This window comes from Myotis myotis, unplaced genomic scaffold (assembly GCF_014108235.1).
Source record: "Myotis myotis isolate mMyoMyo1 unplaced genomic scaffold, mMyoMyo1.p scaffold_m19_p_2, whole genome shotgun sequence".
Taxonomy (NCBI): Eukaryota; Metazoa; Chordata; class Mammalia; order Chiroptera; family Vespertilionidae; genus Myotis; species Myotis myotis.
In genome coordinates, this window is record NW_023416324.1 from 209586127 (window position 1) to 209728934 (window position 142808).

Consider the following 142808-nt stretch of genomic DNA (forward strand, 5'->3'; position numbering starts at 1 on the left):
TGTGCTTGAATTTCAGTAGAAACTCAAAAGGAGACCGTGTCTGCAAGTCTGAGTGCCATCTGCACAAAGTTGTCCAGCTCTCCAGGGGTGGGGCAGTGTCATGTATGACAGGGCGAGAGCCCACTGCATCCTTGCCTTCTTCCTGGCTTGCTTTCCCACCTGGAGCTCCTGTCTCCTGCTGACAAGCACACGGTCACCTGCTTATTGTCCCCACCACGTCAGGGCACGGCTTGTGTCTGCTGACCCCTGCATTTGCAGTACCTCGTCCAGGACGAGGCCTGGCACAGCAAGGGTGCAGCATTTGCTGAATGGTATAGAGCAGCTGTGGCCAAACGGTGGCCCATGGAGCACTGGTGGTCCGTGAGATCCGAAAGACTGGAGACCGCTGGTGTAGAGGACACAGTCCGTGTACGCAGGGAGTAGTCTTCTTAGGAGGGTGGCTCCTGTCATGAGCTCACCATGTGGGTGCATGTGCAAAGAGGGGGACAGCCATGGGGGCTCAAAGGAGCCAAAGGCAGTGCATGTGGGGCAAGAAGTGTGGCGGCGGGAGAGTGGGAGCCAGCTGATGGCCAAAGGCTCAGAGCTGCAGGCGCAGAGATGGGGAGAAATCCAGTGATGGTCACTCCGAAAAATGCCCTTTCGAGTGTATCTTTAGGCTTGTGGAGGGTGAAGTAACCTCTGCCCTAACCTCCAAACCTTCCGGACAGGGTTGCTCCCTGATCCCTATAGTATCTTAGGAAGGGGGCCCTGGTGAGGCCCTGTGAAGAGGGGTGAAAAGACAGAGAACTAGACAGAGGAGCCCTGGCCGGGTAGCTCAGTTGGTTAGTCTTGATTCACCAAGGTTGCAGGTTCGATCCTGTCAGGGCACATACACGAAGCAACCAATGAACACATACATAAGTTGGACAACAGATCGATGTTTCTCTAAGAGCAATACGTTGGAACTACATTTGAGACAGAAAGCTCAATGCCTCTTGTTAGAGGGACGGACGAACACAGGTGCATCCAGGTGGTGCAGTGCTGTGTGGTCCCAGTGCAGACACGGGGGTCAGGACATATGAATGGGGGGTGGGCCTTCCTGTTTCACGGTGCCCTCAACACCTGGCGGCGGTCTGGGGATGAGCTGGGGAGGCACCCAGGACAGTGGCACCTCTGCATCGTCCTCACAGGCCGAGGCCCGTGCTTTATGTGGGTCTGGCAGTGTCTGCTCCCCCATCCCGCGGAGACTGCCCCAGCAGCCCCCTCCCACCCCCCCGGCTCCGTGTAGTGAACACATGAGAAGGACAGGTGCCTGAACAGTCTGTTTTCAAACCCTCACAACGGCGGCAACACCTTCCACCCCTGCTGCACTGAGCAGTTCCCCGAGAGGCGTATTTTTATGCACACTGACAGTCATATCCAATACAAGTCTGAGGCAAAGACAACTTTTTTATTGAACTTGGCTTTGATGAGTACTGACAAACCCTGCAGACACTAACACAAAGTGGTCGTAAACAAACAGTCCTTGCCAGCAGTCAGGTAAGTTCAGAGAAAACACACAAAAATCAAAATATGGACTCAATTTCATATTTTTTTCCAACACTAACAACTGCTTTATACTCCCCTTTGTGCTTTCAGTTCAGTAAAAGTTAGAAAGGACAATACGCTGTAAAGTGTGATACCAAATCGTACAGACGATTGTTTTACAAAATACTGTAAGATCGACAGCATTAAATAATTTCCAATTTTGGACTGCCAAGTCCCCTTGGCGATTTTACCTAGGAAAATAGCATGCATCAAGTAGAAAACCAGTATTCTAAATAGTTTATCTGACATTCTTGTATGTATACGTAATGAGAATTTTAAAAAATTGTTTTTTTATTCTTTTGTAGCCAAAATTTAGGCATTAAAAATAAGCCACAGTAAACCTACTGGACTTACCCACAAAATGGAGTAAGTTAGGACAGAGTCAGAGGACAGATGGAACCCAAGACACACTGTTCCTTCAGGACCCAGTCTGCAGACAGGCACGTGCAGGAGCACGCACAGGGCACTCGCTGGCAGCCCAGAAGAGACAGGTGACATACAGCGCTATGAAGAGAAGGTCCTGCACACATCACGACAATAAATGTACCATTTTTTGCCCTAGAACGTCTTGCTAAGACATCTTAACATGGCTGGATTACATGGCCCATTTGACTATAAGACCTATCTTTAAAGCTGAAATAAAAGTTGTTAGAAAAATAATTTGACCAATAATGATACTTTTGTAAAAAAAATGAAGTTAAAAATATCTGACAACTCAAATCTAATCTTTTCACGCATCAGTTCTGGTTTTGAATGACTTTACGTATGATGGCGAACGTAGCTCACTAAAACCATGCAGCCACAAGGTCATCTTGTATGAAGACGCCTCACTACAAGAGCTAACAGCAGCACAATGTTCGCTGTTTCTTTCTTCCTGACCTGTGACAACACTTCGTTATAGAGCAGGCAAAGAGCAGTTCCCCTTCCTTGGCTGCAGGGCCTTCCTGGGTAAGTCTGCCCCCCTGGTCCTGTGATTAAGGAAACCACTCAGCTGGACCATGTCATCCCAGAAGGCCTTTCTTCCGAAGCCACAGCCCTGACCAGGGAGGGGTGGCACCCCCGGGCCCTCAGCTTGCAAGTAGCAATGTGGGCTGGCCCTGGTTTTGGTGAGAAACTGGGGCTCCTGCTTGGGGGGAGGGAGGCTTTCACTCTAGGAGGCCTGAGGTCCCTGAGTGGAGAGCAGGCTGGGGAAGCACTGGGCACCTGAGGCAAAACTGTGTGTCCCCAGGTACATCTGCAATTTGTTACTGTGCAAACTCGAGAATGAGCCGGGCCAGGGGCTTTCCTGGCGCGACCCCTGACTCCGAGTCTGCAGCTCGCCCCTCATTCAGGCTCTGGGATCAGGTCAAGGGTTAAGCAGCGCTGCTCCAAGTTGCATTGTTTCTCCAACTGTAAGTCTGTGTGCCTCCCACCTTTTCTAATTAAAATGAGGACTTTATAAAACCTGCAAGTGCACGATTCAGCATTTCAGATATTAGGTAACTAGGAACAAGTAAATACACACAACCCGTCCTGGCAGTTGCTCGCCTGCCTCCCAGCAGCTCGGTCTCCGGGTGCTGTGGCCAGGCCTCGGAGCACTGTTTTCACTTAAGATGGGAGAGCTGCTCACGTGGACGCCCGGCGACAGGCCGCTGGCACAGACATTTGCGTATACAGAGCAGCCAGAGCACGACGACTGGACGGGGGTGCGCTGGGGGCCGCTGCTCTCCGATGAGGACACTTTGGGCTGTCTGAGAGGTAGCAACACAGGGAAGGCCACAGGCCACGGGCTCTGCTCTCCTGCCCCCACTAGAAGGCTCATCCCCAGCTGTATTTCGGATTCAGTCAAAGAGTCATCCGATCAAAAACTGCCCACTACCCATAGAGCCTGGGAACAAAGCCTAGGTGCTTTTTAAATGGAGACTTACATGAAAAACCACCAGAAATCAGCCAAGCAGGCAGACACGAGTACCCAAGCTGTGCACAGGCGACAGCCGATGGAGTCTGACCCCAGGCTGACACGTGCCAGCAGCATCTATCCGTGGTGAAGGTCACATGCTCTCGGCTCCCACGCTAGGGGAGTCACCGAGGTTCCCACGAGAGTGGAAATCCCGGTGAGCGCCAGCACAAACCGTGTTCGTAGTGAAACTTCAACCAAGATGCCCACAGCAGCGTCATGGCTCACACTCTGACCCTCATATATACAATTTATAAAGCAATAAAAAACACCCCACCTTTTAAAAGTTATAATTTATAGAGTATTCTGTACAAAAGCAGTTTTTACAAAGGGACTCTGCTACTATTAGAAGAAGTCCATAGCTGTTGGCCTTCTCTTTGGGGTGGCAGTCAGTGGTTTCTTGGTCCCCGGGGGGGTGCTGGCAGGGGAGTTGGTGGGGGTCTTCAGCACTCCGTGGAGGGGCCTCTGCTCAGGGTTGAAGGCCACTCGGGAGGGGCCTGTGGGGCTGACTAAGATGCTCTTGTCTGTCTTCTTGAATTCTGCCCAATGAGAGTGAGCCACACTTTAGTGGGTATGATTTCTCTGTCCTGCCAACCCACCCCGCGTCCTGCCTCCGTGCTGCCCATGAGACCCCGATGGAGCCAGGGCGCTCAGTGCAGGGCAGCCCCGCAGAGAACTGGCCTCCAGTGCTTTCTGAGGAAATGAAAGTCACCAGCAAGAATGAATTTACTCCACAAAGAAAAATGCCTTCAGGGCCCCCTTGTGATACTTGGGTTCAATAAAGAGCCCCAGGAGGAGCCCTCTTTCTGGCATTTATTCCTCCCACACTGCCTCCCCCATCTACAGACTCAACCTGGAGAGATGGAGGGAAACGGGGCTGCCCAGGTCTCTCCTGATAGCTGCTCCCCTGTGCGCGTGTGCGTGCATTTGTACGTACATACATACAGATGCGCACGCGCACAGATACTTGTGCCTAAAGAGAGTCAGGTCTTACACTCAGATACTTTAAAAAAACATTGGTTTCCTCTGGGAAAAAACCAACACAAATGAATCACACCCATGTTAAAAGCTGAAAGACGAGATGTCCCACTTTTCCCGCCTCTTGGGTAGAGTGGTTCTGAATTTAGGTAGAGGCGGCTATAGCTTACAGACCATCAAATCTCAGGTCAAGACGACTAACATATTCTAGGCAGGTAGGCCATCCACCCATCCACATCACCTCCTACCAGGTCAGCTCCTTCCTGACCCCCAACCCCCACCTCCCCTGGCCGCCCGCTGGGGAGGTGGGGACCAACTCTGCCTCGGGGGGGAAGGGGGGGGTCAGGGCCCTCCTCCCCAGGAGCAGACGGTGACTGCAAGCAAACCCCGCACTCACCCGCAGTCATGTTTCTGTTCAACCCGAAGGTGACCTTCTTGGAGCTGGATGCTGTTTTGTTGAGCTGCAGAAGAAAAGCATAATGGGAGTGAGAGGAGCACAAAGAGCTGAGGTGCCCTGTGTGTCTGCGTCCCCGAGCACTCACAGGTGCCCACCAGCCCACAGGAGCACTAAGCCTGGAGGCCCCAGGGCCTGTGTCCGCCTCGTGGCCTCATCAGGACCACGCTGCACACGCCCCAGGTCTGGGTTGCATGAAACACTTTGGCAGGCACATTCATAGATCTGGGAGGTGGGCAGTGCCAGCACCCCTCTGCAGTAAACTGCCTCACTGCCGACTCCGCCTCTGCCTTCCAGGGAAGAAAGCAGAGCAAAATGACCAGGTCTGAAACCTCCAAGTGATAGGAAAAGTTCAACATTGAAAAATTATAAGGAGTTCCCACTCACTGCATCCTAGAATTTAAGCCTTAACTTGGAAGCAAATTGCTTAGATTATATCTACAATGGGACTGAACTTTGGTGAGCAATGTACCCACATCCCTGGCCTTTTGTGCACAGAACTCCAAACTGATTTGGAGCATTTTCTCAAATTTATTCCTAGAACCCCGTATTTTTGTGTGAATCCCCAGTTCTACCTCAGACCGTTTTGCTTTAACATTATCATTTCATCAGAGGAACCTGGCTTCTATAAGCCCAGAGTCATTTACAAATATCCTGAAAGTATCTTAGGCATAAACACTCACATGGGCAGTGGTCACTCTGCCGGATGGAGGCTATTTATACAGCACCTACTGCTTTCTCAAAAAGTCCACCTATTGTGGGTCTCCCCAGCAGGGCCAGCCCAGGCCCCTGTCTCCACAGCTCCACCAAGACCTCCATCTCCTGGAGGCAACCCCAGATGAGCCTCCCGCATACACTGGTCTGCATCTTGGCAGAGGCGACCCGTCCTTCATGGCCTCCCACCTGGTTTCCCAGAACAGTGCTCACCTCGCCCAACTGGGGACAGCACTCGTTCCTTCTTCTAGTCTGAGCACCTGCCAGTGTCCGTGGCAGGCCCCTCTGGTCTTCCTCTGTCTGATCTGTAAATCCAGGGCCCTCGGGCCCCCTTCACTACTGACCTCTCTAGATCTCCCCTATTCCCATGAGTTCTCAGAGGAGGCACCTCTGGCCAATCCCGAGGGTCGGCCCCGGAAGTCGCAGCACAGCCCGCACCGCAGACCTGGGCTCCCGGAACAGGCGCCCGTATACCGTGGACAGGAGCAGAGGCCAAGCGTCTGCTGGGCACAGCCCCTCCGGTTCGGTCGCGGTGCACTTACCTGCATAGCAGGGGCCCCCGGGGTGGCGGTGCTGCTTTTCGCTTTTCTGAAGAACAGGGGCTTTGGTAAGAAGGGGGTGTCAAACTTCACAAAGTCATTCTCAGTCCTCAGCTTCTTCTTCTTCAAAGGGCTGAAAGCTCCGCTGCTCCCCTGCGTGAGGGACGAGAAGAGGGGAGGTCACGCCCAGGGCCACCTGCGCCACACCTACACACAGGAAGTGAAAGCAGGACGGGTGCAGACACCATGGGGAGCGAGGCCACAGGTCGAAGGGGATCTCAGTGAGAGCTATTTACCAGTGCCGATGCCCCATCCCCCACCATTTCCGGAACCAGACTTGCAAACACCTTTTCTGGCTCAGCAGGACACACACTTCATGAACAGAATTGCTACTTCACCATGATAGGGCCAGAGGTTTCCTACTTTTTCAAAAAAATGTTTTTTTAAATGATTTTTTTAGAGAGAGGAAGGGAGAGGGATAGATGGAAACACCAAAGAGAAACATAAGTCAGTTGCCTCCCACACACCCCCTACCAGTGATCAAGCCTGCAACCTGGGCATGTTCCCTGACCGGGAATCGAACAAGTGACCTTTTGGTACATGGGTTGATGCTCAACCAACTAAGCCACACTGGCCGGGCCTGGAAGTGTAGAGTGTGCCTGGGAAGGCGCATGAACTGATTGTTGGCTGACTCCAGTGGCTTCAGCAGAGCCATGTCCTAGAAACATACCTTGCCAGAGGCAGGTATGTTGTTGGCCTGACCTTTAGCTCAGACGCCAGGGGGTGGGTTTCATTATCTAAGTTTAGCCAGGCGCCAGGAACAGACTCAATTATCCGGGCTCAGACAGGACTGACAATTACAAAGAAGCCACAAGAATGAAGAATTGCAGCTTGATCCTTAACCATGATTTCACATAATTTCCTGTCTTAAACTCTAGTAAAACTTCTGGTATCATGCTGTATATAATAAACTTGCTGCACCAGCTCTGGGTCACTGTCCCTCCATCAGAGGGCAGTGTCCCACCTGGTCCCAGCTTTCCCTACTATCGCTGTGTCTGTCTCTTTCCTTTTCTCAATCCCCGGCCGCCCCTACTCAGGACTCGTCCGCTCTCTAGCCATGCTGGTCGCGGCCCAGGAGAGAGAAAAACTTATACAGAAGTTTCCTATCTTTTCAGCAACAAGAACTATTTTTATTTTTTTCAAACTCAAGGCTCATGTTTTGAAGATTTCTGTCTTTCTGCGGCATAGCCTTTGCTCCTGGGCTACAAGCCTGTGCAGCATGTTACTACACTAAATACTACAGGCAACGATAGCAGAGGTAAGCACTTGTGTATCTAAACATAGAAAATGTCCAGTGTAAACGATACAGGGCTCTGTACAGAGGGCCCTGTCCATGAATGGAGCTGGCCGGCCTGGAAGGTGCTCTGGGCCGGCAGTGAGGGAGTGGTGGTGATGTGGAGGCCAGGACATTACTGCACACACTGGAGACTTTGTAACACAGTACATTCAGGCAACACTAGATTTATAAAACGTATTTTTCTTCTTCCATAAACGAACCTTAGCTTACTGAGGTCCACTTAAGGCAGATGAAGAACATTCACTGGGTGCTTTACAGCTGATCACCACCCACAGCAAAGACTGGGCACTAGTTCTGGGACTGCAGGGGTCTGGGAAACCCAATGTGGCCAATGTCACACGGGTGGTTTTGGCAAGTCCTTGGTCCTGGCTTGGAAGCTGTCTGCCTTCCGAGCACCCACGAGGGGCAGACCCAGGAGTCCTCTCCCATGCGCCTTCCCACCCCTGCTGGCAGAGATGTAGACACATTGCCCTTTTTGGAGGAAAACCCCGGTAACCCTGTGGTTTATTTAGCAACAGTTCTAATCCTCTTGAAGAGAGGGTGCAGGCCCGTGAAAAAGATGCGAAGAAGTAACTTTCTGATATTCCTAGTGAAGAAAGAGCATCAAATGAACAGTGAGTGCAGGGAGGGGCTGCAGAGCCAACGAAGGTGACACAGCTTGTCAGGAGAAGATCTAGGATTAGCGCGAAGTCCAGGTGAATGTTCTGCTTTCCCCAGCTAAGGCTTCTTACTGACCAGAAACTCCCCTAACATTCACACTGCTGCACAGTAGTGCGTGCAAACACAAGTACTGAACAGGGATCAGCAAGCCTGTTCGTGAAGGGCCGGGGGTAAATGTTTTTGGCTCTGAGGGCCACAAGGTGTCTGCCACAACTACTCCTTTCTGCAGCTGAGGAGTGAAAGCAGCGGGGGGTGTGCACGATCAGGCGTGGCTGTGCGCCAATGAAGTTATGTTTGCCGACCACTGAATGCACGGTATGTCCGAAGTGAGGGTGTGAATAGTAGAACCAGAGCCTGGTTTTCATTCATATATGGGTCTAGAGCAGCCCTGGGCAAACTACGGCCCGCGGGCCGGATCTGGCCCGTTTGAAATGAATAAAACTAAAAAAAAAAAAAAAAAGACCGTACCCTTTTATGTAATGATGTTTACTTTGAATTTATATTAGTTCACACAAACACTCCATCCATGCTTTTGTTCCGGCCCTCCGGTCCAGTTTAAGAACCCATTGTGGCCCTCGAGTCAAAAAGTTTGCCCACCCCCGGTCTAGAGAGCCAAGCGGAAAGAAAGTCTTTTCATTAAAAAAAGCATGGGCACGGGATTGGTCATGAGTTGAAAGAAAAATAAGACCAGCATTTGATGGAGGAACTTGTCTGCCTGTTTACACTGAAGGGCGGCCTGTCTGCCTGGGCCACGGACCATTCTCCCAGCTTGATGTGGCCCTTCTGTAGCCCCTCAAAGCGAGCAGTGTGGTGGGGGCAGGGGAGGGTGGGAGTGGAATGAGGAGGAGGGTGGTGACTGTCTCAGACACGGAAACGGGTCACGTTTCTTTACTGTTGGTAAAGGGAACTATGAACCATGACAGCTGCTTAGTTCAGAGGCCTGACCTGTCTCCCCCTCCTCCCTCCACCGCAAATGGAAGCCCGAGGCAGGGCCCCTGATCTTTCTTTCAGCAGGAAGCCGTGGCCACCCTGCCTGGAACCCAGTTGCCTTACCAGAGCCTGGACGAGCTTGAGTTCAGATTCCAGTCCTCTGCTGTGTTCAACCAAGTTCAGCATCTCTCTCATTTTCTTCCTCTTTTTGAAGATGGCAGTTTTTTGAGTGGACGGGTTGTAGAGGTCAAGACGGCTGGGCTCCCCCTTCTTTTTCTTCAGTCTCCCACCCGGGGGCAGTGTGGCCGGGCAATCCCCTCCGTCTGCTGGGCTGGCTGCAGGGCCTTCCTCCTGGGGCGGGGGCCAAGCCAGCGTGGGCGGGCTGCCGTTGGCCAGGGGAGCCCTGAGTTTCCGCTTCCTCTTCAGGGCTGGGGCTCCACTGGCTGGGGAAGCCTGCGGGACAGGCACCACAGCATAACCACTGTCAGGGCCACCTTGACACAGGTCCTCCAGAGGTGACACTGTGGACTCGGCAACCAGTTCCTGGAACCGCGGGCTCCTCTTCCTTGGTCGTTTCCTCCTGCTGTGCGTGGGAGGATGCACGAGGGGGTGCTCCGAGCTGCTCTGCCCCTGGGGGCTGGGCGAAACCCCTGACCCTAGCGCAATCCCACCCAGCTTCTGGGCTCTTCCTGGACCTGCCTCTGGCTCATGGTCCCCGTTCTGTTCTGGGTCCCCATTCTGTTCTGGGGGAACGGCTTTGACCCCTGACCCGAAGTGTTCAGGTTGAAGGTGGTTCTTCTTCTTTTTCCTTTTCCTCTTGAGAACACCAGCTTTACTCTCCTCTTCCTCAGCAAGAAAAAACCTGTTTCCTAGAAAGACACGTAAACCAATGAGCAGGTGCCCCCACGCCAAGCAGACAGCAGGTCTCGCAGGGGGTTCTGGGACAGAGTGAGTGGCCGACAGAATGCCTGTGGGGCTGTCTTACCCCCAGAAAGGCTCTGATCCTCAGCGCACGTGAGCTCCCTGAGCTCTCTGCTTTGGTCCCATTTCCTCCCTTTCCCAGCTGTGATTAGAAACCTTGCTAATGCCTTTTCAATATAAATGGAGCTGAAATATATTCAGATTTCTCCTAATTTTCAGGCCAAAGGTAAAGCCACAGATCCAGGTGGTAATAAGACAAACGAGTCACAGGGCAGTGTGTATCTCCTTCTCAGATGCTACTGGAAGTGGGAATGAGGGTGTCCCAGAAAAATCAAATACTCAGAAACAATCTTTACTTTTCAGCCATAAGAGCAGAAGCGTTTGCTCTGTAACAATTTATCAAGACAGTGGCTCAGAGGTTCTCAGGACCACAGAGGGGCCCAAGGTCGTCGAGGGCAGCCCACCCCTCCTTCTCAGGCCTTGTTAGTCCCAAGCCTTATGCCTCACCTTCACCTTTGTCCATGTCGGTCTTCTCTAAAAGCTTATTTCCTTTCTTCTTATGCCTCCCTTGACTGAGGGTCTGGTCATCTTCATCAGCAGAAATGTCCTCAGCAAAACCGAGTTGAGACATACTGCCTGCTGGACACCAAAGTCACATGTAGTCAGTTTGCTGAGGCCCTCACAGCTGTCCCCAGGGGCCTGAGAGCATGCCTCCTCCCCACCTCATTTGCCTCCTGGTCACTGTTCCTCACTACTTCTCCCCCCAAACCTCAAAGCTGCTAACACAGGGACTTTAGGCTCTCAACTTTGTGGCTTTCTCACTCAAGGCAAGGGACTGTAAATCTTGGGCGACATCATCTCCAGATATGCCAACCAGGTCTGGGCACCCTAGTTCTAAGCACCTCAGGGGCCCAAGGGATGGGGGCAGTGAGCCACTGATTTGCTCAGATGTCACCACGTTTATAGACAGCAGTTCCCCCAGGGGACAACAGATCTTACAGTCACAAAAGGGACCCTGAGAAATCGACTGTTCTTAAAAAAGGTCAAACTGAAAACTACATGGACCAATAAAAACCTTCTTGTTCAAATGCCCCCTCTCCGCACAGATACAGCCTCGTGTCTGGCTCAGCGTGGTTCCTGGGATGGGAGAGTGGGTGGTGAGATAAAAAAAGAAAAAGCCCCACAGAGTGGTTCTTCGGGCTTCTCTCAGCTGAGCAGCAAGTGGCGTAACTGACGATCTTTCAAAGATAAAGGCTACTACTCTTTCTTATGCTTTTCACCTTGCTTTTTTACTATTTGGCCTAAATGTGCTCAGTGAGGTCCACATTTAGGTAAGAACATCAGTTCTAATGCTCTGCCTTCCTCACCTTCAGAGAGATCTTGGAATCTGAAAAGGAAAACAACAAAAGTTCATAAAGAAATCCCCTCTTTCTGTCTTCTATAAACATATGCACAAACTTTAAGAAACACGTGAAATTTAGAATTCACATTTTTTCCTCTAGAAGGGGAGGGGGAAAACGTGGTGTGACGCAAAGGCCAGAAATGAAGGACAAGATCACCCTCAGTGAACTTTGTTTCTTGTCTCCAAAGGCTGACACAGCTAGATTCTCTGCCTCTACTCAGCTCCCCTGCTTACCACGTGGAGAAATGACAGTAGTGCTTAGTCTATAAGATTTGGTGCATTAGATTACAAAGGAAGTGGGCAGAGTGGGGGAGTGGCAGGAGGACTGAATCCAGCTCTGTGACTGGTAGCTACAACTCTGGGTGGGCGGTGACTTCCCTGTGCCCGAGTCAACCATGCGTCAGAGGAGGGAATTACAGAAGGCAGCTTATGAGGCTTTACCACATAACGTGAAGTAATTTAAGTGCTCAGACAGTGCCTGCTTACATGTAGTGTGATCAAACTCAGCTATTGTATATCATCAATCATAACAGGCCACAGGGCTCTGCAGTGAATACTGGTACAGTCATAACGATATCAACGACGACTGCAGCATAACCACACCAGGGGTGGGGGAAGGGGTAAAAAGCTACACCCCTACCCAGCTCAGTACCGCACCAACAGGTAACACCTCAGCAGTACACTCACATTGCAATTTTTTTTTTAAAATTTTTAAACATATTTTATTGATTTTTTACAGAGAGGAAGGGAGGGGGATAGAGAGTTAGAAACATTGATCAGCTGCCTCCTGCACACTCCCTACTGGGGATGTGCCCGCAACCAAGGCACACCCCCCCGACCGGAATCGAACCTGGGACCCTTGAGTCCATAGGCCGATGCTCTATCGACTGAGCCAAACTGGTTAGGGCTCACATTGCAATTTCTCAACCTAATTTTAGATATTATCAATAGATTTACTTTTGTAATTATTTTTTAATACACACCCAGGGTATTTCCCCATTGATTTTTTTTTAGAGGGAGTGGAAGGGAGGGGCAGAGGGAGGGAGAGAGGGAGAGTAAGCTAGAGAAAGACAGATATGAGAGAGACACACATGGATGGGTTGTCTCCAGCACACAGCCCCAGTCAGGCCGGGATCAAACCTGCAACCCAGGAACATGCCCTTGACAGGGAATTGAAACCTTCAGTGCATGAGCCAATGCTCTAACCAGTCAGGGCAGACTTCTTTTTACATCATTATGAAACCGCTGAGTGTGGCTGCATTTGCAGAATGGGACATGAGGGGTGGAGGTGGGGTGGAGTGGTAGGCAGGTGACTGTCATCATTAAACACTGCAGTTTATAAGTGCATATATATGCTAAAAATAAAAAATGTAAGCATAGTAATAACATGTCCTATACCATGAGATAAATGGAAGGGCTGGACTTGAACATGAATGAGAATCAAGGGACACCTTCTCAAGCAATCACTTACTTCTTGATTAGCTTGCAGAGACGTTTCCTGTTGAAGGGAGGGATGTTTTTCCTGTTGGTTATTTCCAGGAGTCGGTCCGCAACAGCCTTATAGTCAAACTACGTGAGAAGAAAAAGGAACATAAACCTGCAGTGACCTGGAAATGCACCTCCTAGGGCAGTGGTGGCGAACCTATGACACGCGTGTCAGAGATGACACGCGAACTCATTTTTTTGGTTGGTTTTTCTTTGTTAAATGGCATTTAAATATATAAAATAAATATCAAAAATATAAGTCTTGGTTTTACTATGGTTGCAAATATCAAAAAATTTCTATATGTGACACGGCACCAGAGTTAAGTTAGGGTTTTTCAAAATGCTGGCACGCCGAGCTCAAAACCTTCGCCGTCACTGTCCTAGGGTCAGAGCACCCCCAGCTGGGACTCTGGAAGCACTCACAGGGGCCGTCAGAACAAGCACCACTAAGACTGGTCAACCAAAGACTTAAGCAAGATCTCTGGGGTAAAATATACCACATACAATTCACTTGGGTGTGCTTCTTTGTAATGTAATTTACAAAGATGTCCAATTTGCACTTGGTAACATAATAACCTTTATTTAAAAAGTATTACTAAGACCTAGCCAGTTTGGCTCAGTGGCTAGAGTGTTGACTTGCAGACTGAAGGGTCCCAGATTGGAGTCCGGTCAAGGGCATGTACCATGTACCTCTCTGTCTCTCCCCTTCCATTTCACTCTCTCTAAAAATCAATGGAAAAATATTCTTGGGTGAGGATTAACCAAAAATAAAAATAAGAAGTATCGCTGAGCTGACTTTGCTGTATGGAATATATCTTAGCAAAATTCCATCATATTTGGATTTGCCTGCAATAAGCTCATTATAAGGAAGGTGACATTAGTGACTGAAGGGATGGAAAGGACTTCACACATTAGGCCTTAGAGTTTAATTAGCTCTGACCCTAATTCCCAATTAGCCAGGCACTCCACAGTAAATCTATCTTCTAAAAAAAGCAACAACTGCCACCAACCTGGAGAAGTGGCCCAGTGTCTTCCATGCTTCCACCACCATCTGTCTCACCTTCATCACTGATTCCTTCCTTTCTGGAGTGACATTTGCCCAGTGCTATCAAAACACAGCCAAAGACAAAATTCTTCAATTACACAGCAATGACGACTCCCGAAGGAGCTACTGTCTAATTAGGTGTCTCTTACTAAAAAAGAAAATTTCCTTAAAGAGAAAAACCCTGTAATACATTTACTAGTATAATTTCCCAAAGATGTTTTGGGTTTTCAGGCCCTGGACATGAAAAAATATCCAGGAGCAATCATAAATTCTGTCTTTTAAATCGATTACAGACAAGCCTCCCTGGCCTTCAATACTGTTCAGCACACATGGTCGCCCCCTCCAGACAGCGCAGGGGACGGGAAGCTGCTGGCCAGGGGTTCAGGCACCGTGTGACTCTGGCTGTGGAAGGAGTGTGGATTCAGGAGCCTGTCTATCCCTAATTTCAGATAGGTTTGGGCTGTAGTAAAAACAATCTGTATAGTAGTATACCAACTTCACGGGGCTGCTACTGGAGGCACAAGTTAATATATAAATGCAAATTTTAACATTTAATAAATAATTCAAAAACCACTAAAGCCCATGAGAAAGCAGATAAAAATTACTAATGAAAACTCCACTTTTCAAACTTGAACTGTTTCTGGATTCCTAGGAGCTCATTAGTGGTGTGGCCTCAGGGTACAGCCAGAGAAGACAGAGCAGGTGCTGGTGCTCCTGGAGAGAGACCTCTCTAATTTAGATAGAAACGTGGGGAGCAGGGGGACCCAGAGGCAGCTGCCATGACCACATAGAATCTATTCAGGCTTTTAAATTAACCCACCACCTATGTGGAATTTAAAATTAAAATGTTTCTTCTTTTCCTTGTTTTTTGTTAAAAAAATAATACATGATAAGTGTAGAAAATCAGACAAAAGTATAAAACAAACAGAAGTCACTTACAATTCTGCCACATGGGGCTATTAATGTTAACATTTTGATATATATCCTCCCTGATTATGTAAGGCACATGTAAATGTAAAACAAATCAGGCTCTTCCCACGTAGAGTATTATGTCTTGCTTTCAAAAACATGTTTGTCTGGTCACTGGTTTAGAAAACTCTGCATTTCAAAATGGCTTCAGGGATGCCCTCACTATGCACTACAGCTGTGCACCACCGAGTTCTGATGGGTCACAACTTTAATGCATATTCTCTACATGACTGCACGGATATAAAACAGTGGTAAGAACAGCATCAGCCCACAGTGGGCATTTAAACTCACAAGAAAAAGAACCCCGAAGGAACTCCGAGATCAGAAGGCTACAGAAACAAGTGTGCGCTCACAACACACATGCACATCAGGCCTCCTGTCGAGGACCCTCTATAGATCCCAGTCCACATTAGGATGTTGAAATACAACTGAAAAGTCAAAATAACAAAAACAAACAAAACCCAAAGCAACACCAACAATGATAAACCCTAGGGGAATGTCCCGCCATCCTGGGAGATAAGAATTAGGTGGGCCCTAACTGGTTTGGCTCAGTGGATAGAGCATCGCCCTGCGGACTGAAGGGTCCCAGGTTCGATTCCAGTCAAGGGCATGTACCGTGGTTGCGGGCACATCCCCAGTAGGGGGTGTGCAGGAGGCAGCTGATCGATGTTTCTAACTCTCTATCCTCCTCCCTTCCTCTCTGTAAAAAAAATCAATAAAATATATTAAAAAAATTAAAAAGAATCGGGTGGGTGGCACAGGGTCTTCCCCAGAGGACCCCTGAACAAAACAGGGGTTGGGAATATGCATCTGCTTCCTTTCTCAGGTGTTCAAGCCAAAGCCATCTTCGATAAATTCTAGACTGTAGTCATTGAGATCCCAACAAATGTATTAAAGAGTGCTTAAGGACACTCTCTTACCTGTCTTCTTTTTACTGAATGTTTTTCTCCATGTCACCTCATTTTCAGCTATCTCTTCTTCAGGGAGGTTGCTGTCACCCACTGTAGTTTTCTGTTCTTCCATCGTCTCTTCAGGTACAAAAGGAGACTGATCTACAATGACTTCAAAAACACCCCTAGCTATAGTCTGCACCAGTGTATGGCTGAGGGGGAAGCACAGCAAAGAGGATGTGATTAAAACCAATGGTCTGGAACTCATTGTCTGAAGAGAACAGAGGGATGAGAAGTAGGGGTCACTGCACCTCCCATTTCAGCCTACCCAGGACCCGGTGTGACCACCCAGCTGCTCAGCAAGCACACGTATTCCTAACTACACTTTTGTGCTAAGCAGTGGTGGCTGTAAGGAGCCAGTCCAGGGATCTGTGCCAGAAGCAGTGGGACCAGCAACAGACTGAACTCTGGGTGGGGGAGTGTGTGATTCTTGGAATGACTGGGATCAAACAGCAAAGCCGAATTATGACTCAAAGCTTCAAACGTCTTGCCAATGGGAATTAAGCATTTGGCTGTTATTAGCTCCGGACAACCATCCCAGGTACCTTGTATCATGCTGAACAACACAAAACAACCCACCTCTCCCAATTAACAGTAATTGAAGCAACAAAAACAAACATGTGAATCACTTACTCCTTAGTCTTGGCAGCAATTTTGCAGAATGGATCAATAAACTTGAGATTCTGATCTGCTAAAAGCTGTAATTTAGAAATCAAATAGGAAAAAATAAAAATAAAAATAGGGAAAAAAGAGCCTTTTCTCCTTTCTGACAAGTCCTTGAAAAAGGTACCACTTGTTTTTTTCACACAGATTGAAACAGACTGAGCAACCCTTATCTCACAATGCCAAACGCACTGTGCGTGAATCACCCGGGTGCCCAGAGCCAGGCCAAAGCCACAGCTGCCCTCCAGCCGCTCGGGCATCTTAGCACAGTGACCCTCCAGCCCCGCTCCACACTTCCTCCTCTGTGGGGCAGCTCTGTATGGACGGTCAGAGAATGAGATGAGGGAGTATTTTTTTAATACAACATTTATACTTTCTTTAATTTAAAAAAATACTTGTCCACTGCAGAACACTTGTGAAAGAAAAAGTAAAAATTGCTCACCATTTTTAATTCAGATAGTCACTGACACGCTAAAGAGTGTTTCCCCTCCAGTCCTTTGCCTATTCCTGGATGAATGCACACTCACACAAGTCAGACACCTTTGCACAGCTCGGCCTACTGCCTTTCTTTCCTACTGCTTTTTAAAAACTCAGTATTCTGAGCATTTCCTCATGTTCTCAAATTCTTTACTGGACCATGTAGGTGCTTTCAAACGTTTCCTAAGTTAGATTCCATACACATCCTCAGTGCATGAATCATGCCCACATGTCTCATTAGTTGCTTAGGACACATTCTTAGATGGGGAAGGAATGTGTCAAAAGCCAGGTTGAAAAAAAAAAAAGGCAGGTTGAACTGATTCACGCTCTGTCACTGGCAGTGCAGAGGGCCACCAACAGCATTGCATTCCAGCTCACAGGAGGACCTGACGAGCGAAGCCCTGTTCAGGTCAGCTGTGGTCTCATCACACTGCTGGCAGACATCGGGTTGTTTCTTACCTCTTTCCCTCCCACTTTGGATAGTTCATCCAGATAAATATCAATGAAGTGGAATTTCACCCCATTTGGAGACTGACTCTCAGGGTGTAAGACTTCCTTCATCAAGACATCAAGGAAAAGCTTGATTCGGCTGAAGAAAACAACACATATGGGTCTATTAACTGTAGTGTGCCAACCCTCCCTTCCCCCCACCCCCTGGGAATATGTAACATTTAGTCTCATGCTACACTGCACCACAAGCCATGCGAGACTGAGAAAGTTTTACAAGGAAAAAAGTAACTACAGAAATCAGTATAAAAAGCTGACTGACTTATGTACTCAACTCTTTCATATTCCTCCGCTGGGTTTAAGTTCTTTATGCGAAAGGGGGTTTTGCCTCTCATAGCACAGATGTGGCAATTCATACTTGGTGATTAACTGAAAGGCTTGAAAAACAAACTATTACCTTAAAAGTTTTCAGGCCACCAAATGCTAACCCAAATAGTTTACCAACCTTTCCTCCCAGCCATTCTGCTTCAGGACTTCAAAGGACTCCCTCAGGACCAGACGGATCAGCTAAAGACAGAAAACTTGTGTTACAAAAGGAAGGAGGATTGATCAGCTTTGTAGAATGAGACAATGACACGGGTGTAGCCTGGATCCCCAAATGAGAAAATATCCACAATAATCACGTTTAACTTTAGATCATAAAATGCTAACTAAAAGTCCCCAAACTGGTCCCTAACATTTGAAAGAGACAAGAGAGAGGGCTCTGAGTACAGGTTCAAAGGCTGTCTAATGTTCACTTTGCCTGTCATCTCAGCAGTCCCAGAATTAACTCTGCTTCACAATCAAACCTTCCCACTGTTTTTAAGATGCTGAATGTTCCCTCCCTCTCATGAGCCTTTGCAGTAACTGGGATGAAGGCCTGCTGATCTCACCATGTAGTACTTGTCCAGGCGCAGCCTGTCGATCCCTTTCCACTCTCGGTTAATGGTTTGCCAAAAGGTCTGAATGAACAGGTGCTCTGCAGTGAACAGAAGGCTCTGAATGCTTGGTTTCAGGTTAGCACATTACCATAAAGCACAAAAGTAATGAAAAGAAACAAACTAGGATTATTCATGTTTTACTTTTCTCAAGAATTCTTGGGCTGCTAGAAAATTTGGTCAATCATTAAATATGCTCAAAAATTTATTTTACATTTAAGCAAAAGCACATTATAGTAACAGGAAACCTGGTAATATCTTAATGCTTAACTAGAATGCTCTTTGGAGCATTTTTCTTTATCTCCTAAAAGCCAAGTTTCTAAATCCGAAGATTTTCTGAACCACATCTACTGGTCTTTTCAACCCACCTACACCTAAGAATCCAAAGCCAGTAATTTTGATGGACACTTGAATGACTCTTGTAGAAACTCAGCTTTCTGTTTCATGCTCAGTGTCAACTGGGTGAGCTATAACAAAACATTCGATTTTTCTCTTCTGAGCCACAAAACTAGCATTTTGTCAAAAAAATCTTTTTATTCACTTCTTTTTGTACAAATCTTTCTTGATACATGAAGACCTATATCATATTCCATGTGTAGAATTTTGTTCATTACATGTCAGTTGGGGCTCTGTTCAAGTTCAGACAACCTCTGAGGGCTATGAAGGCTATTGGATGGCTTTGTTCACAGGAAGGGTGAGCAGGAAAAACTCATTCTGCAGTCTCGTTTGTCCCCTGGAAGTAATCAGAGCCTGAGTGTCCCAGAAGTAACGTCTCTCCCCTGTTTATCCTTTTTGGTAAAGGGGGGTTACTTTACAGTTTATTACCAGCGACAACCTTAATGGCTCTAGTTTTGGGGATAAACCTGGCATCCAGAGGGTACTGCACACACTGACATATGCACGGATAGCTTCTAGGAGTGTTAAAGTAACTCAGAATTTGGAGATTCTGGAGGATTATTTAAGGTACATTTTTTTGAAATCTTTGAGATATCCAATATGATATTCTACAAGGTACTCCTTCACCCTCTTTCAGAGTCAGTATCTAAGTTTATCATAGTTTCTTCCCATGGGAGGAGTTTGTCGCCTGACATCTACACACTGATACCCCAGGTTCACATTAAATTAGACCACTGGGAAACGGAAGCTTGGAAGGTAGGAGAAGGAACAATATGGATTAGATATCATAGGCAAGTTACCAAATGCGAAAAGCAAGGACGTTTTGAGAGGCATGAAAACATCAGGACTTACGAGCCTCAGAGTTGTTAACAGCATGGATGAGCTGGGAAATCGTGTTCGCTAGCTCCTCCTGCAAAGGCGGGTTGGGGAGAAACATTGGGGTTATTATGTGGCAACATTGTGAGATGACAGCACCACGGCCCATACCTGCTTGGGTAGGTGGGTGAATGAGAATCTGTACCTCTGTTTTCAATGTCACTTCCACTAAGAAGTGTGCATGTGGGTATATATGCAAAATCTCCAATTTCAATGGACTACTGTGCCAATTTCATATGCCTCTGAGATTTGTTTAAGCTGTCTGCTTAAAAAGGTATCTTTAGTTATCTGTTCAAATGACCTACAGAAGAAATAAATTAGCTGTCAATTCCTGGCTTAAAAGATACATTAAAACTTAAATTGAGATGTCTATCCTAATCCCCCAGTAATGGAAACACAGACGCCCAGGTCTCTCACTCTAGGAAACTCAGTGAGTGGAATTAGAATCCCCTCTCCCTGGCTGGCTCAGACAGGCGGCAGCGGCAGGGTGGAAGCAAGCACAGGGAATAGCACCTTAGGCTCTGACCAGCGCAAAAGTGCCTTTGGAAACACAAGTCCTACTCAGAGACGGCAAGCTTGCTTGTAGAGAATTTGGTGGTTTGGGTCTAAGGGGACTGTCAACAAAAGAATTTTTATGAGTTACGTAAAATATAGATTCTCATAAATATTATCTGCACTTCCCCCGCCTCAGGTCTCCCTCACCCATTTCTAATGAATTCCCTGAAAGCGAATTTCTTATTCCATTTCCTTCCTCCACTAAAGCTGCTAGCTGTTACGTTTGAATGCAATTTAAAAATATTTTGCCTTGCTATCCTACTCAAAATATGTTCAGGTTAGAAAAAGCCATAATCAGAGTGAGTTACTACATGGCTTGGAGGAAAAGGCAGAGTTGTGCCTTAAAAACCTAGACAAGTAAAATCCACCCATGATGTTTAGAGGGTTTTGAATGGCATTTCAAGGCGTATCTCTTCACTTTGCTTTTACACATCACAACTGAACTCTTTAAGCAGTGAAACTGTTTTTCTAAACAGTTGTGGTGAGAGTGCCCACTGTGCTCGGCAGACGGTCCCCAGGCACACACACACCTGTGACAAGTCTCCGCCGACTGTAAGTGTGGGCATCAGAAGGGGCCGCGAGTGGCTCTATGAAGACCCTGACCCCAGGGAGGCGGCTGCCCCGTTCTCTGCACCACTTGAAACTGGCAGAGGCCGGCATGGGGCCGGGCTGCTCGCAGGGTCCGAGACCAGTGCCAGGACATTTTTTACCACAAATAAGAGAAAACAAACACTTTAAGGTAAACCCTACCATGGGACTATGAAACCGGCAGAGAAATGACAAACCTTTAATTTATGTGAATTCTTTATTATCTGAAAAGGTAATTAACCTCAACGCGTGGACACTGCATCCTCTTCCATATGACAAGAGGCGACAGGGAATCCTTAAGCAATGCTTCTCAGTTTGTTTGGCACATTAGGGGACTGATACAAGTCTCTCTTATCCCCTTAGGCCAGTGGTCGGCAAACTGCGGCTCACGAGCCACATGCGGCTCTTTGGCCCCTTGAGCGTGGCTCTTCCACAAAATACCCACTTCTGCGCATGGGCCACGATGTTCCATTCACACTGTATGTGCGCGCCCGCACATGGTATTTTGTGGAAGAGCCACACTCAAGGGGCCAAAGAGCCGCAGTTTGCCGACCACGGCTCTAGGTCAAAGATCCAGTAATGTGACAAAGGGAAGTTCATGTTACCTGCAGAAGGGGTTCGTCCTGCACCCACATGCAATAGAAGAGCCCTTTCCATATTTTTAGAAGTTCTTCTTGACTGAAACCTCCTAGAGGGCAAAACAACACAAAATCGTATTTCAGAGTCCTTGCATTTCTTTTCCTCAAGTTCAGAACTGCCACATGAGCAGTGAGAATAACCACATACATTTCATCTGCAAAGGGCTTTTCTAATGAAGCACATATTTCCTCATTGTTATAAAACAAGCACATTCAAAGTTGGCAGTTTTATCAGCTATGGGGCAGGGTGGTAGTGATCGTGTGTCCTTATTGCCTGAGTAATGTGAGGAATCACAACAAAAAATTAACTAATGGGGTACTTATTTATAAAATGAGCTCCCCTCAATGCCCCTCTGCTGAAACTAGCATCTCCCCTGCACTCCATCATTTTCATTGGTCTTTCAAAATAAAAATGCAAATCCTATAAGAGATGCAAGGATTTGCTCAAGTCCCACACAACTGGCCCCAGGGACACTGGCAAAGCTTAGGGATATTTATGCTAAGATGATCCTTTTAAGATCACACTTGCTGTACCCCGACATAACCCCCTCCCAGTTACGGTTTTAATTTACTGGGCAATTTTAGTCTTGTTTTAAGTGGCACTGTGGTTAGCCCTTGTTCTCATTATGTAAGTCCTCTACCTCCGTCTGTACCACCTATGACCAAGCCACAAGACATGCACAGCCTTCTATCTGCTGGGCCAGTGATGGCGAACCTTTTGAGCTCGGCGTGTCAGCATTTTGAAAAACCCTAACTTAACTCTGGTGCCGTGTCACAGATAGAAATTTTTTGATATTTGCAACCATAGTAAAACAAAGATTTATATTTTTTATATTTATTTTATATATTTAAATGCCATTTAACAAAGAAAAATCAACCAAAAAAATGAGTTTGCGTGTCACCTCTGACACGCGTGTCATAAGTTCACCACCACTGTCTGGGCCATGGGATAATTGCTGCGTGACGTAAGGAATTAGAAAATTATAAAATGAGGAGTGTCCAAGCCTGTGGAGAACAAACCAAACCCTCAAGTCTTTTATGCATCTTACAAATGGTCTTGACTAATGTTCCACTAGGACAGTGGTTCTCAACCTTGGCTGCACAGTAGAATCACCTGGGGATCTTTTTAAAATCCTGATTTCTGGGCCTCATCCTCCGGAAATTCTGTTTCTTTGTTATGGGGTGGGGCCACAACATGAGTAACAAAGAAACAGAATTTCCGGAGGATGAGGCCCAGAAATCAGGATTTTAAAAAGATCCCCAGGTGATTCTACTGTGCAGCCACGGTTGAGAACCACTGCACTAGGAGGTACTAGGAAGTCTTTTGGAGGAGCAAACTAAGATCAACCAGGTAAATGTAAACAAGTATATATTTGGAATCAATGTGACCTCAATATTCCAAAAGATAATTACAAAGTGACAAACATCCTTTTGATGGACTGAAGTTTAATTAGTCCATACAAAGTGAGCTTTATACCTTTATGGGTATTGATTTCCAAGTTACTAAAGACTTCTCTTATATTAATAATTTTACTATGGTCTATTTTGATTCCTTATGTTCTCACTTAAATTATACCAGAAACCATAGTAAAATTAGTTTATTGAAGTGCATTTCCTTTGAGGTTGGGCAATGACCAGCCAATTGGTTTTCCTCTCCTCCTGTTACAAACAGGCCACATCTGAGGATCTGCCTATAGAGAATACAACATGACTGTGTGACTGACAAATTCCACAGAACTGAGCCAACTGCAGTCCCGACTGTAGTAACTTTGTGATAGGGACCCGTGCTTATATTCATTCATGTTAAAACTAATGAACGAGTGAATGTGGGCAAAGATCACCAATGGCTGCTAAAACATTAGATTAAAAATTACTGAGCAACTTTAAAATGGATAAATCAGAACAACACTACACGAACACAAACCCACTGGTCCATCTCTACTTGCAAATTGCAAACATCAGCAACTATTCATTCGATGCCAGATGTGATGCAACAAGAACACAGCACCACCTGCTAAATAATCTCACAAAAACAAAAAAGCTGCTATGGTAGTTCAGAATGAGTCACCAAAGACCCGCCTCTGTTGTATGTGGATTGTCATGAGCTGAAGGCAACCGAGACCCTGCAGGCTCCCGGGCAACGCTTCTCTCTCCCTTAGGGAATTTAAATTAGGGGCCTTGCCCATAATAAGAGTTTCACCAGAAGTTGCTTTTTTGACCTGTGTATAGGGCTGGGCAGCTACTAATTACTGGACATCTGCTCTGGTCATCCTGCAATGTCCCTCCTCCCCTCTGTAGCCCCAGGTGCCTCACCGCATCCTTAGCTCAGGCCACATATCCCTCATTTTAACTTTGTCTCTGTCCCTCCTCTGTATGTGGGGTCTGACTCTCTGATATATGGGGTTCCCATATGTACATATGTAATAAAATTTGGTTACTTTCTTACCTGTCTCATGTAGGCTTAACTATTAGACCAGCAGGAAGAACACTGAAAGGAGTTTCTTCCTCCTGCACATTAACCTACACCTCATCAGGTCTAACTATTAATGCCAGTTTGCAAGAAACGCACAGGCAGAGAAACATGCCAAATGAGACCATGGGATGGAGACAGCAAAACCCTAAATGTGGGAAATCCTCAGGACAAATGACCCAGTTCCTCCAACAAAATAAATTGCAAAGAAAAACAAGATGGATAAAAACTGTTAGAATTTAAGTCTTAACAGACATATCAACCAAATGCAATGGGTGAGTCTTGTTTGAAATATGATGTCATAGCCGAAGCCGGTTTGGCTCGGTGGATGGAGCGTCGGCCTGCGGACTGAGGGGTCCCGGGTTCGATTCCGGTCGGGGGCATGTGCCTGGGTTTCGGGCACATCCCCGGTGGGGGGTGTGCGGGAGGCGGCTGATCGGTGTTTCTCTCTCATCGATGTTTCTCTCTCATCGATGTTTCTAACTCTCTCTCTCCCTTCCTCTCTGTGAAAAATCAATAAAATATATTTAAAAAAAAAGAAAAGAAATATGATGTCATAAAAATTCTTATGAACTGATGGGAAGAACTCAGCAGCTTGATTTCATATTTTTTTTCAGAAGGGTGTGATAATGGTACTGTGGTTATGTTACAAAGAGTCCCTATCTTTTAGAGATATATACTGAGTATCTGGAAATGAAATGAGAAGTCTGGGAATTGCTTTAAGGATTTAGTGGGGTAGGAGGAAGTGGGCAGATCAAACTGGCCAGGTACCGATAAATGCCTGAACTATTCCTTAATAAAAAGAAAACAAACAAACAAACAAACAAACAAACCCCAAGCTACAGGATATTACCGAAGTGTTCTTGAGGGCTCTTGTTCTTTCTTCTTGTTTAGAAAACTCTTCATAATGCAATCAGAAATGCATAAACACTGACGAACATGACTTAAATGACACTGATTTCTGCATGAGGCTTGGCACTGGGCATTTTTGCTGAGCACTTACCCCCTTTCCCCCTCCAGGGCTGTTTACTATTAAAGCAGTGCCTGTGGAAGGAGGCAGTGTCTGGGTTGGACTTATCCATATGGAGGCAAATCAGTGAGTTGAGCTTATGCCAGCCAAATCAGCATGAATTCCCTTGGCCACAGGGCTTGTTCAAGAATGGACCCCCCACAGATAGACAGGCCTCGCTCAGGCTTTGGGAAAATCTCCAGTTCTCTCTCAGTACACTTGAAGAGAAGACACAGTTTGGACCTGCGCTCTGCCAGCTTGACACATGTTGTGGAGTATGTCTGAGGAGGAAACCAATCTGAGGTAGGCAGAATTTGCAACAGAGAAAAACTGGGTTCTGGTGTCTTTAGTTGAGCTCTGCATGAAGCTGTGTTTCAGTTTGCCCTTAAAACTAGGGTGGCTTGGATGTTTTCTCCAATTGCAATTGAGGGAGTCCTAACCAATAAGAACACATTTTCATGGCAAAAATTTCATATACTATATCAAGTTAGACAATCAAAAGTGCTTTGATCACTGTGACCCAAACCCCAGTCTCCTCCCAGGGGATTATTGTTATCTGCTGATATGTATCTTTCCTATGCATTTACTTAACGTGTGATACAGAAATGCAGTTGTGTGTGACCTAAATAGCATCACGTGTTCTACATATTCTGTATTCTGGCCCCTTTCATTTAAAAATAGCAGTGTATATCTCCAGACAGTTCTTCAAGTGCAACAAAATGTCTAACTCTTTAAGTGATAATCTGTCTCAGTGGACAACCCATACCTGTAATGGGTGAAGGTAAAAGATGATATGCCAGATGCTTCTGTAATTGAAAACAGATTTTGACCAAGTAACTGTGATTAGCAGATCCTAGACCAGCCGTGGGCAAACTACGGCCCGCGGGCCGGCCCGTTTGAAATGAATAAAACTAAAAAAAAAAAAAAGACCGTACCCTTTTATGTAATGATGTTTACTTTGAATTTATATTAGTTCACACAAACACTCCATCCATGCTTTTGTTCCGGCCCTCCGGTCCAGTTTAAGAACCCACTGTGGCCCTCGAGTCAAAAAGTTTGCCCACCCCTGGCCTAGACAGTAGGCAGGAAAGGGAGCTGGACAAGAAAGCGAATTTTGACTGTTTCATCCTAGATGAAGAAACAAAGTACAGTAGAAACAAACCCTTGGCCAGGTCTCAGCTTGCTATTTACTCCCAGCAGTGCAACGTTACACAGCTGTTGCTAATGCCTGTTTCCTTGCCTATAATATGTGTAATGTTTATGACTCAGGCCGAAATTAAGAGCAAGTACCAGAAGCATTCGGTAAGAGCAAAGCACTGTTCAATTTGTGGGTATTATGACTGTCTCACATTCTCTACCTATAGGCCTTTGAAGCTCTTCTCCTGTTTAAAATATCTATTTTCAATATAAGTATAAAGACCACTTGTTTTCACCCAAGAATTTAGCTGATAAAAACAAGGTACCAATGTTTGAAGCATTTAAAGCAAAACAGAGACATATTCATTATTTAATTTCTTTCAAAACTCTGAAGGTGAAGTGCATATTCAAAGCAGTTTCCTTCCACAACTGCTTCTTGACCTGCGTTTTCTTCCAGGGGTTGAGTCTCTTAAACTTAATACGACTAAGTTTCTGACAATATAGGCTTAGTTCGTTCCAATCAACTGAGGGGAAGTGAAAATGGGAGGTGGATGTAGGAAATACCAAGCTTTGAAATGAGAAAATCCAACAGCCTCTCTCACCACGAGTGAGCTCAGAAGCCGTTTCAGTGGGGGTGAAGTGTTATACTCGAACCCACACCTGTCAGCACAGGCACTGCTCCTAATCAGTACCATATTGGGCTGAGAGACCCCCACCCCCAACATCATAAGTATGAAAAAACAATTATTTCACCCAGTACTGCCACAAATCTAACACCCACCAACTGTAACATGGACTGTTATCTTATGTGCCACAAAAATAAAAATAAAAAAGAATGCAAATTAAAGTTGAAGAACTGATAGAGCACTCAGGCAACATTTAGTTGCTTTAAGTGATACAGAACTTCTTATTTGTTTTTAAAATCACAAAGCTATGTGCCTGGCTGGCATGGCTCAGTGGTTGAGCATCAACCTATGAACCAGGAGGTCATGGTTTGATTCCGGGTCAGGGCATATGCCTGGGTTGCGGGCTCAATCCCCAGTGTGGGGCATGCAGGAGGCAGCCAATCAAATTGATGTTTCTATCTCTCTCTACCTCTCCCTTCCTCTCTGAAATAAATAAAAATATATTAAACATATCTGAGAATTCAAAAAATATTTGTATTAAAAAAAAAGTAAAATATCGGATTTTTTTTACTGTGCCCAAGACAAGACACAAAAAAATTTCAGCCTGTCAATGAGATTCAAATGTCAGGCCCAGTTATTTCCAAACTTGTGTTTCTATTTTGATGGAGCACAGCTGTGGCAGAGACCATGCTTATTCTTATTCTGTCCCATCATCACCTCTATGACATTCACTCTGCAGTTAGTTTTCTGAAGGGCCACTATTCTCTTGCAATGTGGATACAGCAATGAACAAGAGGTACCAGACAAGTAACTTTAGGTCTGATGGGTGCTAACCAGACAACACCCTGGGGCACTGGTTGGTGTAAAACCACTGGCCTCATGCCCCTGCCTCAGCATCTCAGATCCTGAACCTGCTCACCAAAGGGGTTTGAGGAACAGGTTCTTTCTGGCTGTCTCAGCCCATATGCATTGCATCTGGCCTTTCTTCTGTTTTTGTATACAGCCAGGCCCTTATACGCCTGGATGTGCTCCCACTCCAGCTAAGAAAACAGATGGACGCTTACAGTGTTTTGAGGTAGGAGTGACACATTAACAGATAATTAAGAAGCAATGTAGCCAAGTACTACAATAGAGACAAACTGGGTATTTCAGAATCCTAGAGAGGGGGTGAGATGATAAGAAGAGTGACACTGAATACCGGGAGTGGATCAAGGATCTACAGGACACATATTGCATCACGTAAACAAAATCTTTTTGGCGTGCACAAGAGAAGCAAAGGCGGAGGTGAGACATAGGGCAGGTACACCAGCACCCAGGAATGGTTTGCTGTTAGCGCAGGAGGCAGCCATGTAGGGGATTAGGCGGAAAGAAACGGGGAGGAGAGGTGATTTGCAGGCCTGGAATTCCAGGAAGGTGGTGAGGAGATCGGAGCTGTTTTAGGAAGATGACTGAGCTGGTTTATGGAGGATGGGTTCAAGGGGGGCACAAGAGGAGTCAAGGAAATCAGTTAGGAAATAAGCCAGTACAGAAGCCCAGATGAGATAAAGAAGATAGGGGCCAGAAAAGAGTAATTCAGGAGATGAAACAGGTATGACTGAAGGATACTGGATGTGGGGGTGGGGGTTGGAGAGGGTGAGGAAAAGAGAAGTCCAGGACAATGCCATGAATCCAGCTCGAGTCTGAGTGGACAGTGGGAACAAACTAAGAACAGGTGGCAGATGGGCAGCAGAAAAGAACAGGTTTTTGGGGGAAGAAAATGAGTCCCTTTCAGGCATTCTGAGTCCGAGGTGCCTGTGGGACATCCAGGTGGAGAGGCCCAGTTAGTGGGGCACAGCTGAGCTGAAAGTAGTGAACGTCTTGGCTACACGTTTAGATTAAAAAAAAAAATATTTTATCGATTTTTTACAAAGAGCAATGGAGACGGATAGAGAGAAACATCGATCTGCTGCCTCCTGCACACCCCCTGCTGGGGATGTGCCCGCAACCAAGGTACATGCCCTTGACCGGAATCGAACCTGGGACCCTTGAGTCCGCAAGCCGCCGCTCTATACACTGAGCCAAACCGGTTAGGGCTAGACGTTTAGATTGAAGCGCCTTCAATATATCTGGGATACCTAAAACCAGGAGAGTAAATTAAGTCTGTCAAGGGAGATCCCAACACAATTGAAATAGAGAATTTTGTTCTTCATTCCTCTTTCTAGCAGACTTCCCATATTATTATATTTCCTTTTTTTCTGGGTGTCCTTTCCCAAGTAAATAAACTGACAATGTCAGTATAGGGGGAGGTAACACGTATTGTTTCAAGTAGACCCCCAGTGGACTAGTAAATAAAGCCAACTTGATCTCAGTGCAATAGAAAGCCTCCCTTTCGTATGGCACAGTTCACACCTCAGGGAGCACAAGGATCTACAGGACACATACTGCATCGCGTAAACGAAATCCTTCAACAGCACCCGCTGCTGCAACTCCAACCCCCAAAGTGACCCGGCCTCACCCGCCCTGACTTCCTGGTCTCCCCCAGCATTTCTTGGGCCTGCTCCGCTCTTCCTCCCGCCTCTGCTCGGCTCCGTGCAACCTCGACCCAGAGCGGCCTCCCTGGACCACCGCCTACGATCTCCATTTCCGTTATTTACACTACGAAGGCTCTGCTCTCCTGACCTCCCCGCCCCGGCTTTACGAGCACAAGTTCCTCTAGGGCAGGACTGTCTTCTCCCCCGTCACCCCAGCTCCTGAAAGCACGGGTCTGAAGATGGCACGATTCCGTGAGGCGCCCAGCAGGATGGATCAGGCTGAGCCTGGTACGTACGGCATCGGCTCGGTGTCGGACAGACGGGGTCTACTCTCAGTGTCCTCACTCGCTGGGACTTCCATCAGACTCCCTAACCCCCGGCAGCCTCTCTCCCCCAAATGTAAAACGAGACTAGACCCCCGGGGCGCACACACACACACAGGAGCACGCGGCCGGAGTCGGGGCGGAGCGCGGCCCGTCCTGCCGCCATGTGGCGCGGCTGACCGCCGGGCGCCCACCTGTCTCCCGCTGCGTCTTCACGCTGATGTACTGGCGCAGCTTCTTCACCGCCCGGTCCCGGATGCCCTTCTCGTGGGACGCCAGCCGCTGGGCGAACTGGATCTCGGCCGGCTGCATGGCGGGGGCCCTCCAACCCGCCGGAGCATCCCCGGCCACAACCCGCAGTCCCTCAGCCTTCCGCCGCTGCCAAGCGACCGCCGCCGCGCCGCTTCGGCCGCAACTGCGCAGAACGCGGCGGCGGCGGCGGCGCGCGGGGTGATGACGTCACAAAGGCGCCGCCGGCCCTCGCAGCGCGTTCTGGGAGCGAGCGCCGCCGGCCCGGGCACAAGCCAGTGGTGGTTGGCGTCGCTCCTTCGCTGTTGTTGGGTCGATAGGGCGCCAGGCCGTTGACGGCGAGGTTAGCCAGGGCTGGGTCTTGGCCAGGAAGAGTCGGATGGCCAGTTGTAAAAGGCCTAGAATCTCTAAGTCCACTCACAAAAATACCCATTTGGTTGGCAGCTGTCTTGCAAAATACACGGCACCGAGTTTTTAACTGTATTCGACTTCTGGTACCGCCTCGGCAGGTGGAGCCTGGGAAGAAGGGCCGTTCTTCGCTTTCTTGGCGGGATGTTGGGGACAGCCCCATGGAGAGGCCTCCATGGCCAGGCGTAGGGAGCGCCCTTCCCGCGTCTCCCCGTGTCTTGGTCCTGGTGCAGGCGCAGGTCCCAGTGTTGGCGCAGGTGCCTGAATGCCAGCAGGGCAGGGTCCAGGGCAGGGCATGGCAGGTCCCTGTGCGGAGGTTGGGCCTGGGGCAGGGAAAGGGCAAGTGCAGGCAGGTTCCAGGCGGGGACAGGGATCTGGAGTGTCCTCGTGAGACCGCCCTCAGGCTTGGAGAGCACGCACTCTGGGACTCGGCAGTGTCCACTTCCTGCGAGTTTCAGAGACAAACGAAGTCTTAGTGACTTGGTGACTAAGACTTAGTCGTAAAGTAACTCGGTGTATTTCAACCCTAAGCTGCACCGTATTTTGAGGACCCAGGGGGCCTATCTGGGACTAGCGAGTGGACTGGGAGACATCTCCAAGTTTATGCCGGTCATCTCAGTTAGGGCTAGCGGGCTGCACCGACACTCCCTAACCGGCAGACTTCCCCAAGAACCTATTGTTAGACGCCGTCCACCCTCGCTAGAGGAGCTCGGACCGAGCGCGGGCGGGCAGTGCCCTTGAACGCATGGCCCCTTAGTTTAGCATCTCTCCGCAAACAGTATTTCACTCAATGCTTACACCCGGGTCTTACTGTTTTTCCACTTGGCAGTGACCAAGTTTAAAACCCCAGCTAAGCCCGAAGATCCGACGCGAGACCTGGCTGTGCCCACCTCAGGCCCGCGGGGCAGAGAAGGCTGCGCCAACTCGACGAGGTTTGAGCCTTGCCGCTCTCCATACCCGACCGCCGTGGTGCTAGGTTCTCGCGCTAGTTCCCGCGCATTCTGGTGTGAGGGGTCAGAGGGCGCCCCGCTGCGCAGCGCAGGCACCGGGAGCCAGGGCCGCGGCGGCCATGGGCGAGGCTGGCGGCGCTGAGGAGGCCTGCGGGGTCAGTGGGGAGGCCTGGGCCGCCGCCCGCGTGTCTGAGCGGCCACCCTTTGCTTACGTAACCTCGCTTACTGCCGACTCTGTCGGCCTCGTCCAGGGGCCTGAAAACGGCCCTGGGCCTCTTTGAGCCGCTGGCGTGGCCTGGGCCTGGGATGCAGGCCGAGCGACTCTGCCTCTGATCCTGGAGGCGGGTCCAGGAGGCTGCGCGGTGGGCGGTGGTGCCCCTCAGACACCCGGAGCCGGAGCCGACCCTCCCCGCGAGGCTGTGAGGCTGTGTCGGGGCTTAGTGTAGATTCCCAGTCGCCCGGATGTCGCTTCCACCACACGCGATGGAGGAGGATCTTGGTTCTGTCCCCTGTTAATGGCGGTGCTTTGAGTCACCCCACTTCCTGTGTCTGACCCGGGCAACCTGGAAGGGTTTACGGTGGACCCTGAATGAGGGGGCCAGCCGAGGGCTTGGGCACCCGGTAGGAATCTAGGAAACTCCCTTTCCTCCCAGTGAGCTGGGCGCTCAAACGTTAGGGAGAAGTTGCTGGCGTTTTCTTGGACGTTCAGGCACGGGGCCTGGTAGGCACGGGAAGAAGTAGCTCCCGTTGTGTAGGCTGGGGCGCGGGCTCCAAGGTGTGATCTGTACAGCAGAGGGCGCTGTAGGCACAGACGTGCGTTTGAAGCTATGAAGGTGAAAGGCGTGAAAAGGGAAACACGCTGAGGGGCCGCTGGTTCTAGTCACCCGAAGAGAAATGTAATAATCTGAAGACCTGTTTGTTCTTCCAGCTTATGGGAACTAAAGAAGAGTTTGTTAAAGTCCGGAAGAAGGATCTGGAACGGCTGACGACTGAAGTGATGCAAATACGGGACTTCCTACCCAGGATACTAAATGGGGAAGTACTGGAAAGCTTCCAGAAATTAAAGGTTGTAGAAAAAAGTGAGTCTTGCTTCCTCCCTAGCAGGCGTTGTTGGTGACAGCAGTCTGGTCCAGCATGTTTACCTTACTTACATAGATAACGGTAAAATAATTGTAAATAAACCTCAAGGTACCGTTCTAGTCCTTCATTACATTTGGGAGAGTCAGAGAAGACAAAGTTAGAAAGGGAGGGGCTCGAATGAGTGACTGGGACCTGTGGTGTTTGTGTTGGAGGAAGGGTTGCTAGCTCTCTGAAGTATCTATTACCAGCTTCTCTTTCTCTCCACCTCCTTCCTTGGCAGAAGAATTTCATATATATATATATATATATATATATATATATATATATTTTATTGATATTTTTATGGAGAAGAAGGGAGAGGGATAGAGTTAGAAACATCAGTGAGAGAGAAGCATTGATCAGCTGCCTCCTGCACACCCCCTACTGGGGTTGTGCCCACAACCAAGGTACATGCCCTTGACCGGAAATGAACCTGGGGCCCTTCAGTCCACAGGCCAACGCTCTATCCACTGAGCCAAACCAGCCAGGGCTATTTTTTATAATTTAAAAGCTCTGCTCCAAAAATTAAGTCCTTACCGGTGGAAGTTAAGGATCTTGCCATGCAGTTAAATGCATCTGTAGAGATGGCTGAATGTGTGCTTGCTTGTCTCTAGGCTGATGGGTTGGTCAGTTTCTAGCCCTTGTCCATTTAGACGATGAGAGTTGAGCTGAGCTGCCACATAAGATATCAATCCAGGAGCCTATTGACGTTCCTGGAGATATTCTAGGATTGATTCAGCACTTGCCTAATTGAAGCTGAATTATAATCAGTCAACTTTCAGTGGTTAAGGTTGACTCACCACAATGCATCCATTTGCCATCACCTGTAGAAAAGGTGCATGGAGGGGGTGTAGGTTGTGTTTCTAGCACTAGTCCAGGCAAGAAGTTATCTTAACAGTACAAGTTTCTGGTTTGTGCAGATGTGTTTGGTCGGGGGCAGGCACATTCAGTTAGCCAGGAGAATGCTCATGGTCGCCATAACTCCCTGCCCCGTTTATTGTCTCTCTGGAATCCTCAGATCCACTCTCCTCTGCCAGGTGCTGTAGGTTCCTGCAGAATGCTTGCCTCTGGCTCCCTCGCTGCCAGCAGGGCTCCCCAATGGAAGGCATCAGAGCCTCCACAGTCTCAGCTCTCACTGGGCTCCAGTAACACCGTTTCCTCCCCTCATTCCTTCAGCTGAGGGGCACTGCTAGTCCCTGGGTGCTCACTGTCCCTGTTGGGTCTCTTATCTTTGCGATCCCATAAAGTCTCACCATCTGGGTTGATTTGTTTCCCATCAGGATCCTGCTGGATATGTCCATGTCACTGGTCACCATGGCTTCAGATCATTGGCTTCTTAAACTTCCCAGTTCTGATGCATTGCTCACCCAGCAACCTTCTGAGAACAGTCAGTCATCCCAAGTGCATTTATCTTAAAGGAAGGAAAGTGGTAACTGGTAGCAGAGAGTGGCAATCTGCAAATTAGTAAAACTGGCATTCTGAGAAGTGTACCAGAGTCTCATGAACAGATGAGCATGGGCCAGTCTTTGGAGATCAGTCCTCTACCAAAATCAAATTGTGCTCACAAAAGCTAGGCCACCCATGAGTCTGGTGACATGATCAACATTAGACTTTAGGACAGTGATGGCGAACCTATGACACGCGTGTCAGAGCTGACAGGCGAACTCATTTTTTTGGTTGATTTTTCTTTGTTAAATGGCATTTAAATATATAAAATAAATATCAAAAATATAAGTATTTGTTTTACTATGGTTGCAAATATCAAAAAATTTCTATCTGTGACACGGCACCAGAGTTAAGTTAGGGTTTTTCAAAATGCTGACCCGCCGAGCTCAAAAGGTTTGCCCTCACTGCTTCAGGAGATCTTGTCCTTTCCCATGCCATGTGGTTACCTCTTTCCTCACTGATCTCTCAGCCATTTCTTCTCACTTTCCTCTGCTGACTCATCCTTCTTTCTCAGCCAATGGAGTTTCTTGAGGCTCAGGCCTAGGCCCACTCTCTCCTCACTCCATGGCCTCTCTGTGGGCAGTCTCTGCCCACAGCTTCAGTTACCGTCTTGGTGCCAGTGGCCCCTGCATTTATCTCTAGCTCAGACCTCCTCCAGGCTCAGGCCCTAACTGCTGTGCGGTATTTTTTCTCACGTGTTTGGCAGTCACTTAAAATTCTAAATGTTTGTCCCAGCCTAATCAGTCTATGGCCATCAGAAAGGACCTGGTAGTCTCCCAAGGTCAGGTTTATGGGCTCATTGTAGTGAGGGAGACCACACCCCAGAGGAGCCGGGGCATCGTGCCAAAAAACGAAAGGACAGAGCTGCTGTAGCACTTGGGCAGGGTGGAGTTAGGTGAAGTGCAAATGAAGTCATGTTTTGATGAGCTCTAAGCAAAGTAGGGCTGTGTGCCGAAGGGTCAGCATCAGGTCTCACTGCAGTGGACCCAGGGCCCGTTTCCTTGAAAACTACAAAACGTACATCGATGAGCACTTAGTGTCTAGAAATCCTTATTCGAATCCCTGCAGCTAGCTGGAAATCAAGGCTGCTGCTCGGTCCCAGTGATTTTGACTCTGTAGGTGAGAGTGGGCTGTTTCCTTCTTACTGGTATAAGTAAAATTTCTGGTAGTGTGGGATTTTACAGAATAAGCTTCTTCTGAATAAGAAACTAGCAGTCACTGAAAGAAGGGGTCATTATGACTCTTACAGTTGCAGTGTGTCCATGAGAGAAGTATTGTTTCGTGTTAACGTGGCAGCTAGCTTACTGTGTGTCTTGTCCCAGCCTGACAATTGCAGGACAGAGTTTCACTGTCTCAGAGCAAGCTCATTTTTACTTTCTACGTCCGACTCATTATATTAACCCCCCTCATGATATCCATCCTCCCTCCTCACCTAAAACTGTGCTGCCTGACTCTCCCCAGACCATCCACACACAGACCAATCGAGGATCCTCCTTGTTGCCCACTTCTCCTGCTCACTATTCAACCCTCACTGGTCTGCCAGTAAGTCCTACACATTTTCCCTCACGGGTGCAACCTGAGTTTGTCAGCTTACCTCCATTGTCACCGCCACCACCTGAGTCCAGGCCCCTATCATTTTGCCTGAATCTCTGCCTCCTGGTAGCATTCACTCATTGCCACTCTCCAGTCTGTTCTATGCCCTGTAGCCTAAGTAATTAAAAAAAAAATCCTCGTCCTAGCTGGTTTGGCTCAATGGATAGAGGGTTGGCCTGCGTACTGAAGGGTCCCAGGTTCCATTCTGGCCAAGGGCACATGCCTGGGTTGCAGGCTGGATCCCCAGTAAGTGGCGTGCAGGAGGCAGCCAATCAATGATTCTCTCTCATCACTGATGTTTCTGTCTCTCCCTCTCCCTTCCTCTCTAAAATCAATAAAATATGTTTGGAAAAAAAAAAGATTAAAAAGAAATCCTCACCCCAGCCCTGGCCAGTGTTCTCATTGGTTAGAGCAGTGGTTCTCAACCTGTGGGTCGCGACCCCTTTGGCGGTCGAACGACCCTTTCACAGGAGTCACCTAAGACCATCCTGCATATCAGATGTTTACATTACGATTCCTAACAGTAGCAACATTACAGTTATGAAGTAGCAACGAAAATAATTTTATGGTTGGGTCACAACATGAGGAACTGTATTTAAAGGGCCAGAAGGTTGAGAACCACTGGGTTAGAGCATCAGCCCGTGCACCAAAGGGTCTCGGGTTTGATTCCCAGTCTAGGGCGTGTGCCTGGTTTGCAGATTTGACCCCCAGCCCTAGTCAGGGAGTGTGCAGGAAGCAACCAATCAGTGTGTTTCACACTGCTGTATATCCCCTCCCTTCCTTGCTCCTTCCCTCTCTCCCTCCCCCTCTTCTCCCCTCCCTACCTTCTTTCTCTAAAAATCAATGGAAAAAATATCCTCAGATGAGGATTAATAGCAACAACAACAAAAATACCCGAGGATATGTTTAGAGAGAGGAAGGGGGAGAGAAAGAGAGAGAAACATCAATCGGTTGCCTCCCATATGCACCATGGCTGGGGATTGAACTCAAAATCTTTGGATCTTCAGGATGAAGCTCCAACCAACTGAGTGACCTGGCCAGGGAAGCCCAAGTAATTTTTAACAATTCAGTCTTTTTTTAACCCTCACCTGAGGTTATATTTTTTAAAATTTATTTTTATTGTTGAGAATATTACAGATGTCCCTCTTCCCCCCAACCCCTTTACTTTCCTCCACTTGGCTCCTGCCCCACCCCAGGCCTTCACTTTACTATTGTCTGTGTCCATGGGCTATGTAGATATGCATATAACTTCTTTGGTTAATGTCTTCCCACCTCCTCTCCCCTTCCCTCTGAGATTTGTCAGTCTGTTCCATGCTTCTATGTCTCTGGACCTATTTGTTCATTAGATTCCACACATAAGTGAGATCATGTGATACTTGTCTTTTTCTGACTGGCTTATTTTACTTAGTGTAATAATCTCCAGGTCCATCCATGCCGTCTCAAAGGGTAAGAGATTTTTTTTTTACAGCTGCATAGTATTCCATTATATAAATACTAGAGGCCTGGAGCATGGGATTCGTGCACTGACGGGGGGAGTAGCCTGTGGGGATCGCCTGCTATGGAATCACCATTCATCCTGGTCAGCCGAGTGGCTGTGAATCTGCCCTCTGAGTGGCTGTTCTCTGGTCCAGCATTCACCTCTCCAGGGGACCCATTCAGGGACAATAGCACTGAGAGGCGGCGGAGTAGGCCTCAATCCCGTGGTGGCCGTGAACTTGTCTCCCAGCCTCCAGGGTCAGCTCTGCGAGCCCAGCAGCTGCGCTGCACAGCCTGTGGGCATCCGGAGGAGGCGGCAGGGAGCGAGGAGGAGGAGCCTGGGGCGAGGAGCTGAGGATCGCATTCGGGTTCCTGCCTGTCAGCCCGGTGTTCACAGCAGGAGCAGCCGCTCATCCTGGTCAGCCAAGCAGCACCCCCACTGTGGTAGCGCACTGACCACCAGCGGACAGCTCTTGCATTGAGAGTCTGCCCCCTGGTGGTCAGTGCGTGTCATAGTGACTGGTCAACCGGTTGTTCTGGTTGTTCCACCGTTCAGTTGCTGGGCTTTTATTATATAGGACTAGAGGCCTGGTACACGAAATTCATGCACAGGGGCCGAGGTCCCTCAGCCCGGCATGTGCCTTCTCCCAGTCCGGGACCCCTTGGGGGATGTCTGACTGCCGGCTTAGGCCTGCTTCCGGACATCCCTCTTGCAGTCTGGGACTCCTTGCTCCTTACCACTTGGCCCCCCAACTGCCGCTGCACTTCCCAGCCATAAGCCTGGCTTCTGCCTGGGCGGTGCTCCCCCTGTTGGAGTACACTGACCATCAGGGGGCAGCTTCTGCACCTGGTGGTCAGTGAGCGTCATAACAACCAGTCGTTTTGCTGTTCGGTTGATTTGCATATTTGACTTTTATTATATAGGATACCACAGCTTTTTTATCCACTTGTCTACTGATGGGCACTTGGGCTGTTTCCGGATCTTAGCTATTATAAATTGCGTTGCTGTGCATATATTCTTTCTGATTGGTATTTCGGTATTCTTAGGATATATTCCCAGAAGTAGGATGGTTGGATCAAAAGACAGTTCCAGTTTTACTTTTTTGAGGAAACCCCATAGTGTTTTCCACAGTGGCTGTACCAGTCTGCATTTCCACCAGCAATGTACTAGGGTTCCCTTTTCTCCACATCCTCACCAGCAATTGTTGATTTATTGACTGTAGCCATTCTGGCAGGTGTGAGATGATACCTCATTGTGGATTTAATTTGCATCTCTCTAATGATTAGTGACATTGAACATTTTTAACAATTGTCTTAATGTTTCATTCCCCTGCTTAAGTCTTCAATGGCTTCTCTTTGCTCTTAGGATAAAGACCAAAAACTAAGCAGAGAACCCACCAAAATCCACTCCCACCTAAAAACCTGACCCATACTGTGCCATAGTTGGAAAGGCTGGATATTGCTTTACTCAGCCTCAAGTACAGTCTCACTTCCTTATCTGTCTGCCTAGTTAGGATGCATCACTTTTTAGATGTTGTCAGAGCATTCTGTACTTTTCCTTCAGACAAAATGGTTTTATTCCCATCTTAAGGTACAAGTTGGTGGGAATACAGAGCCCCTGTTTATTTGTTCTGTGCCTGGCTGACTACTTGGTCCTGAGAAACTGCCCTGTTTACCCTCCTAATTTATAGCAGTATCTCATGAAGCTAGTAGTATATGTACTACAGGAAACTGGGTGTTAAGAGAAAAAAAATATTGCCCTGGCTGGTGTGGCTTAGTGGATAGAGTATTGGCCCAGGAATGGGTTCAATTCCCAGTCAAGGACATGTACCTGGGTTTCAGGTTTGATCCCAGCCCTGGTTGGGGTTTGTGCAGGAGGCAGCCAATCAGTGTGTCTCCCTTCCACTCTCTCTGAAAATCAGTGGGGAAAAATATCCTTGGGTGAGAATTAACAGAGAGAGAGAGAGAGAGAGAGAGAGAGAGAGAGAGAGAGAGAGGATCAGAGTGGATTGGGGTGGTTGTAGGAGGCTTTACTGTGAACTTGAACTTCAGCTGACCCTTGGAGACATCTACTTCTCTGGCCTAAGCCTGATCTAAGGTGTCTTTTACCTAATTTGGGCTCTTAAATTCTTACCACTTGGGTAATATGAAAGAAAACAAAAATACCCCTCCCCCTTTTAAAATAAGGATTAGGTTTGTTGGCCCTTTTGGGCCTTCCCAGGGGCCTGTCTTCCTAGACTAATCATGTGAGCCATGGTACAGAGAATGGATCCCACGGAGTAAAAACAGATCACTTGTTTAAAAGTCAGCCAAAGGACTTACATTGATAAGTATCAAGTAGATACTGGACTTTATTGTGACTCTAGCATAGTAACTCCCTTTGGGAAACTGGGCAGGTAAGTGGTGGATTTTGGAATAACACTGACGAGGGTGCGGCCAGAGAATCTATAGGGAATGAGAGGCGTGATTTATTAGAAAAGCGGAAACTTTTAGACTAGAATGATGTCATGTATGAAAGTCACAAAAAGGAGTAAGCAGGATTGATTGTGGGTTAATGAGCTATTTTTTTCTGCTTGATATATGAAGCAAGGGTTGAGGTATAGTAGAGTCAGGTATAGTTGAGGTCAGTAAGTGTGAGAAGCTTATAGAAGATAAAATAATCCTGAGTTATTGTTTTTAATTTGAGACGAGAAGCAACTGGAAATAATCACATGAAAATGACATACAATGGTCGTTAAAATTATATTTTCAGGGGAGTGATTTTTGTATCTGAGTGTAGGATAGGCTTGAGGGATTGGATGGAAGATGGAGTATTAATGAGAGTGTGCTCACTGAGGAAGGTTTGGGACTATGGCCACATGGATGGAGTTGGAGGGAGATAGGAAGAAATGATTCATCTTGGTAAGGAAGTAAGGGCAGAGCTCAGCAGTGGAAATACAGAGATGTGGGAGTAATCCGTATCCTGCGTCTAACTCATGTGCCTGGTATTACCCTGTCTATGAAACGAGGACAGTTAGGCTTACCTCACAGGAAGTGTGAGTCTTAAAGTGGCACCCTCTGTGGGACAGTGCACAGCTCGGGTGCCCGCGATAAAGAGGACCTCCTCAGGTGGAGGGATTGCTAAACACTTGGTGTCCTGAAGAAAGCGCTCTGTTCCTGGCCCAGCACTTCCATTATGGCTCAAACACTGACGCCCATGAATTTGGAAAAGGTGCAGGGAAGTTTGGAATAGGTCTGACCTGGGTGTGAATTGCAGTTCTGAGGCATGAAAGTTAGCCCACCCCTCATTTTCTCCTTCTTGGGCGTATTCATTCAGCAGTGAGGGAGTTATTCCTGCCTCAGTGGGTGTCAATAACATACATTTATTTCTATTTTATTGATTTTTTTACAGAGAGGAGGAGAGAGTGATAGAGAGTTAGAAACATTGATGAGAGAGAAACATCGATCAGGTGCCTCTGCACACTCCCTACTGGGGATGTGCCCGCAACCAAGGTACATGCCCTTGACCGGAATCGAACCTGGGACCCTTCAGTCCGCTCTGTCCACTGAGCCAAACCGATTAGGGCTCAATAATTTATTTTAAACTGGAGAATCCTGTTGTTTTTTAATTAAAAATTTAAAAAAATATTGTTGCCGAAACCGGTTTGGCTCAGTGGATGGAGCGTCGGCTTGCGGACTGGGGGGTCCCAGGTTCGATTCCGGTCGAGGGCATGTGCCTGGGTTGTGGGCACATCCCCCAGTGGGAGATGTGCAGGAGGCAGCTGATCGATGTTCCTCTCTCATCGATGTTTCTAACTCTCTATCTCTCTCCCTTCCTCTCTGTGAAAAATCAATAAAATATATTAAAAAAAAAATTTAAAAAAATATTGTTGAGAGTATTACAGATGTCCCTCATTTTTTTTTTTTTTTTCCATTGCTGGGAACCACACTCAGCATTTCAGCATCAAGCTGCCAGAACTTTCAACTGTATCTGTTAGCATCTCGGCTTTATATCCATTTATTTTGTGCATCTATATGCAAGATGTGTCCTCAGGTAATTGTTTGTTCACTTTATGCCATTTTGGCTTATGATGGTTTCATAGGAATAGCTCTACTTTTGGATTGCGGGGGAAGCCCATACTTTGTGCTGGAAACAAACAACACCTTCCAAATCTCAGCTCAACTAAAGATGGAATCCATCAGTAGCTAATTCTAAATTCTTTTCTAAACCTATTAGAACGTGATAAGAAGGTAAAAATTAATGGGTGTTAAAAAGCCTTTATTTTGGATTTGAGACTCTTTCCATAGTTATTTTGATGGAAACAAATTTTCATAATATGAACAACTGGTAAATTTATAACTATGCCAGATGATAAAAAAAGGGTAGAAGAAATTGATCCTTTTTGTATAGTTTAAGTTTCTTTGATTAATGTTTTCATTTATAGTTATCTATACCTTTCCTGTGAATCAGTTGAGCATTAAGAGATACAGTCATTCTCATGTTATTAAAACTATCAAAAAGAATTGTAAAATTCAGAAGATATATAGGTGTTGAAATGGCCTGTGATTTAGATTGTTTCTATATAAATATTGTTGTAGTCTGTCTAGGCCACCCTTCATTCGGTTAACAGTTAAATGGAGATTTCTCCTTCATTTTGAATGCTAAAGGTTAACTGTTGAAGTACAGTATAGGCTTGGTGGCAGCCCCTTCCCTGTTCTAATAGTGAGGCTGGGTAGATAATGTCTCCACTAGTATATCATTTACTGTTCATATTATTTCTGTGATTTTAAAGAAATAACGTATTCTTATAACAGAAGAATGAGACATATAATTAAAGTAATTGTGTTTTTTATTGAAGGATTAGCAGAAGGAATGCATAAAGAAGTGAAATTTATTTCTGTGACAAATATTTGTAAAGTGCCTACTATGTGGCACATACTGTTGTAGGCGTTTGGGATGTATTAGAAAACAAAACATGAACATCTGTGCCCTTGAGGTGTTTTAGATGGCAGGCGTGCTGTGGGCCAAGTTGAAAATGCAAGGTGGTCCAAATTCTTAAGCTGAGTTCTAACCTCCAGTATCTCAGAATGTGACCTTATTTGGAGACAGGGTTTTTACAGAGATAATAGAGTTAAAGTGAGGTAATTAGGATCAATTCTAATTCAACATATGATGTATGTTTTTTATAAAAACAGGGATTTTGGACACAGGAATATGTGTAGAGGGAAGACGATGTGAATAGGCCAAAAGAAGATGAACTAAGGATAGAGGTCTTTGCAGCTCTCAGTAGGAACCAACTCTACTGACACCTTGATCTCAGAATTGTAACCTCTAGAACTGTGGGAGAAAAAATTTCTTGTTCAAGTCAAATAAATAAATAAAATACAAAAAGAAAGTGCAAGGTGGGAGTTTTGTCAGGAGGCGTGGCAGCGGCAGTGCTCCCATCTGGCCACAAGGCAGCGGCCTCGCACCGCAGAAAGGCACTGCTTCCCCTGGAGAGCCTGCAGTGTGGGCGGCATCCCTGACACTGAGTTCTGTGAGGTGGCCTGTGGTAGAACGGGCTGTATTTAACCCTGTCCCGTGGTCACGTTAACTTACAGTGAGTGGTGTACAGCTATACAGAGTGAGAGATTATGAAATTACCATAATGAAAGTCTTTTGGGTGGTTAAATTAATTTCTACAGATTTTTACACGTGGTAACATGGCTTGTAGAGTTGCAATTTCCTATTTTCATTACCATGTTTGAGTAATATACAGTTTAATAATAGAAGAAACATTTAAAAGTTAACTGCAAAGAATTTACGCTATCAATAATTTTACCTTACTTCCTTTCATTTTGTTTCCTTGTGACCAGTTTGTATTTCATACATAATCATAAGGAATATATACACATATATATTTTCATTTAGCATTGTTACGAAAGTCAACCATGCAGTTTTCCAAGCATAGCACTTGATTGATAGTTGTTTTCTTATGTGGCCAGGATTATGGGACAAAAGAAAGAATTCCAGTGAAAGTCATATTGTGGCATACTACCGTACATCATAGAAGGGCAGAAAAGAAACTGATTTAAGTGAGAAGAAATAGTCGCGTGTTACTTCATCTTAGTTTATAAGAAACGTGTTTTAAAAGAAGGTTTGCCAGCCAATTTCATAATCTCTGTCTGAATATTGAACTTTAGGTTTTACCTTCCTTCCAGGGTAAGGGGTCTCTGAAATGTAGACTCTCCAGAGCTTTTGGGATGCCCGTGTTATTCTTGGCAGGACCCCTGAGCTTCTTGTTTGGGCTTCTCCTTACCTTCTCCCTGAGACCCCAAGGTCTCTTTCATCTGCTCATCATTGGAGGAAGTGTCTGGAGGCCACATTTCTCCTCTTTGGTGGAGTAATGTTCCATTTTCCAGGGGTCTGCTCCTGAGACTCTGGCACCACCCTCTGTTTTTCCACCCTTTAGTATTCCGATGGCTGCCTTCCCTCGATTGTTGTCATTGGTTGTGTTGATTTCATTTAGTTAGTGATGAGAGACCAGGCTCTTGTCCCAAAGCAGTTGTCCTCAAAGTCTGTTCCCAGACCAGCAGCATCAGCCTCATCTGGTCACTTGTAAGAAATGCAGTGTCTCAGGCCCAATTCGATCCTACTGAATCAGCAGCCTGTTTGAAGGAGTCCTCTAAAGTCTGAGAATCACTGCCCTTAGCTATCGCTACTTTAATCAGAGAAGTAACACCGTTAGCTCTGAGCACAGTTGCTCTCCCAATTTTGGTACATGCCAGCATAAAAACTGATGATTTCTCAGCCCTTGAAATCTAGGCAGTTAAAAATTTAAATTACATATTTTTTTGATTTTTGAATGCCAGTATTTCTGCCCCATAATACTTTCTATTTAAAGTGATAATACTTTTGACTTCAAATTTATTAACGTGGATGTCTTTTGGGACTTTTGTTGGCCGTTTGAATCATCGAATGAATATGGTGTAGAGGAAGTATTCCATAGTCGCCACCTTTCACTATGGCCTTTTCTCGTCCCTATCACCATTTCTCACTCCTTCATTGACTACCACTGCAGCTGTCTCACTGAGTCACTCTGCCCGTTGGTGAGACCAGTTTTGTGAATCAGCCCCGGCTGGCACTGTCTACCACTGAGCTGCCTTCTGCTTTTTCTGGAACAGATACAAGTTTGTGCCATGAGACAGTCGGGCTTCTCAGCCCTGCCTCCAGTCCTTTAAATATACACTTTAGATCCTGAGTACAAGTTTGGCAGTAAAGTGAGGTCTTATAAACAGAAAACAAAAAAAGTGCTTTTTACTATGGGCTAAAAACTGGCAAATGTAAAAAGCAGGACTTTTAGAATATTGGTTATTCAAGGACTGGTTATGCAAATACTACCTAAGAAGTGAGTATAGATTTTCCTAATAGATCAGGTAAAATGGATGCTTAAGAGAGATTAGTGATTTGAAATACTAGGTATTTATGTCTATTTCTTGTAGATCTAGAAAGGAAGGAGCAAGAATTAGAGCAACTGAGAATGGATTGTGAGCACTTTAAAGCACGCCTGGAGACTGTGCAAGCCGACAGCGTGAGAGAGAAGAAGGTATGATGCTCACAGATCGCTGCTTGAAACACCAGCATTGTGGCTGCGTCTACTCAGCGGTGTTGGCCACTTGTCTTTCTAGCCTTTAAGCATCAGGAGATTGTATTTTTAAATGTTTGTATGTATGTATTTTGAATGGGTTGGAAAATAGTTGAACATTTGGATTTTATAACTGGAGATTATTTACTTGGTGCTTTTTAATAGTCACCGTTAATTTTTATGTTTAAAAGGCCATTCCTAAACATAAAAATTCATAATAAAAGTATTGAAGAAAAATATTGTACACATAATTTATAATCAGAGGTGATGTATTAAATAAAATATTTGTAATTAATTTAGGGATCATTTACTGATATTTAAAAATTAACCAATTTTATTTAATATTAGGGGAGACTAACAATATTTCTTGAAAATTACACATTTTTACTTTTGGAATGGAATAAATTTCTTCTTCTGTAAAATGAACTATTCTACCCCTCCTGGTAAAATTTGGAGCTTGAATATGCATTTTTTTAACACATATATTTTTACTGATTTCAGAGAGGAGAGGAGAGAAAGATGGAAACATCAATGAAGAGAGAGAAGCATTGTTTGGCTGCCTCCTGCACGCCCCACACTGGGGATTGAGCCTGAAACCTGGGCATGTGCCCTGACCAGGAATCTACCGTGACCTCTCCTGGTTCATAGGTTGATGCTCAACCACTGAGCCATGTCGGCTGGGCTTGAATGTATTTTTATTTTTGAATAGTAAAACAATAATTGTACTAGTAATAACTAGCTAGTGTGTATTGTTTACTGCATGCTGGCAGGTGGTCAGTGGCTGTCCATGCATCTCACTTGCTTCTCCCAGCACAGCTAGGGCAGCAGGTACTACTAACTTACAGGAATGACTCCTCCCTGTGTACAAAGTTTTATTTCATACTGTCTTCTCATGTGAAGGAATTCTGAATGTGGCTGTAAAGAGGTTTTCCAAAACGAGGGGAATTTTTATAGACTTTATATTGAGCAAGTAGAAAAGGTTAGAGAAAACGGTTTAGTCTTAAAACTGGGTTAGGTGGAACATCACATAGTGAAAGGTTAAATTTTAGCTTTGCTGTATTCTGCGTAGATCATGATAAACTAAAATGGCAGTGTCTGGGCCTAAAGTATCATGGTCAGAAAGAAGTTGACCAATAGGCAAGAAGGAATTTGATCAATGTTAACAATGCAATTCATTGGTTCAGTTCCTTCTTAAATTGCTGAGACATCCTTGTTGAAGCTTACATTGGAACAGAATCTTAGATTTCCTGTTTTTTTTTAAGTTGAAAGCATAGGGAAAATGCATGTTTTGCTGGCATGTTAGCTGTAATGCTTAAAAATAAACCATTCTACTAGTGCCAGTATAGAGGATGAAAGGGCCTTGGTAAAGCAGCTTCACATCACCAGCGTGTTGTTGCCTTCACAATGATCTTAGTTGAAGTGGGAATATTTTATTTTATTATTTATTTATTTGTTAATCCTTTTTTCCATTGATTTTTTTTAGAGAGAGTGGAAGGGAGGAAGAGAGGAGAGAAGGAAAGAAAGAGAGAGAAACATTAATATGAGAGACACATTGATTGGTTGCCTTCCATATGCACCCTGCACACGCCCCAACCAGGACCGGGGATCGAATCTGCAACCTAAGTATGTGCCCTTGACTCAGATTCAAACATGAGACTCTAAGGTGCTCATTTGGGCTGACACTCTAACCACCGAGAAACATTGGCCAGGGCAGAAGTGGGGATATTTTAGGGTAAATTGTTTCCAGTGAAGTTTGCTGTTTAGTAGGCCCCCCAGTGTAATACAAGTTTGTGTAACAAGACCATGTCTCCTTGCTGTGGAGAACTGGCAGCTGCCTTTTCTGTGGTCTCTGTCCAGGTCTCCACAGATCATGTGCCAGACTCTGGAAGCTTATTTTAGAGTTGAGGAACCAGGAAAGATTCCAGAGGCTATCCTAAGTTAGAGTATTGCTAGTAAGTACTCCAGCGTGGATGAAAGTCGTTAGGGAAAGGTGGAAGGTACTGATTCCAGTATGAAAGAAGAGATCAGATAAAGAATGGACTCAAATTCATAAAGCAGTAGCGCCCACCTGCCCTAGACTGGTGACTGGAACAAGGAAAACTTGGCTCCTGACCTCAGTTGAGATGTTTCCTTAGTGTGATTGAGTCAGATCAGTGGAGGAAGCCAGCTGGGCCTTGATGTGATCTATGAGACTGGCCCAGAGAGTCCTGGCAAAGCAGCCTTTGAACTCTGCAAGAGAAAGAGCCCAGCGTTTATGGTGTAGGTGAAACTGTCAGAGGGTAGCTGGGTGACTTTTTGAAGGACTGTGCTGTCACTGTAAGGTTAGAGGAGGCTTTCCACCTGCTGGCGGCCCTTTTTTAGTGCCTGGCTGGCTTTTCTGTGTGAAGTGATCGCAGACAATATACAGTTCCCTGTGTTCTTGAGGAGCAGGCCTTTCAGTGGTTTACCTGTGGTTTTGTCCTCTCTGTGTGTTGCTTTGTTCTGGCATGCACCTTTCACAGTCAGTACACTAACAAGTATGGACTGCCAAATTTTGTTATTGTCATTTTTAATTTGGTAGGAAAGAATTACTACTTTTATGGTAATAAAAGGAAAGTTGTTGCAAACTTTGTACATTATTTCAGAAAACTTTTAAAAGAAAAACTAACTAATAGTATAGTTCAATTAAAATCAAAAATAACTTCAGAGTTTGAAGGAACCTGGAAAGTATTGTACTTGATACCCTGTTATGTATCAATATTCACTTTAAGTAAGCAAATATATCAGGGTTTGATTAACGTTTATTTTAAAACAGCTTTATTGAGCTATATTTTATATACCACAAAATTCATCTATTATACAAGTATAGTTTGATGATTGTTAGTAAATTTATGCAGTTGTAAAACTATCACCCTAATCCAGTTTTTTTGGTAAAAAATTATTTTGAAATAATTACAGATTCATAGGAAGTTGCAAAAAGTCCAGGGAAGTTCCCTATATCTTCACACAGTTTCCCCCACTGGTAACATCTTGCATAACTACAGGACAAACTGAAAGCCAGGAAATTGACATTGATATAATCCCCAGAGTTTATGTAGGTTTCATCAGCATTACCTGGATTTGTTTGTATTTCCCCAATTTTGTATGCACTCATTTGTGTGTACGCCCATAGTTCTAGGCAGTTTTATCACATATAATTTTTTTTTTTTTTTACAAATGAATATCTAGTTGTTTTAGCACCATTTTTTGAAAAGGCAATAATTTTCCATTGAATTGCCGTGTCATCTTTGTTAAAGTTGATTGCCATAAATGTCAGTGTTTCACTGATCTCTGTGTTCGTTCTTATGCCAATCCAACACTGGTTTTATTTTTTATAGCTTTATGATAAGTTTTTGTTTTTGAAATCAGTGCTAGTCCTCTAACAGTTTTTCTTTTTCAAACTTTTTTTTTTTTTTGCACTTCCATATCAGTTTTGGACTCAGATTATCAACTTGTAAAAAAAACAAACCACCTTCTGAAATTTTGATAGGGATTGTGTTGAATCTGTACATCAGTTTTGGGGAGAATTACCAGTTTACCAATCTCAAGTCTTCCAGTCCATGAAAATGGTATATCTTTACATTTACAAGTTACCTTGGAGATATTTTGGGTTTCATTCCAGACCACTGCAAAAAGCCAGGCACACAAATATTTTGGTTTCCCAGCACATATAAAAGTTGACACCATACTATAGTCTATTAAAGTGTGCACTAAGTAGCATTGCATATAAAATATCTACGTACCTTAACTAAAAATACTTCATTGCTAAAAAATGTAACTATCATTCATCAAAGCCTTCGGCTAAGTTGTAATCTTTTTGCTGGTAGAGGGTCTTTTTAACTCAGCTTCTGACTGATCAGGGTGTTTGTGACTATTTCTTAAAATGAGACAGCAATGAAATTTGCTGCATTGATTGACTCTTCCTTTCACAAATGATTTCTCTATAGTATGTGGTGGTGTTTGATAGCATTTTACCCACAGTAGAACTTCTCTCAAAATTGAAGTCAATCCTCTCAAAGCCTGCTACTGCCTTATCAACTATTAAAATCCTTTGTTGACATTTCTACAGTCTTCACAACATCTTCACCAGAAGTGGATTCCATCTCAAGAAACCATTTTCTTTTCTCTTCCATAAGAAGCAAATCCTCATTTGTTAAAGGTTTATCATCACAGTGCAGCATTTCAGTCATATCCTCAAGATCTAATTCTAGTTCTCTTGCTATTTCCACCATATCTGCAATTACTTCCTCCATTGAAGCCTTGAACCCCCCAAAGTCATCAATGAGGGTTGGAATCAATTTCCAAATTCCCATTCATATTGATATTTTGATCTCTTCCAATGAATCACACATGTCCTTAATGGCATCTAGAATGGTGAATCCTTTCCAAAAGGTTTTCAATTTACTTTGCCCAGATCCATCAGAGGAATCTCTATCGATAGTAGCCTTATGGAGCGTTTCTTAAATCATAAGGCTTGAAAGTCTAAATTACTCCTGGACCCATGGGCTATAGAATGGATGTTGTGTTAGTAGACATGAAAACAACATTTATCTCATTGTACATACCCATTAGAGCTCATGAGTGACTAGAAGCACTGTCATTGAGCAGTGATATTTTGAAAGGAATCTTTTTTTCTAAGCAGTAGGTCTCAACAGTGAGCTTAAAACATTCAGTAAACCATACTGTAAATAGATGTGCTGTCATCCATCCTTTGTTGTTCCATTTATAAAGCACTGGCAGAGTCAATTTAGTATATTCTTAAGGGCCCTAGGATTTCCTTTTATTATTATTTTTATTAAATTTATTGGGGTGACATTGGTTAATATCATACAGGTTTCAGGTATGGGTTCCTGTGTTACAAGATCTGTATATTGCACTGTGTGCCCACCCCTCAAAGTCAAATCTTCTCCTGTCACCATATATTAGGGTCCCTTTTACCCCCACATCCCTTCCCTCTGGCAACCACCACACTGCTGTTGTGTCCATGAGTTTCAGTTTTATATCCCACATATGATTGAAATCATATGGTTCTTAGCGTTTCCTGATTGACTTATTTCACTTAGCATAATTTTCTCTCAGTTCATCCATGTTGTTGCAAATGGCAGTATTTCATCCTTTCTTATGGCTGAATAGTATTTCATTGTATATATGGACAACATCTTTATCTAGTCCTCTATCGTAGGGCACTTTGGTTGTTTCCATGTCTTGGCCACCGTGAACATGGGGTGCATATATCTTTCTGAATACATGTTTTCGAGTTTTTCAGGTATATATTCATGAGAGGGATTGCTGTATCATATGGTAGCTCTATTCTTTTTTTTTTTTTAAATATATTTTTATTGATTTCAGAGAGGAAGGGAGAGGGAGAAAGAGAAACATCAATGATGAGTGAGAATCACTGACTGGCTGCCTCCTGCACACCCCCCACTGGGGATCGAGCCTGCAACCTAGGCATGTGCCCTTTGCTGGGATCAAACCTGGGACCCTTCAGTCCACAGGCCGACACTCTATCCATTGAGCCAAACCAGCTGGGGCTCTATTCTTAATTTTTTTGAGGAATGGCCAGCCTCTTTTCCACAGTAGTTGTATCAGCAGTGAATGAGGGTTCTCTTTTCTCCACAACCTCTCCAACACATTATTTGCCTTATTGATAATGGCCACGCTAACAGGTGTGAGGTGGTATCTTGACCTCTCTGAAATCAATAAAAATATATTTTAAAAATGTTTTAAAAAGTGTTGCTCTATATGTGGACTGCTGTTTGAGGTTGTCACTTTGCTCAGATGTCCTAGTTGGTGCTGGTCCTGGGTATAGACACTTTGGACCTGAGATGCCTAATGAGTTCATTTGATTTAAAGAAGATGAAGTTGTGGCTCCACTGCTCCCTTTTCTCCCCTAGATGGAAAGCTCCTCGACTTTGATGGTATTTATAAACTCTAATGTAATAGGATGTTCTTTTCTAAGAGTGTTAATTTTGCCTCTAAATTTTATTTTTAAAATATGGATTATGGCTCTCTAAGGACTAGTTTTCATTTGCCAACTGTTTTCTATGATTCTGTATGCATTTATTTTCTTTAAAATATCTTTGAAAGAGAAAACACGAGATATTTTAAAGTTCAGTGCTATTCATTTTTCTGATTTTGTTTTGATTTCAGGAGAAACTGGCTCTTCGCCAGCAGCTGAATGAAGCGAAGCAGCAACTTCTGCAGCAGGCAGAGTATTGCACAGAGATGGGGGCAGCAGCCTGCACTCTGCTCTGGGGCGTCTCCAGCAGTGAGGAGGTCGTCAAAGCCATTCTGGGAGGAGTAAGCATGGCTATGGACCTTGTTGATTAATGCTTATGGGCTGGGAGGGTGCAGCATGGCTTACATCCATTTCTTTCATCAAATAATTTTGGAATTGTGGTGTGGGGTCCTCTGTAACCTGGTGCTGTGGGGGTATGTAAAATTAATGTAGTAAGTTTGTTTAGGACAGTGAGTAGGTTAGTTAACGCAGAGTGGAGGATTGTGTGGTAAAGTTGTGGGGAGAGAAGGCTTATAAGGTTGGGTGGAGTGTAATTTTGGAAGACCGTCAATGCAGGTTGATGATGCAGTCCAGGTGGGAGGACTGGATTCCTGAGCGTTGACTAAAAGAAGATGGGATAAGGGGAGAGTTTGGGGAAGGTTAACCTGACAGAGAGTGAGTGTGGATTTGAGGGGGCAGGTTGGGGTCTACAGACTGGACATGAAGACGAATTAGAGTTCCAGTGGCTCAGGCTGGAGTGAGCTGGCTCTCTGTAGGGGGGATGGAAGGGAAGGAGAGCCTGTGACTAAGGCCAGTGTGGTGACAGCATGGACTCCACAGCTGACAGAATGAAAGGAACCAAGGAAGACTGAGTGACTCTGGGAAAATGGGATGTCATGAATGGAAATAAAAGTCACAAGGGGATGTTTGGTGGAAGGCCGGTAATAAACTGCTCATCATTCTAAAAATCAAAATTGTATTTGCCTTTCAGGGGAAAGATTTTATTTTTTAAAGTTTATTGAGCTTTATTGAGATGTAATTTATATACCATAAAGTTCGCCCGTCTGTAAGTGTACAACTCAGTGGTGTTGAGCTGACTTCCATAGTAGCACAACATCACCACAACCCAGTCTTAGAGCATTTTTGTCACCCTTGAAGCTCCCTTGTGCCCTGGTTTTCAAACAGGTCCTCAGTGAAGTGCTGCAAAGGCTCTGTAAACTTGGAAATATTGTTATTTTTCTTTTTAAATCTTTATTGTTGAAAGTATTACATAGGTCCCCGCCCCCCCCCCCGCCCCCCCATTAACCTCTTCTAGCCTGCTTCTTTATCTATCTTACATGTTGAGATTTCAGTTAAGACTTTATTTGAAAAGCAGTTTGCCGAAGGTTTGAAAACCCATACATGCCTTTCTAGTATATTGTTGGGTGAATTGATCCCGGTGCTCCATCATTGTGTAAATTTTGAGCTGTTTCCCAAATGTACTTTTATTTTACTCTTTGGGTTAGTCTTTAGGTAATTTTTCTAATACTTATATTTGTATCTAGTAAAGTAAAACCTTTTCCTTTCATCTTTTCAATAGAAACTTTTAATGAGGAATAGATTTTAAAATATTGCCTCTGTAAGTACCACCAAGGTCTTTTCTTATGTATCCTGCACTTTTAACATGTTTCACACTGGTATTTGTGAAGGGGCGTGATGCTCTCATTTCCAAACTTGCAGGATAAAGCTTTGAAGTTTTTCAACATCACTGGTCAGACAATGGAGAGTTTTGTGAAGTCACTGGATGGGGATGTCAAGGAGCTCGATTCTGATGAAAATCAGTTTGTTTTTGCTTTGGCTGGAATTGTGACAAGTAAGTAATTCTTTTAAGCATAGTGGCAGTTTTAAGTGTGTCCTAGAGCAGCGATTACAGTCAGGTGTCTGAGCATAAACCTCTCTCAGGAACTTTTTCAAATGCCATGTGGTTCTCACCCTGGAGACTCTGGTTCTGTGGATCTGGGATAGGTACCAGGTGTGTGATTGTTGCATATCATGCAGGTCATTCTGGTAAGTACGATATTGTTGAGTAAGCATGACTGGTCTTAGGAAGCATGGGACGAGTTTGCATGTTCAGTCTGTGCCTTTACTGAAGTCAGAACAAAACTATGTTGAGCTGCTTATTATTTGGAGTCATTGCCACTTTATTAATGTCTAGTCAAGTAAAAGCCTAAACTATTGCGGGTGTTGTGGTACAATAATTAAGGAATTCCAAAACCTAAACTGTCTCTTTAGTAAATTTCTCCCCAAAATTATACAGTTATGATAGAATTCTGTGGCAAAACTGCTGTACAGATAAAGCCAATCAATCACTGATCTCTTAGTGTATAGTAGGAGTAGTATGTACTAGTGAGGACCAAGGCTTTTTGCTCCAAAGTCAGTGAAATAGTTAAATAGATGCTACGATTTATTTTTTTATGTTGCTCTTTCATCTCTGCTGTGTATCTTAGGTTAATTCTTTGCCATTAAAGAGAGAGAGGACATTTTACTTTTCCTTGTGGCAATATCCTTCACCTACTAAATACTAATGAGACAGGTCCTGTGTAGTCATTGTCCCTCCATAATTCCTTATGATCCTTCTTCTGGGGAGATGTTGAGACTTGTGGTCTTCAGGCCAGTCCTGGTTTATCCAGCATCTACTCTGCAGGACAGCAGGCATCATGCACTCTCATCCTCGCACCTTCTGCTGGAGGAGGCTTGCATTGCTGTACCTTTTCAAATTCTTTTAAGGTTTTTTGTTTCTGTTTTTGTGTGTTTTTTTAACAGAAGGCATTTGTAAATTTGATGACTAGAGTTTTTGCTATTTGCAAGTGACGCCAAAGGTCTATGACATATGTGATTTGTCATTCTGCTGAGTTGTGAATTTGAGCGGCTTGAACTGCAGCTGGTGTGTAATGGTGAGACAGTTGGCCAGTGGGCAGAGCCAGCCTGTTGCCCAGCATACGAGTTCAATTTGGCTTTGTTTCTCCCTGCTTGGAGTGACTCACAGGAGCTGTCATAAAGAGTTGGAAAGTGGACACATATGTTTTTTTGCTTCCTCACTGATGAATTTTACTGGAGTATTACATACTATGGTGGTTTTATTAAAGCGCTGTTTTGGTGGCTTATGCATCTCTAACACTGAGAACACTGTTCTTGGGGAGTAGGCAGTACAGCAGAGACCTTGGTTAGCTGTCACACAGATCCTCTGCCTTCTAAAACAAGGATTCTTTTTAAAAATTTACATGCAATAAACTTACCTTTACACTTTTCCCCTCACCTTTTTGCAGTTCCTAAGTTTTGACAAATGTATATAGTCATGTGACCACCACAGTTGAGATGTGGAATAGTTCTATAACTTCCAACGTATCTCCTCAATATCTCCCCACCTTTTCCTTTTGTAGTCAACCACTCTGTCTACATCAGCCACAGGCAACTGCTGATCTGGCACTTTGTTAAAACTTTTAGTTGGATTTTTCTTGCTGTTTTGTCTGGTGTCTAGCATCTGCCCCAGGTAAGCAAGTGTCTGCCTTATATCTCTTCATGAGCCCCTGCCTTTTCCTATTTCTCATGTTAGTTGGTTGATCTCTGACCTTAGCTCCGATGTGTTCAAGAAAAGTTGTGATTTTGCAAATGACCGCTCCTGCCTTTTAAAGAATCAAGGTGTAGCTCTTTCCAATTTAGTGTATCCTAAAGCAAAACCTGGAATTCAAGGATTTATTGAAGTTGTTAGATTTCTTACTCATCCACAGCCACTGTCCTTAGTAATAGGTTAGTATAGTGAAGGGTCTGGATTTTCAGGCACAGCTAGTCCACTTCCCAGGTTATCAATTCTCTGGTTTTCTGTTCCTCATCTGACGTGCAATAGTAGTACCTGCTCCAATGACCTTACACGCTGTTGTAAATATTTACTGAGCTATGGAGGTGATGGCACATTGTAAACCAAGCTGCTCTTCAACATAAGCATGTGAACATGTGATTCTTTTCAGTAACTTGTGTAAGGGGACAAATGAAGAATGTAAAAGAAGATGGTAAATTGTCAGAACCCTGCAAAGATTAATTTGCTTACCATGCAAGTGGAAAAGCTATATTTAAAAGAAAATTTTTAAATTTATTTCAGAGAGAGGAAGGGAGAGGCAGAGGGAGAGAGAGATAGAAACATCAAGGATGAGAAAGAATTTTTGATTGACTGCCTTATGCAAGCCCCCTACTGGAGATTGAGCTCGCAACGTAGGCATGTGCCCTGACCAGGAATTGAACTGTGACCTCCTTGTTCATGGGTTGACACTCAACCACTGAGTCACACCAGCTGGCAGAAAACTTATTTTTCTAATTGTTTCTTTTGCTTTTTGTTTACTTGCAAGTTATAATTACACTCCTTGCCTTTTTATTCTGGGTCTATTCATTCAAACAATATTAGATAGTGATTTCAGAATACAAATTATTTTTTGACTGTTGATAATTTATGGGCATGACTAAGATCCAGCTTATCTTTCATGGATATAATTGTTCCACAAAGTCAATAGAGTACCCTCATGTCAATGATCATCATTCCTGTGAGGAACATTTGCAACTACAGTGGAGGAGCTGCTGTGCAAGAGACACCCCTGTGGAGCAAGACTTGCTTCAGTGGGGCTTTGGTGCTCACCGAGTCTGCCCCTTGAGTGTGTTGCTCATGGATGTGTAGAGTTGTAATCTGGTATGGTCTGATGCTGTCCACTGTGTGCATTGGCTCTGGGGCTTCCTGGAAAGTGCAAAGTCAGCCACTGTCTGGGCCACCCACAGCAGCTACAGAGTGATCTGCAGATTGCTGCTACTTGTATTAGGCTTGGAAGTGCCCAGGCAAGGCCCAGTTGTGAAGCAAGGTGGGCTGGTGCAGGTGCTGGGTCTTGGGCTTCTTATTGATATGTTTGTGCCACACTGATGCCAGTTGCTGCTTGTTTGAGAGATTTTATAAAGGTCTGAAGCCTGAGCTGGAACAGGCCATGCATATGGAAAAGCCCCTGCAAACAGCTTGGGTTGGGCTGCAAATTGATGGGGCAGGGTGGAGTAAACAGTGTGGGCCACGTTGGTGGAATCTCAGTTTTGCAATGGGGAAGGTCCCAGCACAGGAACAGTGACCCATGTGAGCACCCCCATCTTGGAGAAAGTCGGCCCAAGTTCCTGCCCCAATGCCAGACAATCCACTTCCTCCCTGTATGTCCCTGAATCCCCCAAAGCTGCCACCCAGTGCTGGAGCTCAGAGGAAGCAGGACTGTGTAAGTTCTTGTGCTGGCCCTTTAAGAGGAACTGCCTGGGACTGTAGCAATCTCCCTGTTACTCAGCCACAATCCCCTCTGGTTTTTACAGCCAACATTATGTGGAATTCTCTTCCCAGTTCTGGGCTGGTGGGGTCTGGTGTGGGGCTGGGACCCCTTGCTCCTCACAGGAGGCCTCTACAGCCAGATATCCCTCCAGATTAAAAAAAACACACCACACCAGTCCATTCTGTGCCTTTGCCCCCCCCCCCCACTAGTCTCAATGTACTTTCTTCTTCTCTAGTTGTAGGACTTCTATTCAGCCAGATTTCAGGCAGTTCTGAATGATGGTTGTTCTGTATTTTAGTTGGAATTTTGATGTGTTTGTTGGAGGCAGTGAGTACCAGCATTTATCTACGCCACCAACTTGGTTCTCCATTGCCCCATCTTCTGTTTGGACCCTGACTGCCCACAGCTGTCAATCAGGGTTCTGGAGCATGGCATCCACTTGCTGTCCTATGGTTGGCTGCAGTCATATTTAGATTCCAGTGCTCTGTTCCACTATCAAGGTGTTTGCTATTCACAAAGCGCATTACTCACTGAGTAACTGTTGTGGTTGTCAGTTCTTTCTGGGTTGTCACTCTGTGGACAACACCATTTTTTAATGCCTCACTGGCTATTTTGTTAGGAGAAAGACAGCAAGGAATACTCTGTCATTGAGAAACTTTTCTAGAGTCTGAAGTTACAGACTGAAGTTACTTGGTTTTGTCTTTCTGTTGCAGATGTTGCTGCCATAGCCTGTGGTCGTGAATTCCTGGTTAACTCCAGCCGGGTGCTCTTGGACACCATACTGCAACTTCTGGGAGACTTGAAGCCAGGACAGTGCACCAAACTCAAAGTGTACGGTGGACAGTATTAAAGAGTTAATGTTTGTTTACAAATTAGTCAGAATTTGCTGTTTGGCCCTCCTTTTCATATAAACACAATTAATTTGACAGTGGTTCTAGAAAAAATAGAAGGAACAAATGCCTGCAGAATTCAGGGATGCAGTCTATTCAATACTATTTTAGAAAAATAATATAAACAAAAGGAATGTTCTCACTTTAGAGCAATCAGTGAGTCCCAAATGCAATCATGTGATACTTGAGGGTTATATTAATGACCTCAAAATGAACTTAAATAAGTGTTTGTTATGGCAGCATCTCACTTCCAACTACCAAAATCAGTCTTTATTTACTACTGTTGTGTAACAAAATACCACCAACTTAGGGGCTAAAACAGTATCTCCTCACAGTTCTGTAAATCAGAAGTCTGAGTGGGCTTGACTGGTTCTCCAGCTAGGGCCTCACAGGGCCAAAGTAAAGGCATTGTCTGGGCCGGGCTTTTTTCTAGAGACTCAGGGCAAGATGCTTCCAGGTGCATTCAGATTGCTGGCGGAATCCAGTTCCTTGCCTTTGTAGAACTGAGGTCCTTGGGGGTCACTTTCAGCTTCCAGGGCTGGAAGATTTCCTTATCACATGACCCCCACCTTACCTTCAAGTTGCAGTAGCTCACTGAATCCCTCTTAGATTTTGATGGGTTTAGATTAGGCATAACTGGGTAGACTCCCTTTGATCAATTCAGAGTCTGCTGGTTAGTAATTTAATTATATCTGCAGAGTCTCTCTGTCCTGTAACTTACCAAGGTGTGATATTCTGTGCATAGTCCCTGCAATTAGGGCAGGAAATTGTGGACTGCTGTTCACACCTTTCATTTCTAGTGTTGCTTTTCTTTTTGGAGCATTTTTTATAATAGCTTCTTTAAAGTCTTTGTCAGTGATTTCCAACATCTGTGTCATTTTAGCCTTGATGTCTCTATCTTTTTTTTAAAAATTTAAGTTATTGTTTAAAGTATTACATATGTTTCCTTTTTCCCCCATTGACCTCTCCCCAGCCATTCCCACCCCCCAGCACATGCCCTCACCCTCTCCCCTACTGTCTGTGTCCATGGGTTATGCTTATATGCGTGTATACAAGTCTTTTGGTTGATCTCTCACCCCCTGCCTTCCCTCTGAGGTTGGACGGTCTGTTTAATAATTCTGGATCTATTTTTGTTCATCAGTTTATGTTGTTCATTATATTCCACAAATGAGTGAGATCATATGATATTTATCTTTCTCCAACTGGCTTATTCCACTTAGCGTAATGCTCTTCAGGTCCATCCATGCTGTTGCAAATGGTAAGAGTTCCTTCTTTTTTACAGCAGCGTAGTATTCCATTGTGTAGATGTACCACTGTTTTTTAATCCACTCATCTGGTGATGGGCACTTAGGCTGTTTCTAGATCTTAGTTATTGTAAATTGTGCTGCTATGAACATAGGGGTGCATATATCCTTTCTGATTGGTGTTTCTGATTTCTTGTGATATATCTAGAAGTGGGATTACTGGGTCAAATGGGAGTTCCATTTTTACTTTTTGGAGGAAACTCCATATTGTTTTCCACTGTGGCTGCACCAGTCTGCATTCCTACCAGCAGTGCAGGAGGATTCCTTTTTCTCAGCATCCTCTCCAGCACTTTTCGTTTGTTGATTTGTTGATGACAGGTGTGAGATGGTACCTCATTGTCGTTTTGATTTGCATCTCTCGGATGATTAGTAACTTTGAGCATGTTTTCATATGTCTCTTGGCCTTTTGTATGTCCTCTTTCGAAAAGTGTATATATAGGCCCTTTTATGATTGGATTGTTTATCTTCCTTTTGTTAAGTTGTATGAGTTCCCTATAAATTTTGGAGATTAAACCCTTATCGGATATAACATTGGCAAATATGTTCTCCCATGCAGTGGGCTCTCTTGTTGTTTTGTTGATGGTTTCTTTTGCTGTGCAGAAGCCTTTTATTTTGATGTAGTTCCATTTGTTTATTTTCTCCTTAGTTTCCATTGTTTTAGGAGCTGCATCGGTAAAGATATTGCTATGACAAATGTTTGATATTTTGCTGCCTGTGGGTTCTTCTAAGACTTTTATGGTTTCCTGTCTTATGTTTAAGTCCTTTATCCATTTTGAGTATATTTTTGTGTATGGTGTAAGTTGGTGGTCTAGTTTCATTTTTTTTGCATGTATCTGTACAATTTTCCCAACACCATTTACTGAAGAGACTGTCTTGACTCCATTGTATGCTCTTGCCTCCTTTGAGCATAATGGCTTGGGTTGATTTTTGGGTTCTCTGTTCTGTTCCATTGGTCTATATGTCTGTTTTTGTGCCAGTACCAGGCAGTTTTGAGAACAGTTTTTTTGTAATATAGCTTGATATCTGGTATTGTGATCCCTCCAACTTTGTTCTTCTTTCTCAGGATTGCTGCGGCTATTTGGGGTCTTTTTTTTAATTCCATGTGAATTTTTGGTGAGTTTGTTCTAGGTCTGGGAAATATGATGTTGGTATCTTAATGGGGATTGCATTGAATCTATAGATTGCTTTGGGTAGTATGGACATTTTAATGATGTTGATTCTACCAATCCATGAGCATGGTATATTATTCTATTTGTTTGGCCTTGATGTCTCTTGGTTGTTTTTTGCAGCATGAGTTGGTATTTTTCCTTTTCTTCATATGCTGAGTAATTTTGGGTTGCCTCCTGGATATTTGAATATTATGTTTTAAGAACTGGGGTTTTAAAATTTAAATCCTATGGAAAATGTTGCCCAGCCGGCATGGCTTAGTGGTTGAGCGTTGATCTATGAACCAGGAAGTCATGGTTTGATTCCCGGCCAGGGCATATGCCTGGGTTGTGAGCTCGATCCCCAGTGTGGGGTGTGCAGAAGGCAGCCAATCAGTGACTCTCTCTCATCATTGATGTTTCCGTCTCTCTCTTCCTCTTCCTTCCTCTCTGAAATTAATTAAAATATATTAAAAATAAATAAATCCTATGGGAAATGTTGATGTTTTGTTTTACCAGGCAGTCAACCTGGTTGGGTTCTGGTTGTAAGTTCTGACTAGCCTTCTCTCTGTTGTGTTTTCAATGTCAGTTCCATTTTCAAAAGCTTTTACAATGCTATTGGGTCTGGCCTTCTTATGTACCACCTGTGGCCAGTGTGAGACCTGGATAATAGTTGATATTTTACTTCTCAGAATGTTGGATATACTGTTTATGATCAGATGAATGCATGCATAGCTTGGGGTGAGGCCAGGAATAATAACAACCCTGTGGGGTCACTTTCCTGAGCTTTAACTCTTCACATATCCCTGGTACTTGTTGGTTCCTCAGGGCTCACCTTTTCATCCAGCTGGCATGCTGGGGTTTTGTATGTCTTGCTGTGTCACATCCAGGGCCAAGTAGCAGGAGTTCAGAGGATCACAGTCCTCCCAGTGGTGAGGATGATTTTCTTCCCAGGGAGTTTGAGTTGCCTGAGGGCCCCCACTGCCAGCATGGTCATTGCAAGGAGACCCCTTTTCTACTCTGTGAGTGTGAACTACAGTCTTTGGGTACTCTTCTCTGTGCGGATCGGTGCCACTCCTGGTTTGGGGGTGCTGAGTTGCAGACTCACTGCTGGTCGGTGGTTCTCACACTTCTGGCCTTCTTCCCAGTCTGCCTGCTGCTGTTACTTTCTGGGGCCTCTCATGGCAGCTCCATGTACTCTTTTCAGTGTTTCAAGCTATGTTCGGTGGAAGCCAGAGAGTGGGTGTGTTCACTACATCTTATCTGGAACCAGACTTTCTAGTCTATTTTGGAGTTTGTACTAACAAATACGTGTCCACGAGCAATACATATAACACAGTGTAACATGAGTATATAGTTTTATATAGACTTTACAAGTTGTTTATGGATGTAGTTAATTATTTTTAAATATCTTGGTCTAAAGAAGATGGGATCTGGGTTACCTTTTACCCCTGACTGGTGGACATTCAGGTTGTTTTCAGATTTGAGTCTGTGAAAATAAGGCTGCAGTAAACATCTTTGACAAACATCTCCTGCTAGCCTGGGTAAGATTTCCCCTAGGAGTTTTCCCAGAAGGGGAATACAGTAGGTCCTCGGGTTACGTTGGAGATTTGTTCCTATGGCGCCACGTAACGCGATTTTCTCTGTAAGTCGGAACCCACCTACGTAAGCACCTACATCACTCACATGGAGCACATACACAGCAGTAATGAAGTGAAACAGTAAAAAAAATTTAAAAGAAAGATAACAATTCCTGACCTTTACTTGTGGTAAATAAATAATAAAAAACATAAAGCACATATGTGCATACATCAAAATGATGGAACTTTTTTTTTTTTTTTTTTTAATAAATAAATGGGAGATGGTGACGTAACCACAAAACGATGTGGACTGCCTGTATTTGAGAAGTGGGACGTGCACATTTTCAGTTTTATGAGATACTGGCAAGTTGCTCACCGAAGCATATGGTACATGTTTAGTGTTCTGTACTTCATACACCCTCCTATCGATATCTGTCTGCCTGTGTGTCTTTAGATTACCAGTGATGTCGAGACTCTTTTCTCAGGTTCAAACATTTGAGGGTTTTTTTCTGTGATTTATCTGTTCATGTCTGTTGATCATTTGCTAATGGGTTATAGTTTTCTTTGTGATATGCTGTTGTTCCTTATGTCTTCTGGATACTAAACCATTGTCTCTTTTGCTTCTGTGGTCTGTACAAGGTTAGTGTTATGGGTCCAGCTAACCTCCTCCTCCAACTTCCAAGCGAAGCTTTGTGTGAAGGCTGGTTTCTTCTGGCCTCTCTGTTCCACTATATGGAGCTCTGTGTCTTTGTGTCCTAATGAGCTCTTGTCCATTGCATTGGGAGATGAGGAGAATTGCCTTCAGAGAGATCTGCTTACTTCTTGGCAGTCTTCCACCTGACCACTGAGCAGAGCCCATGCACAGATGTTGGCCTCAAACCCACTTGGGATCTCAGTGTGCACCAGACTGAAGCGGGTCTACTCACTTTACAATCTTTGGCTGCCTTCTAATAGGCATGCCATTTGTTTGCTTTCTTCTTCACTGTTCACTCCTAACCTTAAGTTCCCTGGAACCAGGACCTTTCTTGTACTATAAGTAAAATGTTCTCTTTTTTTTTTTTGGCCTCTTTATTCCTTGGCTGTAACTTGCCTCTTCCCTGGGGATTTTGCTTTTTTTGCCGCCTCCATAATCAAAGGCTACTCATTTCAGTAGCTTGCGTGCCTCAGACCCAGAGATGGACTTAAAAAAAAAATACTTAGCCTGGCTGGTGTGGCTCAGTGCCTGAGTGTCGGTCGACCTATGAACCAGTAGGTCAGGACACATGCCTGGGTTGTGGGTTCGATCCCTAGTGTGGGGTGTGCAGGAGGCAGCCAGTCAATGATTTTCTCTCATCATTGGTGTTTCTATCTCTCCTTTTCCTTTCTTCTCTGAAATCAATAAAAATATATTAAAAAAATAAAATTAAAATTAAAAAAAGACTTAGCTGTTTCATTTTTTTTTTTTTTTGGAGCAGTTTTAGTTTGACAACAAAATTGAGAGGAAGATAGAGATTTCCCCTGTACCCATACCCCATACAGGCCACAATTTTGCCTTTTCCAGAACATCATATAGTTGGAATCACAGAGTCTGTAGTCTTCTTAGATTGGCTTCTTTCACTTAGTAATATGCATTTAAGGTTCCTTCATATTTTTTTCATGGCTTGATATAGATCATTTCTTTTTAGCACTGAATAACATTCCATTGTCTGGAAGCACCATAGTTAACTCATTCACCCACTGAAGGACATCTTGGTTGCTTCCAAGATTGGGCAATTATGAATAAAGCTGCTATAACATTGTATATAGGTTTTTATGTGGAAATAAGATTTCAATTCCTTTGGGGAAATATCAAGAAGCATGACTGCTTGATTGTATGGCAAGAGTATGTTTGGTTTTGTAAGAAACTGTCAAACTGTCTTCCAAATGGCTGTATTATTTTGCATTCCCACCAGCAGTGAATGGGCGTTTCTGTTGCTTCACATCCCCACCAGCATTTGGTGGTGTCAGTGTTCTGGATTGTGGCTATTCTAATAGGTGTGTAGTGGTATCTTTTTTTTTTTTTTTAAATCCTCACTGGAGGATATGGTTTTTTAAAAAAATATATTTTTATTGATTTTTTTTTGAGAGAGAGAGAGAAACATCTATGTTAGAGAGAAACATTGATTGTTTGCCTCCCATAGGCACCCTGACCAGGTACTGAACACACAACCGGGTGCATGCCCAGACTGGGAATCGATTCGTGACCTCCTGGTTTGTAGGCTGATACTCAACCACTGAGCTGCACCAGCCAGGTGAGGGAAGTACATTTTAAAGACAAATCTTAGATAATGTTGAAATTCCTTAATTTAGAGTTGTCAGCATTTCCAGATATTAAAATGGTCAACCAACCTTCTAAAACGTTTGTAACACTTGGCATCTGGGAAGTAATACATATTACTTTCCAGGCAGTAGAGCTTTTATCCACAAAATGTTTAACATCCACTGAATTGGTCTGGTACTGAGTTATAAATTGGTAATTGGTGCTGTGAATGTAACCTCAATTCTTCTGAAAGGCATTTTTAGGGTTTCAACCTAACTAGTTTGATCATTCTATGTTCATTTTTAAAAAACCCACAAAAGTCTATATTTAACTTTTTCAACAAGAAAATGGCAAATAACCTAATATAAGTATGGGCAGAAGAGTTAATCAGGCAATTCACAAAAGAAACACTGGAACTTCATAAATACAGAAAAGAATCTCAACCTCAGTTGTAATGCAGATTTTAACCATAATCAGATACCTTTTTATTCCATCTCACTGACAAAAAATCAGATGTGACAGTTTTGAGCTTTGGAGAGGGTGTGAGGCTAGGTAGAGCTTATCCTGTCCGCTTGCTGGTGGGAGGGAGATGGAGGCAGGTGAGCAGCATCTGTTGCAGTTGAACACACCCATGTTTGGGACAGGTGATCCACATCCGTGTGTGCATTCTAGGGGAAGTTTGTTTTTTTAATATATTTTATTGATTTTTTACAGAGAGGAAGGGAGAGAGATAGAGAGCCAGAAACATCAATGAGAGAGAAACATCGATCAGCTGCCTCCTGCACACTCCCCACTGGGGATGTGCCCGCAACCAAGGTACATGCCCTTGACCGGAATCGAACCCAAGACCCTTGAGTCCGCAGGCTGATGCTCTATCCACTGAGCCAAACCGGTTTTACCCACAAACACCAGGATGCTTGTGCAGGACCATGGCAGCAGCCGTGCTGGTGATAGTTCTCACCGGGAACTTATCTATACCTCTACCAGCTGGAGAATAGATAGATTGTGAACAGTTAATATGTTAGGACACATCAGTGAAAATACGTTAGAACTGTACAAATCAACGTGGAAAACAGCTCACTGTGGTATGGGAAATTATATTCAGTATGCTGCTGCTGATACATGTCAGGTTCTGTACATGTTTTGTAAAAGTTCATGGAAATGCATGACTGTTTTCCATATCAAATGGTGATAGTGGTACCCACATCCCTGAAGTAGGTGTTCAGAGTTCACAAAGAGGATTTGACTATGGTGATAAGATATTTTTTTCTTAACCAGGGAGGTAAGTATGTATTGTTCTTTATACCCGTGTGCCTTCAGTGTTACATAGTAGAAAAAAATCTATGGGTATTTGTTTAGAATTACATATGGCATTGACATCATAGATTTTTAGGTTCTAATTTGGTTGGGGCAGGGGCACAGAATCTAAAACAACATGGTAAATAGTTAATAACTGTGCTGTTCTTTCAAAATTGGTAGGCCTCCAGCTGCAGATTTCTGTCTGTCATGTGGTCTGAAGTGTCTGATTGCTCTGCCAGTTGCTTCTCTATCTCATAACATCTGCAGTTTTCTGTAAGGATTTTATTGCTTGTTGTTCCTTAGAATTACTTGATGGTGCTAATTTGGCTACTGATGTGTAGTTTTTGTTTCTGGTGGAGGGGGCAGCACAATCGTGCCCTTTTGTTTATTGCTGGTGTGTTTTGAAGTACTGGATGTGTTTATTCTTTGTTTTAATTTCTTTTAAGAAGAATTGGGCAGTTCAGTTGAGTCACTTTTACTTTTAGTGACTCAGCCTTGTAGTCAGACTGTCAGCAGGGCTTTCTGGTTTCTTGCTGGGAGAACCTGTTCTGTCCCAGGCCTGGTGTATCCAGGGGAAGGGAGTGTCTTTTTACTGAAGGAGAGTTACTTGTGATGCTTCTGTAGCATTTTAGGTTTGCCAATTTCTTTATTTTGATTTTGGGCTCTAGCCCTTCCTGCACTTTGAAAATGCCTCGGGCACACGATGGGAGTCTGTCTCCGGGTGTTTGCCCTGCTGCAGTTCCCGGCTTTATTTTAGCCTTGTTTTCAGTTATTTTATAATCAGTGTCAGGTGTCTCTAAAATTCTCAAGACTGCAGAGCCTGGGAAGTTGTTCATTTGGAACCCGTTGATCTGTGTATAGGCTTCTGGTAGGAAGGAAGCAGGGTTTGCCTGTCTTTTCTGTCACTGAAAGGGGAAATCTGACTCCTAGTACTTTGGAAATGACATTTGCCTTTAGTGTCTCAGTACTAGAAGAGGGAATTGAGTGGCCAGTCTCTTTTGACTTGACAATTGGACACTTGATATTTATAAAATACTTTTGGTTGGAATAGAAATGTTGGAAGAGAAGCACATGCAAGGAAAACTCATTCTGGATTTGTTGTTTACTAAGTCTTGTGTGACCTTGGAGAAGTCTCTGGTCTTCTGTGAGATACAGCCTCGCAGTGACGTGGGGTCTCACATGGCACCATGGTCATCACAATTACATTTGCTCCATCTTGACTCCTTAGGGAGGGCTGACTTTGACCAAATGCGAAATTTTAAAGATATTCAATTTGTGAGTAATTTTTATTTTATTACTAGGGGCCCAGTGCACAAATTCGTGCACCTTGAAAGGAACTGTGGGCTGCGAGGCTGCAGTGGGCACAGGGATGGGTCTTGGCCCATCCTCCACACCCCCGCCCAGCCCCTCCCGCCGCAGCCCCTCTGGTTCTCTGTAAGCCAGCAGCCCTGCTCCCGCTGCCACTGCTCCCACTCACTGATGGCATGGAGCCATTGGGGCCAGCACCAGCAGCTGGTGTGAGTGGGGCCAGTGCCTCAGCGGGTGCGAGGGTGGCTGCTGCCCTGATCGCCCCTCAGGAGCATTGGGAGGTGGAGGAGCCTTCAGGGGCAATTGTGGCCAGCGCCAGGCGCTAGCAGCGGGTGCAAGCGGCAGCTCCTGCGCCAGCAGCAGGTGCACATGCTGGGTGGGACCATGGCACGCGGGAGCAAAGAATTTTCAGTAAGCACCAGAGACTCGCCCTTATGACAGCATCTGGCACTCTGCCTTGGCCTGGCGCCCCTGCTCACCTGCTCCACCATCCTGCCGTGGCCAATGCCTGCCATGTTCCGCGTGCTCTCCCTGGTGGTCAGCGCATGTCATAGCGGCCATTGTTCGGTTCCGCCATTTGGTCTATTTGCCTTTTATTGTATAGGATTATTATTTTAAATCCTCACCTGAGGGTATTTTCCCACTGATTTTTAGAGAGAGTGGAAGAAAGAGGGAAAGATGGAGAGAAATACTGATGTGAGAGAAGCACATTGATTGGTTGCCTCCTGCATGTGCCCCAACCAGGGCCCGGGCTGGGGAGAAGACTGCAACCAAAGTACATGCCCTTGACCGGAATCGAATCTGGGACCCTTCGGCCGACCCTCTATCCACTGAGCCAGCCGGCTAGGGTGTGAGTCATTTTTAACATCTTAAAATTAAATGGAGTCATTGGAGACTTTCAAGTGGACACATTTTCTGGAGTTTGCTCCATGTTGCAGTTATCACTCAGATGTTAGCTTTGCCAGTTAAGATCTAGAGAAGACTGTCTTGTGGTATTTTCATGTTCTAAAGCAGGGGTTCGCAAACTTTTTCGGTAGAGAGCCAGATAGAGAATATTTTAGGCTCTGTGGGCCAAAGGATCTCTGTTGTGATGACTCATTCCTGCTCTTGTGGTGTGAAAGCAGCATAGACAATACACTTAATTTTAAAGAATTCCAGCCATGTGTTGGTGATCTAAAGTAGGAACTTTTCTCTTGGGATATTGGATTAGAGACCTCAGAAAATTGTAGTGGAGGTGCTGAATTTTCCTCATGAATATGACATTTGAATAGCCCTTAATAACTCATTAAATAGATTAGTAGTGAATAGATTTTGCTTATGTGTAAAAATTGTCAGGAAAACTTGAAAGGATTGCCATTTTGGCTCATGTTGTGGCCTATGAGGAGAGTGAGGATCATAATGAGAACTGGGCGCTATTCCCTCGAGGTGCTGGCGGTGGTGTCTGCCTGGATGCCAGCCCTGCCTGCACTTTGAAAATGCCATGGGAGCACAAGGGGAGCGATTGCTGTGTGTTTGCCTGCTGCAGCTCCAGGCCTTTGGGAATCACTCACTTTCCACGTTTACACTGAGCACTCACTGTGTCCCCAGTTGGTGCCAGCCCATATGGCTGTAAAGACGAACAAGCCATGGGGCTGGCTTTTGATAAACAAAGTTTAGGGGAAACAGTTGTTTCAACAGAAAACTGGAAAGCATGTTTCCTGGCACGTGTATATGCATGCCCTGACGTTTATTGTCCATCCCATTTTAATGGATTCAGTCACAATTACTGATTTTCCTTTTGCTGAGGGCAGCATTATGTCATGGCATGGCACTGTGACTGTCCTATCTTTATCTAAAATGTTGATATATTGCTAATTGTGGAGTTCGTTGCAGTAGATTTGATTTTTTAAAATTTTGCATTGTAGCACTAGCGGTTTGGCTCAGTGGATAGAGTGTTGGCCTACGGACTGAAGGATCCCAGGTTCGATTCCCGGTCAAGGGCATTTACCTCGGTTGCATGCAGGAGACAGCCAATCAATGTGTCTCTCTCAAATTGATGTTTCTCTTTCTGTGTTCTCCCCCTCCTTTTTCTCTCTGTAAATATCAGTGGAAAAATATCCTCGAATGAGGGTTAAAAGAATTTTTTTTTGCATTGCAGTATTATTTGCAAATCTTGATTACTGAGCATTTTGGCGCTCCTTAAATTTGCGCCCCAAACAAGTGCCTTACTCTGCTCACCTCATGTGGCCTTGCTAGTTAAATATTCGATTGTACATTGGACATTGCAGAAGATACATTGTGGACTCTGGACTCTGGTGTCTTTTCCTGAAAAGAATTGATGTTTGTCCTTGCAGGTAGTTAGCTTTACCTGACTCCTCAACTCTGGCTCTCCTGAGGTGGTCACCAACCAAACCCCACACCTCGTTGTGGGGTGCCAGCTGTCCTCTCCCCTGGCGCCTGGTGTTAGTCTCCTACTGGTGCAGTTCGAAGTTGGCCATGACCTGGGCCGATTTTGTGTTTTGTGCTTCCCTTGTTGGGGGTTGGCCTTGCGGGGCTTCCTCCTTCCTAGCTTCGCTATTTGCTGCCATTTCTTTAGCTCTATTTTCTGTGTAGTATTTCTCTTTTCCCATGTGTCAGTTGCTCTTGAGTTTTACAGTTTGATTATTATAGTTTGCATTTTTGTAAGTTCTACTGGATTCTTTTTTGAAGTGCCTGGTCATTTCTTTTTTTTTTTTTTTCTCACCCAATTCTGACTTTATTTACAACTGGTCATTTCTAATACTCAGTAGATCTTTGATCATGTTTTTAATTTTTTAAAAAAATATATTTTATTGATTTTTTTTTTTTACAGAGAGGAAGGGAGAGCAATAGTTAGAAACATCGATGAGCGAGAAACATCGATCAGCCACCTCCTGCACACCCACCACTGGGGATGTGCCCGCAGCCAAGATACATGCCCTTGACCGGAATCGAACCTCGGACCCTTCAGTCCGCAGGCCGATGCTCTATCCACTGAGCCAAACCGGTTAGGGCTTTAATTTTTTTAAAAAATTATTTATACCTATTAAACATAATCGTTTTTCCTATACTGCAATTGATACCTCTAGTATATATGACCTTTTACTAGAATTAAAAATAAAATTCTGGCTCTCATTGGTTCTTTGTGCTGTTACTTATAATATCATTTTTCATTATTTTATTTTTATTTTTTAAAAATGTTTTTATTGATTTTTAGAGAAAGAGGAAGGGAGAGGAGAGAGAGAAACATTGATGTGAGAGAGAAACATCCATCAGCTGCCTCCTGCATGTTCCCTACTGGGGATGGAGGCCTCAAAACGGGCACATGTCCTGACCCGGAATCTAACCAGCACCCTTTTGTTGTTGTTGCATGGGATGATGCTCAACCAACTGAGCCAAACTGGCCAGGGGATGTTTTTATTTTTATTCCGAACTCACATTTGTTAGTATTGTTTTTTTGGGAATTATTTGAAGACCAGGTTGAGGGCCCTTTAAGAGAATGCTTGTTTACTTTGGCCAGGCAGTAGAGGAGCTCCTATCCCTGGTCTCTTTGTGTTAAAGTTATTGGCTGTGGATTTTCAGACCGTACAAAAGTATGGCCATAGGTCACGCTTGAAAGTTAACTTTCTCCTGGCTTTCTGCAGGGGCCTGTGATCTGAATCTGTCTTGTGTTGGTCTGAAGCTGCCTGTCTGCATGAAGCCACTAATACTTAAGCCCTGCAATTCTGAAATCTATCATCTTTAGCACTTACCTCCCTGAATTTGTGTTTTCACTTACGTAGTTCCTGATCAGAGAGGTTTTCCCTCTTCATTTCTTGAAATCTCATCCATTCTTTTAAGGGTTTGTGAAACATTTGTGTAGCCTTTTTTATGGATTTGCAGTGTGAAGTTTTGGGGCTGTCTGTATTTTGCAGTAGTGTCAGAAACCAGTCCTGTAGTTTTCCAATTTGCATTAGACTCTATATTACCAGTTGAGGTCAGTTCCCAAGACCGCTTATAAAATCCTATTTAACTCCGCATACTGCTTGGTTGGTTGTTTGGAATGGTTGGGGTTATGGTGTTTTTCATCCCTCAGGCTGTGGATTAAACAGGTGTGTATGGCCTGACCTAGCTGCCCAGACGTCATGGATAGCGTTTACTGAATGGAAAGATAGGACTAAATTTTAAACAGTTAAATTGAACTTTCAGAGTACAGTGTATTTATGAATTGAGGGATATTTATTATATATATTATATATGTAACAGATATTATATATTATATATATATTTTAAAAATATTTATTGTTGAGAGTATTACAGATGTGCTCCCCCTCGGCCCCCCATTACCTCCTTCCACCCGGTTCCCGCCCCTCCCCAGGCCTCGCCACCCTACTGTCTGTGTCCACAGGTAAGATCTTTGGTTAATCTGAAGGTTACCTGTATGTAAATGCAGTATTGGTAACGAGATCCTCTCTGCATTTGTGTCTCTTGATTCTGTGAGCCTGTAAGAGCTGATGTTATGGTGCTATTGCTAAAATTTCCCATTTTCCTGTAGCCTCATAGAGACAAATACTATCTCACATACCTTCTCCTTACTCTTGCTATCACCCAGATTTTAGAATTGGACATCTGATGTGTAAGTATGCTCAGGTCCTCTTAACCAGCAGCTGAATTTATGGTGAAGTGCAGTGTGGAGGGGCCAGTACTTCACCACCTTCTGTTTGCATTTCAGGCTAATGCTGATGTCCCTGTACAACGTGAGCATCAATTTGAAAGGCTTGAAGTACATCAGTGAGAGCCCAGGGTTCATTCCTTTGCTGTGGTGGCTTCTGAGTGGTAAGGAGGGGGTGACCTGGATGTCTTCCCATACAGCTTACATACTTTTCCTCTGTAGCTGAGAGAGGTTGTCACATATTAGAAATTAGGATCGACTGTCCCAAGGTGTTATCATTTCTTGAAAAGAAGATTTCAAATGATGGAAAACTCAGTGGTGTGCCAGGCTATTTTTAGTTCTGTTTCTGAAGTATTGCTTTCAATTTAGTTATGATTCTGTGACACAAAGAAAAATTATGAAGCAGTTGGTAGATGTCATTGACCTGTTCCTTCCTCTGAGAACAGTCCAGCACTGTAGGTGTCTGTGGCTCTGAATATGAAGTAAAGGAGAAGTCCTAGTGTTAAAGGAATGTGGGGAAGAGGAAATCTGAGAGATACTACAACTCTGAAGGTGTTATACACACACACACACACACACACACACACACACTGAGTGGCCAGATTATTATGACCACCTGAAGTTTGTAGGCAAATTAGCTATAATTTCTTGCTGAAGTTGCTAGAGGGCCAGACCATTATAAATAAGGAATCAGGTTGTTTACCATGACAATAGAAGTGATTTTTTTTCTGAAGATATGGGTAAACAATGTGATTTAACAGCCTTTGAACGTGGGATACACACACACACACACTGAGTGGCCAGATTATTATGACCACCCCATCAATACTTCGTTGGGCCACCTTTTGCCTTCAATACTGTGGCGATTCTTGGCATTGACTCCACGAGATGTTGAAAGGTGATGTGAGGAATTGACACCATGCCTGATGAATAGCACTGTCCAGTTCTGTGAGATTTGATGGTTGTGGAACCAGCTGCCTGATGGCTCTTTTAACTTCGTCCCACAAATGCTCAATTGGATTGAGATCTGGTGATTGTGGGGGCCACCTAAGCAAGGTAAAGTCTCTCTCATGTTCTTGAAACCACTCCTGCACAATACTAGCACCGTGGCATGGCGCATTGTCTTGTTGGAAGAAGCCATCTCCATTGGGATACACAATCAACATGATAGGATGAACTTGATCAGCAAAGATACTTAGATATGTTGTGCTATTCAGACGTTGTTCCACACAAATTAAAGGGCCCAAATCATGCCAGGAAAAATGCCCCAAACCATAACACTGCCCCCACCAGCTTGAAGGGTTGTACTCATGCATGTGGGGTGCATGCTTTCATGCTGTTTCTGCCAAATTCTCACTCTGCCATCTGCATGGTGCAACTGGAAACGTGATTCATCGGACCGCATGACTTTTTTCCAGTGCTCGACTGTCCAATCCTTGTGTTCCTGCGCGAATTGGAGATGTTTTATCTTTGTAATTGCAGACAGAAAAGGTGTTTGAACAGGCCTTCGGCTTTCATATCCCATACGATTGCAGTGTACGGCTAATTTGCCTACAAACATCAGGTGGTCATAATAATCTGGCCACTCATGTTCAAATATATCCGACGTTCAAAGGCTGTTAAATCACGTTGTTTACCATATCTTCAGAAAAAAATCACTTCTATTGTCATGGTAAACAACCCGCTTCCCTATTTATAATGGTCTGGCCCTCTAGCAACTTCAGCACGAAATTATAGCTAATTTGCCTACAAGTGTCAGGTGGTCATAATAATCTGGCCACTCAGTGTATATACTATCTATAATAATAAAAGCATAATATGCTAATTAGACTGGATAGCCAAACGACCTTCTGGACGACCTTCTGGACAAAGTTGGGGCTGCGAGGGCCGAGCCCCGTTGCACGAATTTCGTGCATCGGGCCTCTAATAATATATATAATTATATATAATGTATATGTGTTCTTTTTGTTTTCTTTAAAATAAAAGCTATTCCTGCTGCCTCTCTATTCCTCTTCTCCTTTACCACTAATTAACCTAATTTTTTGTACCAATCTGTTCATCATAATTTTTAGCACTATGTATTTAGTAGGTACATATTTCACTCAAGTGTGCAAATTAATTGGCTCGTTTTTTTTCTAATTAGATAAAATTTTTTAAAATGAGATTTATTCTCTTTTTAAAAAAAAATAATTTTAGCCTGGCCAATGTGGCTCAGTAGTTGAGCATCGACATATGAACCAGGAGGTAATGGTTTGATTCCCAGTCAGGGCATATGTCTGGGTTGCGGGCTTGATCCCCAGTGTGGGATGTGCAGGACATAGCCGATCAATGATTCTGTCTCATCATTGATGTTTCTACCTCTCTCTCCCTCTCCCTTTCTCTCTGAAATCAATAAAAACGTATTTAAAAATATATATATATGTGTGTATACACACACACACATATCCCCCACTCTGTTTCAGCTAGCTTGCAGCCAGTAATCCTCAGCACCTTTTGCACATTGTTTACTTTCTCATAAAAGGAGGACCTTAGCCAAAAAACATATATTCATAACCCATAGACACAGACAACAGTGCGGTAATGGCTAGAGGGAAGTGGGGGCTGGGGCTGGGGCTGGGGCTGGAGCTGGGGCTGGGGCTGGGGCTGGGACTGGGACTGGGACTGGGACTGAGGCTGGGTGGAGGTGGGCAAACTGAGGGAAATAGAAACATGTAATAGTGTCAACAATAAAAAATAAAGTAAAAAAAATAAAATAAAAAACAAAGCTTTAGGCTAAATGTTCTCTAGGGCTCCTTCTAGTTCTTGTACTCTAGAAATTTTCCTGGGCTAAGTGAAAATTCTTAGGCGTTTCCGTGTAATATGTGCAGCTTCCTAAGGAGCAAGCTCACAAGAGTGTTGCTCACACGGAATCTGGTGCTCTTTGACCAGCTGGATTGTTTCTGCTTAAACCTTGGTCATGTGCAGTAGGGGGTGGCACTGCTATTGCAACTGGGGCATCAGGCTTTCTTGTCCATGAAGACAGTTAGTGTGTGTGTGTGTGTGTGTGTGTGTGTGTGTGTGTGTGTGTGTGTTTTACATAATGGGCACAGCTCAAACCCTCATAAATCTTTTTCAATATATCTTACTTGATATCTTTAGAGTTATTTATTATCACAGTCAAACAAAACAAGGTCTATCAAGCCCAGGATGTTTGACCCCTTAATTGTGTATGGAATTAACTTAATTTGAAATTTGTTATAGAATTTGGTGTATGTTTTAGGAAGATGAATATGTATTTTACTGTAGAAGAGAAAAATAGGAATACGACTAGTTCCCTGAAAAATATGTGCTGCTTGGTGCTGGTGGTGTGATTTCTTCAGATTCTAGATTCTAATAATTGTTTAGGACTAGGAGAGAATTTGAAAACTGATTTATTCTAGACAAATAAGATTCTCTTCTAATTTAAAAAGATCTAGGAAAAACTATTTTATTCTCTCAGTAATCAGCTTCTACTTTTATCAGTTTTCCTATTTGGAAGTTTGATGTATTTTAAAGAGCTTGGACTTTGGATTTATTAGACCCAGACTGAAACTGCAGCTCTTCTACTGGGAACTTACCTAACCACTTGGGGTCCCCTCTTTTCTGATCTGTAAGTAAGTGGGGATTTCTACCTCAAGGGTCTTCATGTTGATTAAAGTGCAATAGTGCCAGGGCCAGCACCTCATATAGTAGGTGTTAAATAGGTCTTAGTTTCCCTTTTTATTTCCAATCTGAGTCTTTTATGCCAAAAGAAAAGCTCATTTCCTTTTATTTTATTTAAAGGTGGCAAGTTGCTTTCAATGAAGCATCCGGACTTCTTTGCTATTAATAATTTTTTACTAAATGGTCTCATTTCTTTTTACTTTTACTGGATATCATTTTCCTTCTCTTTATTCAACTAGGTGGCTGGCTCTTTTCCAGGCGTTCTCCAAATTCTTCACATTCCTTTTAAGCCACAGGTCTGGCAAAGAATTCTAGCAAATAACTGATGAAGACAGAGTGTATTGGGCTGACGACCACATGTTGTGTAACTGTTAATGCAAACCAGTGTTATGATGACTCTTGTAACAGTAGTGATGCATTTCCTACCCACATTTACAGTGTTGACTAGGCATAGAGGCATTTGCATCCCATCTTACATTTATTTGGCTTGTCTTGGTAATATGAAACACTGATCAGTTCTGCCAAATTTACATCTCTCCTGAGCTCCAGACTAATATTCAACTATCTACTTGACTCTCCACATGGGGGTCTAATAGGCCTTCAAACTCAATGTGTTTAGACTAAATTCCTAATCTTCCCCCATACTAAACTACCTATGGCTTTCCCACCCTCAGTTGATAGTAACTCTATTTTTTCTAATTTTTCAGGCCTTTAAAAACCTTGGAGTAATTCTTAACTCCTTTTTCTCTCACTCACGTCTAATCTGTTGGGAAATCCTGACAGTTCTATTGTAAGCTATATCCAGAATCTGACCACTATTGACCATTGCTGCTGGCCAATACTGCAATGAGTATATCTCAAGTAAAAATAACTTTCTTTTAGTTATGGTGTCTCATTAATGGTGAGATTTAATGCTTGAATAATAACTTTTAGTTTACTTTGTAAATAGTAGTGGAAGAGATTTTTAAATTTCTCCTTTTTAAGCTTAAATTTACTTCTAAACAGCATTCCTTTTGGCTAGTGCTTATTTGCATATATAAGCAAATTTTACTTTGGACTTTATTAGAACTAGTCGCTCATAACATATTGGCTTCTCATATAAATGAGTTTACATGAGACCTTGATTATATTGTGAAAAACTAGCTTATTAAGTAATTAAAGTATGCACCTTTATTGAAAAAGCAAAGTAAGCAAATTTATACATTTGATCCATTGAAGTACAGATGCTCCCCTCCCCGCCGCATTCCCTCCTCCCCCCCAGCCAATCTGAAGAGCAGGCTTGGTGGGGGTCTGAGGCATTATGTATGCTCCTGTCTTAAAATTCGGCTGCTGCCTGCCAAGCTTAGAGGCTGAAACCTCAGGCTTTCTTGCTCAGAGTAAAACGGCCCTCCTTTCTCTCTCTCTCTTTTCTTTCCCCCTCTCCCCCTCCCTTTCTGTATTAACCATTTGCTCTGTCCTTGGCGAGGGGTGAGGAGGGGGGAGATAAGGGATTTTTAGTTACAGGTAGGCTATAAATTAGCTAGTGGTCATGCCTTTGTTTAAATTTCCGTGGGACTTTTATGACTCTTTTACAACTTTTGTAAATAGTTAGTCTTAGAACTAATTTCTTTTAAGAAGAGAGAATAAATTCTTAAGTCATTCCAGGGCCCTTGAAATGTTCCAAAGCTATCTCTTGGTTAAAGTCTTGAAATTTAACTTGGAAAGACTATCAAATATACATAACCCAAATATTGTATTACGCACTTTTTGTAATTATTCTAAAAGACATCAATTAAATTTAAACCAGTTTTAATATTAAAAATTTGGTTCAGACCATAGAATTAATTCTCTTTTTCAATCAGGCCAATAAAATACTATATCCTAGGTTGAAATTTTACCACACATAGTACACAGACACACATACACATAAAGACTATAACATATTTTGAACTACCAATTTTTCCAGAGAAAACACAAGAATTATTTTCCTCAAAAATAAATTTCCATACTTCATGCATTCTGTTATCACAACCATATAATTTGTCCCAACTTAGTTTGAACTTTGAACTTTTAGAAGCCTCAAATTTTTAGTGGCAAGTTAAATACTTAGCATTTTCAGATTAGTAATATATTCACATTTTTAAGGATATATTTCAAATAAAATACAAAACATTAAATTAATAGAATTAAATTTATTCCCTAAATTCTTCATATGAGGCAAACTCAGATTAATATTTCAGTATCCTGTTATTTCAAAATATTTAGATGTTTAATAATCTTTACTATTTAATTCAGCAAACTCCAAACTTTTAAGTTACCAAAGACTTTGGAAAACTATGTTTAGGCATATATAATTACCACTGAAAAAGATTTACCATATACCCTTCATTTTAGTTATATATATTTTGCCTTAACAACTTTGAGATTTTAAAGCCAATTATTATTATCCAAGGCATTTTCCTTGGCAAGTTCTGTAACAGAGATAACTCACTGGCTTTCAGTGGCTTTAATGTTAAAGTACTATTTTATTTTATTTTTCTTTATTAAAAAACAGGAGTGCCCCTGGGACCTGGGAGTCAACCTTGGAATCTGGTCCATTATTATTCAAGAACTGCCCATTATCATGGAAATATTAACCTTGTTGCCCAAACCCAGCCTGTATATTTTCCTTGTGTCATTTTCACCATCTTCCAAAATAGTCTTGGGCCTATTCTATATCATCTGTGAAGAGATGGGGCTTAGGCCAAGAGGCCACCCAAAATCAGGTGGGGCGCGCCTCCCCTTAAACTAGCCTTTCTCTCTTCATGGGTATAGAAGTTACGGACGCATCCCCAAATTGTGAGAAATGGCTCACCTGTACAAATTTCAAATGATAGACTAGGAAACAAAAACATGGCTAAAACGAGACTTTTAATAACACTCCTGAGAGCAGGCGTCCATTTTACAGGATCACAATAAAGGCAATAGGCAAGAGACCTAGTAATTAATGGGCTGGGGCCTTTTTTAGTTACCTCTACCTCCCTTTGTCTAGGGCAGCGGTTCTCAACCTGTGGGTCACGACCCCTTTGGGGGTCGAACGACCCTTTCACAGGGGTCGCCTAAGACCATTGGAAAACACATATATAATTACATATTGTTTTTGTGATTAATCACTATGCTTTAGTTGTGTTCAATTTGTAACAATGAAATTGGGGGTCACCACAACATGAGGAACTGTATTAAAGGGTCGCGGCATTAGGAAGGTTGAGAACCACTGGTCTAGGTCAGTGGTCGGCAAACTCATTAGTCAGCAGAGGCAAATATCAACAGTACAACGATTGAAATTTCTTTTGAGAGCCAAATTTTTTAAACTTAAACTATATAGGTAGGTACATTGTTACTATCTTAATTAGGGTACTCCTAAGCTGGCCTTTGCTAAAAACGTCCTCAATCTGATTGAGGTATGTTCGCTGAGGTCGACCCCTCCAACTCTCCCATCCACACTCGTCTTGTATACTTGTTTCGTCTATATCAGTGGTCGGCAAACTCATAGTCAACAGAGCCAGATATCAACAGTACTTCTTCAAAATAGACTTGCCCAGGCTGAAAACCGACTTCTGCTCATGGGCCACAAAGTTTCAATCGCACTGTATGTGAGCGCCCGCTCATGGTATTTTGTGGAAGAGCCACACTCAAGGGGCCAAAGAGCCGCATGTGGCTCGCTAGCCGCAATTTGCCAACCACTGGTCTAGGGGAATCTTCCTAGGACTTGTGTTATCAGCCACGTGTACCGCTCATATTTTCTCTCCCCACCCCCACATCCTGTTTGCTCTGGGAAAATCCAGTAATGGCCTGGCCACCTACTATTTCTTTTCTATGAAGATAAATCAGAGGTATGCTTCCTACAGGGGGCGGGGGAGGGGGGGGAGGTGTGTGGAATGGAGTGTAGGCATTAACTTTAGAGTAGTTCTGAGACAGTCTCTAAAATTTCTTAGTAATTTCCATCTCTTTTGGAATACATTTTTTTGAATAGACTAACAATAAACAAACCAAACAACAAAGACAGATAAAACAATAATCAACATACTCATATATACTATATTTATAACCATGTATAACATATAGACAAGACTTAATAAATCAGAGTTCTGTTCATGGTTCTTTCAGATGTTTTAAAGTGCCTGGGACTTACAGCCAGAATGCGGCCCAGAGGGTTCCCAGGTGGAGTCCCAGTGAACACCCACAAACAGCCTGTTGTTTACAGGTCTTATCATATTCTCCCCATAGCATTGACTGGTGTATAAAGTCATTTTAGCTAAAAACTGCCAGTCCCAGGGTGTCATATGGTAATTTTCAGACAAAGCATTAAGGAGTCCTTTTGTAAACGGACTCTAGTTGATGAGCCTTCCCAGACTTGCGGCAGAGGATGGGGCCTGAGGTATTACAGGCTTTATAGGCTCTACCGCAGGAAGAGGGGGCAGTGGCAAATCCTCATGGCATCCTGTAGGCTTTTGATCCTCAATATAAAGTGGGCATAGTGCAGCTTGAACAAGAGCACACATAGTTAAAGATGACAAAGGCACTCATTTTCCTTGAGCCTGATTTCTCCTTAAATTCCTACCTACTTGTTCCCAGAGATCAAGGCCTAATGTTCTAGCATCAGGGAACCAAGGATTATATTCTGTGATAATAAGCAAAAACTGTAGGAGAGTACTTTTTTATCCTTGAACATGCAAGCCAAAAGTCTATAGTAATGTTTTTGCCTTTTACTCAAATTCTACCCCATTATAACCTGGCTGATTTCAGAAAAGTCCCCGTCCACTTACCGTCACAACTCCACAGCTGGCACGGGCTTGTGCGTTTGGCCGACTTCCACTTCCACTTTATTTTCGCTCAGGCGAACCTTCTCCTCAAGCCCCTGTTCAGGCGCCATTTGCTGCGACCTGCATGGCGGGTTCAGGATGACTGGCAGGAGGGCTGACACACACAATGAGTACACTATACAAGAGATACGAATTTTGTAGGCATTGGGGGGTCAGGTAGAAGCCTCTTGCATGAAGAGGAACACCAAGTCCAAGTCCTGCCCACTTTTTATTCACTTTGAATACGCATTTGCCCTTTAGCAATGCATACAGGCAGATCAAAGGTAAAAGTTTGCTAATATTTTAAGAACTATCAGGTCAGGAAATCGCCTCAAGCCATCACAGTCACAGCAGGAGCAATCTTGTGTTGATGTCAGCTCTGCTGGATTCAAGATCCATTGACCTTCCAATGTCCCTTTTGCACTTTCATGCAAATGCTTGTTATGCTTTGGCCTCCGGCATTAATTCTATTTTTTCTAATTTTTCAGGCCTTTAAAAACATTGGAGTGATTCTTGTCTCCTTTTTCTCTCACACTCACATCCAACCTGTTGGAAAATCCTGACAGTTCTATTGTAAGTTATATCCAGAATCTGACAATCATCGACCATTACTGCCTGGTTTTGAGCCATCCATTATCTTTTTTTTTTCAGAGAACTTTAGAGCCTTCACAGCTCAGCCATAGTCCACCCTTGCAGGCCAGGAATTGAGAGTCAACGGTATGATGGGATAGATCCCAGACCAGCTCTCCTTACTGAAAACAGCCAACATGTGTTACTGGACTCTGGGTCCATTTCCCTGCGCACATCAAAGCCCAATAACACAGAACAGGTGTTTGTAGCAAAGGAAATGGCACTAAACTGGAGGCACAGGTGAACTAGAATTTAAAACCTGGCTTCCTGAGGGCCTGAACAGGGACAGAGTATATACAGGAAAAATTATTAATCATGGTGATAAAGGAAGATGGAGTTGTGGGCTCTATTGATTAGTTGAGGCCAGGGTAGGGAGTAGTTCAGTGATGGCGAACCTATGACACGCGTGTCAGAGGTGACTCACGAACTCATTTTTTTGGTTGATTTTCCTTTGTTAAATGGCATTTAAATATATAAAATAAATATCAAAAATATAAATCTTTGTTTTACTATGGTTGCAAATATCAAAAAATTTCTATATGTGACACGGCACCAGAGTTAAGTTAGGGTTTTTCAAAATGCTGACACGCTGAGCTCAAAAGGTTCGCCATCACTGGAGTAGTTGATCAGTATTTCAGGTCCTAATGTCAACTGTGGCATCATTCTGTCTAATTTCATGAGAATGTGGTCTGTAGGGTTATTTTGCTTTCATAGGCCTGGGGCTGAAACACAATTAAGGTCAAGATGCTATCTTCAGTTTGACCTAAACTTTGTTTCTGTGGTCAGCAGGCCTGAGGCTTGGACAGTTTGATGCTGACCTGAATCTGAAATCCTTAGGGCTTAGTGATTAAGGAAGGGAGTGGAAGGATAAAAAGGATCTTGTTGAAGAAACAGAATTTCTACTCCATTGCACATACTGAGTGAGATCTAAAGAAATGTTCCTCTGAGTTAGGAAAAAAGTAGCCTAATGACAAAAGCTAAAGTGAAAATGGGATGGCAGTGAGGACAACAATGGATTGAGCTAATCCCTGCTTTGGGGCATTTGCCAGACTTGACCTTCAGTTTCCATGGCCTCGCAGGTGTTGGGGACAGGAAGCAAAGCCCAGGATCCACCCAGCTGAATAGCCTAGTAGGGGGCTTTGAAAGGTATTTACCATCCCTTGGTAACTGCAGGAAAATCGCCTGTTTTGACCTGAGCAGGGTGTAGCAAAATCTCTGAGAACCAATCATGTAGACTGGTTTTCATGCAGCTTTGAAGCCTTAATTTAGACCACCTGGGTGGTCCCCACTTAGAGAACAATGCATATTCTTTTTGGCGGATTCTTTGACTTCAGCCCCCAGCCAGGTTGGAATGTCCTTTCTTTAACCAGAACAAGGCAATCATGGTTAACAGAGCATGATTAATATTTCCCTTAACCATAACTAGTCCCCAGTATTCTATTTTTGCCCCTAACAAAATCAGGTATTTTGAACAGAATAATAAAAGTGTTACAAATAAAATAATGAAATACATCTAAATCAATATTTAGTGGAAAGTTTATTAGTTTGAATGAGTATATTTAAAAAAGAAGAAAGCAGAAAACAAAGATTTACTATAAGAACTTTAAAAAAAGTGAAAAAATCCAAATAAAGTTTAAGGAAGCAGCGACTGTGTCAAGCAGCAAGGATGGACCGGCTTCCGGCAGAAGAAAATAATAAAGAAAAAAGTATAAATAAATAGATTTCACTAGACAGGTTTAGGAGCAGATTTGAGCCATCAGTAGGGAGATTCAGCAAATTTAAAGCTAGATAGGATTGCCTAGTCTCAAGGACAGAAGCAAAGAATGAAGAAAAATGATGAGTGCTCAGAGACCTGTGGGATATCTAGCATACCAATATATGCATAATAAGAGGCTATAAAGAAAATACGAGAAAGGAGCAGAAAAACGTTTGATTAAAATGTCTTAAAACTCCTAATTTTAATGGGAAACAGTCTATGCATTTAAAAAATACAGTGTTCTCTTAGTAAGATAAACCCAAAGAGATTTACATTTAGACATATTATAGTTAAACTGTTAAAACTTAAGACAAAGAGAATATCTTGAAATCAGCAAGAGAAAAGTGTGTGCTGGAACCACAAGATTAACAGCTCGGTGCTCATAAAGAAACCGTGGTCATAAAGCAGAGGGATGATGTTTTCGAAGTTCTGAAAGAAGAAGCTGCCTACCAAGAATTCTATGTCCAGCTACACTGTTCTTCAACAATGTAGGCAAAATATATTCCTGGATAAACAAAGACTTAGAGATGTTATTGCTAGCAGGCCTTCTTTATAGGAAAGGAAGTTCTTAAAGCTGTTGATAGAATTGAGTGTTCAGATGACCAATTATATCTTAAAAGATGTCAGGAAACATTTGGTTTACGTATGTCAGACCCAGCAATCTAAAATTTACTGTAGTCTGATCCAGATATAATCCAGGTAGAATTAACTCATAGTCACAAGTTTGATGTGGGACATGGTCAGTGTTTGTAAGATTAAAAAAAAAAAAAAGATACACACACACACACACACACACACACACACACACACACACACACGGAACTATCCAAAAAGCCCATTGGAGATGGGAAACTTGGAGTTCACATGACAGTCCAGAGGCATGGGTTTGGGACTCATTCTTAAACAAGTGACAAAGCCGAGTGACTAATGGAACATTGGAATATGGAACGTGGAGAATGGCAGCTCAGCTGAGGCTAGCTTGCCTGGGGCCAGAGGCAGAGGCCTGAGCAGAGGAGGAGGGGTCTCTGGAAGCTCAGAGTTCAAGAGGCAGGTCCATCTCTTGCAGTTTCCTAGTTTGTGGCTCTGTCTGAGTCCCTTAAATTCTGTGATACTTGGGCTTGTCATCCACGAAATAGAAATACAAATACTGTTTCTCAATAGAAATAGAAATGCCATGAAGGCCATGAGAATTGAATAGAGCGGTGAATGGAAGTGCTTTATAAATTAAAAAAGAAAAAAACCACGAGAAAAAATAGTTCTTTGAGAAGAAGAGAGTCTAACAGCATCAGATAGAACTTGATCAGAAAACAGGAATGGAGACAGGCTTTGACAGAATCATCAGTGATCTTTGAGAAGACTTTGGGGGAAGTACAGAATTAACAAGAGGGGTTTCAGGAGGGAACGAGAGAGAAGTGGTAGTGAGGGTAGTGCTGCCTGGATGGGGTTTTAGTGAACGTTTTGTGTGTTTGTATTTAAAACTAATGAGATTCTAATTTTAAGGTTTTCAATTTCAGGTAAAAATGAGATAATTAAAAATAAGAATATATCTTACTTCAAAATACACTGGGACCTTAACATTTTTTTTGGACTAGGAGTTATTTTCTCCTCTAGTTCATCTTTAAATGGTGACTTCTTTTCTGGCATAAAAGTAAGTTACTAAAATGTGATATTTGCTTTATTTTTGGTGATTTGTTTAAATATAGGCCACTAATATTAAAATAATTGTTATAATAATTCTACAAATTCTGCATTATTTTTTTTTTAAGGATAGTATTTTTCATTAACTCACTGATGGAAGATCCAGGGTTTAAGATTATTGTTCTGGCAGAGAACCAAGATGGCGGCATAGGTTAACGCCGAAGTTTGCTGCCTTGAACAACTACTTCAAAAGTGAAACTAAAAAACGGAACGGACATCACCCAGAACCACAGGAACGCTGGCTGAGTGGAAGTCCTACAACTAGGAGGAAAGAGAAACGCATACGGACACTCAGAGGAGGCGCAGTGCTGAAGTCAAATTCTGAGGTGCGGAGTGCGCGGAGTGAGCTCCAGATCCGGGGGAGTCTTTAGGGACCCAGACTCAAACGGGAGAAGCGGGACTGTCTGGCTTCGGTCAGAGCGAGTGCAGCTTTCTCTCCGAGGTTTGCAGCGGGTGCTGGGACTCAGAGAGGCAGAGCCCCTGGGGACAGGACTGAGAGCCGCCATAACTGCTCTCTCCAGCCCACCCTGTTGATCCTGTGCGACCCGCCCCGCCCAAGCCCTGCACAGAGGCATTTGCCAGATAGCCTCAGGCAAAGGCTAGATTAGCACCTCCCTAGAGGACAGAAGTTCTCTCACTGCAGACACAGCTGATTCTCATAGCCACTTGGCCTGGAGGTCAAACCCTCCCTGGTATTAGCTACAACAATCAAGGTTTAAACTATAAGACTGCGCACAAAGACCACTAGGGGGTGCACCAAGGAAGCATAACAAAATGCGGAGACAAAGAAACAGGACAAAATTGTCAATGGAAGATATAGAGTTCAGAACCACACTTTTAAGGTCTCTCAAGAACTGTTTAGAAGCCGCCGATAAACTTAATGAGATCTACAAGAAAACTAATGAGACCCTCGATATTATATTGGGGAACCAACTAGAAATTAAGCATACACGGACTGAAATAACGAATATTATACAGACTCCCGACAGCAGACCAGAGGAGCGTAAGAATCAAGTCAATGATTTGAAATGCGAGGAAGCAAAAAACACCCAACCGGAAAAGCAAAATGAAAAAAGAATCCAAAAATGCAAGGATAGTGTAAGGAGCCTCTGGGACAGCTTCAAGCGTACCAACATCAGAATTATAGGGGTGCCAGAAGATGAGAGAGAGCAAGATATTGAAAACCTGTTTGAAGAAATAATGACAGAAAACTTCCCCCACCTGGTGAAAGAAATGGACTTACAGGTCCAAGAAGCGCGGAGAACCCCAAACAAAAGGAATCCAAAGAGGACCACACCAAGACACATCATAATTAAAATGCCAAGAGCAAAAGATAAAGAGAGAATCTTAAAAACAGCAAGAGAAAGAAACTCAGTTGCCTACAAGGGAATACCCATACGACTGTCAGCTGATTTCTCAACAGAAACTTTGCAGGCCAGAAGGGAGTGGCAAGAAATATTCAAAGTGATGAATACCAAGAACCTACAACCAAGATTACTTTATCCAGCAAAGCTATCATTCAGAATTGAAGGTCAGATAAAGAGCTTCACAGATAAGGAAAAGCTAAAGGAGTTCATCACCACCAAACCAGGATTATATGAAATCCTGAAAGGTATCCTTTAAGAAGAGGAAGAGGAAGAAAAAGGTAAAGATACAAATTATGAACAACAAATATGCATCTATCAACAAGTGAATCTAAGAATCAAGTGAATAAATAATCTGATGAACAGAATGAACTGGTGATTATAATAGAATCAGGGACATAGGGAATGGACTGACCATTCTTGGGGGGGAAAGGGGTGTGGGAGATGCGGGAAGAGACTGGACAAAAATCGTGCACCTATGGATGAGGACAGTGGGTGGGGAGTGAGGGCGGAGGGTGGGGCGGGAACTGGGAGGAGGGGAGTTATGGGGGGGAAAAAAGAGGAACAAATGTAATAATCTGAACAATAAAGATTTAAATAAAAAAAAAGATTATTGTTCTTTATACCGTTATTTAACCTCAGCTAATGAAATTTCCCATGTGATTTGTAAGCCTTCCAGCTGTGAACACATTCTACTGATGACATTAGTTATGCAACATCTTCGAAGCCATTTTATTCAGAAGTCAAAAGAAACTCATTAGAAGATGAAAATTGGGAAGTTAGCATTTATTAAATATTTGTTGTTATATTTCTTGGACACACATATAATATTTTAAGTGCTAAAATTGTAAAGAAAAACTTTCAATGTCCCAAGGTCATATGGTTCCAGAAGAGGTCCTGGCTGGAACTGGAAGGTACACAGCCAAGCCCCTTCTGATCCTGCCTGCATCACCCTCCCAGCCAGAATGCCCCCACCACCCCCAGCCACAGAGATTTATGCAGAGTAGAGGCATTGCCAAAGTACCAGGTGGCCACAATGACTTCAATCCAGAAGCAGCGCAGAAGGCCAGGGAGTGCCTCCTTCCCGCCCCATTTAATCTGGGAAGGTGCGCATTAGAGTTTTGCTTAGTTATGTGCAGTGTACAGAATTTTTCAAAGTCATGTTACAGTGGTATCAGATCACAGCACTCTATGATTGCTATCTCTGCTTTACATGACACAAAACTGTGCACTAGAGACAGTGCTGAGGGTAATACAGTTCCTAAGCCTGTTGCAGCTTGAATTAGGAACCACACTGCCTTTCCTCCATGACTTACTTGGTTGTGTCTGTGTATATTGGATACTGTGGTGCCCCTGTATCTCTTCCTTGTATCTAACTATTCAGGGGTTCACTCTCCCTTTAATGGACTATATGCCTTTGGGAAAGAGATCCTAATCCGGTGGGGACTTTTGTGAAGGAAAAAAATGCAAAAAGAAAGAAAACACACACACACACACACACACACACACACACACACACACACACACCCGTGCCCTGATAGACCAGCGTGGGTCCCCATCTCTAGAGCTTGTAATCTAATTGATTGGGAGTGGGACCCAGGCATCAGGGTTGTCACACCTCTTCAGGTGACTCTCATGTATAAAACAGGGTCGAGGAAGTCATGACAATCCTATCATTCTGCCAGTGGCTAGTCTTGGGGTCAAGGCTTAAGCCAGTCAGTGCATGGCATTCTTCTGCCCACAGTCATGGTCTGGAAGTGGACACCTGAGCTGAGTGGGTTCATCCAAACTCCACGGATGGTGGGGAGGCTTCTCCCTTGTTGGATGTGAACGAGGAAGTGCGCGGCCCCGAATGCTGGTTGCATCTCACTGTGAGTGAGTTGAGTCAGCTTCACAGGTGATACTGTGGAGGGCAGCGGAGAGAATGGACCCAGTTCTTTGATGACATAAGCCATTGAATGAAGCCCTGTTTCTGGACTTGATGTGAGGAATACATGTTATTACTGCTTAAGCCAGTTTGACTTGGAGTTTAGTACTTTTAGTTGAGGTATTCTGATTCACTGTTTCTATAGTAAATACAACAAAATCTCTGAAATCAGTTTCACGTTTCTTGATATGCAGAATGAAGGGTTATAAAGTGCAGTAGTTGGAGGTAACATCTGCATTTGCTGAAAACACATCCTGCCAGCATCAACTTACCTGATTTGCTCTTCTTGACAAAATACGAAGGTACAAATGCAAATAGAGAAGCTAACAGAACCCTTTGTCGGTGGTTGAGATGTGGAGGGGCACAAAAGGAGTGCAGATATTACATGTTAGTTGTTGGTCTTGAGAAGTTTGTTGACCAGCTCCCACTCTTCATCTGTAAATGGTGTCAGTGACGTATGCTGCAGAGCGGGTACAGAATCTAATTAGTCCATCGACACAGGCTCCCAGCACAGTGCCTGGGCATAGGGCTAGGTTGAGCCACATGAAATTGCCACTGTTTGTCCATTTTAGATCTATAAAAATGACAATTTCACATGGTATAGCTGTACAATTTCTCTAATAATAGCTGTTCATATCAATAAGTGAAAATTGGGTACTAGGAATGTGATCAGGATAATTAAAAGCATTGTTTTGGCTTCATATAATGTGCAGTGAAAGTTTGTTTTTTAAACAGAATTAGACATCTTTCACTTTTTATGATTTAAAACCTCAGTTAAACGTAATGTACACGTTTAATTTTTAAGACTATGCACAGATGCTTAATTCTTAGGAATACAGATAATAATTGTGTTATTTTTTAAAAGGTTTCATATCACCAAGGCAAGGCTTTCATCCATGCGATGTGATAGTAGAGGGTTAACTTCAATGTAATATTTTGTGGAATAGACATGATTGGCTTATTTTTAACCTCTAGTGACCATGTCACATTTCTGTACTGAACTACAGGAGCGAATGAGAATATAGCACATGTACTCTGCACTGAGTGTGTGATGACTGGACTAAAGCCTTTATTTACTGCATTGTGTTTAGTCTTTACAGCTGGTATGTATAAAAACATGAAGATACTGGAGTTCTTCAAGGCCACACGACTAGGCAGTGTGGTGCTTTAGAGGCCTGATTTAAATATACGGTTGTAGGTTAATTTAATGCTTTGAACAGTCAAGAAGGCGTTGAACAGATGGCCAACCCCAACTTCTTTTCTGCCTAGATATTGAGGCCACTGAGGTCCATGCCTAGAAGGATTGTCCCACTTCAGATGTTGATATCATTACACATCGTTGGACATGGGAATGTGAAAATGTCTTCCAAGTTATGATTTAAATATCCTTAAGACCTACCACTGTCTCCAATTTGCCCTACTCGTGGCTTTACGGATAGGAGGAGAGGTGTCTTTAGGGATTTTCTTATTCCATGGCAGGATCCTAACAGTCTGCCCCATCGTCCTGAGTCAGTGAGGGAACAGGGTCACTCGACAGCAGAGTATTTACATTCCTTTTGGCCTGAAGAGATTTTCCCCCAAAGTAGAAACGCAGTGCTGTGTGTGAAAGTACTTTTTAAGTGGCAACTTGCTAGTCAAATGTAAGGTATTTTTACCATCATTTCCTTCTGGAAAGAATCAGGCTGTCAGAGAGTAGCCAGGACTGTAGTTTGTCTTTCAGTAGTTGGACATCAGCTCCCCAGTCTTGCAGCGGGAAAGATACATTTTCTTAGAGTTCCTAAAGGGAGTCTGTGTGCCGAGTGGAGGGGCGTCTGAGGACCAGGTGGAGGGGGGAGTCTGAGGACCAGGTGGAGGGGAGTCTGAGGACCAGGTGGAGGGGGGAGTCTGAGGACCAGGTGGAGGGGAGTCTGAGGACCAGGTGGAGGGGGAGTCTGAGGACCAGGTGGAGGGGAGAGTCTGAGGACCAGGTGGAGGGCGAGTCTGAGGACCAGGTGGAGGGGGGAGTCTGAGGACCAGGTGGAGGGGGGAGTCTGAGGACCAGATGGAGGGGGGAGTCTGAGGACCAGGTAGAGGGGGGAGTCTGAGGACCAGGTAGAGGGGGGAGTCTGAGGACCAGGTGGAGGGGATTCTGAGGACCAGGTGAAGGGTGTAGCTCTCAAAGCAAGTTTATGACTTCTCTGTGGAAATGTGAAGTCTTTGAAATAAGTTGCTTTTAGTTTTAGTGTGAGAGATGGTACTGCAGCACCTAGATTCTAGGTTCTAGAACGACTAGGTGCTCATGAGTCTGAACGAGGCTCTGACCTTTGTAGCTGACCAACCGCCTGTTACCAGGATTATGATACGAATACATTATAATCTTTGAAAAATACCAAACCCTAGAGGTCCAAAGATTTTTAGTTCCAGTTCTTAAATCAGAAAGAAAATATGAACAGGGTATTTTAAAAGCATAGTGGGAAGTCCATTAGCAGTGAGAAGGGGAGGGAAGGCCTCCCGCTGCTCCTGCCCAGGGCTCTGTCAGTCTGGGCTACAGTTGCTGGCTGGTCTTGCTGGCCCTCCTTAGCCACCATCAGCAGGAAAGCTGCTCCATTTAGCCATGTTCCAGCAGTGCCTGGAGGGCTGTGGGAGGCAAGGAAGGCATTTCCCAGGGGGGAGACCAAGATTAACCCAGCAGGTGCAGGCTTCCTCCTCGAGGCTGCATTACCCTCCCAGCCAGAATGTAACTCTGGCATCTTCGAGGGGGTTGGGTGTAGCTTTTATCAGAATTTTAATATATACGTTTTTTAGCCCAAAAAAGGTGGGCGAACCATTGCTCCCAAGGTAAACACCCAGCTCATAGATTTGCTGGGTATCTTCAGAGGTGCCAGCCAGTGTGTGGCAACCGACTGATAAGAGGTCAGTGGATTGTTTTTGTCAAATTTAAGTGCCAAATAGAATCATCTGTAGTTCGAAAGGGCATGGTAAAGTGACTGATGATTTCCAGTGGAAGGCTTGATTGTGGCAGTCTGCCAAGAGACCTGAGGGATCATGGTCGGGGCCTTCTTCCTCGTTCAAGACCCCGGAATGATCTGGATAATGAAAAGCTGCCTCAGGACACGCTCACTTAGAGAAACTGAGGCTTATAGAGCAAGACGCTAATGGAGTAGTGGACCCCGGGAAGGTCATTGCTGGTGATTGCTCTCATCCCTATCCAGAGCACCTTCTTCCTAGTTTCTGACTCCTCAGCGAGCCAAACTGCCTGTCACAGAGTTGCCCCCGGAGCATGGGAAGGATGTGCAGAGCATGGAGGCAGGTGAGCCCGGAAGCCCGGGAGTCCCCCCAGTCTCTTAGCGTGGAGCTTGGCTCCAGTGACAGGCCATGTTCTGCACAGTCCTCAGCAGCCTCCCCAGCACTGCCTCTCTGCGTGCGACCTTATACCATGCTTGAGCCTGACCAGCTTCTCCATTTTTGCATGATCTGCCCACCAGGGTGCTCACCATTACAGTCACACTGTCTGTGCCCTATAAGGGCAGACACCGAGTCCTGTTATACTCAGCTGAGACCTGGGGTTTGAGGCTTATCTGTTCCATCAGCATTCATCTGATGAATGAAAGAACTTTGATCTGGTCTCTGGACATTGCAACAGGGTCTACAACTCTCTGGTCATATTTTCAGTCAGGTTCCTAATTTATCATTCTAAGTATGGGGTTTTCCTCATCTCACTCAGAGAAGAGGTATTATTTACAAGTTCCCGGGGGAACCCACCCCCTGGACTGCACACTGTCCTGGGCCACTGCACATATGTGGGGCTCAGCCTTACAGCACATGCTGAAGTTTGCTGCGTTCATTCCATCCGTTATGTTGGGCAGCGACTCTCAGAAAATGGTTTTTCTGGAGTCATAGTGCTAGAAAACGGGGGAGCTGGGATCAAACCCTGCTTTGCTCAGCCATGCAAGGATGGGACAGGCGACTTCTGGTCGGCATGTTTTCTCTTCCGTTCACTCACTAATGGATTCACTCATTTATGCCCATTTCTTCTTCAGAATTTATGTTTTCTCCCCTCTCCTTCTGGGACTCCATTGATACGCTTGATATTATCCTACAGGTTACTGGTGCTTTTTGCTTTTCTTCCAGTCTTTTTTCCTGTTCATGTGAGGGCAAAAGTCCAGTGAAGAAAATTGTGGAATGGGTTAACTTGATAGTTTCATGCGTTCCTTGGGGTTCTGGCCCTCCTCCTCCTCAGAAAGCATTTAGGAGCAGGCTGTATGTGCTCATCACCCTCTTCACACCCTTCCCCTGCCTCTCCCTACATTGTCCCATCACAGTAAATAAAAACATGTTTGCTGGCACAAGCTCTCATACTGGAAACCCAAACCAAAAGGTAATTCTTAGAAAGATCTTCCAGATAAGATGCCTAAATTGTCAGTTTATAGGTATGTGATAATCCTTGTGGCTGAAGGAGGCACAACAGCCAGAGTCCTAATAGCTTTACTTACTGAGTATCAGCTCTACCTGGCACAAGCTTACATGTGTCACCGAGTGTGCTGTGAGTCTGAGATGGGTGTACTTCCCGCTTATGATGAGGAAACAGCCTCAGAGAACGTGAGCACCAGTTCATTAGAAGCACTGTATTTGGTGTTCATGTCGTGGCCCCCCACCTGAGCTTGTGTGTTTTCTCCCAGGCCGTGCTGAATTTATAAATTAAACTACATTTAATTTGAAATGTAAAAGTTCTTTGTTGCTTCCAATTAATACATGATGCACCCTCCTGAGGATTCTGTGTTTGCCAGTGGTATTTCTGTTATGGTTACTGACATCTGCTTATTTTAATGCATTTTGACATGTGTTGAAGTGGGACTAATTTGGTTGTGATTCAGGCTCTGCATATATATCAGAGCTGACCCATCTGCCACACGAGTGTATTTTAGAAAAGGAGTAAATTCCTCATTGGGCTAAATAACACCTTTTCCATTTCCCTCTGTGTGTGATCTGTTGTCTAAAGTATCGTGTTGAAAAGTTGAGAAGTGATTTTGGAAGGAGGCAAGTGAGGAATCTGTTGCTAGAGTGTAATTCAGAAACAGACGAGCTAATGCAAGAAGCCAAGATGAGGGAGTTTCAGTTTGTAATAGTTGGAGTAATAACTTCTCTTTTGATTTTGGAAAGAAAAAATTAGAAACATAAAATAGACTGCTCTGTAAAGTTTCTCTAGTCCATCTCCCAGTCATCTAAGGAAAGATGCATTCTATTCCCAGACCTTCAGAATCCAACTTGAAACCACTCTCTAGGAGCGTTTCTAGACATCCTGTCCCCAAGTCTGATCATTCCTTTTTCAGAGCCCCATGGTGAATGTTCCAAACAAACTCATATTTGCACTTTCTGATCTGTTGCTTGTTAATGGCCTGGAACTTTTTTTTTTTTAATCTCTAACTAGGTAAGAGACTAGAGACTAGATGTTGTATTTCCTTTGACGCCCACAAAGTACACTTGCAGGGGCTCAACATCCCCTGCACAGATTCTGTTGCTGAGCTGAGGGCTCTACCTGCCCTCATTGCAGTGGTGGGTTCTATCTGACCCCCTGCCCCTTGGTGGTAGGAGACTCTACCTGACTTTGTAGTTGTGGGGTCTTTACCTGTCCCTCAGGCGCCTGGTGCATTAGTTAGGGTGTGCTGTGGCTTGGAGTCCACTCGGCAACTCATTTATCACAAGTATTCATTGAGTACTAAGCCCTGTTCTAGGAACTAGGTTCAAAAGTGAACAAGACAGAGTCCTTCCCTTGTGGAACTTTTATTCAGGTGGAGAGACTTGACAATGAACAGGTAGAATGGCGTGTATCACATAATACAAATAAAGATCTGATCTATCTTTATGCTTAAGGCTCAGTAACTGTTTCCTGGTTAGAGATGTAGAACACAGTTTTGTTTGATTTGTGAAGTAGCATGAGGACTCAAGAGTGACCATGCTTTAGGGCAGCGGTTCTCAACCTGTGGGTCGCAACCCCTTTGGGGGTCGAAAGACCCTTTCACAGGGGTCGCCTAAGACCATTGGAAAACACATATATAATTACATATTGTTTTTGTGATTAATCATGATGCTTTAATTATGTTCAATTTGTAACAATGAAATTGGGTCACCACAACATGAGGAACTGTATTAAAGGGTTGCGGCATTAGGAAGGTTGAGAACCACTGCTTTAGGGTCTGCTCTTTAGGTATTTGAGTGGAGACTTAAGTGAAGGACAAGCATACAGAGATCTGGGAGCAGAGCATCATGGGCCAAGGACAGGCAGCTGAGGGCCCTGCAGCAGCCATGGGCAGTGAGAGTATCAGAGTGGGAAAAGCCAGTGTGGCTGTAGAGGACGCTGCCAATGGCAGGAGAGGAGTCAGAGTTGGGCCTGGATCCCTTACGGTCAGTGTACAGCTGAGAACAGATCTTTGAGCAGGGCAGGCCATGGGCTGTTGGACTGTTTACTAAGCTCATTATGGTGCTGTTGGGAAGGCCAAAAGGAGTTAAAGGCAGTTGTAAGAGGTTAGCTGAGGAGATGGTGGCAGTGTGACCAGGAAGGTAGCAGCGACGATGATCAAGGTGACCAGATTTAAGGTACACTTTGAAGGGCGAGGCATATGAAGGAGGGAAGTCCAGGGTGGCACTTAGGTTTTGGGGTCAGCGGTTGGTGCTGTTGGGAGTACTGGGGAGGAGCGGTAGGAAGATGGAGTTTGCTTTGGTGAATGTAAAGTTTGAGACCCCTGTTCCACATTCAAAGAGAGGCATAGAGAACATGCGCTCTGAGAGAGGACAGGGCACAGTGTTGGACTCTACAGAGCCCATCCGCTAGTGTCAGCCTGCGACAACAAGAGCACTGCAGGGAGCACTCAGAAGTATTTGCTCACTGTTACCGTAGTAGAGTGCTAAATTAACTCAAACTGCTGCTCTCACAGGGGGCTCCTGTGGCAATATAACACCGCGAATCTCATCTGTCTTCATGCTTACGGCTCAGTAACTGCCTTCTGGTTAGAGACTTAGAACAACAGTTTTGGTTGATTTGTGAAAATGGATTTTGTTCTTATTTTAATGGGATTTTTTTTATCCAATTAATTTTTGCTCCATCATAGAGAAGTAATTGCAGAGAAATCCTTTGTGTTGTTTCTGTCAGGAGTAACATGCATCTTCATTTATACATAGGGGCTGGTTGGTATGGTAATAACCTGAAATAATCAGATGTCATTGTAGGGGCAAGAACAGTTGTCACCTGGGAAACGTGCATTGATAGCTAAAGAGATTCATAAAGAACATGGCAGAGTAAGAGATTTTCTAAATGCTTGATTGTCACTTGGAACAAGTAGTGTACATGACATGAGTTGGATTACTTAGATTTTAATTGAGGACACTCTGTGGCTTCAGAGATATTTTTACATTACAGTTTGATGTTCGAGGCACCTTTTAAAAAAAATAGATATTTTTATTGATTTCAGAGAGGAAGGGAGAGGGATGAGAGAGAATCATTGATCACTTGCCTCCTGCACGCATCCTACTGGGGATCGAGCCCACAACCTGGGCATGTACCCTTGACTGGAATCGAACACGGGACCCTTTAGTCCACAGGCCAACGCTCTCCACTGAGCCAAACTGGCTAAGGCAAGGCACCTATTTCTTTAATCTAAAGAAAAAGACCTGCAGGCAACAAAGGAAAAACCAAGTAAATAATTCGTTTCATGGCTGGGTGAGCTGCTGCTGTGATGTGTAGCTTATTTTAAAAGCATGTTAGGTGTTATTTATTTCCAGAATTTGTCCACGGTCACACTCAAACTTTAGTCTAATAGACAGTCAGCTGAGGCCAATACACCCCAGTGCAGAGGTTCCTGCTGCCAGATGTGAGCAGCAGCCCTCCTGCCTGCCTGGAAAGCAGATGCACATTGTGTGCAGTGGGACTCCCTGTGACGCAGGTGCAGTGTCAGCCAGTCTGCAAAGACGTGAGCATCAGGAGTGCACGGCGCTGGATCTGGGCCTCAGAGTTACTGCTTTGTAGTCTGTGTTAAAGAACTTGAAATTTGCAGAGAAGATATATTAATCAGGATTCTCCAGAGAAATAGAACCAATAGGATCTGTGTGTCTATCTGTTTGTCTGTCCGTCCGTCCATCCATCCATCCATACATAAGAGGAGATATAACAGGAATTGGCTCATGTGATTATGAAGGCCAAGAAGTCCCTAGGTCTGCCTTCTGCAAAGTGGAGGGGCAGGAAAGCCAGGCGTGTCATTCAGTCTAATGCCTGGGACCAGGAGATCTGATGTCTGGAGGCAGGAGCTGACATCACACTCATGCAGAGAAAGTGAATTTGCCCTTTCTCAGCCTTCTTGTTCTGTTTAGGCCTCTAAGGATTGGATGATGTCATCCATACTGGTGAGAGTGATCATTACTCAGCCTGTGGATTCACCTTCACAGACACACCCAGAAACCTTGTTTTCCAGCTCTGTACTTAAACCCAGTCCAGTTGACACATGAAATCAACCATCATAGAAGGCAATACTTAAACGAACTAGCTTGAGACAGTATAGAATACTTGATGAGATGATGATAACTAGCATTTCTTAGTGTTGCTCTGTGCTGGGCCTTATCCTGAGCATGTTACATGTGTTTAACTCACATAATCCCTTCACCAGCCCTGTGAGGCCACTACTCTTGCCACCAGGGATCAAGTGGTGGAGCTGGACCCTGAACCTGGCAATGGGGCCCTGATAGAGCGAGGGAGGGATCCAGGAGAAGAGATGTTAGCGTGGACCCCAGTGGGTGGGCTGGGAGGGCTGACCCCCATGCCAGTCTGTCAGGTTTGGGAGACAGCAGGAGGTCTGTTGGCCCGGAGGTGTGGGAAGGGCTTCTCTGGAAGGACTTTGGCAAATAGTTATTTTTCTTTCTGTCCCCTCCCTGCCTTCTTCCCTTTCTTCCTTTTTCCCTTCCTTCTGTTATCAAAATTAGTAAGTGCACATACTTAGAGAAAAATATATAAAACATAAAAGTGAAACTGAGAGAATTATCACAAAGGAACATTTTTTAACGCCACCCAGACTGAGAAATGATGAGTTGCCAGCACCCTGAAAACCTTTTGCACCCTCCTAGTCACTCTTTCTTCTGCCTGTTTCCCATTTTTGAATGTTATCTAAGTGGAATCATGCTTTTGTGTTGGCTTTTCATTCACATTTTGTTTGCAAGGCTCCTCACAGGCAGCATCATTCTCTGTGGTGGGGCCGTCAGCGTGCATTGCAGGATGGTAAGCAGCAGCCCTGGCCTCTACTCACTATTGCTAGTAGCACTTCCCAGTTATGACAACCAAAACTGACATTCAGAATATCCCCTGGAGGGTACAGTGCCCACCCGCAGCTGAGACTCACTGCTGTGCAGGATTCCTTTATATCAGCTGGGCCACTTGTCATTCTGATGGCACATTTGGGTTGCTTCTGTCTTACAAATAATGCTGCTCCAAAACTCTGGAACCTGCCTGTGGTAAACATGCATATTTTCCTGTTTGGGGGCACCAATTAGAAATGGAAGTTTGGGATCAATGGAAGTGTATGTCTTCAAACTCTAGTAGCTTATGCTGGGCTGTTCCCAAAGTGGTTATACCAGGTGTCAATTTTACCAGCAGCATGAATGCCTGCTGTTGTAGGCCTCCGTCCTCAGCCAGTCAGCGGGGGTAGATGTTCCCTCATTGTGGTTTAACGTTATTTTTCTGATGAGTTCTGTGTATGCTTGGCCTTTTGGATACCCTCTTTTGTCAAGTCCTGTTCTACTCTTCTACTACTTTTCTGTTAGGTTGTCTGACTTATTAATTTTTACATTCTGGAATAGGGCCTCAGTTGGTTTTGTAAAAGTTGCACATATATTTTACCACTCCGTGTCTTGCTTTATTTCTCTTAGTGGTGACTTTTGATAAGTCAGAAGTTCTCTGTCATCCGGTAGCCTTCTCTTTCTGCTTTTCGCATTTAGTGGCCATATCTCCCTGACACGTGGTATGCTGTGTGGTAGGGATCAAGTTTAATTTTCTTTCCATATGCATATCTGCAGGCCAGCACATTTATGGACAGGATTGTCCTTTCCCCAGGCTCCTCAGAGTGGCCTTTGTCCTTTAATGGCATTCCTCACGTGCTTGGGCTCTCCATTCCAGCCCATCACTTTGCATTATCACATCATCTCTTTTAGAGACATACAGGCACCTTCTCTTAATTTTCTGCAAGGACGCCTTTGCTGTTGTTGGCTCCTTTCCATGTAATTTTTAGAATCTGTATGTAAAACTCCACAAAGGAAGCTGTTTTGATTTTGATTGAAATTGCATCTGTAGATTAGTTTCAAAAACTGAAATCTTTACAGTGTTGAGACTTTAGTACGTGGCATGATATATCTCCTCACTGATTAGATCTTTCTCGCAATAGTATATTGTTTTCTGCATAGAGATCTTGACTGTCATCTTTCATTAGATTTACTCCTAGCAGCAGTGTTTTCTTCTTTTGAATTCTGTAATTCCTTTGTTCTCTGACACTGGACACTCTTAATCCACTCAAAAGATCTTGATGATTTGCCCCTACTATGTGCAGGCACGGTTCCTGGCACTGGGGATACAGCAGCGAGCCCAACAGTTTCAAGCCCTTGTCTTCATGGAGCGGGTGAGTGAAGAGAGACAGTAGAGAAAATAAATTAGAAAACATACAGTGTGTTTTATGATTTTTAATGCTACTGAGAAAAAAAGGCAGGGAAGGGGAATAGGCGGCAGTGTTTGCTCTTGGTTTTATTTTAAGATGTTCACGGAAGGCTACTGAGCAGCTGACTTGACACAAAGACCTGAAGGCAGTGGGACATTGGCTCCAGGGTTTCTAGGAAAGTATGTTGCCCAGGGGGATGGGCAGTGCGAGCGTTCCGAGGGGGGGTGGCGCTGCTCTGTTGGAAGAGCAGCAGAGGCCTGTGTGGTGAGAATGGGCTGCTGGTGGAGAGCGGGGGTGAAGGTTGGTTCTGTGTAGTTTGGAAATGCTATTTATGGAATGCAGCTATGTGCGCAGCGTCTCGAGAGACACTTTGATGTGTCTCCTTGTTCAGTCTCTACAGTAACCATGTAGACGATTAAACATTCAGTCTACACATGAGAAAACAAAGGCTGGCTTTGCTAAAGTGACGGTGGGGAGATGTCAGGTTACATACTTCACCCCTGTGAGATACCTTGTCATGGAGAGGAACTCGCAGCTCACTTCATATTTCAGTTTACATTTAGTGCAGTAATTTAGAAAACAAGGATGGTTACCTTGATAAGTAAAGTTAGACCGTTTGTTTTAATTTTAAGAATGATTGAGAACAGAAAGGCCCTGTGAGCATGTGTGACAGTGTGTCTGAGCTGTGCCTTAGGGAGCCAGGTCAGCTGTCAGGAAATCCTGAGCTTTGTCAAGTTTTCTTTGTGTCAGTGTGAGTGCCTTTTGAGAAATGTGGCATGTGGAGTCAGTGCCTGTGACAAGAGCTATCACAGTGCCATCTCCTTGTCTTCTAGTCCTTAGTTAGCCACAGCTTAATTCCCAGAGTGCCTTTTTTCCTGTCCCATGTTTTCCTCCCCAGTGGGGGTGGTGTGGGGTAGACGGAAGCACCTGTCACCATCCAGGGAAGTCGTGTCTAAAAGCCCCGTTTGGGACCCATAGAGCTAAGTCAGTGGTGATGAGTGTGTGTCTGGAGAATAGGAAGGGGCGTGAGGGGTGGTGGGCGAAGGGGTCTGGGACAGCCACCAGTCACTGAGAGTGCAGAGCTGGGGAGGATGTCACCCAGAGGAGCTCTTTGATCAGCTTGTTAAAATTGCATCACTGGTTTATAATTGTTGGTGCCCTGTTAGCATAGCGTCTCCTCCCCTCACCTCTTCTCCCCACGCCCAAAGGACTAAATCTAATACAGACATTCACAGAGAAACCTGTCTACGCACTGTCTGGGAAGAGACGTACATGACCCATTGATTCTGTGTCCAGCCAGACTGTTAGTAGGACGCTTCGTGAGAATACCCCCAATGTCAAGAGGGGACTAAATTCATAAAAAATAGAGGAAAACAACAAGCAGAACATTATTTTATTTGGTTTGATTTGCCTGAGCTTTAATAATGAAATAGTGCTTTTTGAAAAAATGTGTGGTTCTATGTACGTTTTTCAAGAACAGGCAAAACTAAGCGGTGGTGACAGAAATCAGGACATCAGTTGCTGGTAGGTAAGGACTGGCTGGAAGGGAAGGCCGTGAGGGAGCTTTGCGGTGCCAAAGTGTTCTCAATCTTGTTGGGATGGTTTTTTTCATGGATGTGTACATCTGTCAGAACTTTTTGAATTGTACATAAGATTTGTGCACATACCATAACATTCAACCACTTACAGTGCATGATTCATTAGTTTTTAGGGTAATCACAGAGTTGTGCAACCATCATCACCATCATCTAATTTAAGAATGTTTTCATCACTACCATGGAAACCCCCATACCCCTTAGCCGTCACTCCCCATTATTTTTTCCACCCAGCCTTTGGAAACCATTAATCTGTTTTCTGTCTCTATGGATTTACCCATTTGGGGCAATTCATAAAATTGAAATTTTATAATATGTAGCTTTTTATGTTTGGCTTCTTTCATTTAGCATGTATTCAAGGAATATCCATTCCTTCTCATTACTGAATAGTATTCCATTGTATAGATGTACCGCATTTTGTTTATCCATTCATCCCTTAGACGCTTGTGTTGTTTCCACTTTTAGACTGGGTAAATTGTCAAGTTAAAACTTGGTAAATGCAGGTTGCTGGATGGTGAGCTGTGGTTCAACAATGGATCGCAAGGGGAATTGAAAAAGAGTTTATTAGTCACAGGTCCTGGAGGAGGTACCCTACACACTTGGAGGGGCCACACCAGGAGGTCAGGGCAGAGTGCACACAGGGAGCAGGACCTGGGGCTCATTCATGCCTTTATTAGGGTCTGAGGGTGGAGTGCTTTGAGATTCCTAGACTAAGACTGGATTCGTCAATTCCAACCAAAAGAGTGGGGTTTGGGTAAGCCCCACAAAGGTCTTATCTAAGGGGCACGTAGGGGAAGCCGCTGGGAGGCAGGGGAGACTGTTGGTCTTAGGATACTGGAGAAATTGTATCAGGACATATGTTTGCTTGTGACTTTCCGAGCTATTATCTAGGACATACCTTGCATGAGGGCCAGTGTTAGTTTAGGGCCCTGCTGGGCCAAACAAAAGGGAAGGTGAGGCAGTAATACCACGGAATAGCTGAGCTACGCTCTCAACAGACTGTTACTGATAAATGCGTCTATGAACACTCCTGTATGAGTTTCTGTGTGACCCGCCGTTCTTTTACAGTAGGTCTGCAGCAGCTTCTCTTAATTTTTCTTAAACAGAGAATGTCTTGAATTCCCCTTCATTTCTGAAGGACATTTTCCCTAAGTAAAGAATTCTGAGTTGACAATTCTTTTGCTTCAACACCTGGAAAATACTGAGTCACTTTCTTCTGACCTCCTTGGTTTCTGATGAGAAACCTAGTATCATTAAATTGTTTTTCTCCCATAAATGAGGTGTCATGCCCTGACTGGTTTGGCTCTGTGGATAGAGCGTCGGCCTGCGGACTCAAGGGTCCCAGGTTCGATTCCAGTCAAGGGCATGTACCTTGGTTGCGGGCACGTCCCCAGTAGGGAATGTGCAGGAGGCAGCTGATCGATGTTTCTCTCTCATCGATGTTTCTAACTCTCTATCCCTCCCCTTCCCCTTGTAAAAAATCAATAAAATATATTTTTTAAAATGAGGTGTCATTTCTCTCTTGCTGCTTTCAAGACTTTGTCTTTAGTTTTCAGAAGTTTGGCTGTGATGTGTCTTGGCACATATTTCTTAAGGTCTATCCTGTTTGGCGTTTGCTCAGCTTATTGGATCTGTAGGTTTGTATCTGTTGCCAAATAGAGTAAAATCTCAGCCATTATTTCTTGGAGTATTTTCCAGCCCTGCTGACTTTCCCTCTCTTTCCAGAATTGCAAAGACATGAGTGTTCGATTTTTGTCATAGTCCCACTGGACACAGAGGCTCTGTTTTTCCCTGTCATTCAGATTGGGTAATTTCTGTTGTCCCATCTTCCAGTTCACCGATTCTTTTCTCCGGCTCCTCCATTCTGTCTCCATCAAGTTTTTAATTTCAGTTATTGTATTTTTCAGTTATAATGTTTCCATTTTGTTCTTTATGTCTTCTATTTCTTTGCTGAGACTTTCTATTTTTTCATCTGTTTCCAGCATGTTAAGAATTTTTGTGGAGGCTCTTGAAAACTCCTGTCAAGTAATCCTGACATCTGTGTCATGTCTGTGTTGGTGGATGCCTTTCTCAGTCAAGTTGCTTTACCCATTTCTAAACCCAAAATTGAGCCATCTGTGGGGATGTTCTCAATCTCAAGTAATTAGGTTTTCCATGGTTGTTTTAAAAGAGAAATTGTATCATTATAACTCAGCATTTGTTAATCTGTGGCCCAAATGAACCTGAGTTCCATGTTATTCTCCCCCTGTACAGTTTGGGTGCTTATATTACAAGCCATTTGCCCTTTCCCTTAGTCTGTGTTCCCTTCCAGTGCTGTCACTGAACTGTTTCCTTATGATGATGTCACCGTGAAGTTGTTCCTGTAGGGCTGCACCCTTGACTGCATGTGTCTCATTTATGACCTCCAGTGGCTTGTTTTACTTGGCCCTTTTTAAAGGGCTACACTGCTGTCTCTGCAGCTTGCCTAATTATTTTATTTGTTCAGAAATTTCCTTCTCATTTATATTACATCAGCCTTGACCACATAAAATACAATCATCTCATTCATTCAGCAGATATTTGTTGTATTGGAGATAGAGTGATGGGCAAGACAGTCAGGTCTTTGCTTTCCTGTAGCTTTTCAGTGGGGGAGGAGAGAAGATAACTCCATAGAATAATTGGTATTCAGAGAATTAAGACAGGGTGATGGGTGACAGGGTAATTTCATTGGTGGTAAGGGAATGACTCTCTGAAGAGAGAATATTTAAGCTGAAATTGATTCTTTTTTTTGTAGTTTCCATCTCTCTGTTTACATTGTTCTTCTATTCTTGCATTAGAGCCTGTTATGGGCTGAATTGTTGAAAATTCATATGCTAAAGCCCTAACCTACCTAGTATCTCTGATTGTATTTGGAACTAGGGCCTCTAAAAAAGCAATTAAAACGATGCCTTTACAGTGGATCCTAATCCAATCTGACAGGTGTTCTTACAAGAAGAGATTAGGACATAGGAGAGACACCAGGCATGTGTGAGGACAGAGAAAAGGCCATCTGTAGGACAAGGCCTTAGGGAAACCCACCTTGCTGACACACCTTGATCTTGAACTATCAGCCTTCAGAATTGTGAGAAAATATATTTCTATTGTGTTAGCCACCTTGTCTGTACTATTTTGTTTTGGCAGCTGATTAATACAGAGCCTGAAGCATCCTGATTATAGTTATTTTATTTTTAAATATATTTTTATTGATTTTAGAGTGGAAGGGAGAGGGAGAGACAGAAACATCAGTGATGAGTGAGAATCATTGATCAGCTGCCTCCTGCATGCCCCACACTGGGGATCAAGCCCGTAATCTGGGGATATGCCCTGACCAGGAATTGAACTGTGACCTCCTGGTTCATAGGTTGACTTTCAACCACTGAACCACGCTGGCCAGGCCAAATCATCCTATATAATAAAAGGCTAATATGCAAATCGACTGAACGGCAGAACGACTGGTCGCTATGATGCACACTGACCACCAGGGGGAAGATGCTCAATGCAGAAGCTGCCTCTGGTGATCAGTGCGCTCCCACAGGGGGAGCGCAGCTCAGCCAGAAGCTCTGAGCTGGGCTCACGGCTGACGAGAGCGGCGATGATGGCAGGAGCCTCTCCCGCCTCCGTGGCAGTCAGACATCCCCCACGGGCTCCCGCACTGCAAGAGGGCACAGGCTGAGCTGAGGGAACCCCCCCTTGAGTACACGAATTTTGTGCACCGTGCCTCTAGTAGTTATTTTAAATTACCTATCTGATAATTCCAAAATCTCTGTCTTATCTGAGTGTGGTTCTGATGCCTGGTTTGTCTCTTTAGACTGTGCTTTTTCCTTTTAGTGTGCCTTGTAATTTTTGGTTGAAGGATAGACATTATTTACTGGGTAAATAGGACTTCCGTGTGCGGTTTTATGTTAATCTGGCTAGGGGTTGGGCTGTGTTCTATGGAGGCTCCAGGGGCTTCATATTCCAGTTGTTCTCACCATTTCCCCTGTTTCCTTTGGGTTTCCCTAAGAATTCCTCCTTAGATAGAGTCTGTGCCTTTCAGTCTCCCAGCTATCATCCTTTGTTTTTGTAGTTCCTGTAGTTCTTGTTGTGTGAAGAGACTTTAGTCTCTTCTGGAAAAAAAAAAAAATTTGTCATGGGAAGCAAACTAGATGTATTTCAGAACGGTCACTCCTCATTGCCCTCTGCCAGACCATGTGAGAACCTTTTGGGGTTCTTGGAGATCAAACCCACAAGAATGTGGAGGTCCCCCTAAGATTGCCACACCCCCAGAAGTTTCTTACTATCGTGGTATTCCATACCCAGCTTCCAGCAGTTTGTCAGAATGATCCTATCCGTTTAGGCTCCAGTGGTTTCTGTCTAGGAAAACTGATGTTGGCTGTCATTACCCTGCAACCTCATTTCAAGAAAAGTCTTTGATTCTCAGTTTATTCCTCTTTTCTTGTTATATGGGTGGGGTGACAGTTTCCAAGCTCGTTACCTATTGGAGTTGAAACTGGACATCCCTGCCCTGCCCAGGGTGCAGCAGGGCTCTCTTTTCTCCTGCCCTAGCCCAGCAGTCCTTACGATGCCCCAAGGGCTCTGATTCAATAGGGAAAGCTCTGGGTGGGCCTTGGTATTGTGGCAGGTCCCAGTGAAGGTTTGCTCAGTCCACTCTTTCCATTCACGTACTTAAAAGGCTTTTTAAGAACAGTGCTAAGAAAGAGGTACTGATTTTGAGCCCGGTTCCAGTTACAGTATCCAATCAAGAAGTAAAGGCTCCAGGTAGGGAGAAATGATAAGGAGAGCTGGGTCCACCTGGTTAAGGGTAAAACTTTGTGTTGGACTGTTGTTTCAGTCTAGCTTTTTAAATGGTTGCTACAATATATGCAGGGCTACTCGGTTCTGTACTTCATGTGGGAAAAGTGGAATACAATGTGAGTGCTGTGGCCTGTGACTCTGGAACTCAGTGTCCTGCACAGATGCCACATCCATATGTGGTTTCTGAGGGATTTATTGCAGTGAAAGTGTAATAATACCTTTGAAAACAGTGTTGCAAGTGGATAGAATTACCGTCAACAACATGAAAAGCCCTCGTATTTTTCAGCATTTTAAAGTTATGTGGTTGTAATATTTGAAGACGGGATATTACTAAATAGATGACGATTGAGGTTTTTCATGCTGCTCTTATGAGCTAAGTTTTTACATCAAGAATTGATGCAATTTCTAGTTCAGCTCATAATTTTCAAAACTGTCAAACCTGTCATTCAGAAAATTCAAGAACCCTTGAGGGTTAGATTCTACCTCAAGATTAGGAGTTTCATTCTAACCAGAGTGTTACCTCTTGCCCCTAGATCCAGACGCAGAGGTGTGTCTTCATGTTTTGCGACTTGTCCAGTCAGTGGTTCTGGAGCCAGAAGTCTTCTCCAAGTTGGCCTCTGAGCTCCGGAGCTCCCTGCCCCTGCAGCGCATCCTGGCCATGTCCAAGAGCCGCAACCCCCGCCTGCAGGCCGTGGCGCAGGAGCTCCTGGACGACCTCCGAGCTCTGGAGTGTGATGCGTAGGCATGTCCCTCCTCCTTCCCAGGCCCCCACTTGGTGTTCTGAACCATCACCGAGGGCCATGTGTTAGAGCTGGCCAGACGTTCTTGACTAGAGATGGACGTGAATGAATATGTATCCACACATCTCCCCCTGGGAGTGAAGGTACTTGTGGGTGGTGAGTTAATCTTGCCAAGCGGAGCCCGAAAAAGAACCCATCCTGTCGCAGCAGCCGTGTCAGCTGTGCTGGCTTCTTAGAGGGCTCCTGCTGCTCAGGGGACTTTCTGAGACCTGTGAGTCCCCCCAAAATGGGAGATGAAGTAACCACCAGCCCTGAGATACATTTAATTGAAAAACAGTTCATTCTTTCTCTAGTAATTATAACTAATGCCCCAAATGCAAGTTTACCTTTAAACTATGGTGACTTGCTAGTTCACATGCCATTGGACATTTTAGTTCTATATTTTTGTGCCTCTTTTATTTTTGAATAAAGAAAGTCAGAAGAATCATTGATGTGCTCCAACTATTGTTTTTTGAAATATTACAAACTTGAATTGGGAAGCTGTATCTGACAATGATGGGTAGGAGAACTCTCCTTACATTGTTCTGGGTCCTTTATAAACTCAGAATAAAGCCCACTGTTTCATAGAACAAATACCATGAAAAGGGCCTCCTGGATTGAAACGCATGCCGTGTAATGATGTACACTAGTGTGTACCAGAGTCCCCGCACCACAGGTTTCCTTCTCATCTGCTAGGCCACTGGCAAGAACAAAGGAGGATGCACTTCACTTCCCATAGACACCACCACGTGTGAGAGTGGGAGTGCATCTGTATCACTCCTTAAGGTCACGTCAGGGAACGCGTTCACACCTCTCTTCTGGTGCTGCTGCCTTCAGCATGACACTGCGGCTGTGGGCTCCGGGTGTCCTGTGTGAGCAAAAACCCATGCAGGTGTCCCTTACCGTGGCAGCCTCAGATACGTTTATAAGAAGTTTCTACTGTGTGACATTTTAGGATAATTTCATTTTTCTTTTAAGTAGACTCTTGTAGGCAATGTGTGGTTTATGGCCGAGGCTGAATGAAGGAGCTTAAGGGAAGGCTCAGTTGCTTGAATTTCACGAGCCAGCATATTGTGAAACATTAGCTCATCAGAGCCAGAGAAAAGTTGTAAAAAGCAATTTAAAATTCATGGAGGCAGAAATTGGTCCATCTGTACTGCATGGGCCTGATTATTGGTGAATAAAATTGAGGATGTGTTTTTGTACGTTTTTTAGCATGGTATCATTTCTTTTTTGGTTGTTTGATAAGGTAATGGGAGCTAACTAATGTAATTAGTTTGTGCTGCCTCTAGACACAGGATTTTTTCTTGCTGAAGTGGGGTTAGTGGTGTATGGAGAGAAATGACACTGGGCCCAACCTGTGAATGTTTGTAGTTTAGCTAGTTAGTAGATAGATGAGATTAAGAAGGAAGTGCTAAGGATAGCAAGAGTTCTTACTGAAAACTCCTACATGAAGGAACATGATAAATACATATTTTGAATGTATATCTCAGGAAAAGTACTTAAGGTCAGTTTCAAGGAGTGACTAGCCTTTCTTTTTTTTAAAAAAAAAAATATTTTAGCCGCAACCGGTTTGGCTCAATGGATGGAGCGTCGGCCTGCGGACTGAGGGGTCCCAGGTTCGGTTCCGGTCAAGGGCATGTGCCTAGGTTGCGGGCACATCCCCAGTGGGGGATATGCAGGAGGCAGCTGATCGATGTTTCTCTCTCATCGATATTTCTAACTCTCTATCCCTCTCCCTTCCTCTCTGAAAAACCAATGAAATATATTTAAAAAAAAAAAATATATATATATATATATATATATATATATATATATATATATATTTTATTGATTTTTTACAGAGAGAAATAGAGAGTTAGAAACATCGATGAGAGAGAAACATCGATCAGCTGCCTCCTGCACACCCCTTACTGGGGATGTGTCTGCAATCAAGGTACATGCCCTTGACCGGAATCGAACCCCGGACCCTTTGGTCCGCAGGCTGATGCTCTATCCACTGAGCTAAACCAGTCAGGGCACTAGCCTTACTAATATTCTGTTTTCGTGTGAGGGTCAAGGAGAAAACATGGGTTCTTTAAATTTTTTTGCATCCAGAGATTTAAAGAAAGGCAGTTTAAAAAGTATGTGCAGGTACTTGACAGTGTTTGAGGTCTCTGATGAATTTTAAAACCATCAACAAAAGCAGTACAATGGTACATGTATTTTTAAAATTTAATTTTTTAAAAATTGCTCTTATATTTAAGTTAAGGAACTCTTCTCTCTGTGGTGTGGTCAGCTTTTGTATAAAGGTGTGAAACCTGCCAGGCCTGCAGTGAGATGACTCCTCCCATGCCCTGCCCCTCACAGGTGGTCTGAGCAGGCCTCTTGTTCCCAATCGAAGTTGTTACCTGTGGGGTCTGGAAGGAGTGGACCCTCGTGGATGGCTCTGGTTCTGTCTGCTCATGGCATGAATTGGGAGAAGCCTAATGTTGTAAGGAGTTCTCATCCAGATATTCATATAGCCCTGTGTTTTCACTTATTCCACTTGGCACTCTGAAATTAGAGTACCAACCAAGCACCACAAGTCTGGGACCTGAGGAAATTGGTGCCCGAGGCTGGAAGTCAGATCATGGTTAAGGAAGGGTTCAGTACAAGTTGTAGATGTGCCCATTATAGTGCTTCTGTCAGACCTCCCATTAGCTTTATTACCGTGACATCAGTCTGAATGGAAATGGTTGATAAAGACTTCCATAGACTTAACCAGTTTCCTTAGAAGTCCTGCAGGTGAATTTCCTTTATTTTGTGTGTATGTGTGATGTATGTACTTAGACTACTTGGCAAGGACTTCTCTGACCAGTGTAGGGTCTCAGTGGGGATCCTGGTAGAGTGTAGGACTCAGTGTAGTATACAGCATCCTGTAGCGGGTGTGCAAGCTTAGAAGGTGGAGTGAATAAATACATTAAAAAGTCTGGATACTGCCCTAATTGGTTTGGTTCAGTTGATAGACCGTTGGCCTGCGGACTGAGGGGTCCCGGGTTTGATTCCGGTTGGGGGCATGTACCTTGGTGGCGGGCACATCCCCCGTGGGAGGTGTGCAGGAGGCAGCTGATCGATGTTTCTCTCTCATCGATGCTTCAAACTCTCTGTGCCTCTCCCTTCCTCTCTGTAAAAAATCAAAATATATTAAAAGAAAAAAAAGTCTGGCTACTTTCCAAGTCCAGGCTCAGGTGGGGAGGAGAAGAGACAACTGGTATACCTCTGTCTTCACAGGGCTCATCTTGAAAGTTGCTGGCTGTCTCCCTGCCCTGAAAGGAGCCCACATAAATGTGTCTTCAGATGTAGAATAAAACATGGAATAAGGAGGCCTTTGAATGTGCTAGTGTGTGTGACAAAATGACTATTATTAGTTTTTTGTTATTTGTAGTTTTCTGACTTTTTAAAAATGTGGTAAAATTTACCACATAAACATAAATGGTAAACATAAAATTGACCTTTTAACCGTTTTTAAGTGTGGAATTCAGTGGCATTAAATACATTCACAGTATTGTGTTACTATTACCACTACCTATTTCCAGAACTTTTTATCAGACCAAACAAAAACTCTGTACCCATTAAACAATAACTCCTCTTTCTCCACTGCCTCCCTCCCAGCCCTGGTATCCTCTGTTCTACTCTGTCTCTATGAATTCGACTACTCTACATACCTCATATAAGTGCAATCATAAAATATTTGTCTATCTCAATCTGGCTTATCTCAATTAATGTAATGTCTTCAAGGTTCATTCATGTCATATAGCATGTGTCATACTTTATTCTTTTTTAAAAAAATAAAAGGTTTTTAATTTATTTCTGAGAGGAAGGGAGAGGGAAAGGGAGATAGAAATATCAATGATGAGAGAGAATCATTGATCAGCTGCCTCCTACACTTCCCCTATTGGGGATCGAGTCTGCAACCTGGGCATGTGCCCTGACTGGGAACTGAACCGAGGACCTCTTGCTTTACAGGTCAACACTCAACCAACTGAGCCATGCTGGCTGGGCAGAACTTTATTCTTTCTATGAGTGAATAATATTGCATTGTACTTGTATGCCACAGTGTGTTTATATCTTTCTGTTCACCTTTTGATGGACAGCTGGGTTGCTTCCATCTTTTGGCAGTTGTGAGTAATGCTGCAGCTTTGGGGTGTATACCTAAATGAGAAATTGCTGTATCATATGGTAGTTCTGTGTGTCACTGTTAGAGAAACTGCCAAATTGTTGTCTACAGCGGCTGTGCCATTTTACATTCTCACCAGTAGCAGTGCACGGGGGGTTGAAATTCTCTGCCTCCTCACCACACTTGTAGTTTTCTGTTTTTGATTATAGCCGTCCTAGTAGGATATTCTGATTTATCTAACCTGCTATTGATTCCTTCTTGTATATTCTTCATTTCAGATATTGTATTCTTCATTTCTGACTGGTTCTTTGTTATGGTTTCTATGTCCTTTCTATTTTTTAAATTTTTTGTTAATCCTCACCCAAGGATATTTTTTCCATTGATTTTTAGAGAGAATGGAAGGGCGGGGGGAGAAAGATCAATGTGAGAGAGACATATTGATTGGTTGCCTCCCACACATGTCTCAACCAGGCCAGGAATAGGACCTGCAACCTAGGTATGTGCCCTTGACCGGGAATCAAACCTATGACCCTTCAGTGTGTGCAGGCCAGTGCTCTAACCACTGAGGACACCAGCCAGGATTCTATGTCTTTTTAATACGTAATATCACTAAGTTCTCACTGAGATCGTCAGTTCTCTTCCTAAGGCCCTTGGGCATTCTTATAAGCATTGTTTTAAACACTGCATCTGGTATCTTGGTTGCTTCCATTTCATTTAATTCTTTTTCTGGGGATTTCTCTTGTTCTCTCTTTGGGTCATACCGTCAAACCTTGTTCCTCAAATGTTTCCCATCTCAAACAATTCAGTTCTTTTCAAGTTGTTCACAGAAAAAAATGTCTCTGTTGTTGGACCAAACCTCAGTTTTGGAACTGACAACCCTTTCAAGCTGGTACCTGGGCATGACAAAAAAGCATCTCTAGGCAACAAAGGAGAGAACTGAGCTTAGCAGGGCTGGGCTACTGGGACTTCAGGGCAGATCCAACCTCCTGTTGGGAGTGTTGCCAGAAAACCGCCCAGGGGGTAGGGGTTGGATAATTCCCCTTCCTGGAATATCATGGTTGAGCTCACAGGGGACATAGGAGTAGCTCTCTTCCCTACAGTGTAGCCACACAACCCATCACCCACCCATCTGATTCTCAAACAAAAGCCTCCTGACTTACTCCAAAGTCCCAGCTCTGTAGGGCACCCTGGTCCCCCTGAGGGACTGAACTCAGCAGGGTGGGCCACAGGGAATGGAAAGGCAGGCCAGTGATTCAACAGGCGGGGGCGGGGCGGGGGGGGGCAGCAGAGGTTAGGGGGGAGGGACAGAACACTCTGAGCACTTAAGGAGGGGAGAATGGTCCCCTCTCCAAAGCTACACAGTTCATTCACTGTCCGAGTCTCCACCAAGAGCTTCTTCAGAAAAAGCAGCCCAAAGGTTCCTGCTGGGTGCAGCCAGCAGACCCCCTGCAGGAGCCAAGTATGGCAGAGTGGTGTCGCCTGTAGTTGGAGGACAGGGCAATGCACTCCCCAGGCTGGTGCTGTAACAATAGTAGTGCTCGACCCTGGGAAGGTGGCCTCTGGGTCTCTAGCAGACTCTCTTCTCTCCCAGGCAGACTGAACCCTCAGATTTTCAGCATTAAGTGCTACAGGCTTCCCTTCCTGTCTCTGTTGCCCTGCCCTGGGCATCCCTGCAGGGGGTTGAGATCCGATGCTCCTAGGGGAGAGGAGTTTTGCAGCCAAGATATCCCTCCAGCTTTTCAGCCAGGGCCAGCCCTTTTCATGTCACTACCCTTCTTACCAGTCTTTATGTGGCTTCTTCTGTAAATCCTTGGTTATAATATACCAGTACAACTAGCCTTCAGTTGGTTATTCAGGCTGATCGCTCTATACGTTAGCTGTGATTTTGGTGTGGCACTGGGAGCAGGTGAGTGCAGCTTCCACCTACTCTTGAAATCCCCTTGCTTTTTGCTTGACTCAGACCCTGAGAACAGTGGTTCCTAGCTGTCGTGCAGTCATGGAGCACTTGGACAACCTGATAAACTTCTTTTCACTAAATGCACTTAAGCACATGGGCCATTTCCTGTACGGTTTCTGGGGTAAGGATTCAACGTTTATTGAATTCGTATGGCCTAGTGCAGTACCAGGCACGTAGCCAGGTACTCAGGCAGGAAAAGCATTTAGTAGTGTCGTGATTCCTGTGACATTGGAAGGTCTCCCACACTGACGTCAACCCTGTAGCTGGACAGGAAGCGTTTAGTGTCCTGGTGGGGGTCAGGGCCTGTGTCTGATTTGTACCAGCTCAGTCCTCACGGCCATTTTCTGCAGGTGAGGGGATGAGCCTAGAGATGTTAAGCTGCCCACCTGCAGAGCTGCCATTTGAACCTGTGTCCCTATTTAGTAGCTCTTAATCACAATGTGACATCACTGGGTATGTGTCTGTCTTCACCTTGGGCACTTGTTCTCCAGACGAGGGTCTGGTCCTGTTCTTGGACCTTCACAGTTTTGGTGACTAGTGGTTTAAATTCCCCTGGCACCCTCTTTAGCCAGCATGCCCTGGGTGCCACCAGCAGGTCTATGGGATCATAGAGGGAGGGAGAGGAGGCAGAGGACGGTGGCCAGACATCCAACATTTAACCCTCTGTCCACCCCAAGTGATAGACAGCATGTGTTGGTCATGGCAGGCTCCCGTGGCTGCCTGATCACACGATAACTTAGGAAGGTAGGGGAAATGTAGATTAATCATTAATATTAAAAACGTTGATGTTTAAAAGGTATGTTCAGTATCTGCAGGTAAATTTGCAAAATTAACATTACTCTTGTCTCAGACAGCTAATTGTTGACAGAGTCACTACGACCTGTCATACCTTTGCCTAGAAAATTATTTCTTTAAGATCCCGAAGAGTTTAGACAAGTGTAGCCAGGAGCAGACAAATTCTCTTACCTGCTGTAGGCCGGAAACCCAGCTCCGTGCCAGCCAGGACTGGAGGTGGCTGGCTTAGCCTTGGCTCTAGGGCAGGCAGAGGGAGAGGTGCTGCCCAGGCGACTCCCTGCAGGAATGGCCAGAGCTTTTACTTTTCTTTTTGTTTTTTAAATGCTAGTAGAGGAGAAATGTAGGGCAACTGAAGTTGGAGGCTATCACATAGGGCAGAGTGGAGCAAATCCCTGAGTTGTCATGAAATTCACAAAGAGACACCACCGCCCCCCCCCCCCCCCACACACACACACCTGAAGCTGGCCTCAAGCATCACAGCTGCTTCTGAGGCAGTCTATAAAACAGGGCACACTAGCTGCCTCTATACGTTCTACTTGGCACATTGATCTCTTCTTGATGAATCAGTGTTCTCCCCCACCCTCCAGGGAAGTGAGTTTTCCAGAATCTTGGTGCTACACTTTGGCATTTGAACACACTTCCTCAGGGAGGAAGGAGGAGGCTGTTTCTATGTGGGGATGAGTGTCTTGCCTCCTTGTGTCTCCTGGCTATGGGGACAGGAGTAGGTGTTGGCCTAGATCCGTGGTTGGCAAACTGCGGCTCGCAAGCCACATGCGGCTCTTTGGCCCCTCGAGTGTGGCTCTTCCACAAAATACCATGTGTGGGCGCGCATGTACAGTGCGATTGATACTTCGTGGCCCATGCACAGAAGTTGGTATTTTGTGGAAGAGCCACACTGAAGGGGCCAAAGAGCCGCATGTGGCTCGCGAGCCGCGGTTTGCCCAGCTGCAGTTTGCCAACCACTGGCCTAGATCCGTTGGTCAGAGGTGGTTTGGGTTTGGTTCTGACTGGGCACTGGGAGTGATGAGGCCTTTCTGGCCCAGCTGAGCTGTGATCCTGCCTGCTGAAGCCTGGGTGGTGTGCTGTGTCTGTGGGCGTGGCCCCATGGGACTGTTCACTGCTGAGATCCTCCTGGTCTTCAGGAAGGTGCCCTAGAGGGTCCTGGGGGAGCAGGCAGAGCCCCTGCGTGCACCACCTGCTTCTGGGGGAGCCCTGCCCTGGTGCTCCCTTGGATGGAGGGGACACGAACACCCAGTCAGCTCCTGGAGCCCCCTCGCCCCTTGGCTGGCCCAGCACTGCCTGATTCTCTCCCACCTGTCTCACTTCTCACCCATGTTGACTCCCCCAGGTCCCTGGCTCCTGCGAGTGAAGGGAAAGGCCTCTCCCAGGTGCTGGCCTGCCTGGTGGTGAGGCCCTGGGCTCTTGGTGTCCTTACGCTCTGGGTTTTGTCCTCTGGACCAGGACCTGTGTCCCTGATGGCCAGAGCACCTGCACTGAAGCCACAGCTGCCACTGGCCTGTGGCATCTGCTGTTGCTGCTGAGCTGTCCCCCTCTTTCCCTCCTCCCCCCATATACACACCACAGGGTACCCACAACCCTACCCCACCCTGAAACACGTTCTGCTTGAATCAGGTGTGGACATAGTGCAGGTCTTTGTAATGATGTCCCTGGCAGGTCAGTTAGTAGATCCAGCCATAGATCTTGTCTGCTCTGTGTGTATATGAGCATGCATGCATCTGTGTGAGCATGCATGTTCCTGTGTGAGCATACATGCACCTGTGTGCCTGCGTGTGGGCTGTTACACACCCTTAGTTCAGCCAGGTTACCCTGTTATTTCTGTTCTCCAAACCATGAAATCTTGGTGGGAATTTGGCCACAAATAAGAAAACCCAAGCCCCCTGTGTAGATTTCTTTCGGGAATAGAAGGAAGCACATAAAAGAATAAAAGGCTTGAGGCAGCAACGTCCTGGGAGGATGTCCTCCAGGGAGAGGCCTCCGTCATGTTCTCAAGCAGACGGAGCAGAGGAGAGGGCTGGTCACCGAGGCCTCACGAGGGGCTGGCCTTTCATTACCTGTGTCCTGCCTGAATGGACTGGTCACAATGGGAGGGTTATTTTCTATCTGATATCTTGGTCATGCATTTCCTGTGCAGAGCCAAGGAAGACAATAGAACAGACAGAGCCCTCTGCTGAGGGGGATGGACAGGGTTCAGAGTGGATGTTTCTCCTCATGTCCCCTCACTCTGTGTCCCCATGATGGGCAGCCTGGGGTTTGTCTGCTCATGGGAGGGCCTGTGGGACACCCAGTGGGCCCAGGTGGTGTGTTCTGCCCTTCAGTTGACACTGAAAGCCTTCACGCCGTTCCTGGGATGCATATCTGGTCACCTGTTTCAAGCGTACTGTGCTCAGGCCTGAGGAGGCTGTGACGGGACGGAGACCATCTCTGAGCCGTGCAGGACGCACCAGGAACTCCCTTTCCTTAATCTTGTTTTCGCTGCTGTGCTGGAAGAAAGTCTCATTCCTGGAAGTTGCCAAGAGAAAAGCCCTATCTTAAGGTCAGAGGGACAGGAGTCACAAGGGAAATGAATAGCTTTGGTCCCGGACGGAGGCCTGGCTTTGGGACGAGAGCTCCCTGCCTTAGAGTCTCAGATGCCTGCTGACCAGCTTCCTCCCCTGCTCCGTCCAGATCGGATACTGCCTCAGGCCCTGTTGACGTCATCGGCATGAGAGTCTCAAAGCAAGGAACAAAACTGCTTGTACTCTCTGGGGCTGCTGCTCTCCGTAGGAAACCCTGACCGAGCTCTGGGCAGGTGAACAGAACAGCCTTCCTGTTTGTCCCCCAATTAGTCACACTGACTCTGGGCCAAGAGCCGCTGCCCCGGTGTTCATCCCCAGGCTGCGGGGCCGCTGGCGCTTGCACAATGGGCACTTCAAGCAGCGGGTGGCGTTTCCTCCCTGTCATTTGCAACCCCTGCCCTACTCAGCACACGCTTCCTCTGTCCAAGGCCTCTGGAACACTGGGCTGGGCTGCGCTGTGAGGCAGCCCAGTAGAGGCAGCCTTTGTCACAGAAGGAAGCTCTGCTTCTGTGCCCGAGAAGGGCCTGGCCCAGCCCCTGACCGGGTGAAGGCCACCTTCGCGCTTCGGGGTCCCCGGGACTGAAGAATGTGCACACCAAGAGAAGCAGACTGACCCAGGGTCAGCTTGTTTCTGTTCTTTGCAGATCTACATGCACTGTCTTTGGGGCTCGGGGATCAGTGAAATGATCTATCACAGTCTCTGAACAAGGCACTTCTCAAGGCTCCAGAGGGGCTGCTGGCTGGCCAGGCCGGTGCCCACAGCTCACCAGGCTGCGCCCTATCCCAGAGCCCCATCTGGAGCAAATCCATCAAGAGCAGGGAGAGTGGGATTCTGGGCTGGTCTCCCATCTCAGAAGAGGAGAGCCCATTCCCACAGTCACCAGCCTCCATGGGCCCTCCTCCACCCGTGACTTGACAGTTTCCATTCTTAGACCGCCACTCAAGTGTGACAGACGGGCAGGAGGTCCATCTGAATCCGTTTTCACTCTGGCTTTGGAACGGATCCCATGTTTTTGCCCCAGTTTAAATGTTCTCCCTGATTGCATTTAGTCTAGGTTCCCTTTAAAATCTGTCTGCTGCCCGGCTGATGTGGCTCAGTGGTTGAGCGTCGACCTATGAACCAGGAGGTCACAGTTCCATTCCCAGTCAGGGCACATGCCCGGGTTGTGGGCTCCATCCCCAATGGGGGATGTGCAGGAGGCAGCCGATTAATGATTCTCTCTCATCACTAATGTTTCTGTCTCTCTCCCTTCCTCTCTGAAATCAATAATATATTTATAATGAATAAATAATAAAAATAAAATAAAACCTGTCTGCATTTTCTTAGCATGCCCCAAGCACACAAGAGGAGGGAAGGGGACTCCAGCCAGGGGCCCAGAGGACCTGCAGACAGTGCACACTGGGGGCAGGTGCTGCTGCCAGGGCTGTCCTGTCCTGATGCAGGGTCCCTGAGGAGGCTGGATAGGGTGGCCTGGCCCTCTCTACCACCTGGCCATCCTGCTGGCCTTTGGCCTGCGCCTGACGGTGTGGACTCATCTGAGATTCACTCGGCTCTCCATGGCTGCCCAGCGTCTCATAAGTCTCTCCCTCCGATATCTCCGCCATCTGCCCCTCGGTTTTCTCGAGGGTGCCAATTAGGTGAAAGGCTAGCAGGGGTTTCGCAGTCTCTATCTTGGCATCTGAGAGCTTTATAGCCCAGAGCCTTTCTCCATGTGACCCAAGCAGCTCTCCTTTGTGAGGCAAGGGTCTGAGCCCTGGGCCCTGGCTCACCCACTTCAGTTACTACGGTCCCCTGGTGTGGCCTGCAGCCCCGGCCCGAGCTGTGGCCTGTTCTCCCTCTGCCAGGCTCCTCGGACAGGGCAGTGGGTTGCCAGGCCTGCCTGGCCAGCACTTGCCTGGCATGGCACATGCTCCCTACTTCCGGCCTGGGCAAAGGACGCTGGGGTGCATTCTCCCCAGATCCTCAGAGGGTCCCCAGGGCTCTGAGCCTTAGTTGCTGCTCTGGGCTGTGTGTGTGAGGAGGTGGGGTGGGGCCTGTGGGGAGGTGAGAGGTCATGAGGGTGCGGTCCTGGTGATGGTAGTGGCCTTATAGGAAGAGACAAGACAGCGATGGTCTCTTTCTCTCCCATGTGGGGACACAGCAAAAAGGATGTGGCCCTCCCCAGACATCGGATCTGCTGCTCCCTGGCAGCTGAAGGTTCTGGCACCATGCTGCCCTTCACCAGCCTCTCCCTGAGCTCTGCCCTTCCTGGAGACAAGCGTCACCAAGGCCTGCTCTTCCTAGAAAGCTGGTTTCTAGAATCTTCCTGCAGGCTAGATCCCTTCTTGGGAAACTATTAGGAAGCCTGAGTGTGTGCATAACCATGTACTTAGTCCTGGCATCTGGGTTCACATCTGGAATTACAGAGCCATTCTGAGTTGGCAGTGAAGGGCTATTGCCACATTTCAGGGCTCACATCATGACCCCCGTCTCAGTTCTCTGGTGCAAATCTGCCTGGCCCTGCAGAGCCTGAGCCGGAGGAGGCTGAGGGAGGCCGTCTGGGGGCCTGACTTGTGGTCCTGGCCCAGGACAGTCCTAGCCTAGAACAGTGCCTGGCACACATCCACACAGTGAATAATGGGGCAGATCACTGCAGCGCGGGGCTCCTGCTGTCTAGGAACGCTGCCCGTCAGCCCCTCTAGTCTGGCCTATCTAGGCCATAGTGGGGACAGGGCTAGAGCTGAGTGAGGCAGGTCCACTGCCGATGGGTCCCAGTGGCCCAGACCGAGCCACACCTGCCCCAGCCCCTCTCTGTTGTGGGACCTCACATTTGCTGCCCCTGTATTTTGCACCCATGGGCGAGCCTTCTAGAAGGCAGAGTGTGAATGGCAGAGCATCCTCCATGGAAGGCTGACCCTGGCCCTGCCTCTCCCCACCCATCGCAGGAGGCTGATAAGAAGGCCTGTGCTGTAAGGCCCTGGCCGATGGCTCGGCTGGAGTGTCGTCCTGAACACCACAAGGTTACGGGGTTGATTCCCAGTCAGGGCACACACGCAGGTCGCGGGCTTGATCCCTGGTCGGGAGCATGCGGAGGGCAGCCTACGGACGTTTCTCTATGGATGTCTCCTCCCCCACTTCCCTCTCTCTCAAATCAATAAAAGCATATGTTCGGTGAGGATTAAAGAAAGGCGGCTGGTGGAAGACTGAAGCTTTCCTTTCCAAGTGGCTCTTCCTGCCTCCTTCCCCAGGCCTTGGTTTGTCCTCCAGTCACGTGTAAGACGCCTGAGGCCTCCAGGGCGGATGCTGCGTGGGGCTCAGCGCAGAACCACAGCCCACAGTGCGGTGGCACTGGTGCCTCCCACCACCACGTCTCCCGAATGTGGGCTGCGAGCATGAGCGACCTGGCGTTGGCTGATGTGCAGACCAGTGGCCTGGGCCCTGGAGTTCAATCCGTCTCCCTCAGATCTCCGCTTGTGCCAAGGCCCAGAGAAGCCCCAGTGAGACACCCGTGCACCTCGACATCCCAGGCCTGCCCGTCCCCGGGCCCCCAGCCCACTTCCTGTTCTACATACTGTCTCTTGGGAATCATTGAGCCAGCCCAGAGCTTTAGTGTATAAAAAGGAAACAGGCCCAGGTGGCGCAGGAACCTGGAGAAACTCGTGCAGTCATGAGTGCCGGAGGACGAACTCGGATCCAGTCGGCTGACTCGGGGCTGGAGCTCTGTGCCAGTTCATGCTGGCCAGGACTCAGTGCCTGGGTGAGTGAGAAGGAGGGTGCCCGGCTGTGCCTGTGGGAGGCAGGGCAGTGGCAAGCTCGTGTGCCAGGGGACAGGGTGAGACTGGGAGGGTTCATGTGACGGTGCCTTGGGCTAATGCTCGTTGGTGGAAGGAACGTGTGGGGTGAAAGCCTCTGCCCCCTCAGAAGTGCTTGGGACCATTTTATTCCCACCCATGCTGGGCAAACCTTCCCGTGTTTGAAGAGAGCTGATGTCTCTCCATGCTGCGCCCAAGAGCAATGGCGATGCCTTTCCTAGAAGACAGAGGAGGAAGGCTGGCGAGGAGGACTTTCTAAACCAGGAATTGCTCACAGGCGGACATGGGGCCAGACCGAGCAGCTCCTCTGGGGGGCCTTGGCCATACTTGCAGAGGGGGAGCTTGGCCATACTTGCTGTGTGTGTGTGCGTGCACGTGTGCACCAAGGGGGACGTGGGGCCTCTGTCCCCCTCCCCTCTCCTGCTAGGACTGCCTCCCAACCTTGCACATGGTTTCTGTGCAAACCCCAGGCTGGACCCTCCTCAGGGGTCTCCTCTGGGACACACAGTGGATGGTTGTCAGGTGACCAGGGGGCTTTGCTAGGAAATAAGATGGGACGCTGCCCCCAGGTGGGTGGAGGGAGGGCCCTTCCTGGGGGCACTGCTCACAGAGGAGGGGGTTGGGTGGGAAAGAAGAGAGAGTAGATGCGAATAGGCCTCCTGCACCCCTCGGGTTTCCCACCAGCTACCCACATGCTCCACCAGGACCACGCGTGTCCTAAGCCTGGGAGGCATGACAGGGCAGCCAATTCCAACACTGGCTGCGCATCAGCCCCACAGCGGGGGTGGGAGTGTTTAATCACTGAGTTCCGAGAGGGGCTGCGAAAGAGGAAATGAGTCAAGAATGGTTGCCATGGCAACAACTCAGTGTCGTCCTGCATCGGTGCTGTCAGGAGAGCACTGTGGGCGTGCCCAGTGTGCAGAGGCAGCTGGGAGGCAAAGCCCCAGGAAGTCGCGTTCCTAGTGCCTCCTCTGTTCAGGTGAGTGAAGCCAGGGAGGGGAGTGACGGGGGCTCGGAGCCCCAGCTTCTCAGCCATCTGCCTGGATCCGGGCCTGGCCCAGAGGCCTGGGGCCGTCTGCCCTTTTGTCCTGTGAATTCCTGTTTCTGTAACTCAGCAGTGACACGGTGGTGTTAGGCCTCCATGGACGGGGACTCTGCAGGGACCCCGAGCCCGAGGGTGGAGGGGACGCCTGGTGAGCACGGAGAGCTGGGGACCCCCCTCGCGGGCCGGGCCCTGCTGGTCCCAGTGCTTGACAGCTTCAGCAGCCACACTAGCAGGTGGCTCAGGGCTGCTGCTGCCCCGTGTGGAGACGGATTCCTAAGACTCGCTTTTAGGGCAACAGTTTTCTTTCCTTTACCACCTCAAGCACTTTGGTTTGGGGCCAGCCGTCAGTCAGTCGGTCCAGGAGGGCACCTGCAGCTCTGATGGGCTGTGCCCACCTCCCGACGTCACAGCACCCTGAGAGCAGCCAGTGGGCGCCCCCCCCCCCCTCCGTCACTGTCACTTGGGCTCGATATATTTTTCAAAAGCATCTGGTGAATCCCATGTAACACTGTGTGACACGCATGTGTGAGTGTATGTGCACATGTGAGCTTGCACTGGAGCACATGCTGCTCTCACCTGCGGTTTCCTCGGAGAGGCCAGGTCTCCTTTGTGGATGGGCCTCCCCCCACCACCACCCCATCTGAGGACATGCAGCTCCCTCCCCCAGGAGCCCGCCTGCTGCCTGCTCCAGCTGCTTCTGAGGGAGGCGGTCCTCCGGGAGCCTGAGGGTCAGCCGGTGGAGATGTCTTTGCTGAAGGAAAGGCCACTGGGGCTCGCTCCCGCGGCTCATCCATGGACCACGTGGCTCTTACAGCCGACACTTGCTGCCTCCTAGTCCTGGAGACTGGAAGCCTGAGGTCAGCTCCCTCCTTGGCGTGAAGAGGGGTCCACTCCCTGTGTCCTCACAAGGCCGTCCCTCTGTGTGCCTGTGTCCTAATCTCCTCTCAAAGGGCACCCGTCAGATTGGATTAGGGCCCACACCAGTGACCTTATTTTAACTTAATCACCTCCGTAAAGGCCACACACTGAGGTGCGGGGGCTAGGACTCCAACGTGTGAATTTGGGGGACACAACAAAGTTCAGATGGTTAGGGGCAAATACAGAATATCGGGGACTAGCCATGGTTATGGGAAATATTAACCATGCTCCGCTAACCATGACTGCCTCGTGTTGGTTAAAGAAAGGACATTCTGACCTGCCTGGGAGTTGTGTACCTTCGGGACCAGGGAGTCAACCTTGGACCAGGGAGTCAACCTTGGAATGCGGTCCATTCTCATTCAAGAACTGCCTATTATTATGAAAGATTAACAGTCTTCTTGCCCAAACAATGGAGTCCCAGCCTGGCCTGCCTAGCCTACTTCCCCATTCCTGTAATCCCTGCTTCCCCATGTAACTTTGTCCTTCCCTATACACCAGTGGTTCTCAACCTTCCTCATGCCGCGACCCTTTCATACAGTTCCTCATGTGGTGACCCCCAACCATAAAATTATTTTCGTGGCTACTTCATAACTGTAATGTTGCTAATGTTATGAATCGTCATGTAAATATCTGTTATGCAGGATGTATTTTCATTGTTACAAAATGAACATAATTAACGCATAGTGATTAATCACAAAAACAATATGTAATTATATATGTGTTTTCCGATGGTCTTAGGTGACCCCTGTGAAAGGGTCATTCGACGCCCAAAGGGGTCGCGACCCACAGGTTGAGAACCACTGCTATACACCCAGCTGACTTATGGGGGCTGCAGAGCAGGTTTTTGTGGATGACCTCCTGCTCTTCCATGCTGCCGGCAGTATTGGAATAAACACTCATCTATGATTCAACCCTGTCTCTGCTCATTTGCCTCAAGTAGTGACAGGCAGCATGGACCCATTGGTTGTCTGGTTACAAGATGACAGGCGTTTCCTGGGCGCCCAGGGCCAGCACTACTTTACATGTGCCTTTGTTTCTATTTCCTGTTTATCTCGCCCCCGTGTCTTAGAGGCGCAGCTGTTATCAGCCTGGGTTCCTGGGTGGGGAGACTGTGGCTCAGAGACACAAAGAGACCAGGTGTGGACGCTGAGTCTCGGCACAGCATGACTGTACCAGAGAGCGCCATAACCTGTGGACAGGGCTGTGGGGCCGTCTGCTGGCACCCTAGGTGCTGTGCTCTGTGAGGGCAGGCACCCTGCTGATCCCGGACCCCGAGCAGCACGTATTGGTCGAGAATGGGCACAGCCTGAGCGTTGTGTGGTCATGCCTCCCGACCACGGGAATCTGGCTCTGCGGGCCTGCCTCAGCTCCTGTTCATGCTCTGGGTGTGCCAGGGTGGGACCAGCCATGGGCTGTTGTTAGACACCCTCTCCTGCAGTCACATTTGCTGTTCACATGTGGACAAGTCTGCACACCTGCCACGACGTGGCCATTCCACGTTCCCATCCACGAGCCGAGCTAAGGCTGCAGCACCGAATTCCTCTGTCCAGCAGGCGGGAGTCCCCGAGCCGGTGCCCCGCCCCGCCCTGCCCTGCCCTGCCCTGCCTGCCTTATCAGCTGTGCCTGTGCTGACTCACGCTGTGCCAGGGGCTGGCTCAAGGCTTCACCCGCTCTCTTGCTCCTGGGCTTGTGTCTTCCTGCTGGCCACCTGCCTGTGAGCACAGGGTGGGGCTGTCTCTTACTTCCTGGCAGCTCTGACCTCTGAGATGGGTCCAGGGCTGAGACCTGACCTGGTCCACCTTGGCCAGCTGGCCTTGGGGGCACTGTGCCTGGTCAGCTCTGGCCCTGGCCTAGCACACCCCCTGGCCTGCCGACCCTCGGGCTTTGGTGCACACTGGCCCTGACCTGGGTACTCCTGGCCAGCTCGGGCCACCCAGGGAACTCTGGATAGTTGGGGCGCAGCTCACATTTGTTTGATTTGTTTTGGGGTCCCTTGAGGCCCCTTCCCCTTTGTGAGATGCCCCAAAGAAGGGTCCTTTCGAGGGTGTCGTTGTCACCAGGCGGGAGGGTCGCTGGAGCTCGTCTGTCCTGAAGCCAGCAGTGGAGCCGCGGACACTCCTCCTCATGGCCCTCTGCCCTGAGGCAAGGCCACCACGCTGCGGGCACAGGAGAAGGCGCCGCCCTGCTTCTCTCAGGCTCTAAAGAAAGTGTTTCAACAAGGCGGGGGAGCTGGACGCCAGTGGGAAGGTGGGACCCCTCTGAGAGTTTGCCAAGAACGTGTCCATCAAAACCACCTCGAGGAAATGTAAGCGACACCCTGAGGAGAGGGGTTCGCAGCACTTCAGACAACAGGACCAGCACCAGAACCTGCAAACCAGAGGAAAAGGCCGATGGGAAACGGGCCCCGTCACATGCGGCATTTTGCAGTCATTTGCCAATAAACCCAAGGAAAGATGGTCAACTCATTCCTGGGCAGAGAGCCGTCCTGTCCACCAGCCTGTGGGTATTAGGATACCCAGCAATTGGGGGGAGGGCTGTGGGCCTCTCGTCTGGTGCTGGATGGAGAGCAGCAGTTCCCACCTGCAAGACAGGACGGGACAGAGGACAGGACTGAGCCCGGCTGTGCCCAGCACACCCATGTTTCCCAGGAACAGAAGGCTGAGTGGAAGAGCAGCCCCGAGGCCACACTCGGGGACCCTTGCCAATGCGCCCGTGAAGGCTGTGCGGCATGAATGTGCATGTGACAGAACGCTTAGAGAAGCGAGGGGCTGAGCCCGGCCTGTGGGGCTTAGCGGTTGAGCATCAACCCAGGAACCAGGAGGTCGCCGGTTCAATTCTCCGTGGGGGGCGTGCAGAAGGCAGCCGATTGATGATGTTCCCCTCTCACCAATGTTCATTCTCTCTCTCCGTCTCCCTTCCTCTCTCTCCAAAAACTCAATAAAAACATATTTAAAACAAAAGATTTTTTTTAAAAAAGAGAAGAGAGGCTGAAGAACGCAGGTCTGGGCAGAGGTTGCCGGGTGGGTGGCTGGGAGTGGAGGACAGTCACTGCTCTGCCCCTGCACTGGGGGGAGGGCCACTGTGCTCATTAAAAGTTAGTTCACAAAAATAGAAAGTATAGTTACTGTCCACGTGATGGCCTCACGTGAACAAATGGCAAATGTGTGCCTTGAAGCGAGCGTCTGTGCCCCCGATTCCACAGGAAGGGGAGAGAGGGTGGGCAGGAGGGCAGACAGCCCTGCTTCATCCACTGCCCTGGCCTCCAGCTCACAGGGGCATGCTGGGCTGGGAAGTCCTCCGTCTGCCTTCCACCCTCCACCCTGGGGGCTCCTGATGTGGACAGGCACCCAGCTCTGGCCGGAGCCTGTCTGTGTGCGTGGCCTCAGGTAGGTGGCCACGCCTGTGTGTCCCGAGCGGCTCCACAGAGCCAGGCAGGATGGCGGCTTTAGGCCAGTTACCCTCTATCCTAACAGCTGGACGAGGCTCTCAGGTCCGGGGCCTGTGTTGCAGGTGGGGGGTAGAGGGCCTGCTGGCAGTCTGGGAGTGCTAGCACCCACCCTCCCCTCCGCTCCCTGCACTTGACCCCGGGCCCGGGTCCATGCTGGGCACCAGCCTCAACTCTGTGACAAGCGAGTGCAGACCAGGCCACACAGGTTCCGCAAACTCCTCTCTGGAAGTTCCGGGACCGGAGGAGGGAAGGGTGCTGGCGGGGGTGAAGGGGTGTGGGGGGCGGAGGCTGGTTCTTGGGTCCCAAGAGGGGAGGGGAGACACGTCCCTGCTGGTGGTTGGGGAAACAGGTGTGGCAGGGCTGGGTCCTGCCCAGGGTCACAGGCAGCCCGAGCCCTCCCTGAGGCCCAGGCTGCTTGGAAGGCCTGTGGCTTCGGCTGTGCTCCCTGCCAGTTCTGGGAACACAGGAAATGGGGGAGCTCTGCTTCCTGAGGAAGCTTCTTCAGGAAACACGCTGAGCCCCGGGGACCCAGACCCGACGCTGGAGGCCAGCCTGGGCGCCTGGCCTAGCAGAGCAGGGGCGGTGGGGCAGGGGCATGGGCAGGGGCAGGGGCAGGGGAGCCTGCGGCCTCCACAGCCGGGAGCCCCAGCCCAGGGCAGCCTCTGTCCACACTCCAGGCCAGGACAAGACAGAGCCGCCTGGGACCAGGCTTCCTGGAATTGGCCCAGCTAGCTTTTAGAAAACACCAGCTTTTAGAAAACACCAGCTCAGGATGGTTTGCTGATCCATTGGTTTCAAAAGGAAGGATCAAATTCAGGCTCCTGCCGGCCTCCGATCGATAGATGGATGTTTCCTCTCTCAGGAAGAGCTGGGAGCGGTCAGACACCCTCCCCCTCACACCTCCTCACATGTCCCCATACCCCCCAGGCCCAGGCTGGACCCGCAGTCCAGCAGGCCTGTCCCCCGTGGTGAGATGAGGCCAAGCCACATCCATCGCTGCTCGGGCCCAGGGCAGCCAGGTTGTGGTGTGGAAGGAGCTGCCCCCAGGCTTCCTGCACGGGTGGGGAGTGGGGGTGCTCATGGCCCAGGGCACCTCACCAGTCTGGGCAGAGCCGTGCAGGGAGGCTTTCAGATATTCACCCTGAACCTGGTCCTCGCTGTGGCTCCTGTTGTCCCCTGGCGGATGCTGTCCTTTGGCCACTGTTGGTGGGACTTCGGGGCAAGGTGAGGGGCGCCTGGCAGGTGTGGGTGTCCACCTGCCTGAGGCGTAGGAGAGAACTGGACTCAGATGAGGTTGGGGGCAGCCTGAGGACTCAGTGCAGGTTACACAGAAAGGGAGGCAGGTGGAGCTGGGTGGGGGAGGGGAAGGGTGCCCCGTGAGTGTAGGGCCTGCCCCGCCTGGCTTTTCTGATGCAAGTGGCAGCCCTGCCCCTGCCTCTCGGTGGTGGTGCAGCTGTGTCAGGACCCAGGGACTTTGCCTCTCCATGAAGCAGCCGGGAATCTTGGTTTCCCCAGGAGCCTCCCCGCTGCCTCAGCCCCTCTCCCTCTCTCCCCTCCCATCCTGTCCCTGCCTGCGCCTGCAGAGCCCTGGTGGACACTGGGGGGTGGGTGGGACATGGCAGATTCGAACAGGGATAGAGACAACAAGTGAAAGAGTCACTAAGTAAGATCCTGCCACCAGGCGAAAGCTATGAAGGATGGGACAGCCAGCAAGAGCGGGCAGAGCGCCAGCCAGCTGGGACGCAGGGCACTGCCCGTGCAAAGGCCCCGGGGCAGGCAGAAGCCAGGTGCATGGGGACAAACTGGGGGCCAACAGGGCTGGAAGGGACCCTGGCCTGGTCCCAGGGTCGGAGCTCGCTGCCGCATCTCTCAGTTAGCAGGTGGGTAATGGGGAGGGGCGGGACCTCGCCCAGGTAAGATTGGCAGGGGTGACCTGGAGTGCGGTTGGTGGCAGGTGAAGGTGGCTGTCCGGACTGGGAAACGGTCCTGCAAACACAGAGCCACCTCCCTCCCTCATGGCCTCCCAGGGTGGGGCAGAGTGGCCCTCTCTGCCCCCCAGGGGCTGGGCGCTCTGGCGGGAGTTAAAAATGGACACTGTCGCCACAGTGACCAGAGCAAGTGCCCCTGAGGCAGCCCTGGTCGGCGCCGGGCAGCCCCATGGTCCCCACCCACCTCCTGGGATCAGGTCTGGACGGGCCTTGGCCTTTTAAGGGCATTTCTGGGCCAGCACCTCCATTACTGCCCCTGCACAGGCTGAAACGCGATCTCGCTGAGCCCGCCTCTCATCAGGCAGGAAGCTCTTCCCTCCCAGTGCCCACAGGGCCATCAGTCCCCACTCCACCTCGGTCTGGGGAGAGGACACACGGACACGACCCGGAGCTGCAGCCAGGGAAGTGCCTGAGAAGCCGCGCTCCTGACGGGGAGTGAGGGCGGCTGTGCAGAGCCCTGAGGGCGCGTGGTCACCTTGGGACCCTCAGTGCAGTGTGCTGTCCCCCATTAGATTCGGGACATCCCAGCTCCCCACCAGCCTGGGTTTGGGCTGCTTTCAAAGCCAGCAGCGCTTGTCCCTGCAGGAGTCCCTAAGGCAGGAGGGAGAGTTTGGGGGACCCACCCAGAGCTTGTGTCACGTTTGTGTGGGTAGGGCTGGGTGGGGAGAGATGAAGTAAGGTCTCAGGAAGCCTGGAAAAGCATTCTCTCCCTGTGCCTATCCCCCATCCCCCAGGGCATCCCTTAGCCAGGCCCCACTGGAGTCTGGGAAGGGGCCCCTAGCTGCGACAGGGGGGTTCATAGCTGGGCTCTGCATGCTGGGACACGGGACACTCTCAAGGCCGACTGCTCAGCTACCTGGGCAGCAGAGGTTCCTCAGACACCTTTGTACCAGGTAAGGCAGGCTCTCAACCCTGGGCTGGCAGCTTGCCTCCCCTGCCTCCCCCTTGCCCTTGGTGGCCTCCGTAGGTTCTCATAGGTCCGCTCCCCTGGCTGCTGCTCTCTGGAGACAGGCCTGGCGTCCAGCGCACAGTAGGTCCTCAACAGTGTGCGGAGAGAAGGGCTTGCTGCTGCTGACTGTGCTCCTGCTCCTCAGGGAGCCTGGGGGAGCAGACAGTGCCCAGCGCCTGTCCTGGGTTCTGCCTCATCCATGCCCAGCGAGCCTACCACCCAGGACCCCTCCCTGCAGTCACAGCCTGGAGGCAGCGGTCAGAGCCCGGGGGGCAGAGCAGGCTTGTGCTCCAGTGTCCACACGGCCGGCCAGGGCGGGAGGAGCACAGTGGCTGAGAGTTGTGTGGCCGGGCGAGCAGGTGGGTGAGCAGCACCCGCAGCAGGGGCTGCAGAATGGTTGGGCCCAGGGTCCTGGGAGTGAACGGGCCTAATGAGCCAGCCGCCTGGGCCCTGACTGGCACCGGGCTATCTTAGTGCAAGTAGAGAGATTCACCTCTGAAAACCCGCAGCTGACAGCACACTTCGCGATGGAAGACGATTTTCCCTGTGCCTTTGCCGGAGCCGCTGTAACCAAGTCCCACAAGCTGAGCGGCTTGCACAGCAGCTGTGTTCTCAGTCCCGGAGCTGGAAGTCCGTGATCAAGGGGTCGAAGGGCTGGTCCCTTCTGAGGCTGGAGGGGGAATCTGCCCCCATCTCCCCCCAGCTTCTGGGGGGTTGCTGGCCATCTTGGGGTTCCTCATCAAGCTTGCTTCCCAAAGCAGCCAGGACCGTTTTCCACCCGGAGCTCCTCGTGGCCCCGGGAGCAGGTCCTGCTGGTGGGGGTGGCCTCAGAGGCCCCAGAGGTCGTTGGGAGCGAGGCAGGCTTCCCCTCCCCAGGCAGGTGTCCACAGAGAGAACAGAGCAGTGCCCCCCCCCCCCTGGCCTTCCTTGGCCCTGTCCCCATGGCCTCCACGCTCTGCCCACAGCCCAGGCCGAGGGAGGAAGGCCTGTTAGCAGAGACCTGGCTTTACCATGCGGGGCCACCTCCGGCACAGGAAGCGTGCCACTGATCGGAAACTGCTCCAGTGAGAGTACAGCCAGCTGTGAGCCATCCCCCGCATCCCCAGGGGTCACCGAGCCTAAACCGGAGGAGGCGTGCCCCCCGGGAGGAGCTGCCACCGCGGGCTGCTTCTCCCCTCACCTGCCTGGCTCTTGGCGTGGGTGTGGTGAGAGATTTTGTGGCTCAGGTCACATTGACAGGGCCCTGTCCTTAGTGTCACACGTCACCCTCCTGAGGGTCGGCCAGACTGGTGTAAAATGGCCACTGAGGGGCAGGCCCGGCCGGGAAATGGGTTAAAACTCTGCGGGCAGCACAAGGTGCTCTGGGGGAGGGGGTGCTATGGGGCCGTGGAAAAGTCTGGAAGCTTCAGGGAGGGAGGCATTTGAGCCAGACCATCTGCCACCTGCCCAGGGCAGTGCGAGGGTCTGGACGCAGGCACAGTGGGGCGGGCCAGCCGGCAGACGGCGCAGGCGGAGGGGCCCTGGCGGGCATCCCGAGGGCCACTGTCAATCGCGTCAAGTTGCTCTGACCAGCAGATGTGCCCCCACAGGCTCTGGGTCAGGAGTAGCCTCTGGACTGCTCGGCCTTGAGCGGAGGCCTGCATCTCATGCCTCGGGCTGCAATGGAAAGGAGCCAGGCGGGTGTGCTGGCCATACCAGTGCTCGGCCCCTTTGAAAATCCAAATAAGTCCTGACTCTGGCCTCGCCCTCGCCTTCAGGGCTTCAAACCGGAGGAAGCCCCACCCTCGGGCAGTTTCTCTGCTCTTTGGAAATACCTTCGTTCTGGATCCCACCCTATGAAGGTTCCAATCCTCCAGGGCTCCCCACCCCGCCCCTCCGCTCCAGGGCCCCCAGGGTGGTAGGCGTTCCAGGTAGCAGGTTGGGTGGTTTGCGTGGTGCTCCCCACCCCGCCCCCTCCGCTCCAGGGCCCCCAGGGGCGCTAAGAGTTCCAGGGAGCAAGTTGGGTGGGTCATGCCCGGGAGCTCTGAGGTCCAGCTGCAAGCTCTGTTTCACTCTGCACTGACCATTGCCTGTTTGCGTGGCCTCGGGCAGCGGGAGGGCCTCCCTGCTGAGCCCTGTGAACTCCCAGCAGAACAAGCCAGGCACCAGAGGGAGAGGCTGGGCTTGCTTATAGCCCACCCACCGGAGTGGGGGGTGTGCAGAGCCCTGGCAGTGGGGACACTGGGTGTCCTGGCCTGGCCACCTGTGCGGAGCCATCGGCGTGCGTGGCACAGGTGCACAGACAGCTCCAGGGTCCCCATGGCGCCCGTGGTGGGCTCCTGATGGCTCTGGCTTCAGCTGCAAGGGTCTCCGTTCCTCAGTGGCTCATGGAGGTGACAGAGTGAAGCCAAGGTGGGCTTGTCCTGGGGGCCCCAGCACAGCGCTGCTGGGCCCAGGTGCCTTCCCTCCGTCCCGAGGCCCTGGCTGCTGCCATGCCCACACTGGCACACATCACGTGGGGGTGCTCAGGGACCGTGTCCCAGCAGCTTTCACACATGGTGCCGCTGGAGCGGCTGTTCTCCGACCACAGAGCTGCGTGTCTGCAGGTGACTCCGTGGGCAGCTGCCCCCACCCAGTCCTGTAATGGCCCATCCTCCCAGGGGTCGCTCAGCTGCTCCCAGCCTCTGGGGCTTTGTAACGGTCACCGAGGTCCGCACTCTGCCGTGTGCTCTCGTTTCGGAGGCCCCTTATCAGGTAAAGGCAGCTCTTGTCCCTCTCTCTCCCCTCCCTGGTGTCTGGTTCTGAGCCTGCAGGGCACCCAGGCCTGGGTGGAGGCGCCCCGGGCCCGGCCACATCCTTCTCCAGGACATGTCCCTGGCCCTGCCAAGTCCCACATGCCAGTTTAACAGAAGAGATGGAACCGCCATGCCTGGAACTTACTAAGGTCACAGGGCCACCAGGACAGGGGAGTAGGGCAGCCCTCCTCCCTCACCCCCCAAATCCCACCAGACCCCCACCCCACCTCACCCCCACTGTACACTCTGGCCCCAGAGCTGCGAATCTGTAGGCATTGCACATACACTGTGCACATACACATGCATATACCGTTGCACATACATGTGCACACTCAGGCTGTACCCATGCGTATGCAACATGTACTTACCTACTTAGACGTGTGTGTGTGTGTGTGCATGAATCATGTTTGCACGCGTGGGGAAGGGGATTGTGGCAGCAGGTTCTGAGGTAATGAGCGGTGGCACCGGGGACCGAAGGACCTTCCACGCTGTCACAGTCAGCCCCCCTCTTGCAGCCAGAGGCAGGAAGAGCCCCGCGCCTTGCTGGACACTCCCTCGCTGTGGCTGTGTCCCCTGGGCCCAGCTCCCAGGGTCCGTCCTCCGGCCGCCTCCACCTGGCCCCTCGCTGAACCTCCACCGTCCTGGGCTCCAGCACCTGCTCTTTACTCCTCCCCTGCCTCTCTCCTTATTTTTGAGAAGTTTGAAAAGTCAGAAAAGCACAGCGAGGATGACAGCAGCTCCCCACACGTCCACCACCGGGGACGAGCAGCGCCCACATTTTGTCGCATCGTTCCCAGGCTTCCTCCGTGCTGGGCTGCTGAGCAGGAGGCGCAGGGCAGCGGCCTCCGCTCTGGGCTCAGCCTCTCGCTTGGGCCTCGAGGCTGCGGGAGGGCCGGCAGGACGCTGGCTGCAGTGCGGGGTGAGCGCCCCCCAAGGTGTTGGGCGAAGGGGGTGTGACCTTCCCGGTGCCGCAGGAGCCACTTCAGTGGGAAGGCACTGCCCCGACCCCGACCCCGACCCCGACCCCGACCCGCCTGACCATCACCTACACGAGGGTCAGGCGCCGCTGCCAGCTGAACGGCACGGCTGGCAAACCGGTGGGGGTCTTGGGCAGGGCCATGACCTACGGGCCTGGGTGTGTGCAAGTCAGTGCGAGTGTGTGCATATGCTATGAGATGTGTGTGTGGCGGGGGTGCTGGGTGGCATGTGGTCTGTGATGTGTGGGGTGTGTGGGGTGTGTACTGTGTGATGTATATGAGTGTGTGGTGTATGTGTGTGGGTGTGTGCATGTGTGTAAAGTAAATGTAGTGTATGTGGTCTGTGGTGTGTGTGGTGTATGTTTGTGGTGCATGTGGTGTGTGTGTGTGGTGTGTAAAGGTTGGTGTATGTGGGGTATGTGTGTGGTATATGTGTGGTGTGTGTGGTATGTGGTGTGTGTGTGTGGTATATAATGCGTGGTGTGTGTGGTATGTGGTATGTGTGTGAGCGTGTGTGTGGTATATATGTGGTGTGTGTGGTGTGTGAGTGTGTGTGTGGTGTGAATGCGTGTGTGGTATATGTGTGGTGTGAATGCGTGTGTGGTATATGTGTGGTGTGAATGTGTGGTGTGTGTGGTATGTGGTATGTGGTGCGTGTGTGTGTGGTATATGTGTGGTGTGAATGTGTGGTGTATGTGGTATGTGTGTGAGAGTGTGTGTGGTGTGAATGCGTGTGTGGTATATGTGCGGTGTGAATGCGTGTGTGGTATATGTGTGGTGTGAATGTGTGGTGTGTGTGGTATGTGGTATGTGGTGCGTGTGTGTGTGGTATATGTGTGGTGTGAATGTGTGGTGTATGTGGTATGTGTGTGAGAGTGTGTGTGGTGTGAATGCGTGTGTGGTATATGTGTGGTGTGAATGCGTGGTGTGTGTGGTATGTGATGTGTGTGTGTGAGCGTGTATGTGGTATATATGTGGTGTGTGTGGTGTGTGTGTGTGTGGTATATAATGCGTGGTGTGTGTGGTATGTGGTGTGTGTGTGAGCGTGTGTGTGGTATATATGTGGTGTGTGTGTGTGTGTGTGTGTGGTATATAATGCATGGTGTGTGTGGTATGTGGTGTGTGTGTGAGCGTGTGTGTGGTATATATGTGGCGTGTGTGGTGTGTGTGTGTGTGTGGTATATAATGCATGGTGTATGTGGTATGTGGTATGTGGTGCATGTGTGTGGTATATGTGTGGTGTGAATGCATGGTGTATGTGGTATGTGATGTGTGTGTGTGGTATATAATGCATGGTGTGTGTGGTATGTGGTGTGTGTGTGAGCGTGTGTGTGGTATATATGTGGCGTGTGTGGTGTGTGTGTGTGTGGTATATAATGCGTGGTGTGTGTGGTATGTGGTGTGTGTGTGAGCGTGTGTGTGGTATATATGTGGTGTGTGTGGTGTGTGTGTGTGTGTGTGTGGTATATAATGCGTGGTGTGTGTGGTATGTGGTGTGTGTGTGAGCGTGTGTGTGGTATATATGTGGCGTGTGTGGTGTGTGTGTGTGGTATATAATGCGTGGTGTATGTGGTATGTGGTATGTGGTGCGTGTCTCTGTGGTATATGTGTGGTGTGAATGCGTGGTGTATGTGGTATGTGGTGTGTGTGTGAGTATGGGCGCATGCACCCAGGGCAGAGGCAGGAGGCTGGCTCTGTGAGTGGCGTGGTTGGGTGAGCAGGTGGTTGGTGTGGTAAAGCTGATTCCCTCATGACCGATCCCTGACGAAGCAGAGGACATGCCTGCAGCTGGCCCCAGCCCGAGAGGCACCAAGGAGAGCCAGTTTGGGGAAAAGTAATGAACTTGGGTGAGATTACACTTCTCTTCCTTGGTTCCGCATTCCTAAAAAACTCGGGAAGCCGAGAGGCCAGCTTGGGACGCTCCGTGGTGAGGCCGACCCTCCGGAGGCCTGGGTCTCCCGGGGCCTCACCCCAGACAGGCCGAGTCAGCGCCTGGGGAGGTCCCAGCCACTGGGGCGGAGGCCCCGGCTCCGGCTCCGGCTCCGGCTCCGGAAGGAAGGCCACAGGCATCTCACGCCCCCAGCACATTCCTGTGGCTCCGTGGGCAGAATGGGAGGGTCCCTGTCTGGTGAGGAGGCTGGGCCACCTGTGTCCGCGGGCTGGCCCTGCGTCAGTCCTGGCTGGTGGCATCTGTCTCGCCCCCCTGACCTGGCTGTGTCCAGAGCTGCCTCCAGGGCTCTGCGGACAGCATACCTACAGGGTGAGCACATGGCCAAGAAGAGCGCCTGGTGGTTGGGTGGCAGCCTCTGGACTGGCGGCGGCTGGCCCTCCAGGCTCTCTGCGGGCGGCTGGCCCTCCAGGCCCTCTGCGGGCGGCTGGCCCTCCAGGCCCTCTGTGGGCGGGCGGCTGGCCCTCCAGGCCCTCTGTGGGCGGCTGGCCCTCCAGGCCCTCTGTGGGCGGCTGGCCATTTGTCTCAAGTCTTCTTTTGGGTCCTTTTTGAGGAAGGGCCTCCTGTCCTGCCCTCTCCTCCAGCTGGAGCTAAAAAGACTGGCTCATCCGTGGCCCCTCCCTGCCCCTCAGAGGGCTTGTCTCCCAGCCCAGGAGCCGCCCAGTGCTCCCCCCACCTCCACCCCGCTCAGTGCTTGTGATCAGGCACCTCCCTCGGTACAAAATGCTGCAACCTCAGCAGTGTATGCTTTTTCTTTAAATTATGGATGGGGGGGGTGTTAAAACCAGCATTTGCATTTCAGCAGGATCTTCCTGAGACAATTCTCTAAACCAAAAGGAAAATACTCCTATTACACAGCTCCTGCTCAGCCGCAACGGGCCCATCGTCAGCCTGTTTTATAGAAAACTGTGGGCCGAGGCTGAGCAGCTCGCCCCACACCGCACGGTGAGCGTGGGTCTGTGCCCACCAGTGGAGGCCACGCTGATGGGCATGGGGGCAAACTCACTGCCTGCCAGCGCTGCCTGTATGCCACCTCCTTGTGCCAACCCCCTCAAAGAAGAGGCCAGGCCACGGGGCACGGCCAGAGCGTCTTTGGAGACCCAGGGGCCTCGGGCATCCTGTCATGTCTCCCTCAGGGCAGAATCAGTGGGCACTGGGCTCCATTGCTCTCCAGCCAGGTCTGCAGGGGACAGCGTGTGCCTCTCTTGGAAGGTCGCTTAGCTCCCCCATGAAATGCCCTCTGGGCTTCAGTTCTGCTGAGCACCTCTGGGTGCCTCCAACAAAGCAGACGGCCATGTTTCTCTGCGTGTGGTTGGAGATGGCGAGGAGCAGACCCTCCCAGGGAGGAGGCAGGCTCCCGGGCCCTGGGTGAGGGGCCACCACGGGACGACTTCCATGTCATGGGCTGTCATGATGGATGATGCCGGGCGCCCTCCACGAGATGGCCTGAGTCACACTCTGGCCAGCAGTGAGGAGCACCACTCTCATCCTCTGTATGTGCAAAAGCCCCAACATGGGGATACAGTGTGGCCTCAAGAGTGTGGGGTGCAGGATGCACCCGCACAGTAGCAGCAAGCATGCACATGGTCGGACCAGGCACACAGGAGTATGTTGTGCACAGTAGGAACAAGTATACAACCCAGGAGGGGCAAAAGCACAAAAGCGCACACGCACAGTGGGAGCTCGCACACAGCAGGGCCATGTACACAGTGGCAGCTGGCACACAGTAGGAGCTTGCCTGATGCCCGGCATTGTGCAGTGGCGACTCCTGAGAGGGAATCTAGTAACAAGCTGGCTTTGTGCCCCGTGTGTCTCCAGTGGCATCTGGTCTGTACTGGACCCCTACCCAGAGGAGACCCTGGGGGAAGTCCATGTTCTGGAGTGGGGAGATGGGGAGGATTAGGACCCACCCTCTTCCAGTCCCTATCTGTGTAGATTTTCTTTTTAAAAAAATATATATTTTTATTGATTTCAGGGAGGAAGGTAGAAGGAGAGAGGCATAGAAACATCAGTGATGAGAGAGAATCACTGATCGACTGCCTCCTGCATGCCCCACATGGGATTGAGCCCGCAACCATGGCATGTGCCCTGACTGGGAATTGAACTGTGACCTCCTGGTTCATAGGTCCATCCTCAACCACTGAACTATGCCTGTCTGGCCCTATCTGATAGATTTTCAGTGCCCTGGTCCTGGCAGACAAATGCTCCAAGGGCTCAGATGGGCTCTTGGAATGTGAGGTGGACTGAAGGGTGCACTGGGCAGCTGGGGGACAGGGTGAGGGCGTAATGAGAGGGAGGGTGGCTGCTTCAGAGAACTCGCTGCTACAAAGGAAGCAGGGAAGGGGCTGCTGGACGGGGCAGCCAGGAGGGAGGGGGGCTGGGGAGGAGCAGGAGCTGCCGGCCTGTGTGCTGTGCCGGCACAGCAGGGAGAGAAGGCTCCTGGGGCTCGGGCACAGGCCTCTCTGCTTCTGCAGAGGCCATTTCCTCCTGAAACCAGGCCGATGCGCTGAGCGGCCGGCTGGGAACGGAGCAGGTGTGACTGTGTGCGGACGGCAGTGACAGAGGGCACCTGGAGCGTTACTGAGCACCTCAGACACGGGCTGTGTGAATCCATTCACTCCTGAGAGGGGGAACTGAGGCACAGAGAGGGTGAGGACTAGCCTGAGGCCACACAGCTAGCAGAGGTGGAGCAACCGGGTTCCACCGGCTCCGGGCCTCGGATTGCCACTGCGTCTCCGGGATTAGATCAGTTCCCTGAAGCCATTTGCACAGAACCAGATGGACTCCAGGGATCGATTCAGCGAATAACTGAGAATGTCCCCATAGGTTTCTCTTTCCGGCAGCTTTCTCGCAGCTATGCACTGGCCGAGCTTACCCGACTGTCTTTTCTTCCGAATGTGCCCTTGACCCTGGCTCAGGTATTTGGCCGGAATTTCCAGCCCCTGCCCCTGCTGGCAAACAGTGGCAGCCAACTGCCCAGACCAGGTCTGAAATATTTGTCTCAAGTTTGGGTAAGTGGATCGTTTAGAAAATCGATGTTCAGCACACGGATCCATCAACGTCATTTTGTTAAATGGCTTCCAGAGGATTGATTTCCCATAGCTTGATCCTAACTGATTCCCAGGACGCCCCAGAGTGCTTGTGTGGGTCTGTGCCGATGCCAGAGGGAAGCGAGGTCTGCAGGGGTCCCATCGCGGTCCCAGCAAGCGCCCACCGAGACCCGCGGGGGTCAGAGGTCATGGGCTTGGGGCCGCCTGGTGTGGAAGGCGGCTGGTTCACCACCCCAGCCCCGGCCCCAGGCTCTCTCCCCCAGGGCGGCTCCCAGTCCCCCCACTGCCTGGCCCACCTTCGCTTCCTGCCCTCCCTGGCACACCTGCTTCAGCAGACACGACCGTCCTCTCCCTGTGGGACCTGAGTCTCTTGCCCTGAGGATGTCTGCACGGGCGTCCTGTCTCCCTGGTACTGTCCTGTGAGGGGCGTCAGTGGTCAGTGTGGGAGAGGTTGCCCAGGGTCGCACCACGTTCTGAAGCCTCCAAAAGAGGCCCCATAGGCCCTTCCTCCTTCAGGACCGCCCTGCTGGCAATGGCCAACTTAGAGAGCTGCCCTTCTACCAAAAATAACACACAAAATAAAATAAAGAAATCCATGCCCAGTGAACAGGTCTGCCTTCGGGGCAAGACAACCTTTGACTCACACCCCATTCCCCCCTGCAGGGCACAGGTGGAGGCAGGAGGGCTCAGTGCCATGATTACGTCTCCACAGACTGGACGCCGAGTCCTTTCAGAGGGGTATGGGCAGGTCTGGTCTGCATTTGGTTCCTCTGAGGGGACTTGGCTGCCGAGACCCAGGCCGCAACGGTGGAGGGAAGCAGAGAGGAGGCTGGGCAGGAGCGGCCTTGCTGGTGCCAGATCTCTGCGGGGCACCAGCCTGGGGCTGGCCGGCCGGTTGGGTGGAGGCTGCTGCACAACTTCCAGACAAAAAAGGAGGGAGAGACAAAAATAAAGCAAAGCAGAAACCCAGTAGCAAAACAAACTACTCAAAATAAGCCTGCAGACCCAAACCTAAACACACAGGAAGATTTTGTAGGCCTTGGTTGCACAAATGCGTAAATGTCGCTGAGTCATACATTTTAAAATGGTCACTTTTAGGCTATAGAAATTTCACCTCGATTTTTAAAAAAGAGGCAGCAAAATCTATACTGAGAATGTGAATTCGTTCCAGAGGGAGTTACATTTACGAGGTGTCTAATAAAAACTCCTAATCTGCTGTGATGCTCGAAGAAATGAAAGAAGGAAAGGTGTCCACTCAGGAAACTGTGAAATCACCTTGGCAGATGCCGGGCGAGAGCCGCCAGGTGTGGTGACCTTGGAGATGAAGAACGTTCTCAGAATCTCAGAAGATGGGAGGGGATCCTGGACACACCGAGGAGAGGATTGATGATGCGGAAGACAGAACGCAGGATCCACGCATGCACGCGCACGCACACACACACACGCACGCACACATGCACAGGAGCGGCTGAAAGATGCGAAGGGGAGACAGCATATGTCTAAGAGGGACCACAACAGAGGAACAGAGACGGGCAGAGCAGCAGGGTGGGGAGGGATGGTGGTGAGGAAGTGCCCATGGTCGGACATGACACTTGGACTAAAAATGCAGCTGGGCGGAGAGCAGGGGAGAGCGGGGCACACACCCTGAGTCTGTGAGATTCCCAGCTGCAGCTAGCGCAGTGGTTCTCAACCTTCTGGCCCTTTAAATACCGTTCCTCATGTTGTGACCCAACCATAAAATTATTTTCGTTGCTACTTCATCACTGTAATGTTGCTACTGTTATGAATCGTCACGTAAATATCTGATATGCAGGATGGTCTTAGGCGACCTCTGTGAAAGGGTCGTTCGACCGCCAAAGGGGTCGCGACCCACAGGTTGAGAACCACTGAGCTAGAGGCATCCATTCTCGCTGGTTTTGGCACAAAAGCACCTGGTTAAGGGGTGTGCCTGCTCCTGGCGGAGGCCCTAAGAGACAGAAGGGACGAGTCCTGAGCCCCCAGCGTGGAACGGGGCCTCCCAGATGAAGGGCCGGAGCCCCAGACAGGTGCAGAGAATGCCAGTCATGACGCCCCAGAGAAGGGCGTTATCCTCAGTGGAAGGAGGAGGGAAGCAGGAGCCCTGGCAGCAAAGACCGCCCCTCGAGGGGGCACAGGATGGCGACCCGATGCCGCACAGAAGCCAAGCGATGACACCGCAGAGTCCCGCACTGAGAAAGTGGGCGAAGGGTGCGATAAGGACGACCAGTGGCAGCCATCACACTCATGGGCAGCACCGGGGGGTTCAGAGAAGTAAGACGGGATTTCCAGGTGACGGCATGAGGATGGGGGTGATGTAGGAGAGAGGCGTTGCCCCACCTGCCTGGGGCCTGCACCTGCCTCACACCTTAGTGCTGAGTCCGTGGTCCAGCCTCCTTCCACACAGACCGGCCTGGGGAGGACACCCCCCTTTGTTCACAGTCCACACTCTAGGGCAGGGGCCCTCAAACTACGGCCCGCAGGCCACATGCAAATACAAATATGTATTTGTTCCCGTTTTGCTTTTTTACTTCAAAATAAGATATGTGCAGTGTGCATAGGAATTTGTTCATAGTTTTTTTTTAAACTATAGTCCGGCCCTCCAACGGTCTGAGGGACAGTGAACTGGCCCCCTGTTTAAAAAGTTTGAGGACCCCTGTTCTAGGGAGGTCGAGGTAGAAATGTGGGGACATTCGGGAGGACTGAGCCCCGAGGCTTATCCATCCCATGTCTCTGTTTCCCGTGGGAAGGACCCGGAGGCTTGGTCCAGCGAGACATTCCCGGGACGGTGTGACAGGGCAGGGCTTGGGAGCATGCTGACATCGCCCTGGGCGACGCTGGCGCCTCTTCCCAGCCGACTGTGGGCCTGGTGAGTGGGTGGGAGTCAGGTCACTGTGCAGGGGTGGGCAGCATTCCCCGCAGGGGCAGGGTGAGGAGGCCAGGAGAGCCGAGGGATCCACGTGATGCGTGTGATGCGTGCAGTGTGGGTGGGAATCCTCCCAAAGCTCACCTCTGCTCCCTCAGCAGCGCGCTGGCGGCCCCAGGCAGCCACCCAGGTGCGGCTTCTCCAGGGAAACCCGGTGCCCAAGCCGCCCAGACCCCAGGCAGCGGGGCCTCCCTCCCCGGGAATGCGGGCGGGCCTCCCTCGCAGGCCAGGGCTCGTCGGGTCAGGAGCCTGCATGGGGCGGCCCCGGCTCAGAGGCTGGGCCTCTCTCCTTGGGAGCTGTGTCACCTCCTCTAATCGGGGCTGGGACGGTGCAGGCCAGACCCTGGAGTGGGTGACTCACGAGGTCACACCACTGGCGCTGCACGCAGACATGCGGGCCGTCTGATGACCACCGATGTCTGCAACTGGCCCTCCACCCCCAGCTCAGGGCCCTGGGCCCTGCAGGTGACACAGACCCAGGCTCGCAGGATGGCTGGTATGGACCGGGGCCTGGAGCCAGCTCCCCGGCCCGACCCTGTGGCCCAGGGTGGGGAAGGGACCGAGGAGGTTGAGAGTGACGTAAACCCAGGTGGGGCCTTGGGCTCAGCCAGAGTGTGGGGCCTGGCTCTGTGTGTGACTGTCATCAGAGGTCCCCTCGGGCTTGACCCTCAAGTTGGAAGGAAAGGCCCTGGTCACTCACGACACCCTGGGGTCAGTGGTCTCCTCACTTGGGAGAAGGGAGAGACGTTAGAACCCAGTCTGGGCCTGAGAGAGTGCTCAGTAACGCCAGGCTCACGGGCATCACCAGGGTGAGAGGCAGCCATGCTGGCCCTGAGCAGCAGATGGGGTGGACTCCCCACGTGGAGTCGCTGGCCTGCCCGGTCCAGCACAACCCCCTCCCCCAGGTCCAGAAACCTCACCAGGTTGCCATGGTCACCTCCCTGACCCCTGATCCCTTTGTCCTTTCTCCCTCCTGCCTGCCCCCTGCCCCCCTTCACTTGCTCCACCCTGCACGTGGCTCTCTTGTGGTGCGCCAGGCCTGCCCTCTGACCCATGCTCCTTCCCCTGTCTCGGGCTGGGGTTCTCGGGCACTCCTCTCAGCTCAGCGCCCGCCCACCCCCTGCAAACACAGCTCAGGAGAGTGGGAGGGCTGTGTCCAAGCCTGGTCTCCCGCTAACCAACTGTGTGACCCCCAACAAGCTGTCTACTCCCTGAGCTGGGTTTCCCGGCTGCCTCCTTGGGAGGCCCTGGTGGCTCGGGCAAGGAGAGCCTGGCAGCTTTGGAGCCCAGAGTGGGAAGGTCCTGGTTTCACGCGTGCCATGGCGAGGTCCGGGGCAAGCACCTGTGCCTGCGATCCAGGCTCCTGCCTGCCTCGGGCTCCTGGGGGCAGTGGTGGAGTGCCTTGTGCCTGGAGGCCATGAGGGGCATCTGGGGCAATGGGTGCCCCTCCTCCAGGCAGCCCCTGGTTGCTGAGAGGTGTCTCTCCTGCTTCCATTGGGCACACAAGCCTCTCCCATTGCTCAGTGCAAGCACTGGGCTGTGTCCCAGAGGCCTGGCTGCCTGTCCCCTCTGCCTTCTGTGGCTGGGGGAGGAACTGACCCATCCCTGCCCGTCATGAGCTATGCCGACGCCAGGAGAGTCTCCGCAGTGTCTACAGCCCTGCTGCCGGTGCTTGATTGAAGAATGTCTCTGCCCAGATGGCTCTGCCCCGCGTCTGGCTCGGGACAGGGCACCCACAAGCTCTCCAGGACCCTGTGGCCCCATCCACACCTCGCTGCTCTCTCAACGGAACTGGGGGCCTCATCTCCCTGCAGGCTCACTGACTGCCAGACCGTTTCCCGCACACTCCGTACCAACACCCCAAAACAGCTGCCGCCGCAGGACAAAGCCTCCTAGAAACAGCACAGGGTGGCTCAGGGTGGGCCCGGAGCTGCAGGTGGGAGGGGGTTTCATCTGGTGACAGAGGCTTCCAGGTGGCACAGAGATTGCTTGCTCCCTCAGTCCTTCCAGGAACGAGGTGGGTGGAGGAGGTTTCCAGCCCCCGGACAGAGCACAGGGGTACGGCCCGTCAGCTGGAGAACCAGGGCGTCCCACCGAGCCCGCACACATTTCCCGAACGGCCGTGCAGTTCCGTGGTGCTCTGGCCCAGAGCTCAGCCTGTGTCCGCTGCTGCTGTTCCGAGGCCGAGGTACCTTAGATGCCGAGAGAAGAGTAGCTCGATGTGGCTGAAGCCGGCTCCAGGTGAGGACGAAGGACCGAGGAGATGAGGGCTGCCATGATTAATAATAATCTATGAAAATAAAAGCGTAATATGCTAATTAGACCAGACAGCCGAACAAGGGCAGAGGCAAGCTGCTGCAGCTGTGAGGGCTGAGTCCCTTTGTAGGAATTTTGTGCATCGGGCCTCTAGTATTAATAATAATAATAATAATAATAATAATACAACCACAACAGACTGTGTTGCTCTGTGTGAGCGAGCCTGCCTGCTCTCTCGGGGAGCAGGAGCCCTTCCCGTGCAGGGCCTGCTGGTTCAGACAAGGGACAGCAGCCTTTATCCTGGTCCTCCCCCGGGGGCCGGCCACGTGTGTCCCTCAAACTGCAAGTGTGAAGTTTACGCTCTCCTGGACGGAACCAGCTCCGCAGGCCGTCGGACCAGCGTACTCAGGCCGACAGGCGACTCTACGTCTTGACAAATGGTTGCGGTGCAACGTGTACGTGCTGGAACCTCTCCTTTTCAGAGCAATTTCCCGTCGTGGGAATGTGAGGTTCAACCTCAATGCTGTGAAGTGGGCATATTTTGGGGAGGGCCCCTGTTCTGATGCCCAGGGACTTGTCTGCCCTTGTATGTGCCTGCGTGTTCAGGAGCCCCGAGGGAGCCGGAGCAGTGACGCGCCGCGGACAGTGGAGCAGGAGTCACCGGCAGCTCAGAGGGGCCGGCTGGGCCCGTCCTTCCTGCTGGCACCCCATGCGGTTTCCCTGCTGGCTCTCCAGGACGAGGCCTGTGGACGACCTTCTTTCTCCCGGGATCACTGGTCCATTTAGATAATGACACTTCCTGCCGGTTGATCTCAGCCAAAGTGAAGTCAGTTCCCCACTTATTTGGCCAGAGCGTTGCAGAAGTTTTCCTTTTGGGGAAGAGAAAAGAAGGCGGCCTCCGTAGCGGTCAGGAAAGGGAAAGCCCTGGCTTCCGGCGCAGCCGAGGAGGGGACACGGCGGCCCCTGCACACAGCTGAGGACACATGTCGGAGGATGGACCCAACCCCCCCGCCCCAGGGCGAAGCGAGTCATCCAGAGCCCGTCCCAGGCCAGGCGCCCAGGGCTTCCCGCTGCCAGCGCTGATGTCCTGGCCTCGAAGATCAGGCTAGACCTCAGGCCACTGCTCTCCTCAGGCCACTTGGGAAGCCTGGCCCCGACCAAGGGCCCCCCGTCACCACCCAGCCGTGCGCAGTTGCTCTGCGAGTCACTCCCTGCCTTGGCCTTGGCCGTGGCCTCCTGTCGGACGCCTCATTGGAGTCACACAGCCTGCTGGGCCTATGAGGTCCTACTCCCCCTATGAGCCCCTACTCCCCCTGCCCAGCTTGGCTCTTGGGGCAGGTCTGACCCTGGAGACTGTGGGCTCCAGGCTCCCTGCCTGGCCACCATCATGTTCCATGTTCAGCCAATGTCGCTCTGGTGGGAGCCTGGGGTGGAGGCGGGGGAATCCCTCCTCTCACTGCTCAGGCTGCGTCTCCAGTCACTGTTGCCTCTCTCTGTAGCTGGAGCAGCCTGACCCTGGCCTTGGGTGCTGGTGACACCCTCTCCTCCTCCTCTCCCTCTGGCGTGGGGCAGAACCACCTGTTGTCGGCACTGCAACAGGGTCCCCGGCACCCAGTGTCCTGTCCAGGCTGCCTGAAGCTCTCTCTGGCCACAGGAGCTGGATGTGCCTGGAGATGGACGACTCCAGAGCACTGGACAATGAAGATGTAGTTGGAGGACCAGCGGCCAGCTTCCCCTCCTCCGGGGTGGGGTGTGGTGCAGCCCTGAGGCGTATCTGCAGTCTCCCCAAGGCCCCCAGCGCTGTATTGGCTCCTGCCCAGCCCCAGCCCCCTCCTGGGGTGCCAGGGGTCACCTCCCACACAAACTGTCCTGGAATCTCTTCTCAGCATCTGAATCTGAGATCCTCCCAAGCCTCCTGTTCTCATCTCACCACCCCCTAGTTGGCTTCTCAGCGGTCCCCTCACCCCTTCTCTTTCTGGGTCCCCAAAGCATCCGTGTCCAGGGCAGAGGGGTGGGCCTCCCTCTGCTTGTGGGGGTGCGGGCAGGGGGCAGGAAGGCAGAGCTGGAAAGGGGGTGCCTCAGGAGGCGTGAGCAGGCGGGGCGCTTACTGCATTGACCCGTCGAGTGTTGGAAACTTTGGCCAGCGCCCTAGATTGCTGGTGCGCCCCCCCCCACCCCCCGCACACCCTCCCCCTAGGCCTGGGACAATGGAGCCTGCCGGTTACATAAAGTGCTCCTTACATAACCAGCGTGAGGATACATGAAAAGCCGGGCAAGTCAAAACAACTACAGCCGGGCGGGCAGGCGGGCGGGCAGGCTCCGTGGACAAACACCGGAGAGTGGTGAGTAACCGTCGGAAAGCCCCAGCCTCGGGCAGGAAAGGGACTCTGGGTGGGGCCGCCTGGAAGAGAAAGTGGTTGGACAGAGAGACACAGAGGCCACCGCCGGCTCCCAGGGCCGGGCTGGGCACAGCCGTGCGGCGCTGCTGGCCTTAGGGTTCCGAGCCACCAGGTTCCAAGTCCTCCCGCACCCCAGCCCTGCTCAGCCCTGCGGCCCCGGGTGTCCCTCCTCACACGGCTCACAGGCCACACACACTTGGGGTGTCTCTTCCCTCTTGGCTGCAAAGCTCCTCTTTTAGGTGCCCAGGTCCTGCCCATCCGTCCTTTCCTCCTCCAACAGGAACGCCTGTCTCCTACCCCGACTTCTGCTTTTGTGATTGTCCTTGTCTTTATAGATCTTTGTTTTGAACACTAACTGCTCTTTATACCCTTTGGTTTAGCTTTCACTTCATACACGAGACTTCAAATGTGTGTTTACAGACTCACAGGTGTGGCCGATCCCTCCCAGTAGATGGTGGCGATGTGAATCCGAAGTCGTGTTCAACCTCCTCCGTGTCTCCCGCAGGACCCACAGCAAGTGCCCCAGAAAGCCAGGCCGATGCTATCTCTCGCCAGCTGGCCTCTAGCTGTCTGGACTTGGGAGGTGGGAACATTCTGATCATTTTTGAGCGAATCCTTCCCTAGTCACACTGTTGCTAGCTGCCATCCCAAATGTAAGGACTGGATGGATGTGGGATTCCTGCTATCAGAGCTTGTTATCAGAACTTTCTCTGCCTGAGCTCAGGAACCAAAAAGGTTGAGACGCAGGGGATAGGGGGTTTCCGGATGCACATGGCGCCCGTGACAGGGCCAGCACATGCTGTCCTGAGACTCCACGGCGGCCACTCTGTCCCGACTGCGGCCCAGAAGCAAATCAACACACTGTTATCACTGCTTCAAGGGCAGTGCCCACACAG

The 142808-nt window shown here is 47.6% G+C and overlaps 2 protein-coding genes and 1 long non-coding RNA gene across 11 annotated transcripts in view; 2 read left to right on the forward strand and 1 right to left on the reverse strand.

Moving 5' to 3' along the window:
• Nucleotides 1–1408: 1408 nt before the first annotated feature.
• On the reverse strand, nucleotides 1409–30516 carry RRP1B (ribosomal RNA processing 1B). 9 transcript variants are annotated; one of them, XM_036351416.1, is made up of 16 exons: nucleotides 29793–30515; nucleotides 21491–21573; nucleotides 19719–19776; nucleotides 18426–18511; nucleotides 17999–18060; nucleotides 17506–17635; nucleotides 16540–16604; nucleotides 15877–16058; nucleotides 13953–14047; nucleotides 12929–13026; nucleotides 11423–11442; nucleotides 10563–10694; nucleotides 9258–10003; nucleotides 6191–6340; nucleotides 4878–4941; nucleotides 1409–4041 (listed from the first exon to the last, which is right to left on the reverse strand). In XM_036351416.1, the coding sequence occupies exons 1-16, from the start codon at nucleotides 29908–29910 to the stop codon at nucleotides 3848–3850; spliced, it is 2283 nt and encodes a 760-aa protein (XP_036207309.1). In that variant the 5' UTR covers nucleotides 29911–30515; the 3' UTR covers nucleotides 1409–3847. The 9 variants fall into 9 exon arrangements, 8 of the variants coding, with proteins under 8 accessions (XP_036207309.1, XP_036207310.1, XP_036207316.1 ...); XM_036351417.1 differs by having other exon boundaries at nucleotides 10563–10691; nucleotides 29793–30514; XM_036351423.1 differs by lacking the exon at nucleotides 29793–30515 and adding an exon at nucleotides 19888–20043 and having other exon boundaries at nucleotides 21491–21579.
• On the forward strand, nucleotides 30100–103924 carry LOC118675808 (heat shock transcription factor 2 binding protein). The gene is made up of 8 exons (XM_036348588.1): nucleotides 30100–30190; nucleotides 32134–32284; nucleotides 44301–44404; nucleotides 50615–50764; nucleotides 52182–52314; nucleotides 56497–56614; nucleotides 70296–70399; nucleotides 103716–103924. The coding sequence occupies exons 2-8, from the start codon at nucleotides 32137–32139 to the stop codon at nucleotides 103922–103924; spliced, it is 966 nt and encodes a 321-aa protein (XP_036204481.1). The 5' UTR covers nucleotides 30100–30190; nucleotides 32134–32136.
• Nucleotides 103925–141805: 37881 nt separating this feature from the next.
• The window catches only part of LOC118676887, a 1148-nt gene continuing 145 nt past the window's right edge, over nucleotides 141806–142808 (forward strand). The window contains exons 1-2 of the long non-coding RNA XR_004974246.1: nucleotides 141806–141855; nucleotides 142293–142808. The exon at nucleotides 142293–142808 is cut by the window's right edge and continues 145 nt beyond it. This is a non-coding gene — a long non-coding RNA (uncharacterized LOC118676887). The remainder of the gene's footprint in view (nucleotides 141856–142292) is intronic.

What these genes read in the sequence shown, in the direction of transcription:
- RRP1B (XM_036351416.1), bottom strand. Translation starts at nt 29,910, where the DNA reads ATGCAGCCGGCCGAGATCCAGTTCGCCCAGCGGCTGGCGTCCCACGAG. An exon ending in CAGAATGGCTGGGAGGAAAG is followed by an intron (nt 17,636 to 17,998) that starts GTTGGTAAACTA and finishes TGTTTTCTTCAG; the next exon opens with CCGAATCAAGCTTTTCCTTG. An exon ending in ATTCAGTAAAAAGAAGACAG is followed by an intron (nt 14,048 to 15,876) that starts GTAAGAGAGTGT and finishes GTGTTTTGATAG; the next exon opens with CACTGGGCAAATGTCACTCC.
- LOC118675808 (XM_036348588.1), top strand. Translation starts at nt 32,137, where the DNA reads ATGGGAACTAAAGAAGAGTTTGTTAAAGTCCGGAAGAAGGATCTGGAA. An exon ending in TTTGGCTGGAATTGTGACAA is followed by an intron (nt 52,315 to 56,496) that starts GTAAGTAATTCT and finishes TTTCTGTTGCAG; the next exon opens with ATGTTGCTGCCATAGCCTGT. An exon ending in CAGTGCACCAAACTCAAAGT is followed by an intron (nt 56,615 to 70,295) that starts GTACGGTGGACA and finishes TTTGCATTTCAG; the next exon opens with GCTAATGCTGATGTCCCTGT.